General features: G+C 36.8%; 1 protein-coding gene and 1 pseudogene across 1 annotated transcript; both read left to right on the top strand.

The window, feature by feature from the left end:
* The first annotated feature begins 4149 nt into the window (after positions 1 to 4149).
* On the top strand, positions 4150 to 111150 carry NDUFS4 (NADH:ubiquinone oxidoreductase subunit S4). The gene is made up of 5 exons (XM_040262270.1): positions 4150 to 4284; positions 57750 to 57828; positions 89065 to 89237; positions 91702 to 91775; positions 110928 to 111150. Exons 1-5 carry the CDS (start codon positions 4187 to 4189, stop codon positions 111029 to 111031), a joined length of 528 nt encoding a protein of 175 aa, XP_040118204.1. The 5' UTR covers positions 4150 to 4186; the 3' UTR covers positions 111032 to 111150.
* On the top strand, positions 21656 to 22724 carry LOC120879302 (annotated as a pseudogene).
* Positions 111151 to 144179: the final 33029 nt, after the last annotated feature.

Consider the following 144179-nt stretch of genomic DNA (forward strand, 5'->3'; position numbering starts at 1 on the left):
GTTGGTAGTAAAATAAGTATTTTAGGTTGCTATTTTATTTAGCCATCATGAGTGGCTCAGGAGGAGTATTCTGGGAAACTTGAAAGAAATGCAAGCAAAAGTTAAAGTCAACTAATATTTTAATACTCCTACTGAGATAATAGAATGGTATTTGGACCTAGACATTCTATTAAGCTTAGTGGTAGAATCTATAGTTTAGGTGAAATTGCTGGGAAAAAAAGAAAAAAGCACACAGGAAGTTATTTCTGTTTCATTCTCAGGCTTATATTGTGTATGTGAAGTCAGAAAGGAACTCACGTATGGGTGGATGAGGAAATCCATTAAAAGGTCAGGAGAACCAGAGATTCCACAGGAGTGTATTATTGGCAATGCGGGTTTGGGGTCATGAGCTGTGGGTATGGAGAAAAGGAAACCTTTGTGCACTGTTTGTGGGAGTGTAAATTAGAAAGCCATGATTGAAAACAGTATGGAGGTTCCTCAAGAAACTGAAAATGGAGCTACCTTATGATCTAGGCTTCCCAGGTGGCTCAGTGATAAAGCGTCCACCTGCCAACACAGAAGACACAGGTCAAGGCCAAAAAAAACCAGAGAGTGAAGGTTCTGCTGGGGATTGCAGATTCACAGAAGGAAGGTACTACAGTAGGTGGTAGGTGGAAAGGTTGGGTTTAGGCCAATAGGACTAGAAACATGGCTATAGTAAGTTGCTCTTATGAATATTTGGACAGATCATATGTTACTCCTTAAAAAAGAAAACAAACATAAAAATTTAATCTAAAATCAAAGTCACCCTTGGCCTTAAAATTCTCCTGAAATAGAGAACCCAGAAATAGCCACGCACAAGTATGGCTGTTTTTTTGACAAAGGTACAAAACCGATTCAATGAGAGAAGGGCAATCTTTTCAATCCATAGTGCTAAAACAATTGGATATCCACAGGTAAAAAACTGAACTTCGACCTATACCTCACACCTTATTAACTTAAAACTTAACTCAAAAACTAACTCAGAGTGGATCATAGAATTAAATGTAAAAGGTGAGGCAAAAAAACCTTTAGAAAAAAACAGAAAATCTTTAGGACCTAGGGTTGGTAAACAGTACTTGGACAAGATACCAAAAGCAACAGGATGGGGGTTCAAGAAACTAAAAATAGAACTACCACATGATCCAGCAAATCAACTTTTGGGTATGTATCCAAAGAAAATGAAAACACTGATTTGAAAAGATATATGCTCCACTATGTTTACTACAGCAAGATTTAAAATAGACAAGACATGAAAGCAACCTAAGTATCCATCAATAGATGAATGAATAAAGAAGGTGTGGTCTGTATATAAAATGGAATATTACTCAGCCACGAGTAATAATGAAATCAGGCCACTTACAACAACATAGATGGATCTGGAGGGTATTATGCTAAGTGAAATAAGTCAAATGGAGAAAAACAGACACTGTACGATTTCACTTACATGTGGAATGTAAAATATAAAACAAATGGGCAAACAAAACAAAACAGAAACAGACTCATAGATACAGAGAACAAATTGGTGGTTGCCAGATGGGAGTGGGGTAGAGAGACAGACAAAATAGGTTAAAGGGATTAAGAGGCAGAAACTTTCAGCTATAAAATAAGTCACGAGGATATAATGTACACATAGGGAATACAGTCAATAATGTCATAACAACTTTGTATGGTGACAGATGGCAAATGGTCTTACTGCCATAATCATTTAATAAAGTACAAAAATATTGAATTACTGTTAGACACTTGAAACTACTACAATATTGCATGTTAATTATAATGCAACAAAAATAAGTAAAACATGGAAGCAAAAGAAAGCATAATCCATAAATTTTAAAATGACTAAACTGGACTTCATCAAAATTAAAAATATTTACTGAGCAACACATCCTGTTAAGAGGATGAAAAGACAAGCTACAGATAGGAGAAAATGTGAACCACGTACCCGATAAAAGACTCATATCTGGACTACATAAAACCTCTCAAAATGTAACAGCAAAAAACTAATAATGCAATTAGAAAATGGACAAAATGAGACATTGAACTGAATGGAATACTCATAATGGCAAATAAGCACATGAAAAGATATTCCACATCATTAGTCATCATGGGAATATAAATTAGGATCTTGATGAACTATCATTACACACCTATTATTTATGTTAGCTGAACTGAAATTAAAAATAACAAATATTGGTGGGGACACGGAGAATCTGGATCTCATACAGTGCTGGTGGGAATGAAAAATGGTACAGGTTTTCTGGAAAATAGTTTAGCAGTTTTATTAAAGAAACTAAATAAATATACATTGCACATTTGAGCATTTATTCCAGAGAAATGAAAATTTATGTCCACACAAAAACCTGTACATGATTGTTCATTGCAGTTTTATCTGTAATAGTCCTAACCAAACCAAAATATTCTGCAACAGGTGAATGGTTACTCAAACTGTGGTAATCCAGATATATATATCCTATTCATTTTGTTTTTATGGAGAATCTAGACTAATGCACCACAGAGCACTAATACCACCCAGCAACAAAAAGTGAAGAACTATTGTTAAATGCAATAACTTGAATGGATCTCAAAGGCACTATGAAGAGTGAAAGAAGCCGATGTCAAAAAGTCATACATACTACAAGTCTATTTACATAACATTCTTGAAATACGAAATTATACAAATGGAAACAGTAGTAGTGGCCAGGGGTTGGGAGGTGGGTATATAAAAGAATAGCACCAGGGGAAATATTTGTGGTGATGAACAGTTCTGTATCTTGATTCTGTTGGGGGTTTCATGAATTGACACATGATAGAATGACAAAGGAATGCATAAACACTTTATATCAAAGTCAGTTTCCTGGCTTGCATACTGTATATAAGACATAATCAATGGGGGAAACTGGGTTAAGTTTGTACAAGAGCTCTCTGTACTGTTTTTGCAACTTCCTGTGAAATCTATTTCAAAATTAAAAGTTTAAAAGAAAATTCTCTGTGAGATAGCTCTTCCTTCATCTTTCTGTGCATTTCCTCTTTCCCTGGACAAGGCTTTCTCTCTGGTACTAGGTGCTGCGGTGCTCAATCTTTTTAATTAATAATTAATTTTTAATTGAAGGATAATTGCTTTACAGCATTGTGTTGGTTTCTGCCTAACGGCAACATGAATCAGCCGTAGGTATTCCTATGTCTCCTTCCATTTTAAACACCCATCCCATTTCACTCCCTACGCAATCTCTTTCTTAACCCCTTTCCCTTATGTATTTCGTTTTCTTTTAATTGGCTTTAATGCAAAACCAAGGCATTCCCCATCCACCTGTTAATACTATTCTTTTAATAAAAATTGTTTTCACCTGCTTAATTTTAAAAGCAGGGGCATTCTAACTTAAAAAAAAGTACAACGAACCTGCTTTTTATTTTATAATCCACAGTTAATCATTGTTCTTAAGGTTAGTAGCCCACAACACCAACATATTTCTTACAATTGCCTCAGAAGATAATTTTTGTTTTGTATGTCTAGTATCCATGAATTATGATTAAACGTTCAGGATTTATTGGGAAAAGACTAATATAGTATGTTTCATAAATTTTTCATATGAATACACACGTCAAAAAAAAAAAAAACTTTCGTCAGGCCATGTGTCTAGATTTTTCATTTGGAAAATATGATCATTATAACTATCAACCACAGAACATCAAACTGAACACAGCCCTTTCCCGAGGGCTTGCAAACTGAATCTGGCAACATTTTGGAAAAGTACTACTTTAGGTTCTCAAGAACCAACAAGCCCTCTGGCTCTTCTAGTGGCCTCAGCCCCTTATATTGAGTCCTTTGAAAAAATTATGAGTTGCAGGTGTTGAAATTTTCAAGCATTTTCTTTCGGTCTCTTCATTAACCGGTATGTAAACCAGTCCTAACAGACAAGGATTTTACTTTATGAGGTTGATATTTACACTTAATGCACTTCTTGCATTTTTCTTCCGTCCATTTTCCTTCTTATCTCTTGCAACCAAACGTTGCACCTCTTTTGAAAACTCCATTATTTAACAAAACAGCTAACAATAATGAAGTTAACCAAAACCCCCTACTCTTTTGCGTTGCGGTTCCATGGGCTTGAAAACGAAGGAAGCTTGTCCCTTGCGGTGATCCGTCCTAGTGTCTGCCTGTAGCAAGATGGCGGCGGTCTCAATGTCAGTGGCGCTGAGGCAAGCGTTGTCGGGGAGAAGGGTAGCGACTGTAGCTGCCGTTTCCGTTTCCAAGGTTTCGACCAGGTAACAGGATTATGAGGCTTCTTCTTCAGCCTTCTCGGGTCTCTCCACCTTTGCGGAGGTCTCTGCTAGCTGGGTCTCGGAGAAGGCCTCGGGAAAACGTCCTTTGCTGACCCTTTCCTCGGGAAGAGGGCGGGCGGATTTGGGGCGATCTAGGGGAGCTTGGCCAGGCGAGTGGGGGCGTGCATGCGGGGAGAGGGGAGGAGGACCCCTGGTTTCTTGGAACTTGCATTGCGGCTATGGGAGAGGGTTTAGGATATGGGGTTGTCTCCGAAGCTATGAACCGAGCTTGAGCCCCCAGAGAGGAGGCGGAGTCTCATTTTTCTTCCCCACTTTCTGAAACCGTCCGTTTTTCACCTGTTTGCCCATCACTCCAGTTTTTACTGGAGGGTTGAATCTCTCCCTTCCACGACTTGAAGTGGTATTGTTTAGGTTTCTGAACTGAAACATTTTGTCAGGCTGCTTGGGAGGAAAACTTGGTTGGTATTCAATTTTAGTAAAATTACCGCTGCTAGTAATACTGGAAAGTAATTTTTAAAAGGCTGGTGGTAATGCCGAGAGTTTTCCCATCTAGAATTTTATTAAAGCCTCACTGTAATTCAGAGATTGTTGTTGTTCACTGTTTTGCATTGAAGCATTTTTGTGATGGTGTTTTCTTTTTTGACTGCATTACTTAATCCTTCATTTCCCTATTTTTCTGAATTTTCCTGATTTTAGTATAACACAACAGCTCACGCGCCCACACACATACTATCTAGCATTTTTATCTGCGAAAAATTTATTATTTTGTTAAATTGCTGCTTTCACAGCTTGTTAGTATAAATATAAACCAGGGCTTTTGTTGATTGTCTTCTGCAGGAGTGCTTAGAACAGCGATGCAAAGACTGGATGGACAGAACTGAAGCGGGTGTGAGGGATGGGAGTGTTAAAAATTGAAAAGACTATTGAAATTAGTTTAGTGTTATATTAAACATGAAGGGAATACAGAGATTTGGAAAGAGTTAATTAAAAAGGATTTTTGGAGATAAGTTTTATTTAGGTTTTAAATAGTGGATGATGGGTGGGAAAAATGCCCTAGGTAGGGTCAGTGGCTTATTAAAAGTCTTGAACGCAATATATAGATAATACTGTTACTGTTTAGTTGCCAAGTCGTGTCCGACTCTTGCGATCCCATGGACTGTAGCCCCCTCCTCTGTCCATGAAATTCTTCAGACAAGAATACTGGATTGGGTTGCCATTTCCTTCTCTGGGGATCTTCCTGACCCAGAGATGGAACCCGCATCTTTTGTGTTATCTGCATTGGCAGGCGAATTCTTTACCTCTGAGCCATCAGAGAAGCTCATATACATAATATAGTGTCATTGAAAAATATGTTTGTAATTAACTGTCCTACTTATGGGGAACTTAAAGAATGGCAAGTATTTCTCTAAGATACTCCACTGGTTAACCTAGGTCCAGAATAGAGGTGACCCAGGTTAGCTATTCTCCTAGATACTATGGAGATTAATTTTGTATTTCCAAGTAATTCACAGTAGCCCTAGAACTGAGAGCAAATTTGAAGGGTCCATGGCCAATCAAACCGTGACTGTAGGGAATTCCCTGGTGCTCTAAGGGTTAGAAGGACTTCCCCGTAGCTCAAATGGTAAAGAATCTGCCTGCAATGCAGGAGACCAGGGTTCGATCCCTGGGTGGGGAAGATAATCCACTCCGGTATTCTTGTCTGGAAAATCCCATGGACAGAGAAGCCTAGTGGGCTACAGTCTGTGGGATCGCGAAGAGTCGGACATGACTGAGCAGCTAACACACACTAGTGCTTAGATAAGCCAGAATGAAGCCCTTTCACTGGGGGAGGGCCAAGCTTCAATCCTGGGTGGGGAACTAGGATCCCACAAGCTTCTGGGGCGTGGCCAAAAATAAACAAAACATGGCTGTGCTGTCTAAGTCACAGCCATTTTGTTAGCAATTTACAGTAGTTGAAGTTAAGATACTAGATTTTGGAAACTCTGGTAATTAGTCTTATCCACATTTAAAGAGTTTCTGCTTGCAAATGTGTTAGAAGAGATTTGAAAATAAAACTTTAAACCATGTAAAGATGAACTGTTCAGATATTGAGTGAAGTTGCTCAGTTGTGTCCGACTCTTTGTGACCCCATGGACTGTTGCCTGACCAGGTTCCTCCATCCATGGGATTCTCCAGGCAAGAATACTGGAGTGGGTTGCCATTTCCTTCTCCAGTTTCAGATATTAAAATTCTTAAAAGTCAAAGCGAATTTTAAACACAAGTCAAATGATACATTTGTTTGCTTTCTTTACTATTTTTTTTTTCTTTTTTTCCCCTAAAGAGCTTATGTTGTTAATTTCATCTTGAGGGAAATGTATGGCACTTCTCTCTTACCTACTATTTGCTTTTTATCCTTAAAATCTCTACATTATGACTTGTGATTAATGAGGATCTGGGTTCGATCCCTGGGTTCGGAAGATCCCCTGGAGAAGACTAATATCTAAATAGTTAAACTTACTCTGGACAATCCCTTGAAAGGTGGAGTGTGGAAAGAGAGCCAATTAATGGGGAAATATACATCTCAAATTCATTGTATTTTGTTACTTTATTTGCAAATGATGTGACATTTCAGATCACTTGAGTAAAATGAGAGGGGAGAATCAGTAAGGCCCTTGGTAAGGAAGGGAGTAGTGATCAAATACTAAAAAAAAAAACCAAAAACCTGTTAGCAGAAGGAAAGAAGCAGTTAACTGTTACATTAACTTATTAATGTATGAATTTAACTGCAGTATATCTGTAAAAAACCAAAGAGACCAAAAAGCCAGACAACATGTACACACAAGACAGAGAAAAAACTAAATGGTGTAGTTGATCTCAGCTGATCTAGTTACTGAGCACCTGCTCTAGAGTGAGTGTGTTTCCAGGTGCTTCTTATTTTCCTGGACTGAAGGAGAAGGGAGAAAACCCTGGATATATGGCCTGTACTTTTCCTTACTTTCCCTGACTTTCCTAAGGGATTGTCCAGAGTAAGTTTAACTATTTAGATATTAGTCTTCTCCAGGGGATCTTCGGAACCCAGGGATCGAACCCAGGTCTCTTCGCATTGTGGGTAGATTCTTCACCAGCTGAGCCACCAGGGAACCCCAAGAACACTGGAGTGGGAAGCCTATCCCTTCTCCAGCAGATCATCCCGACCCAGGAATCAAACCGGGGTCTCCTGCATTGCAGGTGGATTCTTTACCAGCAGAGCTATTAGGGAAGCCCAGAGAAAAATGGCATTTTATTTCAAAATAGCAGTATTTAGTACTCAGGACATTTGATACAGTGTTTCTGTTTTCTTAACCTGTTCATGTATACTTATCTCATCTAGCCCTGTTCTATCACTTCTCTCGATTGGACTGTCTTGTGTTTATCTCAAATAGCTCCTTAGGTTCTTCAGAGGGTGTGCTATTAATACTGGTGGGAGCTAAATGTATGGGGCCTTTTTGTGAGGCCTGTTTTGTATTGTATTCTCTTGCTCTGTTTTCTTTTTCAGCGTTAGATAAGCCAGTATGAAATTGTGAGTTTGCAGGAACCTTCAATGAGTAAGAGGTACTAAGTTTGATAAGAGTTCTCTGTATATTACACCTTGCTGAGAAACTGTCTCAGCCTAAATTTGAGAAACACTTGTTTTTCAGTTGCTGTCATATCTGACTCTTTGGAACCCGGGACTGCAGAAGGCCAGGCTTCCCTGTCCTTCACTATCTCCTGGAGTTTGCTCAAACTCATGTGCATTGAGTTGGTGATGCCATCCAACTGTCGTATCCTTTGTTGCCCCTTCTCCTCCTGCTTTCAGTCTTTTCCAGCATCTGGGTCTTTTCCAGTGAGCCAGCTCTTTGAATCAGTTAGCCAAAGTATTGGAGCTTCAGCTATTAGGACATTTAAAGTCAGTAGATTGGCTTCTGCTGGATAAACAAATTTCTCTCTGAAGGGCAGCTATTTTTTGCTGTCTGGAACGTATCAAGACCAAGTTTTGTGAGCTTGCAGTGTTTTATAATGTGTTAATGTGTTTTCTAATAGGTTTCATTGTTTTGCTTATTTTCCTCATTAAAAATATCCATAATTAGTTGGTCTGTTTTCATCAGCAGACATATTTGTTGAATTCCTCTTAGATTTAAAAACTAGTTAAATATTTTAACACTCTGAGCTCCTGCTCTAGAGTGAGTCTAGAGCACTCTCAGTTCAGTTTAGTCACTTAGTCGTGTCCAGCTCTTTGCAATCCCATGGACAACAGCACTCCAGGCTTCCCTGTCCGTCACCAATACTCCCAGAGTTCACTTAAACTCAGGTCCATTGAGTTGGTTACTCAAACTCATGTCCATCGAGTTGGTGATGCCATCCAACCATCTCATCCTCTTTTGTCCCCTTCTACTCCTGCCTTCAATCTTTCCCAGCATCGGGGTCTTTTCCAGTGAATCAGTTCTTCGCATCAGGTGGCCAAAGTATTGGAATTTCAGCGTCAGCATCAGTCCTTCCAATGAAAATTCAGGACTGATTTCATTTAGGATGGATTGGTTGGATCTCCTTGCAGTCCAAGGGACTCTCAAGAGTCTTCTCCAACACCACAGTTCAAAAGCATCAATTCCTCAGTGCTCAAATTTCTTTATAGTCCAACTCTCACATCCGTACATGACTACTGGAAAAACCATAGCTTTGACTACATGCACCATTGTTGGCAAAGTAACGTCTCTGCTTTTTAATATGCTATCTAGGTTGGTCATAACTTTCCTTCCAAGGAGTAAGCATCTTTTAATTTCATGGCTGCAGTCACCATCTGCAGTGATTTTGGAGTCCCAAAAAATAAAGTCTGCCACTGTTTCCACTGTTTCCCCATCTATTTGCCATGAAGTGATGGGACTGGATGCCCTCATCTTAGTTTTCTGAATGTTGAGTTTTAAGCAAGTTTTTCACTCTCCTCTTTCGCTTTCTTCAAGAGGCTCTTTAGTTCTGCCATAAGGGTGGTGTCATCTGTGTATCTGAGGTTATTGATATTTTCCCCTGCAACCTTGATTCCAGTTTGTGCTTCATCCAGCCTGGCATTTCGCATGATGTAGTCTGCATATAAATTGAATAAGCAGGGTGATGATATACAGCCTTGATGTTCTCCTTTCCTAATTTGGAACCAGTTCATTGTTCCATGTCCAGTTCTAACTGTTGCTTCTTGACCTGCATACAGATTTCTCAGGAGGCAGGTAAGGTGGTCTGATATTCACATCTCTTTAGAATTTTCCACAGTTTGTTGTGATCTACACAGCCAAAGACTTTGGTGTAGTCAGTAAAGCAGAAGTATTTGTTTTTCTGGAACTCTTTTGCTTTTTCGATGATGCAGCAGAGGTTGGTAATTTGATCTCTGGTTCCTCTGCCTTTTCTAAATCCAGCTGGAACATCTGGAAGTTCTTGGTTCATGTACTGTTGAAGCCCAGCTTGGAGAATTTTGAGCATTACTTTGCTAGCCTGTGAGATGAGTGCAATTGTGCAGAGACTAATTCTAATTAGTCTAATATTAGAATAATGTCTCGGCACTAGTAAATTTTACCTAAATATATGCTGATTTTATTATTGGTTTGAATAGGCCGAATATTTTTCTTTTTTTAATCTTGTTGATGGATATCGTGGTAGATGATATTATTATTTATAACATTTACATTCCCTGTGACAGGGTTATGCATCACTGCCCCATTTGCCAAATGACTTGTTTTGACCAATGAAATCCTAACCAGAAATAGCTAGGTCACGTCAGACACTAGCTCCAGGAACTTTCCCATGTTTTGCCATGTTGTTTTTTCCTCTGCTGTCCCAGGTGGGCTTTTTCCTTTCAGCCTAGATCCTGGAATAAAGATAACATGGGGAAAAGCAGAGCTGATTATTATAGGTTATATAAAATATAGAGAGACTAAGAAATAAAATTTGTTATAAGCCACAAAGATGTTTGGATTGTCGACTACCTCAGCGTAACAGCCTATACTGACTCTTACACATACACATGAAAATAAGCAGGTTTTGGTATGTGCACTGATATATCAGTAATTAGGTCACAGGCTTTTGGAGGGATAAAAAATTTTTAATTTATTTTTCTATACTTCATAGCATCTAGTGTAATGGGTCTTACAGTAATAACACTTAACACATAGATGAGTAAATACATATTCAGAGATGGTAAGGAAAAGCAGGAAGCCCTAGGTAGTATTTCTATTAATAGCCTCATCAGTGAAAACCAGATAGGCAATAACCTACTAAATGTGGATATAAAATATCTACAACACACATTCTTTTCTAATCATTTGCAGTGGTCTGAGTTTAGGATATTCACCTGAAACTCTGTTAACTTCTGGATTGAAGTTGTCTCATGAATAGATCTTTTCTGTATTCATACATTTCTTTGAGAAGTGTCCTGATGCCTTTTTTGTTTTCAAATTTAAAAAAGACATGGAAATGAATTTATTTGAGAAAGTGTACTCACAGAACCTCTGAACTCTTTAGGAATAAAAGTAATTAACTAAAGGTGATTATTAGACTTGCTATCTGCAATCTGCTTGAAGTTTTTAAAAGTTAATAATAGTAATGGGACTTAGTGAAGACAAATAACTTGTCTTCTCTTTTTTTTCCTTTTAGCAAGGTATATTTTTTATTTGAAAAACTCTGATGCTCTCTACTTTCCACTATTCCTTATATATAATGAGAGTCTCCAATTGAGGAAGGGGGGGTGGGGGGGGGGGGGGGGTGGGGTGTGTGGGTGGGTGTGGGTGGGTGTGGGTGGGTGTATGTGTGTGTGTGTGTTAAGGATCTTTCCCCTAAAGTTTGTCATTATTTCTGATAAGACACTGTAGGTAACTTCATGATTATACTGTCTTTCCCTCTTAAACAAAATCCATGTAATATATATTGAACAAGGAATACTGAACATATTTTTCTTCCTTACCCTTGTGATCATTGGGAAAAAGTTATTGAATTTTCTGCCTTTAAAAACTATCAAGTGCCTGCTATGCTTTCTGAGTTCTTGTGTCTTTTTTAATAGTGTTTTTGTGTTCTTCCTTGACTGGTCTGCTCCCCTTTAGCATTTCCATTACTGCTTTTCATTTATAATGGATTTGAATACCGAGCAAATAAACCTATTAGAATTTTGTATAAAATAGAATTAAAGCTTTGTTGGTGGCTGAAATTTACTTTATTGTGATTAAGCCTTGAACTTTTAAAATGTTGATGGATAATACGTATAATTGTTGTTTAGTCACTACGTTGTATCTGACTCTTTTTTGACCCTATGGACTGCAGCCCATCAGGCTTCTCTGTCCTACATGAGCTCTTTATTATAACTTTTTTTTCAATTTACAATATCCAGACACCCTGATGGAATCTTTGCAGTGATCATATTCTTCGTAACAACTTTCATCCGAATCTTTGGATATTTTAGCAAACTATTTGAAGTCTTTTGTCCTTTAAGTAATGGCATGAGAACAATTCAGAATTTGTTTCAAATTCTGTTACTGAGTATTTTAATAGATTAAATATTAAATTATATTAAATATTAAATTTAAGTTATATTAAATATTTAATATTGTATTAAATATTAAATGGTATTTCATAGATTAAAGTACTAAGGTTCTTTAGAACTAGTTGCTCAAATGTGACCTTTTTTTCTTGACTTTATTCTCTAGACTTAAATTTTTTCCTTTATGGGATTGTGCTCTAGTTCAGTTGTTTTTATACTCTTGCTATGCATCAAAATCACCTGTTGTGTGCATAAATAATTCAGATGTCTTGGTCCCAGTATATATTGGTTCACTAAGTTTAGGTTGAGATCTAGCTCTGTAGTGATTCTGAAGGGAAGGGAAGGCTGAAAACTGCTGTTTTTGTTTAATAGTTTCCATGCTATATCTTGAAGGATGTCAAAAGACATTTTACCTTAGGTGGAGATTTTAAAAAACCAGCAAAAATGGTGTTTTTTTTGTATATTTTCCTAATCTAAGTTTTATGTTTTTTACCCACGTATTTTATAGAGGCTTTTTCTAGGAGATACTTTCCTTTGAGGCAAAGCAGGCATTTTGATAATTTTGGAGAAAGCAGGCCATGTTACTCACTCTCCAGAGACTCTTGTTCTTCCTTTTGGAAGGGCTCAGGTTTAATATAGCGCAGCTGTTGAACTCTGCCCTTCAGAGTTTTAAGAAGAAAGTGTTTTATCCTTTAAAATGGAAATGACTTTTTTAGGGAGGTGGTCTTTGGCTGGATTTAGTTCTCTAAGAAAGCTTTTCTAGAGTTCTTTTGTTTCAGTGATTTCTTAGAATTGTTTCAGATGTGTGAGAGCACTATCTCTGAGAGTAAAGATCTGACTGCTTCTGTAATGTGTTTTGCTGTATCCTTAACAACGCTAGATGAAGGATTTAATTCTTTGTGTTTTCTAGGACTCAAAAATATGTTCTTTTCTTTATTCAGCCACTCCATACATAAGTAAATGGTCCTTGAATAGGTTTACTAGACAAAAGATCCTGTTCTAGATGACTGTTCAGCAAGCCATATGCTTCTCCTAAAAATGTCAGTCTGTCCTGATGAGCTTTAAAGTGAATACAGATGTTTTGGCTCTTTTGAGGACTACCACCCTTTGTGTGGAAAGAGTACTTTTTCAAGAAATTTCTTCAATATACTTATAGATGTTTGTGTGAAATTTATATTTGTAACTTTTGTCTTTTATGTCTAATGAAATTAGATTTAATTAGTCATTAATAATTTGAATTTAATGTCCTTAGTACAAATGAAATTTAGAGAAATAAAATAGGTCTTAATAAGGCTTTTGTTAAGGTTTTGTATTTGGTCTTTTTAAAATTGGAAACTTAGAGTACTATTAAATATTTTTGTGCAATGAAAGGTGATATTTTACACAAAGGGATACCTTTTTGATTGGGATACTCTTTTGATTTTCAGTGTCTTCTACTTTGGTAGGTAGGTTAACTGTAGAAGTTATAGTTCCTAGATTCATAGAATGTTTGAGGTGGAAGAAAACTCTTGGACCATCTTGTCTGATCCTTTGTTTAATGCAGGAATCCCCAGAACTTTCTGCTTCTTGATTATCTAACACTTGAGGAATATACGGTGAATTTCTGGTAGCCTTAGAAAGCCCTCTGTACTTTTATTTAGACTTACTGGTAAATGAAGTTTCTCTTTAATACTATATGGAAAAATTGTAACCCTTATACATATGTCAGTCTGTTAGTTAATTGAAGACATTTGTCATCAGTCATTCTCCCTCTGAGTTCTTGCTCCAGGCTTAGCATGTCTAGTTTGTTTACCCCTAATTAATGACCAAGTTTCCTGATGCTTTACTACTTCTTGGTACTCCTTAGGATGTATTTCATTTTTCCAGTATCTATCTTTGAATTATATACTGTATTTTAAACTAAATGAGATGATCAAATGTGGTAGTTTAGTGAATTGAAATCATAAAAGAGTTGACTCTTGATTGGATTTAACATTTTTAAATTTTTTAAATTATTAAGAAAAATTCACTATCTTCTTTTGGTGAACAGTTTTTAGAATTTTAACACATGTATAGATTTGTGTGATTACCTCAGTCATCAGGGTACAGAATAACAAAATACTTTACCCAAAAAAACTCCTTCTCTTTCCCTGTAATCTCTGGCAACAAATAATCTTTTCTTCATCTCCTTAGTTTTGTGATTTTTGAGACTGTAATATTAATGGAACCATATGGTATACAATCTTGTGAAAACTGGTTTCTTTCATTCACCATGATGCCTTTGAGAGTCTTCTAAGTTGTGTATATCAATAACTCATTCTTCTTATTGCTAAATAATATTCCATTGTTTGAATGTACCACAGTTTATCCATTTACCCCTGGAAGGTCTTTTGAATTATTTCTAGTTTTTGGCAGTTGTAAATAGAGCCACTTTTAAACATTTGTATACAAGATTTTGTGTAAACATTTCATTTCTCTAGCATATATATCTAGGAGGGAGATTCCTGGGCCATAGGTAATACACTTTTTTGGGGGCTGTTCTGGGTCTTCATTGCTGTGCATAGGCTTTTTTCTCGTTGCAGTGAGTGGGGATTTCTCTCTAATTTTGGTGTGTGAGCTTCTTATTGAGGCGGCCTCTCTTATTGCAGAGCATGGGCTCTAGACTGCAAGGGGGCTTCAGTGGCTGCAGTGTGTGGGCTCACTAGTTGCAGTTGCTGGGCCTTAGAGCACAGGCTCCATAGTTGTGGCAGATGGGCTTAGTTGCTCTGCGACGTGTGGGATCTTCCCAGACCAGGGATTGAACCAGTGTCTCCTGCATTGACAGGTGGATTCTCTACCACTGAGCCACTAGGGAAGCCTCAGGTAATATTCTTTAACTTTATAAGATACTGCAAAACTATTTTCCAGAGTAGTTGTACCATTTTGCTTTTCCAGCAGCAATGTATAAAATTTAGTTGCTTTGTATCCTTATTAACATTGGTATTTTAAAATTTAACCATTTTAATTGGTGATAATAATTCGTTGTATTTTTTAAACAACTTTTTTGAGACATAATTCACTCATATAATTCACTCATATAAAATGTATGATTTGATGGTTTCTAGCTGTCTCTGGGGTCGAGAACAGTCGGACACGACTGAGCGACTTCACTTTCACTTTTCACTTTCATGCATTGGAGAAGGAAATGGCAACCCACTCCAGGGTTCTTGCCTGGAGAATCCCAGGGACGACAGAGCCTGGTGGGCTGCCGTCTATGGGGGTCGCACAGAGTCAGACATGACTGAAGTGACTTAGCAGCAGCAGTATATTTACGGGCTTCCTTCATAGCACAGTTGGTAAAGAATCTGCCTGCAGTGCAGGAGACCTGGGTTCGATTCCTGGGTTGGGAAGATCCCCTGGAGAAGGAAATAGCAACCCAGTCCAATATTCTTGCCAGGAGAACCCTATGGACAAAGGAGCCTAGCAGGCTACAGTCCATGGATATACAAGAGTCAGATACGACTTAGCAGAGTTGTAAACTGCTACTGTTCACTGTCAGTTTTAGAACATCATTCCAAGAAGAAATCCTGTGCTCATTAGCCTTCACTGTGTGTTTTTCGTTTTCTCTAGCTCTAGCCAGCCACGATCTGCTTTCTGTCTTTTAAGTTTGCCTACTCTGGGCATTTCATACAAAGAGAATCATATGTTACCTTTTGTGACTAGCTTCTTTTAATGTTTTCCAGGTTTATCTGAATTGTAGCATGTATCAGTACTTTATTCCTTTTTATTGATGGATGATATTCTGTTGAATGGACATATCACACTGTTTATCCACAAGTTGATGGACGTTGGGAGTGTCTACCTTTTGGTTAGTATGAATAATGTTCTATGAACACTGGCTTCCCAGGTGGCCCAGGGGTGAAGAATCTGCCTACCAATGCCAGAGACACCAGAGACATGGGTTCAATCTTTGGACCAGAAAGATTCCCCTAGAGGAGGAAGTGGCAACAACCTCCAGCATTCTTACTGGGAAAATTGCATGGATAGAGAAGCCTGGCCGGCTACAGTTCTTCGGGTTGCAAAGGCACACAGCAATACTGTGAACATTTGTGTATAGGTTTTTGTGTGGCACAGATTTTCATTCTTTTGGGTATATCCAGATTAGTTGAATTGCTGGATAATATAATAACATTGTGTTTAGCCCTTTGAGTAGTTGCCAGATTCTTTCCAAACTGGGTGCACCACTTTACATCCCCACCAGCAGTGAATGAGGGTCTTCACAACCTTGTCAACACTTATTACTGTATTTATTATACCTGTCCTAGTGAGTATGAAGTGGTGTCTGGTGGTTTTGATTTGCATTTCCATTATGGATAACTCGTTGTGGTTTTAATATATATTTCCCGATAGCTGATAATATTGAGGCCAATTGTCTGTTATATCTTTTGCCCATTTTTAAGTTGAAGTGTCTATTTTCTTATTGTTGAATTTTGAGAGTTCTTAAAATACTCTGGCTATAAGTCCTTTGTTGGATTTGTGGTTTGCAAATATTTTCTGCTCATCTGTAGCTTTTCTTTTCATTCTTTTAACAGTATCTTTTCAGGAGTAAAAGTTCTTAATACTGATAAAGTCCAGTTCACCAGCTGCTTTCTCTTATTTATTGTACTTTTGTTGTCGTATTTAAGAACTCTTGGCCTAACCCTAGGGCATGAATATTTTTTACTCTGTTTTCTTATTGAGGCTTTGAAATATTTTTATTCAGATCTATGATCATATTGAGTGAATTTTTATATAAAATGTGAGATTTAAGTTGAGGTTAATCTTTTTGCATACAGATGTACGTTTGTTCCAACACTATTTATTGTAAAGACTATTCTTTTATAATTGAATTATTTTTGGACCTTTGTCAGTGTTCAGTAATATTTGTCAGGGTTTATTCCATTGATCTAAATCCCTTTGCCATTACCACACAGACTTTGATTACTATAGTTTTATGGTTAATGTATTGTAATTGAGGAGTTGTGATTCTTCCAGTTTCATTCTTTTTCAAAAACTTTTTAGCTATTTGAGTTCCTTTACTTGTCCATCTAAAATTTAGAATCATTTTATCCATATCTCTGAAAATTCCAGCTGGGATTTTGATTGGTATTGCTTTAAATCTATAGATTAATTTGAGGAGAGTTGGACCATAAAGAAGGCTGAGCACCAAATAATTGATACTTTTGAATTGTGGTGCTGGAGAAGACTCTTGAGAGTGCCTCAAGATCCCTCCAGCAAGGAGATCAAATCAGTCAATCCTAAGGGAAATCAGTCCTGAATATTCATTGGAAGACTGATGTGGAAGTTGAAGCTCCAATTCTTTGGCCACCTGATGTGAAGAGCTGACTCACTGGAAGAGACCCTGATCCTGAGAGAGACTGAAGGCAAAAGGAGAAGTGGGTGGCAGAGGATGAAATTGTTCGCATCACTGAGTCAATGGACATAAGTTTGAGCAAACTTTGGGAGACAGTGGAGGACAGGGAAGCCTGGTGTGCTACAGTCCATCAGGTTGCAAAGAATCAGACATGACTTAGCAACTGTACAACAACAACAAAATTGGAGCATAGTTGTCATTTCTAAAAATAAAATATTTATTTGGCTGCACTGGGTCTTGGTTGCATGCAAACTCTTAGTTGTGGTATGAGGATCTAGTTCCCTGACCAGAGAACGAACCAGGGCCCCATGCATTATGAAATCGGAGACTTAGACACGGGGCTACCAGGGAAGTCCTGAGTTGTCATTTTTATTATGTTGACCCCTCCAATCCATATACATGGATGTGTCTCCATGTATTTATTGATTTCTTTCATTGGTGTTTCACAGTTTTGAATGTGCAGATCCTATATGTTTTGTTCTATTTATGCCTACATATCTCAGTTTGGGGGAGCTATGGTAAATAACCTTGTTTTTAAGATTTCAGTTTCTAATTGAACATTGCCATGTATAGAAATATGATTGATTTTTGTGTGTTTGACTTTGCAGGCAACCTTGCTAAGTTTATTCATTAGTTCTCTATGTATTTTGTAGATTCTTCAGGATTTTTTAAAGTAGGTAATCATGCATTCTGTGAATAGGGACTGTTTATTTCTTCTGTCCAATCTCTGTACCTCATTGAGGTTGTCATTCTATTAATAAGAAGATAGGACCAACACCTCAATGAATGGAGAAAAAGATTTCCTTGCTTCTAGTTTTTGGCTCTTTTAGGTTTCCATGTATACCACTTGGTACATGAGAAAACAAAGTAAATAGAAAAAAAGTGGATGATTTACACAGTCAAACATTTCTGTTAGTTCTCTTTCTAGCTTCTTGGGATAGAATGCTTCTCCTGAAGTGCTCATTTCTAAGTTTGCAGTTGCATTAAGTTTAGGCAAGGGATCAGTCAGTTCAGTTCAGTCGCTCAGTTATGTTAGACTCTTCGTGACCCCATGGACTGCAGCACACCAGACTTCCCTGTCCATCACTAACTTCCGGAGCTTGCTCAAATTCGTGTCCATCGAACTGGTGATGCCATTGAATCATCTCATCCTCTGTTGTCCCCTTCTCCTGCCTTCAGTCTGCCAGCATCAGGGTCTTTTCCAGTGAGCTCTTTGCATCAGGTGGCCAAATTATTGGAGCTTCAGTTTTCATATCAGTCCTTCCAATGAATATTCAGGACTGATTTCCTTTCGGATTGACTGGTTTGATCTCCTTGCAGTCCACGGGATTCTCAAGAGTCTTCTCCAACACCACAGTTCAAAAGCATCAGTTCTTCAGCGTTCAGCTTTCTTTGTGGTCCAACTCTCACATCCATACATGACTACTGGAAAAACCATAGCTTTGACTGTATGGATCTTTGTTGGCAAAGTAATGCTCTGCTTTTTAATATGCTGTCTAGGTTGGTTATAGCTTTTCTTCCAAGGAGCAAGCGTCTTTTAATTTCATTGCTGCTCTCACCATTTGTAGTGATTTTGGAGCCTATGAAAATCTTTGTTTTTTGAATGTTGAATTTTTAGCCAACTTTTCACCCTCATCAAGCGGCTCTGTAGTTCCTCTTTGCTTTCTGCTATAAAGGTGGTGTCATTTCCCTATCTGGGGTTATTGATATTTTTCCCTACCAATCTTGATTCCAGCCTGTGCTTCATTCAGCCTGGCATTTCACATAATGTAATCTGCATATAAGTTAAATAAGCAGGGTGACAATATACAGCCTTGATGTACTCCTTTCCCAGTTTGGAACCAGTCCATTGTTCTATGTCTGGTTCTAACTGTAGCTTCTTGACCTGCATACAGATTTCTCAGGAGGCAGGTAAGGTGGTCTTATATTCCCATCTGTTTAAGAATTTGCCATAGTTTGTTGTGATCCACACAGTCAAAGGCTTTAGCATAATCAGGGAAGCAGAAGGCAAGGGATACTAGAGGGAAAAATAATATGACAGACTCGTCTCTGGTTGAGTGATACTTTGAATTCTGAAAACCTTTCTCTAATCTGCTTGCTATTTACTTTACAGTGTTAAAATAACTTTTCCGTGTATCATGTCCAGAGATTATGATTGCATTCAGTGGGAGAGACAGAATAGAGTGTTCTTATTACATCTTACCACAGCCAGCCAGCCTAGAATGAATTATCTAGTTCTAAAATTGCTCATATTTTAGCACATCTGAATAAAAGATCAAGTGACTCCCAATAGTTCTTCATACAATCATATTCTAAACCATTGATTCTTAACTGTGGTCAGAGAAAGAATCTTAGAAATGGGCCAGAGAAAGGGTTTCAAAGAAAATACATGTTCCCTTGGTAGAAAATTATTACATCAATGATGGAAGATTGTTGCCCATGTTAATTGGCAGAAAAATACATCGAGTCCTTGGTTTAGACCACCAATCAATAGATCTTAATTTCTTTGAGAGGGTATAGAAGTCAGAGTTTTATTTTGGGTTTTATTTTGACTTCCTTCTAGAGATGTGTATATCTCTAGAAATATATAAAATCGAGAGTTGAGATTTCTAGAGGATTCATGGATCCCAGGCTTTGTAGCCCTCCATAGAGAGCATTAGATCTTATGCAACATTTTCTTTATACTAGCTCTTGTTTTAGACTGTTCTCAGTTACAAGTTACAGAAGCCTAGAAACTCAAACAGGTAGCACAGTCAGGAAAAGGCAATTGACTCATATCATCAAGCAGTGGAAGGGGAAGGGTAGCTAACTGGTCCCAGGGATCAGAGCTAGAAAGCTGCCAGATTCTCTAACTTGTCTCTGTCATTTGTCAACTACTATGTCAGATTGTTTTTTTTAATGTGGCAGATATAGCTGATGGAAGTGTTTTCAGGCTTATATCTCATAGTTTTATCATTAGAAAGGGACTAAAAATCCCTTTCTTTGGTACCAAGTTTAAATATCTTGGGAATATTTAAACTTGGGAATATTCTACTGAGTCAGATTAAACAGACTACGGTCATTGTTTGTAATTTTATTATTCCTGTTGTACCATACAACAGGATACATGTAAGTTATCCTACAGGTATCATGCATGTAGATTATAGGAACTCTGGAAGTCAGTTGTAATGAAAGCTGGGCCTCTTGAAGAAAAATTAAAAACCAGTAATATTTTATAGTATCCTTCAGTTCAGTCGCTCAGTCATGTACAGAGAACAAATAATGTCTGTATATATTGTACAGACTGACCTCTTAACCTTTTTCTTAAAGAACTCTGGCACTTTGCTTGTTAAAGTTTGTTCACTCATTCAGTAAATATTTGTAATTCTTTTCTAGTCTCCAAGATTGCATTTCTGCACTTTGCTAGAATGTGAACCCTTAGAACATATGCTTTGAGGATGAACATAGTAGGATAGAAGTGTTCAAGCAGAGGCTGGATGATCATTTCTTAGGGTCTTATGGGTGGGCTTTGTCTTAGATTGGCATTTCCCAAAGAAGAGTATGAAACAAAAACATGGATATAGGTGGTTTATTTGAAAACTGACCTAGGAATTAGAAGTGAGGAGCTCTGGAGTGAGTCAGGGAAGGAGGAAAAAAGGGTGATAAATGAGATTGCTGGCAGTGAGCAGTAAGAGGTTTAATTTCAATGGAATCACTTAAGAATCATACAGAATGCCTTTCAGTATTATCCATTTGAAAGCTGGAACACTCGGACAGTTACCCACTGGTTCTTGTTTGCTTTTGGTTGAAGGTGTTAGCTTTTTTTGTGCTTTTGAGTTATTATAGTGCTCCTTAAGACCCTGAGGCATAATGGGTTCACTTCAGTTGGAATACTGGAAGATGATGTGAGTCTGAGCTTCTGGGGCTGGGGCTGAAATGAAAAACAGGTCAAGGGAATGTAATGTGAGCAGCAAAGGTATTGGTTATAGGCTTCCTTATAACTCAAAAGAGTCTCTGTGACCTGTTACTTTGAGAGTCCTCTCTCCATGGGATTTTCCAGGCAATAGTACTGGAGTGGATTGCCATTTCCTTCTCCAGGGGATCTTCCCAACCCAGGGATTGAACCCGGGTCTCCCGCATTGTAGACAGATGCATTACCGTCTGAGCCACCAGGGAAGTCCTATAATTTTAATAGCTATAATTTATGAACACTTAGACACTGTGGTAATTGCTTTATGTATGTTATTTCATCAAAGTGAATGATCTCATTTTAGATGATCTATTGATAATTATTTTATAGTTTAATCTATTCTTGGGCTTCCCTGGTGACTCAGAAGATAAAGAATCCGCCTGCAGAGCTGGAGACCTGGGTTTGATCCCTCCGTTGGGAGGATCCCCTTGAGGAGGGCATAGCAACCCACTCCAGTATCCTTGCCTGGAGAACCCCCATGGACAGAGGAGCCTGGTGGGCTACAGTCCAGAGGGTCGCAAAGAGTTGGACATGACTGAGTGACCAAGCACAGCACAATCTATTCCTAGGGTTGTAAATAACTCATATTTTTTAGAATTTGCTTTATTCACCAGTATTTTGAAGGGCATGACAAAGGATCAGGAAACTGAAGTCTTACAACTCACTTAACTGTAAATAATAAGAGAAGTTCTCCAGAGGAGAGGACAATGCCATGTTTAAAGAATTCTTGGACAGTCGCCAGGGATGGCGGAACGTAAGGATGGAGCGGGTGTCCGGACTGCTCTCTTGGACGCTGAGCAGATTCCATTGGCTCTCGGGCCTCTCTGAGTGGGAGCTGCCTGGCAGCCCCGGATCATGGAAGAGAAAGCGCTAGAAGTTTATGTTTGATTCGAACCATCCAGGACCCAGAGAAGCCCAATACTTTAGAAGAACTGGAAGTGGTAACGGAAAGTTGTGTGGAGGTTCAGGAGATTAATGAAGATGACTATTTGGTTATTATAAGGTTCACACCAATGGTACCTCATTGCTCTTTGGCGACTCTTGTTGGGCTGTGCTTAAGAGTAAAACTTCAGTGGTGTTTACCGTTTAAACATAAGTTGGAAATGTACATTTCTGAAGGAACCCACTCAACAGAGGAAAATATCAACAAGCAGATAAATGACAAAGAGTGAGTGGCGGCTGCCATGGAGAACCCCAACTTAGGGGAAATCGTGGAACAGTGTGTCCTGGAACCTGACTGATAGCTGTTTTAGAGCCACTGAAGTATAATCATTTGATATATTTGTTTAAAGTCTTTCTAAAATGTAAAAGATTCATGTTTAATACATAGGTGATTTGTACCTCAGAGCATTTTTTTAAACGATGATTTCCAAGCAACATTTAATTATCAGGTAGTACCTAGTTTGTCCAATGTCTAACATTCTCAGGATTTGTAACCCTTAAATGATCAGACAAAAATATTTTCTAGTTATTGTGTGTAAGATGAGTTGCTATTTTTCTGATGCCCATTCTGATGCTTTTCATGTCAAAATATTTACTGTGCCCAAGTGTTTTCAGTTTAAACCATTACTCTGTAAAATAAATAAAAGAGATGATTCTTGTTAAAAAAAAAAAAAAAGAATTCATGATGGCACAATACTCCTGTATTATGTACCAGTTGACCAGTGACTGTATAACATCCCAGCAGACAAAGATCAACCAGTAGAATTTTCTTTGAATTTGACAGTGTAACAGATCCAGCGAGTGGCCAGGAACCTGGGTGAATGAGCATATATTTTCCCTTCACTGACACTGCGTAAATGATTTAATGATAGTTTTGAGGACTTTTTTCTGCTGCTACCTTTTAGGCTCGTGCTCCTGTTCCACTGTTGTCTGTGACTGATTACTATGGTGACAGCCTTGTTGTCCATCTTATTGACATGTTTTAGCAGACCATGTTAGTGCATAGTTAGCTCTGGGTTGCATACAGTGCATCATGGGTTATTTCACAAATTCCTTTTCCTTTAGTTGAGACTTAAAACATGGGTATTCTGCTGCTACTGAAGTTACTGGTTTAAGTATTCATGCATTTTAATTACTGCTTGTAAATGGCCCCTTTTAGGACTCGCGTTTTTATTTTGGTCCCAAATTTAATCTTTTGGCTTTAAGTTCAAACTGTTGATGTGGCCAACTCTCTTAATAGTCTCTTTGCTAAGTGTCCTTGACTCTAGTTTTGGGAAAAACTGCTCTCTAGAGACCTTCTGTTAACTGCTGATAGGAGCCATGCTGCCAGGCTATATGTTTAGCTTTTTCGTACTTGAACTACTCCATTGGAGCCATCACATCAGTTAATATAGTATTTAGAAGCACACGTTTTCTTAGAGTCAACTCAACCTACATTTGAAGTCCAGCTCTGACAATGCTTAGCTCTGTCTTTGTGCTTGTTTTCTGTTGTGTAAATTGGACATAATAACCTCTGTTTCATAAAGTTTATGAAGTATTTAGGGCAGTGCCTGGCATATGCTAAGGCCTAATAAATTGTAACAATAGAATCATCATTGTCATTATTCTTGTAGCTTCTTTTAGTGTTTATTCCTTTCTTCTCCCTTTCGTCCCCTCCTTTTGTAAATCTTACCCAGATTCTAGTTCCTCTTCTTGGATTATTGGAGCATCTTGGATTTTGTGTTTACTTAGTTTTTTATTTGCGAGTATCTAAAAGATGTGTCTGCACCTGGCTTTTTCCAGATTGTGACCTCCCATGCACCCCTCAGCTCAGTGTAATCTATTTTTGGTATCCATCATTCCACTGAAATAGCTTTCATCAAGGTCGATAGTGAACCTGCTGCTAAGTGAGGAGACCTTTCTCCGTCCTTATCTTACATGGCCTTTGCAATCCAAAAGGATGGCTTTTTCATTCTTGAAAGAGTCTTCCTTTCACTTCTATTTTGGCTTTTCTCACTTTGAATGCCCATCAGCTTTTGCCCTTTCTTTGAACTGGCAGTGTTTCTGAGAGTTTGACTTATAGTTCTTTACTCTTTTAAAAGTGTTTTATATATATACACGTGAAATATACATGTATATATATGTTTAGGAAGCACAATGGCAAAATGAATTGATGTGAACTCACCATTCAATTTAAAAATTACCAATACCTTGTTTCTTTGCATACTCTGTGATAGGCTGAATAATACCCTTTCACTCTAAAGTGTCCATGTGTTAATCCCCAGAACATATGAATATTACCTTGAATGTAAAAGTGACTTTATAGGTATGATTAAATTGAGGCTTTTGAGGTGGGAACTTATCCTTTTGGGCCTGATGTAATAAAAATGGTTCTTATAAGAAGGCCACAGGAAGAGTCAGAGGAGAAGGAAATACCACCAGAAGCGGGGACTAGAGTGATGTGACTGCATGGTAAGGCAGACTATAAAAGCTGGAAAAGATAAGGAAGGGATTTTCCCTTGGTGCCTCCAGAAGGAACCAGCCTTGTGACACACTGATTATTATTAGCCTGTGAGACTCATTTTGGATTTCTGACCTCCAGAACTGTAAGAGAGTAAATTTATGTTGTTTTACTCCACCAACTTTGTGGTAGTTTGTTATGGCAGCAATAGGAAACTAGTATACTCTTCTTCTATCTCATTATCTGCTGTGACTTCAGTTACCACCTGTTTACACGAAAGCTTAAATGTATATAGTTCATTTGTATCATACATACTTTTTACTCAAGGAATTCAGGCTAAGTACATGGCAAATAAGAGTAGAAAATGTTTTAGTAACATTTAAAAATTCAAGTTGGATCTTTGATGTTTTACCTTAGTGATTGTTTACTTTTCAACCAAAGAAACAGTAATTTGTTCTACTGCTAGAGGACTGGCTTATTAAGATATATAACTGCATCTTTTTCTTGAATTTTAGACCCTTAGAACTGTTTGATTTTCCACAGGCATCTGAATCACAGTATGTCTGAAACAAGTTGATAATGATCATCTCTTCCACTGCTCCTCTCATTTTCCCCTTAGTATTGTTACCAATACCCAACCAGTTATCTGAGCCGGAAACCTATGTATCATTCCTGTCTTCTCCCTCTTAGGCCTCCTATCAGTGTCATTCAGTTCTAGTATTCATTTTCCTAACATTCAATTTCCATACTACTGCAACTGTAGTTACTTTCATCCTACCTCCTAACTGGTCTACTTGTCTTTGGTCTTAATTTGTTCTCTGTGTTGTCTGTAGGATAAAGTCCAAACTTCTCAACATGTCAGAAAGCCCTTCATATTCCCTGCCTGCATCTTCTTTTCATTCTTTGACATTCATCCCCTTCTCAGTTCCATTCTGGCCCAGTCTCCAGCCATATGCAAACTATATTTTGGCTGTCGTAAACTACTTGCTATCCCTGACTGCTGGCACTTGTATGCTCTTGCTCCTATGTAATTAAGATTCTGTCTGCCTGGATTATTTCTTCTGGTTTCCCCTCTGACCTTCCTGTCTCTTAACCCCACCTCAGCACTCTTGGATATTTAAGTACTATTTATCCTTCAAGTGGTGCATTACCATCACTTTCTCTAAGGAGCATTATTTGAATTCACAAGCTTAGGTTAAATACCAGTTCTATGTGGTCTTAGAGTGCCTTATTCTTATGTCTTACCTCTTTCTGGTATTAGTTATACTTCATTGTGATTGCCTATTTCTTTGTCTATGTTTCCCATTAGTCGTAAGTTCTTTGAGAGTTGGAACTGTTTTCTTCACCTTTTGCCTTTCACAGCATAACACAGTACTTAACTACAGTAACATCTGTGGGCTCATATGATTATACAATAGTATAGAATATTTAAAATATTTCATAGCAGCATCTCCTTAAGCAAGATAGCATTTTAGATTTTTGTTTTCCTTATGAAATAAATATTTGGGTTTTAAATGTGTCGTGGACAGTGATGTTATAGATTACTGGAAAATGACTTTTTTCCTTGTTAGGTTGTGTCCTGCTTCTTCCTTATATTGAATAATAGTATTGCATGTTGGAGAGTTTATATTTTTAAAAAGTTCTTTTAAAAAATTGTAGTTGATGTATAGTCTTTCAGATGTACAGCAAAGTGAATCGGTTTTATATATATATATATACCTATTTTTTTTCAGATTCTTTTTCATTATAGGCTATTACAAGATAATTAGTATAGTTTCCTGTGCTCTATAGTAGGTCCTTGTTGTTTATTTTATATATAGTAGTGCATATCTGTTGATCCCAGATTCCTAATTTATTCCTCCTTCCTTTTCCCCTTTGGTGACCGTAAGTTTATTTTCTGTGTTTATTTCTATTTTGTAAATAAGTTCATTTGTGTCATTTTTTTTTTTTTTAGATTCTACATATAAGTGATGTCATGTGATATTTGTCTTTCTTTGTCTGACTTACTTAATGTGATAATATCTAGGTCCATCAATGTTGTATTATTTCTTTCTTTTTACGACTGAGTAATATTCCATAATATATATTCTGTAATAAATTCAGTAGTAATATTTCATATTTTTTATCCATTCATCTGTTTGTGGACATTTAGATTGATTCCATTTTTGCTGTTGTAAACAATGCTGCTGTGAACATTGGAGTGCATGTATCCTTTTGAATTAGAGTTTTCTTCAGATACATGCCCAGAAATGGGATTGCTGGATCATATGGTAACTCTGTTTTCAGCTTTTTAAGGAACCTCCATACTGTTCTCCAGTTTAGGAAGGTTCTCTTTTCTCCACACCCTCTCCAGTGTTTATTATTTGTAGACTTTTTTTTCTTTTGCCATTTTATTTTTTTAATTGAAGGATAATTGCTTTACAGAATTTTGTGGTTTTCTGTCATATATCAACAAGAATCAGCCATAGGTACACCCATGTCCCCTCCTTTCCAAAACTCCCTCCCATCTTCCTCCCCATCCTACCCTTCTAGATTGTCACAGGGCCCCTGTTTGAGCTCCCTCAGTCATATAGCAAATTCTCATTGGCTGTCTATTTTCCATATGGTATTGTAAATTTCCATGTTACTCTCACCATACATCTCACCCTCTTCCTCCTTCCTTCCTCTTGTGTTCATACATCTGTTCTGTGTTTCTCATTGATACCCTGAAAATCATCTTTTTAGTCCATATATATGCATCAGTATATGATATTTATATTTCTTTCTGACTTACTTCACTCTGTATAATAAGCTCTAGGTTCGTCCACCTCATTAGAGCTGACTCAAATGCATTCCTCTTTATGGCTGAGTAGTATTCCATTGTATATATGTAACAGCTTCTTGCTGTTATGTATATTCTTGCTATTGTAAATAGTGCTGCAGTGAACATTGGGGTACGTGTGTCTTTCAGTTTTTGTTTGCTCAGGGTATATGCCAAGTAGTGGGATTGCTGGGTCATATGGTGGCTTTATTCCTAGTTTTTAAGGAATCTCCTTACCATCTTCCATAGTGGTTGTATCAGTTTACATTTCCACCAGCAATGCACGAGGGTTCCCTTTTCTCCACACCCTCTCCAGCATTTATTGTTTGTAGATTTTTTAATGATGGCCATTCTGACTGGTGTGAAGTGATACCTCATTGTAGTTTTTATTTGCATTTCTCTAATAATTAGAAGTGTTGAACAGCTTTTCATGTGCCTGTTGGCCATCTGTATGTCTTCTTTGAAGAAATATTTAGGTTTTCTGTCCATTTTTTGGGTTGCTTTGTGTTTATTTTTGATATTAAGCTGTATGAGCTGTTTGTATATTTTGGAATTAGTCCCTTGTTGATGCATTGTTTGCAGATATTTTCTCACATTCTATAGGTTGTCTTTTCATTTTGTTTATGGTTTCCTTTGCTGTGCAAAAGCATTTAATTAGGTTTCATTTGTTTATTTTTGCTTTTGTTTCCATTACTCTAGGAGACCAATCCAAAAAAATATTGCTGTGGTTTATGTCAAAGAGTGTTCTGCCTATGTTTTCCCTTGTGAGTTTTATAATCTCCAGTCTTACATGTAGGTCTTTAACCCATTTTGAATTTTGTTTTTGTATTTGCTGTTAGAGAATGCTCTTATTCTTTTACAAATAGCTGTCTGGTTTTCCCAGCACCACTTACTGAAGAGACTGTCTTTCCTCCATTGTGTATTCTTGCCTCTTCTGTTGTGGATTAATTGATCATAAGTGCATGGGTATATCTCTGGGCTTTCTCTCTTATTCCGTTAATCTATGTTTCTGTTTTTGTGCTGGTACCATACTGTTTTGATTACTGTAGGTTTGCATTGATAATATAGTCTGATGTCAGGGAGTGTGATTCCTTCAGCTCCATTCTTCTTTCTCAAGATAGTTTTGGCTATTTGGGGTCTTTTGTATTTCCATACATATGCCATTGGTAATTTGATAGGGGTTGCACTGACTCTGTAGATTGCCTTGGGTAGAATGGTCATTTTAATGATACTGAGTCTTCCAGTCCAAGAATGCAGGTGTATCTTTCCATCTGTCTGTCATTTTCAATTTCTTTCATCAGCATCTTACAGTTTTTGGAATACAAGTCATTTGTCTCCTTAGGAAGGTTTATTGCTAGGTATTTTATTCTTTTTGATGTGATCGTAAATGAGATTGTTTCCTTAATTTCTCTTTCCAATATTTTGTTGTTAGTGTATAGAAATGCAACAGACTTATGTATTTTAATTTTGTGTTTAGCAACTTTTCACTCATGGGCTCTAGTAGTTTTCTGGTGGCATCTTTAGGATTTTCTCTGTGTAGTATTTTTAGTCATCTGCAAACGTTTTACTTCTTCCTTTCCAATTAAGAGTCCTTTTGTTTTTCTTCTCTGATTGCTGCTAGTATCCAAAACTATGTTGAATAAAAGTGGCAAGATTAGGTATCCTTGTCTTGTTCCTGATTTTAGAGGAAATGCTTTCAGCTTTTCATCATTGGATGTGATGTTAGCTGCAGACTTGTCCTGTGTGCCCTTTATTATACTGAGGTATGTTCCCCTCTGTGCCCATATTTCTGGAGAGTGTTTATCATAATAGATGTTGAATTTTATTAGAAACTTTTCCTGCATCTGTTGAGATGATCATAGGTTTTTTATTCTTCAGTGGTGTTAATGTGGTGTATCACAACTGATTGATTTGCAGATATTGAAAAATCTTTGTATCTAGTATCCCACTTGATTCCCACTTGATCAAGGTATAGGAGCCTTTTAATGTATTGTTGAATTCAGTTTGCCAGTGTTTTGCTGATGATTTTTGCACCTGTATTCATTGGTGATACTGACCTGTAATTTTCTTTTGTGTGTGTATGTGTGTGGTATCCATGTTGTAAGCTTTATGTTATGGCAGTATTTACTGAAATGAATAGGTATAATTCTGTCAGCCAGCTTTTTTTGGTGAATTGATTCTTCACTATGACTCCAAAGTTTTCCATCAAAGACAGAATGGATAAGATGGAAATGTATTGTAAATTTAAATAATTGCCATGTTTTCTATAATAAATAGCTCTGTAGCTATTATATTATAGATTTTGTAATTACAGAGTGCTCAATACACAGAATAAACCCTGATTTGAGATTGAGAATTACTTTCTGCTGTTACAGTCTGCATTAAGCAAACCATATGATTTTACTTAGTTCTATTCATTCAGTTTTGTTTATTTTAGAAGTAAAAGCAAGTAACAATGGAATCTACTAGTTTTTAAAGAATTTTGGAGTATTGTAGATATTGTTAAATGTTACCATTTCATTCAATTTACTGGGAGGAAGTTGGGAAGAGGTAAAATGAGAAGCATTGGAGGAAAACTAAGCATTTTTGGAAAATAAAGAATTCATGATCTTTCAACCACAATTTAAAACTCCTGGCTTTGTGGGATTATACCTAATTTAAAAATAAATTATGAACTTGTCAAGATTGTACGACACACAGTAGGCACTAGATATGTGAATAAATTAAAGTAACATGCTAAACCTTTTGTAGTTCCCTTCTCAATCCTATAGCATTGGGTGCTCAATAAAAGCAAATGTATCTAGACAGCATGGGCAACATTGTTCAGTTTTTCCTGACAGTCCTGCCATATCCCACCCACTACATCTTCTACTCCACAATGTATGGTTTTTCCTTCTATAGCAAGAAAAGCACCTTGATATAGCTTTATTATAGAAATTACCACTAGCATTCAGAACAGTGACATTGAAATTACTGTTTATATGTTTCCTTTCCTTCCAATAAAACCTTTAAAGCCAGTTACTGGATCTAGTATTGTGCATAAGACATAGCAAATGTTTCGGTATATGTTTGAATTGAGAATAAGAGTTAGAATTTTGGTATACTTTAAGTATATATAGTCAATAGAGTTCAACTGAACACAGATACACTATTTTGTAGTTGACAAGTATTAACTCTCAGGTGCTGTTTAAACTTCTCTTCAAAGTATTTTATTGTCTGGATATTGGTCAGCGCAATCAAAAATATTTAAAGTTAAAACCTCTTTGGGAATTCCCTGGCAGTCCAGTGGTTAGGACTCTGCACTTTCATTGCTAGGGGCCCAGGTTCAATCCACGGTCAGGGAACTAAGATCCTGCAAGCCTTGGTCCATAGCAGTATGAGTATAGTCTATGAGTATAGTTGATACTGTATTGCATATTTGAAAGCTAAGAGAGTAAAACTTAAAAAGTTACTATAAGAAAAAGAATTTGTAACTATGCCGATGGCATTGACTTATTTCTGCTGATCATTTTGTAATATATACAAATAGTGAATCATGTACATCTGAGACTAATACACGGTTCAATTCAATTAAAAAAATTTTAGGTGAATGTTTTTAAAAGATGTGATTGTTGTTCAATTGCTAAAATATGTGGAAGTGAAATCTATGTCAACATTAACACCAAAGACTAAAGTGACAGATGGAAGAAGCACTGTTTCAAGAATGTTTTGTAAAATGATATATATATTATTATTTGTTGTTGTTTTTCAGTCGCTGAGTCACGTCTGACTCTTTGCAACCCCGTGGGCTGCGTGCACCACACTAGGCACCCCTGTTCTTCACTATCTCCCACAGTTTGCTCAAATTCATGTTCACTTAGGTGGTGATGTTATCCTATGATCTCATCCTCTGGTGCTCCCTTCTCCTTTTGCCTTCGATCTTTCCTAGCATCAGGGTCTTTTCCATTGAACTGACTCTTTGCATCAGGTGGCCAAAGTATTGGAGCCTCCTCTTCAGTCCTTCCGATGAATATTCAGGATTGGTTTCCTTTAGGATTGACTGGTTTGATCTCCTTGCTGTCCAAGGGGTTCTCAAGAGTCTTCTCCAACACCACAGTTCAAAAAGCATCAATTCTTCAGTGCTCAGCCTTCATTATGGTTCAACCCGCATATCCATACATGACTCCTGGAAAAACCATAGCTTTGACTAGACAGACCTTTGTCGCAGAGTGATGTCTCTGTCTTTTAATATGCTGTCTAGGTTTGTCATAGCTTTCCTTCCAAAGAGCAAATGTCTTTTAATTTCATGGCTGCAGTCACCATCTGCGGTGATATTGGAGCTCAAGAAAATAAAATCTGTCATTGTTTCCACTTTTTACTCATCTGTTTGCCATGAAGTGATGGGACTGGATGGCATGATGTTCGTTTTTGAATGTTGTTTTAAGCCAGCTTTTTCACCATCCTGTTTCACTCTCATCAAGAGGCTCTTTTAGTCCTCTTCACTTTCTGCAGTTAGAGTGATATTATCTACCTATCTGAGGTTGTTGATATTTCTCCCTGCAATCTTGATTCCAGCTTGTGCTTCATCCAGCCCAGCATTTCACATGATGTACTCTCCGTAGACGTTAAATAAGCAGGGTGACAACAAATAGCCTTGTCATACTCCTTTCCCAGTTTTGAACCAACCAGTTGTTCCATTTAAGGTTTTAACTGTTGCTTCTTGACCTGCATACACGTTTCTCAGGAGGCAGGAAAGACGACATGGTATTCCCATCCCTTGGCTTCCCTGGTGGCTCAGATAGTAGAGAATTCGCCTGCAATGTGAGAGACCTGGGTTCGATTCCTGGGTTGGGAAGATCCCCTGGAGGAGGGCATGGCAACCCACTCCAGTGTTGTTGCCTGGAGAATCCCCATGGACAGAGCCTGGCAGGCTATAGTCTATGGGGTCACAAAGAGTCAGACACAGCTGAGTGACTGAGCACAAAATTTTCCATAATTTGTTGTGATCCATACAATCAAAGGCTTTAGCATAGTCAGTGAAGCAGAAATAGATGTTTTTCTGAAATTCCCTTGCTTTCTCTATTTAAAAAATAGGCTGTTATGAAAAGTCAGTGGAAAAGTTCATATCTCATTTATTATAGTTTTTTGATTGAAATCAAATTGAAATCGAAATTTGAAAATACTTATTTAAAAGTCATAGACTTACGTATTTAGTTATGTAATTTACTTAGGGAAGTCATTAAGAGTTCTAGTTATATTCAGGTCTAGTCAACAGTTTTACTGGATATGGATAAATTAAAATTTTTTTCTTTTTTTTAATTGAAGTATAATTGACTTACAATATTATATTTCAGATGTATAGCATAATGACACAATATTTTTATACATTACAAAATGGTTAGTATAGTAAATCTAGTTGTCACCATACAAAGTTATTACAGTATTACTGACTATACTCCCTAAACTGAACATTATGTCCCTATGACTTGTTTATTTTATAACTGATCATTTGTACCTCTTAAATCTCCCTTACCTAATTAACTCATCCTCCCTATCGTTTCCCCTTTGGAAACCACTGTTTTGTTTTCTTTGTCTATTAATCTCTTTCTGTTTTGTCTGTTCATTTGTTTTGTTTTTCAGATTCTATGTACAAGTAAAATCATACAGTATTTGTCTTTCTCTGTCTTAGCATAGTACCCTCCAGATTCACCTGTACTGTCACAATGGCCAGATTTGATTCTTATTTATGGTTGAGTAATATCCCATATACCACATCTTTCATACACACACAAACCCCCGCATCTAGTTTTATTCATTCATTTATGAATGGATACTTAGTTTGGTTCCATATCTCAGCTGTTGTAAATATTGCTGTGGTGAACATAGGAGTTTGTATATCCTTTTGAATTAGTGCTTCTGTTTTCTTCAGAAAATTAACCAGAAGTGGAATTCCTGGATCATATGGTAGTTCTGTTTTTTAACTTTGTGGGGGAACCTCCATACTGTTCTCCATAGTGACTGGCAGTTTACATTCCTCCTAACAGTGCTCAAGCATTCCCTTTTCTCCACATCCTCCTGAACACTTGTTATTTGTTATCTTTTAAATAGCTATTCTGAAATGTGTGAGGTAATTTCTCATTGTGGTTTAGATATGCATTTTCCTAATGATTAGTGATATTGGAGCATGTTTTCATGTGTCATTTGACCATCTGTGTATCTTTAGAAAAACACCTCTACAGGCCCTGAGTCCACTTTTTAATTGGGTCATTTGTTTGATGTTGAGTTGTGTGAGTTCTTTGTATATAGTTGGATATTAAACCCTTATCAAATATGTTGTAGTAAATATCTTCTCCCATTCAGTAGGCTGCCTTCACAGTTTGTTGACAGTGTCCTTTTCTGTGCAGAAGCTTTTTGGTTTGATTTAATTCCATTGGTTTATTTTTGCTTTTGTTTTCCTTGCCTGAGGGGAGATACCCCCCAAAATATTGCTAAGACCAGTGTTAAACAACATACTGCTTATGTTTTCTTTGAGGATTTTTATTGTGTCTGGTTTTACATTTAAGCCTTTAATTTATTTTGAGTTTATTTTTGTATATGGTGTGAGAAAGTAGTCCAGTTTGATTATTTTGCATGTGGCTGTCCAGTTTTCCCAACATCATTTATTGAAGAGGCTGTCTTTCCTCCATTGTATATTCTTGCCTCTTTTTTTGTAGAATCCAATCCAATCGTTGTGCTCAGTGATGTCTGACTCTTTGCAGCCCCTTGGACTGTAGGCTGCCAGGCTCCACTGTCCATGGGATTTTCCAGGCAATAATACTGGAGTGGGTTTCCATTTCCTACTCCAGGAGGTTTTTCTAATCCATGGATCAAACCCGTGTCTCCTTTGTAGGCAGGCAGATGCTTTACTAACGTGCTTCCTGGCCATAAAAATGTCAGTTTCTTTCTGGGCCCTCTATTCTGTTCCATTGATCTGTTTTTATGCCAGTACCATACTGTTTGGTTACTATAGCTTTGTAATATGGTTGGTTAAAATCTAACTTTGTTCTTCTTTTTCAAGATTGTTTTGGACTTTTGAGGTCTTTTATGTTTCCATATGAATTTTAGAATTATTTGTTCTAGTTCTGTGAAAAATGTCATTAGTATTTTGATAGAGGCATTGAATCTGTACTGTTTTTTAAATATCTCTTTCTGATTGCTTTTAGAGTATAGAAACAGCAGATTACTTTATATTAATTTTGTATCCTGCAATTTTATTAATTCATTTATTAGTTCTTTTAGTGTTTGGTATTGTCTTTAGGATTGTCTATTTACAGTGTCATGTCATTTTCAAAAAGGGTCAGTTCTACACTTCCTTTCTGATTTGGATTCCTTTTATTCTTTTTGTTGCCTGATTGGTGTAGCTAGGACTTCCAGAACTCTGTTGAATTATAGTGGCAACAGTTGGCATCTTTTTCATGTTTCTGATTTTAGAGGAAATGCTTTCAGGTTTTCACTGTTGAGTATGTTATGGGCAGAAAGTATGTCATATATGGCTTTTATTATGTTGAGGAATGTTCCCTCTACACCCAATTTGTTGAGAATTCTTATCATAAATGGATGTTGATTTTGTCAAATGCTTTTTTCTCCAATTTTTCTTCTTCACTTTGTTAATATGGTATATTGTACTGATTGACTTTCAGATACTGCACCATTCTTGCATCCCTGGGATAAGTCTCACTTGATTATGGTATATGATACTTCATATGGTATATGATCATTGAATTCTGTTTGCTGATATTTTGCTGAGGATTTTTTCACCTATTTTATCAACGAGTTGGGCCCATTTTCCTTTTTTGTGATGTTTCTGTTGGTTTTGATAGTAGGGTGATTTTGCTTAATGAGTTTGGCTGTATTCCCTTTTCAATTTTTAAAATAGTTTGAGAAGTTCGGGTGTTAACTTTGCTTTGGTTTGTCCATATTTTCTTTCTCATTCAGTCTTGGAAGACTGTATGTTTGCAGGAATTTATTCATTTCTTCCAGGGTATTCATTTTATTGGAGTGCAGTTGTTTGTAGTAACCTTTTATGATCCTTTTTAAATTTTTGTGGTGTGAGTTGTAGCTTCTCTTTCATTTGATTTTCTTTATTTGTGCCTAGTCTTTTTTGTTGATGAGTCTAGCTGTAGGTTTATCAAATTTACCTATCTTTTCAAAGAAGCAGATCTTAGTTTCAGTGATCTTTTCTATTTGTTTTTTAAAGTCTTTATTTCCTTTATTCCTGCCCTGATTTTTATTGTTTCTTGCCTTCTACTAACTTTGGGTTTTGTTTGGTTTGTTTTTTCTAGTTCATTTATGTGTAAAGTTAGATTGTTTATTTGAAGTTTTTTTTTCTTGTGGTAGGTTTGTGTTGCTGTAAATTTCCCTCTTAGTGTTGCTTTTGCTGCATTCCATAGACTTTGGATCACTGTGTTTCATTTTTCATATCTTTCTTGATTTCCTCTTTGATTCTTTCATGAACCTTTTGTTTAGTGACATGATTATTTGTCATCCATGTATTTCTATATTTCTATTTTTTTGCAGGCTTTTTTGGCTGTAGTTGATTTCTAATCTCATAGCATTGTGATCAGAAATGATGCTTAATATGACTTATGTCTTTTAAAATTTATTGAGGTGGCAGGAATACAAGAATACAAATGTCCAACAAAGGTCCGTCTAGTGAGAGCTGGACTATAAAGAAAGCTGAGCACCAAAGAATTGATGCTTTTGAACTGTGGTGTTGGAGAAGACTCTTGAGAGTCCCTTGGACTGCAAGGAGAACTAACCAGTCATTCCTAAAGGAAATCAGTCCTGAATAGTCATTGGAAGGACTGATGCTGAAGCTGAAACTCCAATATGTTGGCCTTCTTATGCAGAGAACTGACTCATTTGAAAAGACCCTGATGCTGGGAAAGATTGAAGGCAGGAGAGGGGAACAACAGAAGATGAGATGGTTGGATGGCATCACCAACTCAATGGACATGAGTTTGAGCAAGCTACAGGAGTTGGTGATGGACAGGGAAGCCTGGTGTGCTGCAGTCCATGGGGTCCCAAAGAGTCGGACACGACTGAACGCCTGAATAAAACTGAACTGAAATTTATTGAGACTTGTTTTGTGGCCTGGTATATAAAAGTTCCATGTGTACTTGAAAAGAATGTGTATTCTGCCTCTTGGATGGAGTGTGTTAAGTCCATCTGTCTCGAGTTAAGACCAGTGTTTCTTTATTGATTTTTCTGTCTGGATTTTTTCTCCATTGATGTAAGTGAGGTGTTAAAGTCACCTACTACTATTGCATTACTGTCAATTTCTTTATATTTGTTAACATTTTCTTTATATATTTGTGTGTACCTGTCTTAGGTGTATATATCTATTTACAATTGTTTTATCTTCTTGCTGCATTGATTCCTTGATCATTATACACAAATGACCTTTTTTGTCTCTTGTAATGGTTTTTCTTTTTAAAGTCTGTTTTGTCTGATGCGGGTATTGCTACCCTAGCTTTCTTTTCATTTTTGTTCACATGGAATGTTTTCCATCCATCTTTCCATCCTTTAACACTTATTATGAAGTCAGTTTGTTGGTGCTGAAACCTTTAGTTTTTCTTCATCTGTAAAACCCTTTGTCTCTCTTGCATAACAGAATGATAGCCTTGCTGTGTAGAGTATTCTTGGTTGTAGATTTTTTTCTTTCATCAGTTTGAATGTATCATGCTGTTCTTTCTAGCCTTTAGTTTCTGCTGAAAAGTTAGCTCATAGTCCTATGGGAATTCTATTGTACCTGCTTACTTTTCTCTTGCTGCTTTTAAGATTCCTTACTTTTAGTTTTTGCTATTCAATTATAAGGTGTTTTGGTGTGCATTTTGGGGGGTTTATCTTGTTTGGGACTTTTTGTGCTTCCTGGACCTGCACGTCTGTTTCCTTTTCCAGCTTAGGGAATGTTTCTTTTATTTCTTCAAATAAATTCTCAGCCTGTTACTCTCTCTTCTGGCTCTGGGACCCCTATAATATGAGGATGCTTGATATTGTCCCTGAGGTCTCAAACTATCTCTTTTTTAAAATTCTTTTTTCCTGGTCAGCTTGGGTTAATTTTACTTCTCTTTCAGTTCCATGCTATGTTCTTCTGTATCATCTGTTGATTCCTTCTAGTGATTTTTAATTTCAGGTACTGTATTCTTCAGCCCTGTTTAGTTGTTCTTTAGATTATCTCTTTGTTAAGCTTCTCACTATTTTCTTTCATTCTTTTCATACATTTGTTGAACAGCTTTATGATCAGTACCTTGAACTTGAGATAGATTGCTGATCTCTGCTTCATTTAGTTCTTCTGGGGTTTTGTTGTTTGAAATGCATTCATCTTCCTCCTCATTTTGTCTACAGATCTCTGTGTTTATTTCTCTGTTAGATAGGTTGAGTACTTCCCTGAGCTTTGAGAACTAAGCCTGTAGGACACATCCCATGGGGCCCAGCAGCGTACCCACTCTAGTCATGAGGTGTGAACTCTAGGGCTGCCTCTGTGTGGGTGGCGTGGGCGCTTCTGCTGTGGTAGGACCAACTACTATGCATGCACTGGTAGGTAGAGCTTGCCCCCAGCCTAGATGGCTGCCAGGTCCTGGGTTTTGTGGTGGATACTGGCCTGCTGATGGGCTGGACTGTGCTGGATTCCAGTATAGTTGGCTATATGACTGACGGGGCTTCCAGAGCTGATGCTAGCAGCTCCCAGGACTAAATGGCTAGAGGGACAACTCCAAAATTTTACCTGAAGACATCATGGTAGAATGAGCTTCTCAAAATGACTGCTGCCAGCCTCTCTACTCTCCAGGGGGCGAATCTCAGTTGGTTCCTGCCTCTCTAGAAGGATCTCTAAAATTAGTAAACATGTCTGACCCACGCTACTTTCAAATTATTGCCTCTATGCTTGGACTTGAAATGTGTGGGATTTTCTTTGTGCCACTTAAAAAAAAATGGAATCTGTTTCCTAGAGCCCTCTGTCTCCTTTATGGAAGCCCTTGTGGTCTTCACAGCCTGCTGTTCTGGGACCTCCTATTCCTGGTATAAAGCCTCTGGGCTGGGGAGTGCCACATGAGACTTCAACCCCTTGCTCCTTGGGGGAACCTCTGCAATTGTGACTGTCCTCCGATTTGTAGGTTGCCTATCTGTGAGTGTAGGTCTTGACTATTCAGCATCTCTACCCTTCTTACCCATCTCATTGTGTTTTTAGCTGTGGAAAATCTTTTCTGCTAGTCTTCAATCACCAATAGATGGTTGCTGTGACCATGGGAGGAAGTGGTTCAACATCACCCTACTTTGCCATCTTGACCACACCAAAATTTATACCAGGTCTCTTGTGTAAACATTTTAGTGAATGCTGAATTTTTCTTAAATGGTATGGAGACCTGTAAAACTATTAATTGAATACTAAACAAAGCCTTTGACTGTGTGGATCACAATAAACTGTGGAAAATTCTGAAAGAGATGGGAATACCAGACCACCTGACCTGCCTCTTGAGAACCCTATATGCAGGTTAGGAAGCAACAGTTAGAACTGGACATGGACCAACAGACTGGTTCCAAATCGGAAAAGGAGTACGTCAAGGCTGTATATTGTCACCCTGCTTATTTAACTTACATGCAGGGTACATCATGAGAAACGCTGGGCTGGAAGAAGCACAAGCTGGCATCAAGATTGCCCGGACAAATATCAATCACCTCAGATATGCAGATGACACCACCCTTATGGCAGAAAGTGAAGAGGAACTAACAAGCCTCTTGATGAAAGTGAAAGAGGAGAGTGCAAAAGTTGGCTTAAAGTTCAACATTCAGAAAACGAAGATCATGGCATCTGGTCCCATCACTCCATGGGAAATAGATGGGGAAACAGTGGAAACAGTGTCAGACTTTATTTTTCTGGGCTCCAAAATCACTGCAGATGGTGATTGCAGCCATGAAATTAAAAGACACTTACTCCTTGGAAGGAAAGTTATGACCAACCTAGACAGTATATTGAAAAGTAGAGATATTACTTTGCCAACCAATGTCCGTCTAGTCAAGGCTATGGTTTCTCCAGTGGTCATATACGGATGTGAGAGTTGGACTGTGAAGAAGGCTGAGCACCGAAGAATTGATGCTTTTGAACTGTGGTGTTGGAGAAGACTCTTGAGAGTCCCTTAGACTGCAAGGAGATCCAACCAGTCCATTCTAAAGGAGATCAGCCCTGGGTGTTCATTGGAAGGACTGATGCTAAAGCTGAAACTCCAATACTTCTAATAGTAATGGTCTGTAGTCCAGTCAGGTTATGTAGTAGGACCATCCATCAAGAGGTGATCCTCAGGCCTTATGATGAGAATCTTGGCTTACTAAAGATAAGCAATAGCGGAAGTCTGATGGCAAGACTGGTCACCGGCAGCAGTGGGAGATCCTAGACCCAAATGGAGTTCTAAACCTTGAGTGGTGTTGTAACATTCTAGACTACTACCAAGCTTGCTGAATTGCTATTCTTATTCAGTGGAATACATGCAGTTTTTCTAGACAGTCATATATTTCAAGTACCACTCATATCATCAAGGAAAAATAAATTCAGTCTTGATTTATGCCCACTAAAAATTCCTTTGTTATGAACTTTGATAATCATTTTTGAAATTCATGTCTATAAGAAGATACTTCTGGAGAGTGTAACTAACCAAGCTTAGGGTGTAGATTATGAGCAAAATGCACACACAGAGATATTTTTATTACCTAAGCTATTTGAAAGTAAATTATAAATATCATAGTATTCCATCTCCAAATACTTCCATTTTTTCACTCCTTTACTTAAAATCTGTCATTCACTGGTAGTTTACTATTACCAGTTTACTACTGGTAAGAGTTTTTTAAAAAACAGATTTTAAGTAAAGGAGTGAAATGATAGGATGTAATTGACTGATGGGGAAGATGCATTTAAGGAAGAAAAGACTAGTTATTTAAAATGTTACTTAATTCTCATGGTCATCCTGTGAGGTGTTATTATCCTTATTTTTGCCTATGAGAAAATTGAAGTGCAGAGTTGTGAAGTAATTTGTTCAAGATTGTATTGCTCTTCAGTGGCAGATATGAAATTTTAATATGGCTCTGGTTAACTCTGGAGTCACTACATGACCATTTTCCAAATTGTTTCATGAAGTTAAAAAATTGAAGCAACTGTGAATGTTAGTGATTCTTTCCTTCTCATTGTATCGGTAATTATTCTTAATCGTGTAATCATCAACCTTTAAGAAATAGTATTTCCAAGAATGCCAGATTTCCTGATGGACATATGCTTCATCTTTGAAAAATTGAAGAGTAAGCAATACCTACGAACTAGCTTTCTCTCTCTCTCTCTCTCTCTCTTTTTTTTTTTTAAATTTATTTATTTGGCTGTGCCAGGTTAGTTGCAGCATGCCAGATCTTTACTTGAGGCATGTGGGATCTCGCTTCTTCACCAGAGAGTGAACCTGGGCCCCCTGCATTGGGAGCATGGAGTCAGCCACTGGACTACCAGGGAAGTCCCCCAACTAGCTTTTTTCGTTGTCAGATTACTAGATAATGAATGCTGTGTTGTTTAGCTGTTATATCTTATAATTTCAGCATATTTTCTCTGATTGAATCTATTTTATTTTAAATATGTTCTCTATCAAATATAGTCCTGATGGTTTTATGGCAGTTAAAAGTTTTAAACGATTCTTAAGTTGAAGCAAATAAGCAACAGGCTGCAGTAGTTAAAAGTGAAGATAAATGAAGATTAAATACATTGTTCTTCAGTTGCTCAGTTGTGTCCAGCTCTTTGTGATCCCATGGACTGCAGCACCCCAGGCTTCCCTGTCCTTCACCATCTCCCAAAGTTTGCTTAAACTCATGTCCATTGAGTCGATGATGCCATCCAACCATCTCATCCTCTGTCATCCCCTTCTCCTGTCTTCAATCTTTCCCAGTATCAGGGTCTTTTCTAATGAGTTAGTTCTTCACATCAGGTGTCCAAAGTGTTGGAGGTTCAGCATCAGTCCTTCCAATGAGTATTCAGGGTTGATTCCCTTTAGGATTGACTGGTTTGATCCCCTTGCAGTCCAAGGGACTCTCAAGAGTCTTCTCCAACACCACAGTTCAAAACCATCACTACTTTGGTGCTCAGCCTTCTTTATGGTCCAATTCTCACATCCCTACATGATTACTGGAAAAATTATAGATTTGACTAGATGGACCTTTGTCAGCAAAGTAATCTATCTGCTTTTTAATACGTGGTCGAGGTTTGTCATAGTTTTTCTTCCAAGGAAGCCAGTGTCTTAATTTCATGGCTGCAGTCACCATCTGCAGTGATTTTGGAGCCCAAGAAAATAGTCTGTCAGTTTCCATTGTTTCCCCATCTATTTGTCATGAAGTGATGGAACCGGATGCCATGATCTTTGTTTTTTGCATGTTGAGCTTTAAGCCATCTTTTTCACTCTCTTCTTTCACCCTCATCAAGAGGCATTTTAGTTTCCTCTTCACTTTCTGCCATAAGGGTGGTATTTGCATATCTGAGGTTATTGACCTATCTCCCAGCAATCTTGATTGCAGCTAGAGCTTCATCCAGCCTGGCATTTCTCATGATGTACTCTGCACATAAGTTAAATAAGTAAGGTGACAGTATACAGCCTTGACACCCTCCTTTTCCAATTTTGAACCAGTCTGTTCTATGTCTTGTTCGAACTGTTGCTTCTTGACCTGCATTCAGATTTCTCAGGAGGCAGGTAAGGTGGTCTGGTATTCTCATCTCTAAGAATTCTTGATAGTTTCTTGTGATCCACACAGTTAAGGGCTGGATGCCATGATCTTCGTTTTTTAAATGTTGAGTTTTAAGCCAGCTATTTAATTCTCCTCGTTTACCTTCATCAAGAGACTCTTTAGTTCCTCTTTGCTTTCTGCCATTAGGGTGGTGTCATCTGCGTACCTGAGGTTATTGATAAAATACATAGCCTTTTTAAAATACGATGAACTGTTCATGATTAAACAGCATTAAAGCTGGTGTGAAGCAAATCATATAATGATTTTTTTTTTACCCCTTCTGAGCTTTGGAGGCACAAGAAGATAAATCATGCTTCCCTGAAAGACCAAAAGTGTAGTTTTTAAAGTGACATTTTGATTCAGTTGAACATAGTAAACTCTCCTTCTATAACACTTCTAACCTCAAACAGGCTATGTAAAAAGACACCCTATAACTTAGTTCTCATATGACATTCCTTAGGAAATTCCTTGACTAGAGAATTTATTATCAAGCTGTCAGTATCCTAAACCCCAACATTTCTGTAGCTTATAATGATAAAGACTGGTTTCTTATTCATGGTGCATGTCCCTAGTGGGACAGCTGGGAATTCTATACCTCCATTTGTCCTTACTTGGAGACCCAGACTTACCATCATTCTGACAGAAAAGAGATAGGTAATAACACACCAATTTTTAAAGCTTCTGCTTCATACTGTCCCTTTCAGTCTGATGGCTAAAGTAAGTCACATGCCCACACCAAGTTCAGAGACGGCTGTGAAGTGTACTCTCACCATGTGTTTGGATGGAGGACTGGAATATTGGTGCACTGCCGTGATAGCTAATAGTCTTTAGAGGAACAGAAAATTATGCACGGTTGATTCTTACAAGCCATTTTTTTTCCCCCCTCAAAGGATACTAAGTACCTTTGAAGTAATATTACTGTGATTAAGGATCTCGATTCTAAAAGGTGAGCGAGGTAAATGAAAATGTTCAGTAGTTTACTTACTTTGGTGGAAGAGTCAGGGAGTTCATGTGGGCTTGTTTTTCCTTGTCTTTTGTCCATTAAATTTTCATAAATATATTTTAAAACATTTACTATTTGCTTATTTGTAACATAAATCTATTAATGAAATAATTCTAAAGTACCAACTATTTTAATGGAAAACATGTTGAATGTGCCAGAGCAATGGTCTGAAAAATCACAAAGATGGTTATTGTAATTAAGTATGGCACCAGAATATTAAGTAATTTTTATTCTATAGACACAAGCTAGAAGTTTTTAAAAACTTTAATTTTGGAAAATACATTATGTGAGGCAGTATCAATATTGACACTGAAGTTCAGCAGCTTCGATTTGCTATTCTAAGCATTTGTGAAGACATGAGTAATTGTTATAGACAGAGTACTTTGGCATACATACACGGAGAGGCTTTCTTTCTCTAGGCTAGTTGCTTCATTTGCAAATACTTTTCTTTCACATTCCCAGGGTTGTCTTTTCACCTGGTTTATGGTTTCCTTTAGTGTGCAAAAGCTTTTGAGTGTAAATAAGTTTTATTGGTTAAATTTTGGTTTTATTTTCATTACCCTAGGAGGTGAGTCAGAAAAGATCTTGCTGAGATTTATGTCAAAGAGTGTTCTGCCTGTTTTCATCTGAGAGTTTTATAAAGTCTAGCCTTACATTTAGGTCTTTAATGCATTTTGAGGTTTTGGGGTTTTTTTGTATATAGCATTAGGAGGTGTTGTAGTTTCACCCTTAAAGAGATTTTCTAGCACCACATATTGGGGAAAAAATGTCTGCACTCTATATTCTTGCCTCCTTTGTCATAGATTAGGAGTTCATAGGTGCATGGGTGTATCATTGGGCTTTCTATTCTGATTCATTGATCTATATTTCTTTTTTTGTTCCAGTACCATAGTGTTTTGATGATTGTAGGTTTTCAGTATAGTCTGAAGACAGGGAGCCTGATTCTTCCAGCTCCATTTTTCTTTTTTAAGATTGCTTTTGTTGTTTGAGCCTCCAAGGAATCCCCTTTTAACGTACTGTTGGATTCAGTTTGCTGGTATTTTGTTGATAACTTTCTGTGTCTATGTTCATTGGTGATATTGTCCTGTAATTTTCTTTTTTTGTGATACTTTTGTTTGGTTTTGGTATCAGAGTAATGGTGGCTTCATAGAATGAGCTTAGGAGTATTCCTCCCTCTAATTTTTTAGATGAGTTTGAAAAGTTTAGCTCTTACTTAAATGTTGGATAGAATTCACCTGTGAAGCCATCTGGTCCTGGACTTTTGTTTTTTGGAATACTTATTAAAACCAGAGTTTCAGTTTCATTACTGGTCATTGCTCTGTTCATATTTTGTATTTCTCCATGGTTCAGTCTTAGAAGGTTATACTTTTTTAAGAATTTGTCTATTTTTGCCAGACTGTCCAATTCATTGGCATATAGTTGCTTGTGATAGTCTGTTATGATCCTTTGTGTTTCTGCATTGTCCATTGTAACTTCTCCTTTTCCATTTCTAATTTTATTGATTTGAATCCTTTACCGTTTTTCCTTGATGGAAGCTAAACGTTTATCTGGTGGCTCAGATGGTAAAGAATCCTCCTGCAACATAGGAGACCTGGGTTTGATTCCTGGGTTCCAAAGATTCCCCTGAAGATGGGAGCAGCTACCTACTCCAGTGTTCTGGCCTGGAGAATTCCATGGACAGAGAAACCCGGTGTGCTACAGTCCATGGGTCACAAAGAGTCAGACATGACTGAGCAACTTTAACTTCACTTTGTTTATCTGGTTTATCTTCTCAACGAGTTTTTAGTTTCACTGATCTCTGCTATTGTTTTCTTCATTTCTGTTTCATTTATTTCTCCTCTAATCTATATGATTTCTTTCCTTTAACTAACTTTGGTTTTATTTGTTCTTCTTTCTCTACTTGCTTTAGGTGAAAAGTTAGGCTGTTTATTTGAGATTTTTCTTGTTTCTTGAGGAGGAATTTTATTGCTATAAATTTCCCTCTGAGATTTGCTTTTGCTGTGTCTCATAGGTTTTGGGTTTTTGTGTTTTTATTGTCTTTTGTTTCTAAGTATTTTTTAAATTTCTTCTTTGATTTCTTCACTGTGATGTCTTTGTTATATAGTAACGTGTTGTTTAGCCTCTATGTTTGTGTTTTTTTTTTTTACAGTTTTTTTTTCCTGTAATTGATTTCTAACCTTATAGCATTGTGGTCGCAAAAGATGCTTGATAAGATTTCAGTTTTCACAAATTTACCAAGGCTTGGTTTATGACCCAAAATGTGATCTATCATAGAGAATGTTCCATGTACATTTGAGCAAAAGTGTATTTTGCTTTTTTTTGGATGGAATGTCCTATAAATGTTAAGTCTATCTAGTTTAATGTGTCATTTAAGGGCTGCGTTTCCTTATCAAGTTTCTGTCTGGATAATCTATCTATTGGTACAAGAGTAGTGTTGAGTACCCTACTATTATTGTGTTATTGCTGATTCTTCCTTTCATGGCTTTTTGCCTTATACACTGAAGTGCTCCTGTGTTGGGCACATAAATATTTACGATTAATATCTTCTTGAAATGATCCTTAGATCATTATGTAGTATCCTTCATTGTCTCTTGAAATAGTCTTCATTTTAAAGTCTATTTTGTCTGATATGAGTATTTCTACTCCAGCTTTCTTTTGATTTCTGTTTGCATAGAACATATTTTTCATCTCCTCACTTTCAGTCTATATGTCTTCTTAGATCTGAAGTGGGTCTCCTGTAGAGAGCAGCTATACAAGCCTCATGTTTGTATCCATTCAGCCAGTCAGTGTCGTTTGGTTGGAACACTTAATGCATTTCCATTTAAGGTAATTATTGATAATGTGTGTTACCATTACCATTTTCTTAATTTTGTTTTGAGTTTCTTTTTGTATGTCTTTCTTCTTGTGTTTCTCACCTAGAGAAGTTCTTGTAGCGTTTGTTGTAAAGCTGGTTTGCTAGTGCTGAATTCTCTTAGCTTTTGCTTGTCTGTAAAACTTTTGATTTCTCAGTTGAATTTGATTGAGATCCTTGCTGGGTAGAGTTATCTTGGTTGTTGGTTTTTCCCTATCATCTCTTTAAATATATCCTACCACTGCCTCTGGCCTGCAGAGTTTCTGCTGAAAAATCAGCTAATATATTTATGGGAATTCCCTTGTATATTATTTGTTGCTTTTCTCTTTCTGCTTTTAATATTTTTTCTTTGAATTTAATTTTTATTACTTGGACAAATATGTGCTGTGGTGTGTTCTCCTTGGGTTTATCCTGTATGGAACTTTCTATGCTTCTTGGACTTGGGTGAGCTATTTCCTTTCCTATTCTCTTGTTATTCAGTAACTAAGTCATGTCTGACTCTTTCCAGCTTCATGAACTACAGCATGCCAGGCCTCCTTGTCCTTCACCATCTCCCTAAGTTTGCTCAGATTCATGTCCATTGAGTCAGTGATGCCATCCAACCATCTCATCCTCTGCATCCCCTTCTCCTCCTGCCCTCAATCTTGCCCAGCATCAGGGTCTTTTCCAGTGAGTCAGCTCTTCACATCTGGTGGCCTAAGTATTGGAGCTTCAGCTTCAGCATCAGTTGTTCCAGTGAATGTTCAGGGTTGATTTTCCTTAAGATTGATGGGTTTGATCTCCTTGCATTCCAAGGGACTCTGAAGAGTCTTCTCCAGCACCACAGTTTGAAAACATCAGTTCTTCTGCACTCACCCTTCTTTATTGTCCAACTGTCACATTCGTACATGACTGCTGGTAACATGTTAGGGAAGTTTTCAACTATAATGTCTTCAAATATTTTCTCAAACCCTTTCTTTTCTTCTCGTGGGACCCGTACAGTTTGACTGTTGGTACATTTCAGTCAGTTCAGTTCAGTTGCTCAGTCATGTCCAACTCTTTGTCCAACCCCATGAATTGCAGCATGCCATTCTTCCCTGTCCATCACCAAATCCTGAAGCTTGCTCAGACTCATGTCCATTGAGTCAGTGATGCCATCCAACCATCTTATCCTCTGTCATCCCCTTCTCCTCCTACCTTCAGTCTTTGCCATCATCAGGGTCTTTTCAAAGGAGTCAGTTCTTCGCATCAGGTGGCCAAACTATTGGAGTTTCAGCTTCGGCATCAGTCCTTCCACTGAATATTGAGGACTGATTTCCTTTAGGATGGACTGGTTGGATCTCCTTACAGTCCAAGGGACTCTCAAGAGTCTTCTCTAAAACCCGTTCAAAAGCATCAATTCTTTGGCACTCAGCTTTCTTTATAGTCCAACTTTCACATCCATACATGACTACTGGAAAAACCATAGCTTTGACTAGATGGACCTTTGTTGCAAAGTAATGTCTCTGCTTTTTAATACGCTGTCTAGGTTTGTCAGAGCTTTTCTTCCAAGGAGCAAGCATCTTTTAATTTCATGGCTACCGCCACTATCTGTAGTGATTTAGGAGCCCAAGAAAATAAAGTCCGTCACTGTTTCCATTGGTACATTTAATGTTGTTCTAAAAGTTTCTGAGACTGTCCTCATTTCTTTTTGTTCTTTATTCTGCTCCACAGCAGTTATTTTCATCATTTTATCTTCTAACTCACTTAGCTGTTCTTCTTCCTGTTATTCTGTTACTGGTTCCATCTAGTGTGTTTTCCACTTTAGTTGTGTTTATCACTGATTGTTTTTTAGTTCTGCTAGGTCTTTGTTAAACATTTCTTATATCTTCTGGGTCTGTGCCTCCATTCTGAGTCTTTGAGTCATCTTTACTGTCATTACTGTGAACTATTTTCAAGTAGATTGCCTATTTTCTCTTCATTTATTTGATCTTGTGGGTTTTTACCTTGCTTCTTCATCTGCAGCATATTTCTCTTTTGTATCATTTTGTTTTACTTTGTTTATGATCTCCTTTCTATCCACTGCAGGCTCCTTTCCACTTGCTTCTGTTGTTTGCCCCTTGGTTGATGAGGTTGGTCCAGGGGATTGTGTAGGCTTCCTGGTGGGAGGGACAGTAATCTACACTCTGGTGGGTGACACTGAGTGTTTACCTTCTTAGGGGAAGGACTGTGTCAGGTGGTATGGTTTGAGGTGTCTGTGAGCTTAGTATGGCTATAGGCATCCTCTCTTTTGATGAGAGTGGCTGTGTTACTGTCTTGCTGGTTGTTTGGTATGAGGTGTCCAGCACTCGGGCCTGCAGGCAGTTGGGTGTACCCAGGTCTTAGTGTTAAGATGGTTACCTGCCCTGGGGATATAAGAGGAGAAGCCTTCTGCAGGGACTGTTTCAAGGTGTTTCACATCCACAAGTTCAGAGCTACGATTGGGAGGAACAGCCAATCATTCAGGTAAGAAGGTTCTTCAGACATGATCTGGGGGCTTTGGTCCAGTCCACGCCATAGCAGGTCTTTGAGGGCCCGGAGAATCTGACAGAAATGTGTGCTTTGTGATAGAGGCTGTTGTTTAAGTTCATGTTGCTGTGGGAACAGCCTGTGGCCCAAACCCAGAGTACAGAACAAAGCCCCAGTGGAAATGCCTGAGGTTTATATTCATTGCTCTCTTCTATAGTTTCATATAGTGGAACTTAGGTGGTTGAATTTTTCTTTTTTTCTGATACATACCTTCAGTGTTATAAATTTCTAAACACTGCATTTGGTGTATCCCACAAAATTCTGAAATGTATTTTCATTTTGTTCAAAATACTTAAAAATTTCTCTTGAGAATTCCTCTTTTGACCCATAAGTTGTTTAGAAGTATGTTGTTTAGTCTTCAAATACAATTACCTCTTGAGTATCATGGGGGTTAGGGTTGCTTCTCTGTGAATTTGAAAATTCATGTATAATTTTGACTCCCTCCAAACTTGATATCTTACAAATAGCATACTGTTGGCCAAAAGCCTTACTGATAACATGAATAGTTGATTAAGTTATTTTGTATGTTGTATATATTATATACTATATTCTTACAGTGAAGTAAGCTAGAGAAAAGAAAATGTTGAAGTCATAAGGAAGGGAAAATGCATTTATAGTACATGTATGTACTTTAAAAAAATCTATGTGTAAGTGGACCTGTGCAGCTCAAATGTGTGTTGTTAGAGGGTCAACTATAATTAGGGATTTTCTATTTTTCTGTTACTGATTTCTAGTTTAATTTCATTTTTAACTGAGCATATACATGGAGTGTTTTTTTTTTTTAGTTTGTTAATGTGTATTATGGCCAAGAAGGTGGTCTGTCTTTGTGACTGTTCCATGTATATTCCATGTATATATATTAATGTGTATTCTTCTGTTGTTGGATGAAGCATTCCATAAATGTCCATTAAATTCCATTGATTGAATGGGCTTTTCAGTTCAACTATATCCTTACTGATATTCTGCCTAGTGGCTCTGTCAAATTACTATTAAAAGAGTATTGAAGTCTCCAGCTATACTAATGGATTTCTTTGTTTCTCCTCACAGTTCTTTTAGTTTTTTCCTCACATATTTTGACATGCTCTAAAGATGGCATATACACCTTTAGAACTGTTAATGTTTTCTTGGAGAATTGGCTCCTTTATCATGATGTAATACCCTTCTTTATTTGTGATAATGTTCTTTTTGCTGAAATTTGCTTAGAGATTAATAAAGCTACAGAAGTAAGCTTTGATTTCTGTAAGCATGGTGTGTCTTTCTCCATCTCTTTTCTTTCTTGTTGTTGTTCATTTCTTTACTTTTAATGTCTGTGTCTATATTTAAAGTGGGGTTCTTTCAGGAAACATCACTGGGTCTTGGGTTTTTGTTCTCATTACTTGACACACTTTCTCTTCCCGTTGGTGTAGTCTGTTCTCATTTAACACATTGACTGGGGCATTATTGCAGAAACTAATGCCTGTGGCTGGTGATTTTTATGTAAGTGAATACTGAAACATCTTTGGTTAGTAATGTTGAGGTAACAAAAGAGGTATTAATATGTTTCTGGTCAATAAGTTGTTAAGGTGATAGCAACATAGTTGGCATTAATGTCTACTGTGTTCATACCCTATGCTTGATTCCTCCAATTTTGGGGGTGATTTTTTTCTTAATTCCTCTACTCTCTCTATGTACCGTACTTATCTCTCATTTTACCTTTAATTTAGTCTGTAGTACCTTCTGTTGTTCAGAAGTTACTTTGCTTTGTAGATATTCTACAGCTCAGGGATAGCCTTTTTTAAAATTAGTTAGTTATGTTCGTCTGTGCTGGTCTTTGCTGCACACGGGCTTTCTCTAGTTGGGGCAAGCGAGGTCTGCTCTTCACTGTAGTGCATGGTCTCATTGCAGCAGCGTCTCTTATTGTGGGACACAGGCTCTAGGCGTGGGCTCAGCAGCTGCAGTGCACAGGCTCGAGAGCACAAGCTCAGGAACTGTGCACAGGCCTAGTTGCTCTGTGGCCTGTGGGGGCTTCCTGGACCAGGGATTGAATCCATGTCTTTTGCATTGGCAGGTGGATTCTTAACCACTGGACCACCAAGAAAGTCCAGTGGATATTGTATTTTGATTTTTAAAATTCTTATGTTTTATCCCAGTAATTTTGGAATTCCTTGGTATTTTTCTTCCATGGAAGGATAGCTGGTTGTCTCAGTATCATTTACAGAATATTCTAGCTTTTCACCACAGATTTGAAATTGCACTTTTATTATATAATAAATTTACAGATCTAAGTAATTTGTTTCTGTACTTTGAACTGTTTATTTGATCTGTATGTGTGTGCCTGTGCTAACACCAAGATATTTTAATTGCTATAGCGTATTAATTGGTAAGGCGAATCCTGCCTTATACAGGCATACCTTATTTTATTGTGCTTCACAGATACAGTAATTGAAGGTTTGTGGAAACCCTGCATTGATCAAGTCTGTCAGCACCATTTCCCAACAGCATTCGGTCACTTGTGTCTGTCACATTTTGGGAATTCTCACTTTATTTCAAACTCTTTCATTATTGTTACCACCTTTTTTTAAAACAGTGATCACTGATCCTTGATTTAATATTTCAGAAAGATTGTGACTTGTTGAAGTCTCAGTTGATGCTTTGCATTTTTTAGCAATAAAGTATTTTAAAATTAAAGAACATTTTTTAAAAAAAGATACAATGCTATTGCACACTTACTAGATTATAGTATAGTATAAATATAACTATTATATGCTTCAGCAAACCAAAACATTCGTGACTTTCTTTATTGCTATATTTCCTTTATTGCAGTAGTTTGAAAGTGAACCTGCAACATCTCTGAAATATGCCTCTGATTGTTTTTCAAAGTTTTCTTGGCTGTTTTTGTGAATTATTTTTCCCTCATGAGAATCATCTAACTTAATAAAAATTCTGTTAGACGTTTCATAATTATTATATTTAATTTGTAGATTAATAACTAACATCTTTATGGTAAACTAGCTTCCATTATTTACAAGATGTGCCAAAAGTACAGCAACTCAATTCCTTTCTTTAAGGCATTCCAAACCAGTAACTGCTAAGTCGCTTCAGTCGTGTCCAACTCTGTGCGACCCCACGGACAGCAGCCCACCAGGCTCCCCCATCCCTGGGATTCTCTAGGCAAGAATACTGGAGTGGGTTGCCATTTCCTTCTCCAGTAAAGTTATTGCTTAATAACCAGTATAGCTCAATGATTTGGCCTTCATAAATATGAACTTTTCATCTATTTCTTGTGTTTTGTAATATTATTACTGTCATCACCACAACATTTATATTTCTTATCCCCTTTGTTAAACTCATATATATTTATTTTGATATCCTGTTGGTATAGACTTAAGCATATTTCTTTCTCCTTTATGATTTCTATTATGCCCTTCAGGTTCTTTGTTACTGCCCTCCAAAATTACCCTTGCACACATTCTCCTCCTTATACTCTTCAGTCCCATTCCAAAGTTTGGTATGTGAGCATAATTACTCTTATCTCTCTTACACAGATCTTTTCTTAGTCCGTTGGATGAGTCTCAAAGAATTAGTTTAAGATTTTAGCTTGGGTTGTACCCCCTGGCACAACAGCTGTTAGTTCCTGCTACAAGTTCTACCTGGCTCAGAAAAGCATAAGATACCTACTAGCAGGGTATTATAATTTTTACTTGATCAGTTGAACATTTTAAGATGATATTAATTGCTTAGGTGAAGATTAGACATTACTGGAATAAATTTAAACTAGAATTAAATAATTTATTTGTGCATATATTATAAATTATATTCTCTGTTGTTTCCACTGAATTTAACCAAGTCTTTTGTAGATTGTTGCCTTTCCTTTTACTCTGCATATTTTCTCAGAATATTAAATGATCTCTTGACCTCTGGTGTTTATTTTTCCTGTTAATAATTAGGTCTTTCTTGCTTCTGCCAGGTGAGTGCAGTATGATGAAGACAGTTTTAATTTTCTCTGTAAGCTTGCTTAGGTGCTCAGTCATGTCTGACTCTGTGACCCTTTGTTGCCCACCAGGCTCCTCTGTCCTTGGGAATTTTCAGGCAAAAAGATTGCCTTTTAAAACAAACTAGAACTATGATCTGTTCCACTTAATAGAATAACAGACTCATCATTAGAAAAAAAAAATAGAGCAACCAGTCTTCATGTTATAAATACACAAAAATGAAATTGAGATGCAGAGAGGTTCAATGATTTGTTCATAGACACAACAATAAGTAGGAAAATCAGAGTTAGAAATAATATCTTATAATATCCATTTCCAGGATACCTCATTTTCTTTCAGGAAATTTATACAAAAAACTAAATAGAATTGATTGTACACTCTAATAATAATTGATAACATCACAGCTCTCATGGTTTATCCTTTGAGCTCAGAATTTAGATTGACACTTAAGGAACTTAGAAATGTAAACAGGTCAGTTAACAAAAGGTTTCCCTGGTGGCTCAGAGGATAAAGCGTCTGCCTGCAGCAGGAGACCGGGGTTCGATCCCTGGGTCGGGAAGATCCCCTGGAGAAGGAAATGGCAACCCACTCCAGTATTCTTGCATGGAGAATCCCATGGACAGAGGAGCCCAGTGGGCTACAGTCCACAGGGTTGCAAAGAGTTGGACACGACTGAGTGACTTCACACATACACAGTTAACAAAAGAAATGGATAGATAGCAAGGCAAGTTCATGGAGCAAATTAAATTTCTAAGTTTCTCAAAAATAAGTACAATAGCAAAATAAAATTCCCATTTATTTACTAATCATTGCATATTAGTTATTTCTACATGTATATTTAACTTCCTAGTGTTATGATACATGGTCAACTAAAATATGATTATTAATATTTGAAAGTTTTGCTTTTTGATTTTGCTAATAATGCTGCTATGAATATTTGTGTACAAGTATCTATTTGAGTCTTTGTTTTCAATTATTTTGTGGATGTACCCATAAGTGGAATTGCTGGACCATATGTTAATTCTGAGTTTAATTTTTTTAGAAACTGCCATGCTGTTTTCCACAGCAACTGCATTTTACATTCTTACTAGCAGTGCACAAGGGTTCTTATTTCTCCATATTCTACCAATACTTATTATTTTTTTGGTAACTATCTTCATGAATATGAGGGTTTCCCTGGTGATGACTCTAGGTTCGATCCTTTGTTTGGGAAGATCCTCTGGAGAAGGGAATGGCAACCCACTCTGGTATTCTTGCCTTGTGAATTCAGTGGACATTGAAACCTGGCAGGCTACAGTCCATGGGGTTGCAAAGAATCACTTGCCACTGAGCGACTAATATTTTCACTAATGGTTATGACCTGTTAGAGTGCGTGAAGAAACTATGGACTGAGGTTCATAATATTGTACAGGAAGTGGTGATCAAAACCATCTCCAAGAAAAAGAAATGCAAAAAGGCAAAATGGTTGTTTGAGGAGGCCTTACAAATAGCTGAGAAAAAAAGAGAAGCAAAATGCAAAGGAGAAAAGGAAAGATATACCCATTTGAAGGCAGAGTTCCAAAGAGTATCAAGTAGAGATACGAAAGCCTTCTTAAGTGAACAGTGCAAAGAAATAGAGAAAGTAATAGAATGGGAAAGACTAGAGATCTCTTCAAGAAAATTAGAGATCCCAAGGAAACATTTCATGCAAAGATGGGCACAATAAAGGACAGAAATGGTATAGACCTAACAGAAGCAGAGGATATTAAGAAGAGGTGGCAAGAACACACAGAAGAACTATACAAAAAAGATTTTAATGACTTTGGATAACTACAATGGTGTGATCACTCACCTAGAGCCAGACATCCTGGAGTGTGAAGTCAAGTGGGCCTTAGGAAGCATCATTACAAAGAAAGCTAGTGGAGGTGATGGAATTCCAGCTGAGCTATTTCAAATCCTGAAAGTTGATGCTGTTAAAGTGATGCATTCAGTATGCCAGCAAATTTGGAAAACTCAGAAGTGGCCACAGAACTGGAAAAGGTCAGTTTTCATTCCAATCCCAAAGAAAGGCAATGCCAAAGAATGCTCAAACTACTGCACAATTGGACTCATTTCACATGCCAGCAAGGTAATGCTCAAAGTCCTTCAAGCTAGGCTTCTACAGTACATAAACTGAGAACTTCCATGTGTATAAGCTGGAATTAAAAAAGGCAGAGGAACCAGAAATCAAATTTCCAACATCTGTTGGATCATAGAAAAAGCGAGAAAGTTCCAGAAAAATGTCTACTTCTGCTTCATTGACTATGCTAAAGCCATTGATTGTGTGGATCACAACAGACTGTGGAAAATTCTTAAAGACAGAGGAATACCAAACCACCTTACCTGCCTCCTGAGAAACCTGTTATGCAGATCAAGAAGCAATAGAACTGGACATGGAACAGCAAACTGATTCAAAATTGGGAAAGTGAAGTGGCTCAGTTGTGTCCAACTCTTTGCAACCCCGTGGACTCTATCCTGCCAGGCTCCTCCATCCATGGGATTTTCCAGGCAAGAATACTGGAGTGGGTTGCCATTTACTTCCCCAGAGAATCTTCCTGACCCAAGGATTGAACCTGGGTCTCCCACGCTGCAGGCAGATTCTTTGCTGTCTGAGCCACCAGGGAAGCCCTATACATCAAAGCTGTATATTGTCACCCTGCTTATTTAACTTATATGCAGAGTACATCATGAGAAATGCTGGGCTGGATGAAGCACAATCTGGAATCAAGATTGCCAGGAGAAATATCAGTAACCTCAGATATGCAGATAACACCACCCTAATGGCAGAAAGTGAAGAGGAACTAAGGATCTTCTTGATGAAGGTGAAAGTGGAGAGTGGAAAAAGCTAGCTTAAAACTCAACATTCAAAAAACAAAGATTTTGGCATCCAGTCCTATCAATTCATGGCAAATAGATGGGAAACAATGGAAATAGTGACAGACTTTGTTTTCTTGGGCTTCAAAATCACTGCACACGATAACTATAGCCATGAAATTAAAAGACACTTGCTCCTTGAAAGAAAAACTCTGACAAAACCTAGATAGTGTATTAAAAAGCAGAGACATCACTTTGCCAAGAAAAGACTGTCTAGTCAAAGCTATGGTTTTTCCAGTAGTCGTGTAAAGATGTGAGAGTTGGATCATAAGGAAGGCTGAGCGTTAAAAAATTGATGCTTTCAAACTGTGGTGTTGGAGAAGACTCTTGAGAGTCACTTGGACTGCAAGGAGATCCAACCAGTCAATCTAAAGAAAATCCACTCTGAATATTCATTGGAAGAACTGATGCTGAAGCTGAAGCCCCAGTATTTTGGCCACCTGGCACAAAGTTTCAACTCACTGGAAAAGGCGCTGATGCTGGGAACGATTGAAAGCAGGAGGAGATGGGGTCAACAGAAGATGAGTTGGTTGGATGGGATCACCAATTCCAATGGACATGAGTTTGAGCAAATCTAGGAGATAGTGAAGGACAGGGCCTTGCATGCTGCAGTCCATAGAGTCGCAGAGTCAGACATGACTTAGCGACTAAACAACAAATTCTTAAAGTATATATGCTTTAGAAGTTTTTAAAAATTTATTTTGTGTTTTGACTAATTTACAATAAGATTTTATCATACAATTTAAAATTCTTGAAATCAGTCAAATCTACTGCAGTTTAAAATTGCACAGTTCATGGATTATAGTTTTAATCTATCTAATTTGCACTATTTTGGTCTAATACTTCTGTTCATTTGAGGAATTATATAGTTTCATTTCCTTGTAATATAGCTACATTTTCTAATATTTCAGGTTTTCCTGAGTACCCTTTTCATTGCCTTTTTTTTTTTTCTTGCACTATATGGATTTGGTTAAAAGTATTCAAAATGTGGTTATTGATCTTATTGGTTTCCAGAGTAAATAGATTTCAAAGGTGCTTAATTATACTCTGTTAGTATATTCTTTTTGTGGATATATTTCTGAGCAGGGTATTTACAGTGGTAATGAAAGGTATTAATTTGGGAAAATAATGAACCCTTTTTAGAAAATACGTTCATGAAATAAAACCCTTTGTATTATGAGTCATCTTTATGTTGTTAGTAAGTAGATTTTTCTTTATAAAACCGTGTAGCTATTGAAAATTAAACATATGGCGTGAAGTTTTGCATCAATTATTGGTGGTTATGTTGTATCTTAAAACAGTTGGACATGACTTAGTGGCTGAACAGCAACATCAAAATTATGATGGTGATTATATTGCATTAAGTGAAAGAATTGAATTTGAATACTGTATATTCAGCTGGTTTGAGTCAATTGTATATATTAATTTACGTTCAAAAAAGAAATCTACATAGGATGGCTTAATATTTTGCAAAATTTTAAAAAGCTAAATTGTCACAGTCATTGATGGCTATTACATTCATTGGTATAAACTACAATGTGTACATGAAATTTAGAAATCTGTTAGTAGTAGCAGTGTTAGTCGCTCAGTCGTGTCCAGCTCTTTGTGATCACATGAACTGTAGCCCGCCAGGCTCCTCTGTCCATAGTATTTTCCAGGCAAGAATACTAGAGTGGGCTGCTATTTCCTCCTCCAGAGGATCTTCCCAATCCAGGGATGGAATATACATCTCTTTCCTCTCCTGCATTGGTAGACAGGTTCATTACCACTAGCACCAGGCTTCTTTGGGTTGAGGGTGAGACCATACTAATGTTAAAGAGTTAGATTCTGTCCTGATTTTATTGCTGACTTAATGTTTCTGTTTTAACTATTCAGACTTTCTTCAATTCTGTGAATGGGATCCATGATTAAAACAATAATATTAAATGATCATACAAATCATTCCTATTTAAACTACTTTTGATTTGAAATTAGAGCAAAGAAACTTTTTGTTAATCTTGTGTTAGTTGCACAGCCTTTTCTTTATTCTACTAAGAATTTGATTGAGATATTTGTTTCTTTCAGATGGCATCCTTTACGAATTGGCCTTCCAGAAGGGTTGATATAGCTCTGCATTTTTCCTCCTCATAATGACAAACTAGCCAGTGTACATTTATAGAGAGCAGAACAGTTCTTGTTACTGGGGGCCTTCTATGACTGAGAGCCTATAGACTGCCATAAAGTGCAGCCTTTTGTGAACTGTCTAGTGAGACTCTGCCAAAATCCCAGCAGACAGAACTAATTGTGGAGAAAAAGGATTTTTTGTGCCCTCTTTCTTTCTGTTCTTTTTGTTTTATAAGACTGATACTGTTAAAGTAGCTGGTTTATGTAAGATTTGTCTGCCCCTCTTTTCTCGTTGCATGGATCATTTTTTAACTTAAAGTCTCACACTGCAGGTCGTTGAGCACTTCCACATGGAGGCTGGCACAGGACCAAACTCGAGACATGCAGCTCATAACAGTTGATGAAAAATTGGTAAGAATTTTCTGCTATACACTGCTAGGATTCTGCCTTCAGGGTTATTTTTGTACAACAGATTTTTCAGTATGGTGGTCAGGGTTCTTCTAGGATAGTGATTTCTTGACTGTATATAAATTTTAAGATAAAAAGATAATTTGTGTTAAGCATTTTACACAAATATTGTCATATACAAACATCACATTAAAATTACAAAAGGCTTCCATTTTTGTGACGTTTATAAGTAGACACCAGAATTTTTTTTTTTGGTTTTGTAATGAATATACTGTTGGTGATTTTCTCAGTTAAATTGTAAGACACACTAGTACCATCTAAAATTAATTATATTGGGTTTTTTCTGGAACCAATGATTGTTACTGTTACTGTGCATATATATACTCATACACATCCTATTTCTGCATTATGTATGAGTGATTACAACTACCAACAAATGAATAATGTTCTTCTGTTGATCAGTAGCAGATTGAATTTTGGTACTCACATAAAATTTTTCTGTGTTACTTCAGATGCAACTTGTTATTATGTTTATATCGTACAAGAGTATACATTTTGTAAAAAGTTTCTAAGACTTCTAGTAAAAACATGCAATTGTATAGATATACTTTTCATTTTGTATTTGGTTTACAATGATCAGATATATGGGTATGTTTCTTAGCTACTCTCCTTCTGATTTTACATTCTTTTGCAACTTCATTTTGAACCTGTAAACATAATTTAAATAATAGGTCATATTTAAGTTTCTGTTTGCACCTTAAAGATATAAACAGATAAAAAATAAATAGAGAAGTAAATGGACAATTTGAAAGTCTGCTTATGCTTAAGACTGGTTGGTTCTGTCTTTAAATTCTCTCTTAGATCTCTGTACTGACCTTGCCATCATCCTAGTTAAGGCTGGATTGCTGTGGTGTTTCTTAATTGATCTCCATAGATACTTTAATCTTCTTCTAATTCATTTTCCACAGGATGACCAGAATAGTCTTTTTAAAATGCTGGTTGTATCATCCTCTTGTCTAAAATCCTTTGGTGTTTCTTACTGACCTGAGAGTAAACATTAAAATCCTATCATGGCCTTTGAAGTCTTTTGTGATTTAACTCCTACATTTCTAAGTTTATCTTGTATCTCTGTCTTTTATATAACTGTGCTTCAGTCTCACCAAGCCTGGCCCTTGCTGTTCTTTACTGCTTTAGGGCATTGAGATTTCAGTTAATTATGCCTAGCTCCTTTTTACCAATTCACTAGCTCTTCATTCAAGTACCATCTACCTATTCATCAAATGTTAATCAAATATCACTTGCTGGGAATTCTCTGATGGTCCAGTAGTAAAGACTTCAAGCTTCCACTGCAGGGGAGCCCCGGGTTCCATCCATAGTTTGGAGAACTAAGATCTTGCACACTGTGAGACGTAGCAAAAAAACAAACAAAAACTCCCTAAATATCATTTGCTTAGTCAAGTATGAAAGCAATGAGGCAGATATGTGTGTGAGAGGAAGAGGATTTACACATGCCACGTGTTCATAAATTAATGAGGATACTATTATTTTACTTTTTCCATTGACTATCTCTTTTAAGCCTCAAGAGATTACTCTCTCATTGCGGTATTATGAGGTTTACTGTCTACAGTAAAGTTTCAAATTTTAGAGTTTGTCAGTAGCGTTTCTTACTAGTTCACAAAATGAGTAAGTCCAACAACAATCCATTGCTCTTAAAAGGTGCTGTGAATCATACCAGAGATACACAAACTGCTTTGAGTTTTGTCATTTTAATGATATTTCCTAAAGTCAGTTGCATACTTTTTTTAATGAGTTTTGTTCTTCTTTTTAGATTTTCCCCAGCTTTGTTATGTTTTTCTTGAAGTATAGTAGTCAGTATATTAGTATGATATTCCAGTTGAAATGAGTTGAAGTCTTATGTATAATTATTCATAGTTCTTGAATTGATACTTAATATGGAAAACTAAAACGCACAGGTAAGTTTCAAACCAAAGTTTTACTCATTCATTTAGCTTTATATTAAAATGGAAGTATTAAGTAATCGAATAGGTAATATAATGCCAATAGGGGTTTTATGTCTTCTTGTTCCTACACACTGTTGAGTGGCAAACATGATAAGTGGCAAAATGTTAAGACTAGGGTCTGCAGAGTACATCCAGAAATACTGAGCAATTGAAGTTGATTATGTTTGCATTTTGAACAAAAATGATTCTAAAAATATATATCATTAATGATAAAAAATATTTCAAAATGTGAAGTAAATCCTCATGAGTGTCTTAAAAGATGTAGAAACAGCATTTTAATGTCACTGATACATAAGGTAAACCCATTTATTAACTTAATATACCATTTTTATTACTCAACACTAGACAACTATTGTATTTGTATCTGAAATTAGATAGAAGCTAGAATCTTAATTCAGAGAAGGCAATGGCAACCCACTCCAGTACTCTTGCCTGGAAAATCCCATGGACGGAGGAGCCTGGTGGGCTGTAGTCCATGGGGTTGCTCAGAGTCGGATACAACTGAGCATCTTCACTTTCACTTTTCACTTTCGTGCATTGGAGAAGGAAATGGCAACCCACTCCAGTGTTCTTGCCTGGAGAATCCCAGGGATGGGGGAGCCTCATGGGCTGCCGTCTATGAGGTCGCACAGAGTCAGACACGACTGAAGCGACTTAGCAGCAGCAGCAGCAGAATCTTAATTGGAAGGTAAGGGAAATACCCATTATTATGATTTCTATTGAATATTGTTACATAATATATTTTTAAAATTAATATAGGTGATGCTGTCTAAAGCCCAGGGATTAAGCATACAAACTAAACTTAGTTGGGGATCAATTTCAGTGGTTATTCTGCTTTTAGAAAATGGATCTTAGGAATGTAAAACCAAAGGATAACTTCAAATGTTACCTAGTTTTGTTACTGCATCAGGTTTTTTTCCATCTAAAAAATTATTTAACCTCTTATTCAAGAGAAATTTTATGTGAGAATTCAATTAATAATAAACGATGAAAGCTGAACTGTTAGAGGGTGAGGATTAAGTGCATGAGGGAAGATGACCTGTCTTTCCTCAAGACATCCCCCTCTGGGGACTTTATAGAAGGAGAGTTGGAAAGGTAATTTGGACAGAACAGCTGATTCTCATTTCTTTTGATGCTGCTCTTTATGTTACTGATCAGTCATAATTATTAGAAGGCTTTTTCTTATTGAGAAAAATAGTCTTTAAATCAAGATAGAATAATTGTATATTGAAATGCAGGGGGGAAGAAAAAAACATTCATGCCTGTGCCATACTTAAAAATTAACTCAAAGCCCTAGATGTAAACTCATAGTCCGAAATGTAAAACTGAAAATTCTTAAACTTTTAGAACAAAATGTAGGAGAAAATCTTGGTAACTTTGGATTGGATAAATATTTTTTAGCTATAACACTGGAGCATAATTCATTTTTTAAAAAAATTATAGTTAGACTTCCTCACAAATAAAATTTTCAAAGAAATTTGAAAGACATTGTTAAAAGAATGGAAATACAAGCCATAGTTTGGGAGAAAATATTTACAAAACACGTTTCTGATAAAGGAATTGTATCCAGAAAATAAAAACCACTTTAAATAATAAGATATTAACTCAAAAACAAGCAGGCAGTACCCAGAAGATATTCAGATGGGATATAAACACATGAAAAGATGCTTAACATCATAGTGATTATAGAATTGCATATTAAAACTACAGTGAGATACCACTAGACACTTATTTGAATGACTTAAAAAAATTGACCATACCAGGGCTTCCCTGGTGGTACAGTGTATGAGAATCCGCCTGCCAGTGCCAGGGACATGGGTTTGGTCCCTGGTTTGGGAAGATTGTACATGTCCCGGAGCAACTAAGCTGGTGCACCACTCCTGAGCCCGCTGTTCTAGAGCCCGTACGCTGCAGCTACCAAAGCCCATGTGCCTAGAAGCTGTGCTTTGTAACTAGAGAAAGCCCACGCACTGCAAGGAAGACCTGGCACAACCAAAAATAAAATAAATAAGTTGTGCAAAGAAAAAAACTAACCATACCAAATGCTAGTGAGGATACAGAGCTGCTAGAACTCTTACAGGAGGAATCCAGAATGGTACAACTATTAGCTGTTTTGGAAAATAGTGTGGCAGTTTCTTATAAAGTTAAACATGTTTTTACCATATAATCCTGTAGTCTCACTTCTAAATGTTTATCCAAGTGAAATGAAATCTATGTTTATACAAAATCCTGCATGTAAATGTTTTTAATAGCTTTATTAATAATTCCAAAAACAGGAAACAACTTGTCAGTTGATTTATACACACTGATTAGGAACCACCATGGATGAACCTCAAGTGCTTTATGCTGATAAGCCAGACCCAAAGACTTTGTGCATCCTGTGTGATTTCATTTATTTGGCATTTGACATTTTAGAATAGGCAAAACTCTCAGGACAGAAAAACTGATCAGTGGTTTTCAGGGTTGGATGTAGGAGGAGGAGTTAACTATAAAGGGCATTAGAAAATTTTAGGGGGTGATCAGACTGTTCTGTAGTTTGACTCTGGTGTTCATTTTTTTGAGTCAGAACCAAGGTTGGATTTTACTGTTCATAAATTATTAATCATATTTTTTTAACAGAAAAGATTATTTCCAAATTTGGTGCTAAGATACTTTTTTAAAAAAATAATTTTATTTTTTTGACTGTGCTGTGTCTTTGCTGCTGCACAGGCTTCTCTCTAGTTGCGGCGAGCGGGGTCTACTCTAGTTCCCTAGGGCACAGGAGCTTCAGTACTGTTGACGTTCCTGGTTCCTGTGCTGTAGGGCGCAGCTTCAATCGTTGTGGTCCACAGGCTTAGTTGCTCTGAGGCATGTGGGGTCCTCTGGGACCAGGCATCAAACTAGGGTCTCCTGCGTTGGTAGGCAGTTTTGACCACTGAGCCACTAAGGAAGCCCCAAGCTACTTCTTTATAAATAACATCCAGTGGTTCAAGAGCTGGCCTAATAGTATACGGGGCTTGCCATTTTCTACATGATCACCTTCTGTATATTTGAAAACAGTCTTTGGTCCTAAATCAGTGGTTCTCAAACAATACTGGTTGGGGCTGAGGGAGCATGACTTTTGTAGAAGACCTACAAAGTCAAACTATTTTCATAATTATACAAAGACTTAATTTGCCCTTTCACTGTGTTGACATGGACACTTGTTATAAAAACAACTGTGGCAAAACTGTTAGCACCTTAGCCTAAATCAAGGCAGTGGCCCTGTGTATCCTTTCTTTGTACCCTTCACTTCCTTGCATTTTGAGCCTTTAAAAAAAGGAAAAAAGCTAGTTTCACTTAATATCTTTGATAAAGCAGTGAAAATTATTAATGTTTTAAAAAATCTCAATTGTGTATATACTTTTTTAAATGTTCTACGTAGCGGAACAGAAGTATGCATAAAACTCTTCTGCATACAGAAGGACAGCTGTCTCAAGGAAAAGCACTTGTATGACTGAGTTGGTGTTGCAAACTGAATCTAGTCCTTTTTTTCATGGAAGAACTTTTACGTGAAAAAACAGACAACAGGCAAATTATGATTGTTATTCAGTTTTTGGTACATGGTAGCCAAGCCATTTAAAAAAAAATAAACTTGTCATTTCCAGAAAGTGTTTTCTGTGATAAACTTTATTTCAAGTGAAAATGAGAATTTTTGTAGAACTTAACTTTGTCACTGATCTGAATGAGCTTGACAGCTTCCCCATACTTGAAGACTATTTTAATGGGATTGGTAGTGAAATTAATGAATGTGACTTTTAAAATATTGTGTAATGAAATATTTTAACATTTGGAAGATCTTTATACTTGTGTGAACCACTGTTTTCCGTATGACTTAACATATGTTATAAAATCATGAATGGATATCAATTAAAGTGCAAGAGCAAACAATAGATTTGATGTGAGAATGAGAATATTAAGTTATTGCTCCCTTTTCTAATTACATATCTGTGTAATCAATTCTCTTCACATATTGCAAGCAAAACAGCTTGGCCAGTTTACATGTAAGAACAGAAGTTAGAATGTCTTCTATAAAACTAGACATTAGAGATTTTCAAAAGTGCTGTTCTTCTCAATTTTTTAGTTTTTGAAAATGTATTTTTATAATATTTATGTTAGTATATAATCATTTTATTATTATTTAAAGCTAAGTCTATATCTAAGTTTTTCTCCAATTTAATTTCTTACATGATAAAATACCTATAGGTATATGAGATTTTGTAAAATCTCATAGGAGTCCCAGTCGTATTTGAGAGTGTAAAGGAATCCTAAAGACCAAAATCTTTTAGAGAATTATTCTCCTAAGTCTTCTCTTTCCTGGTTTATATATCCCAAGGGCTTTGATTCCTTTTATGAGTTTCAGTTAATTCATCATCTTGATTACCTTCTAGTTTGACTGAATTTGTTTTAAAACATTATTGCCAGGATTTCTCATGATGCTCCAGATGTATGGTGCAGGATAAGGTGGGGATTATTACCTCTGTTCCTTCTAATCTTAGCTGTCTAGTAAGGCAGCTTAAAATTAGGTCCTCATACTTCTTCCTTATGTGGATTTCATGGAGAGGTAGAACCTCAGACCCTTTTTTATTTGTACTGTCCTGTTTCATTTCTTTCATCTTAGGTATATGCTGCTTATTATTTAAAACTGTTACTAGATTAGCTCAAAGGGCATGTCACCAAGTAAATTTCTTTGTTTTACTGTTACTTCTGACAGGCTGAATTTAATGTGTGTAACAAGTAAAAAAAAACTGAAGGAATTTTTATAGTGTTTTGTGGACATCAATACCATACAAAGAAAAATTGTTTTATTCTGGGCATCAGTTGTATATTGATAACTTGTATCCTGTCCTTTTCTTTTTTAAGGTATAGAATGTAGAGGGGTAAAGTCCACTTGGCATTTTCTAGTGTAATGAATTCTTTTCTGTCATTTTAGAACTATACACAATGTTGACATTGTTAGAAAACAGATCTCCAGAGAATAAAGTTGTAGTCATTCCTGGATTACTGCTAATAATGAATTTTATATTCTGCACATGGCAAATTTTTAATCATTCTTAAAATCTTCTCTGTTGTGTATAAACTGCTAACTATCCTTTTCATTTACTCTTGCAACTAATAAAATGTTAAATATTAAAAGAGTAGATGACAGTGTCTTAAAATAATCTTGTTGATATATGTAGAAGCACAGTGTTTAAAAAGAAAAAACTTTTTGGGGTTGTACCATTATTATTTCCAAATATGTCCTACAGATAATAAGGAAAGCTTACAAATGGTTGTTTGCTAGGCCCTTGTGCTTCTGTTGCAGGAATTGCTGTACCATGGAGGTCGGGTGAAGAATGTCTTTGTCTTTGTGCTTTATTAAGAGAGTAACTTTTTTTCTTCATGCCACCCCACCTCAATCTCCTTTCAGTACATTTGATGAATACCCAAGTCCAGTGAACACATTGTCTTTTTATATTCACTTGTATTATACAAAAGAGAGAAGTTAAATTTTCTGTACTCTTTGAAGATTTTGAGTAAAGGCTCCCCACAAAACAAAGCATAAAAATTAGACCTGCATAGGTGTATTTTTTATTTGCTTTTTAAGCATTTGTATTAAGTATTTTTAAAATACTGATTCCTTGTTTTTCACAATTACCTATTTAAGTGTCACCTGCTATAGTTAATATTTTACACAAAAGATAAAAAAACTACCATGATAAAATACAAGAATTATTTCAGTTTATTTATAAAAATAATGTGAAGCAATTCTCAATGGTTTGACATTAGCATATTACTTCCATAAAATTATTATATGCCATCTTTCATTCCTTCATTTATTTATTTAATATATACTTACTGAGCCCTTAAGTGTGACAGGCACTAGCCTTCAGTGTTTATATTGATACTTTCAGTGGTTTGTTTTCATTTAGGTACTTATTTTGTCTAAAAACTATTAAGCACCACCTGTTTTATAAAGGTGTTATACTTAGTAATATATGCATTCTCAACATACATGCATGTGAGAAAGGAAACTTTCTCTTTTGCAATCTGTGGCTCTCAAATCTGTGGCTTGGGTTGTGAATGATAGCTTTAATTTCTAAGTTTGTTTTTTTGTTTGAAAAATTACTTGATAGTATATAGTATTAATCTAAAATCCTAATATTTTGGACATTTTAAGTAGTCTGTGTTAATATCTTGATTTAAAAGTTAGGTGTGTGTGTAAAATAGAGTCAGTAATTTGAATGTTGCCTATTTGTTGTGTTTTACTGTTTGACAATTACTTCCAAATAGCAATAACACAGTAATTAAAGCTTTGTGACTTGTTGATACTTAGAATAAGTAATTGCTGTTTGATTAAGCACGTGTTATTAACACATTCAGCCAATAGGGTGATAATATTGCTATTTTAGAATGTCTGCAAGCAACAAGTTATTTAATAGAAATTTATTGTCACTTATTATTAATAGGTTTTAAATTTCTTCCTTGCTTGAATTTGCTCTAACAACTTTATAAAAATGAATGATTTTGCAAGTCTTCAAAATAAAATCATATTTGCAACACCTGTATTTTATGCTATTTTTGCCTCCCACAATACTAAAAGTTTATAGATGAAAACTTTTTGTAAGTCTGCAAACTTGAATTAAAAATTGGTCATTATGAGGTGACCTGCACAAAAAGATAAACCTAAGTTAAAGGCTTACATTTGCTTTGACTGCTTGCTTTTTTTTTTAAAGGGGTCAGTTTTCTTTTGGTGAGATTACTTTCTTTTGGTGTATGGCAGCGCTATCTCTGCTAGATTATTAGAAGGAGTAGTGTCTGCAATTGGGGTTATACAGCCTTCTAGCATCTCAAGTGTCTGTTTTGTCTGGACTTGGCTCATGCAGCATTCTTGTGCAAAAATTTCAAGGCTTTAGTCTGGAGCACTGGGTCAAAGGATATGTCTCTTTGAAGGGTAGACAGGAGTTTTTTATGTTTTATTCACTAAGTAGTATTTCATTTTACATCAAAGAATAGCAGCCTTTGAGAACCTTTCATGGTGGCAGTTTAGCATGAAAGTTTTTTTCTTAAAGACTCAGTAAATATGGAATAATGTTTTTTACTTTTCAGTTGCTTATTTATATTCTTGTATTTGGATGAGACTATTAAAAAGAGAGAAGTGTTGACTAAATGTACATGTTAGGTTGCAGTATAGTTTTAGGTGGTTTTAGAAACAGCATAGTTTTTTTTTTTTTCTTTAACTATGTATTATTGCTCCCTGTTGATTTTACCTTACCCATAAACTACTGAAAAAAATTGGTGAGTAGCTGTTAAAATTGTATAAAATTGTAGCAATACGATTGCTTAAAATTGTAAAGAAGTAATGACTGATAATTTTGGTAGTGTAAATTTTATACTGAAATGGCCGTTCTTTAATTGGCCTTTTTTCAAGTACTTGGTGGGGGCAGGGTACAGGAGGCAGTGTGTTGATTTTGGAAAACAAAAAATCCAAGTAATGAAAAATGTTAAGACTTAGTATAGCTAGAAATAAATGTTCTTCTTTCTATACTTTTGGTATAGGTTAATCAGTAAATGTATTATGTACCAGTAGCATTAATCACATAGTTAGTGATTGCTTATGTGAAGATCATTCAATTGCATATAATATTCCTATTATATATGTAATATACCTCAGCATATGAACTAATATTAACATAGCTTATTTTATATTTATGGCAAAAACATGCTCTTAAGTTACTGAATTCTATTAAATTAATAGCATTAATTGATCATTTAAATAGAAATATTTCTCCTCTTATTAATGACATGTCATTTGTTTTAATACAACTTCAGTTAACTCTTACATATAACACTGATTAAAACAAGTCAAATCTATTTTCATATAGTTATTTTAAATAAAAGTGATAAACAGAGCAGCATGTTCTAAAATATACTCCCAATTAAAATAAATTATTTTCACATACAGTTGAACTATATAAAAACTTATACTAAATACAGAGAAAATGAATGTTATAATAGTTTTAATACACAGACAAGAACTATTTAAACTTAAAATAGAGAATGATCTTTATTAAAATTGTTTAAGGAACAAAAGGTCTTTCCTCTACAGTATTCAGCCATCTCTATTTGTGATTCTTCAGCAATTAAAGCAGATTTATTTTCCTCTTTGTTCCTACTTGCAATACTTGAACAATGCTAGAGAATTGAACTGACTGGAATGTTTTATCTTTCAAAAGCTTTAAAGTTCTATGTACCAATTAGCAAAATACAGTAAAGGTTTAAACTGTTAATAGCCACAACATCTTTAATGCATAGATCTGTAGTATGTTAGCGCTGTATAACAGTTCTCCATTGTATGTCTCTTTTAAGGAGAGTAACTGTGTCAGTTCTTTTCTTGCTTTACTACCTGCTGTGTATGGAAATTGTGTCTAGTACTTGACACTTGCTTTCAAGAATTTAAAATTCTTGCATGTTATTATGTAGGCACTTTGGCTCTCAATAAAGTAGAATCGATAATATTTTATTTGTTTGGATTTTATATCAGGTTTTTTGGCCATATTTTAGAGATTATTTTAGGTCATATTTTAGAGATTTATCTGTAAAAATACATTATCTTTTTAATGAAATCAAAGTACATAAGCTGTATATTATCTCCTTGGAAATTGGTTGTCTAACTTTAACTGAATATAATTATAAACTAATCATAAAGGTTTATATCAGTATGTAGATATATAATGCTTCATTTTATACTGTATTTGAATGTAGGTGGGATTTTGTTGTTGTTTCTTTGGTAGTAGAAAGAGGATAATTTTGTTTTTAGAGTTGTATGGCTTTTTTGATTGGCCAGCTTGTCAGATAATTTCAAAAATTAATTCTAGATACCCACATTAAACTTGTTAAAAGCCTCATGTCCATCATCTGATAGTAAGTTCTTAATGAAGGTAGGGGTGAGAGGAAGTGAAGAAAACAGTAACATCTTTTGGTGACAATATATAGAGAGAAAATTGACAATTTTTCATCATGTATTTCTGGGACTAGAGCTGGAATAAAGGAAAGAACAATGCAGACCTCAGAATTTGAGACTAGCAATCATCCAATCTGTTTCTAGGTTCAGGCTTTCTGATCTTATTTGACTTAGTCTGTGCTCTGATTTTATTCTTCAGGATGCCACTTGCAAGCTTACAAGTATCACTTACATTATACAAGATAAGGAGGCTTAAAACAGGGTAGTGATATGGAAGCTTTGCTGCTTGCAGTGTACTATGTGTTCATAAAACTCTTTCTCTTTATAAGGCATACTTTTCAAGATATGTGTGAATAGGCATTTTGTTCAGTTCCTGTTTCATGTTAAATGTTTTATTTGTTTCAACTTTGAATTTATTGCATATTATTTGGTGAAGGTCTTTTTTAAAAAAATTGTAATGCTTCTAATAAAATAGGTATTAAAAATGATCTTGGCTTTCTCTAAGCAATATATAGGACACAAATAAACTGAAATGTTGGGCTGAGAATGCTAATTTAAATTCAAGAGCTGAGGATTCAATTAGTGTACTGATTTGCATCTGTTATTTACAGTGACTACTGAATATGTATTGTTACTTAAAATTTATCAATTAAAAGACATTTAAGCATAGTTCACTAGTTAGAAATTTACATCCAAAAAATTAAAATAAAGTTCCTGTTTTAGTAAGCTTTATAATATATTAAACATTCACATGGTGACTGGAGCCGCACGTGCCTAGACTGAGGACTAAATCTCCTCTCTGGCTAGGAGTTTTTGACTACAACAATCTGTAACTACAACAGTCTGTAACTGTTTGTAAAGATTCTGCAAGGAATTTTTATTAAGCTCATATTTTATTTATAATATAAAAACTGTATTGTACTTTTCCATTTGTTTATTCAGTTATTTGAGCACCCATTATGTACCATATTCTTGGCCCTGGGGATATACCAGTAAATAAAGAACAGCATTGTTGCCCTTAGAGCTTATATTTTCATGTGTAAGCATATGGCAACTTTATTTCTAAATGATTAAGATACTTTCATAGAATAATGAATATTAGAGAAAAAAAATCAAGCAAGGTGATAGGCTGGAGAATAGCTGGGGGTTTGGGTAAAATAGGTGTTATTAATAGGGCAATCAAAGAAAGACACTTTGAGAAGATATGAAATATGAACTAAGGTTTGAATGATGAAGGAGCCAGCTGTGTGAGAAGCCAAGGTAACAGCATGCCAGGTAGATGAACAAGGTAATGCCATAAAGTGTAGCTGGTGACAGTAGTCAAAGAAGAGAAGAAAAGCTGTGACATGGTGAGTAAGAGGGAGAGCGGTATAAAGCAAGGTCAGACAGGTAGGAAGGGGTTAGGTAAGATATTAGGTCCATGGTAACAAGTTTAAATTTTATCCTAATTTTAATGGGAAACCATTATAGGGTTTTAAGTAGGAAAGTGATTTGATCTGATTTACTTCTCAAAAAAGCTTGAGAATTACTTAGCTAATTATGGTTAAAGGTCATTCAAAGAAGTTCAAAGGAAGTGATCTGTTTGTTGGCATTTTTGTTAACTCATATGCCTTTTTTTGACGTTCCATGAAATTTTAATAGTTTTCATCAAGTTTTCTACAAGTGATTGAATTTTTAACAACTATTTTTTTAAAGGACCCCATTTTAAAAAAATCTTTGTTTTTAGATTTTACATATGGTATAACAATTCACTGATTCTTCTATTAAAGAATCTTCTAAATTTGAAAGATCTTATTGGGACCTGGAATAATAAATTCATCTTCCCTGAATTTTCTACTCTCTCTACTCTCTATACTGGCCCTCCTATACTGATCCTGTTCCACCCCCAAATCAACCCCCCCCCCCCCCGCCAAAAAAAATGGGAAAATAGTGGAGATTTGTCCTCAGGGTAAAAGAAGGTAAGGCTGTCTGAGGTGCTGTCCACCAGGTAGGTGCTGACAAAGCCCCAGATCCCAGATATGTTTGTATTGCCCAATGTTTGTATATCTTTTTTCCCTCTGTCTTTGTGACTCTTCCTCTTTTGCTGACTGTGTAGCTGATAGTCATCTCTCTTTATCTTTTTGGCTACTTGTGTTTTCTCTTACCTCCTTTCAGTTTCCCTTTTCAAATGGCTGGCTATTTCTTTCCCCTCTGCTCTTTCTGCCCTGTCTCTGTCTGGTTTTGACTCTCTGGCCAATTCTTTGGCTAACATTGTTCATTTCTTTTTTTCATTCTTCTGTGTCTCTTCTGTTCTCTTTGTTGTTCTGCCTGTCTTCACGCTTTTGTTCCTTTTGCCCTTTTTCTTCAGTCTTTGCCTCTTTTTTCCTCTTTTTTCAAAATGATAGGAGAGCTACATCAGATCCATAGAGGAAAGACAAAGATGGCACCACTCTAATTACTTTTCCCTCTCATTGTCTCATTTCCCCCTTTGGGAATATATGGGACTTGAAGACATTTACAAACTGTAAGAAGAACTATCGTAACTTGTACATTGTATTACTTGAAATTTTCAACCTAATGAGACGCTTGTGATACTAGAAAAACCATGAGCGTATTTATAGATACAGCATTAGGTCTTTAAATCCCTTCTTTTAGTTGTGTGACCTTGAGCATGTTATTTAACCTCTGTGAGTATCCTCTTAAAATGAAAACACTTTTTAGAGTTGTTTTGAAAGTTAATTTAGAATACCCACATTAAACAACAGGAGAATACAATATCTTGTTTATTTCATCATTCAAGAAAAATCCTCTTCCCCTGCCCCATTGCACTTTTTTCCTATGTAGAGTTGTTAATCTGAAAAGAAAATCAGATGGATATTATAACCCTAGAATCTGAGTTAATTGAGACTGCCGTTCTTAGTCAATTTGCTACTCAGATATTGAGTTCCTTGGGGATCTTGGAGCAAAATATTGATTCTCAGTTACAGTGGTTTTATATCTGTGGAGTGTATTAATTTGTGTATGTCAGTGTATGTCAAATGAGTATTCAGTGACTTTGTCATGTAACGCCTTTTCTTACAGCCTATGGCACTTTACTAAATAATCTGTGATATTACTGCCTTTCTTTACATAGTTTCTGCCAGTCAGTTGTGTAGATATATTGCTATATAATTGTCATTCTCATGATAAATTTCTTTAGTCATTTATAACCTGTTTTTCATGGTGTGAATTTTAAACTGTATTACTCTGAAGAAGTTTTTGAAGGGCTTATTCATGTTATTAAACTTAATATTTGGTCATTAAACTGTACGTAACTTAAAAAAATTTTGTTTTACTTAATAGTAAAACATATACATTGTAGAAACATTAACTTGGAAATATTAAATCACCTTTAATGTCATAGTCTTGGTGAATTTACTTCTCTTTTGTATGAATATTTAAAAACAGCAATATCCAACATATGTATATGCAACACAAATTATGCTTTGTAGTTTGATGTCCTTTTTTTTTTTTTACTTTATTTGCATTATGTTGTGACTATCTTTAAAATTATTCAAAAGAATGATTGTAAATTGATATATAACCTCCCATTATATGGCTACCCCATAATAATATCCTTTGTTATTTTTGTGTTGTGTTTATTTCGTGTTATTTTTGTGACATGTTTTGTATATAATGCAGGTTGTTTACAATTTTTTGCAGTTATATACAATGCTAGAATGAACATCTGTATTCCTAAGCCTAGTCTTTGATAAAAGTAAAAGTGTTGGTTGCTCAGTCGTGTCCAGCTGTTTGTGACCCTATGGTCTGTAGCACTTGAAGCACCCCATTCATGGAATTCTCCAGGCAAGAATACCGAAGTGGGTAGCCGTTCCTTTCCCCAGAGAATCTTCCTGGCCCAGGAATTGAACCTGGGTCTCCTGCATTGCAGGCAGATTCTTTACCATCTCAGCCACCAGGGAAGCCCAATCTTTTTTATAACGTTTCAATTTTAGGATTGATTCTTAGAAGTGGGATTACTAACTTAAAGGGCTTATTTATTGTAAATATTTTAATTTTTTGATACCTAAACATGATTAATAACCTTCTTGAGAGGTTTTTCTTTCTTTCTTTTACTTTTTTTACTTTAACTATATAATTTTAGAGATATGGCTCTTCATGCCCTGTATTTTTTTCTAGTATACATTATCCAGTTCTAAAGATGCCTTTCAGACTGACACATAGGGTGTTACATGTTCTGTCTAATGGGTAAATACTGTACATCTAAAAATTAGAAAACAATAAAAACACAGAGTAGTTAAATAATGTAGCATTGAATTAGAAAGTACTTCAAAACTTAGTATATCCTGAGGACCAGCATTATGAACTTAGCTATCATTGTACTATCAAGTTGTGTGTGTGTATGTTGATATAGTTACATCATAAATAAATGTAAAATATTAGGCCACTGCATAGCAATTAGTACTACTATTGCTATTACTATTCTTTTATAATGCATTGTAACAGAGTTTGTTATATAAAGAATGTATCTGAGTGACATTCTCCATATCTTATGTGTCAGTTTGTGTTCTTTACTCCAAAACCTTTCCAGAACAATGCAAGGTGATCATCCACTAATATATCTATAGTACTTATCTTCACCGTTTATTGGTGAACTACATTATTTTTAATTTCTAATTTAATTTATTGTAATCAACAACACAGTATTATGATTTCAGTTTTGAAATTTTCCTAGACTTTTTTATGGCTCAGAATATGGTATATTTTGATTAGTGTTTCATGTACATTTGGAAAGAATGTGCATTTTTTTCTTTTGGTGTTTGGTGATCTATAAATTTCAATTAAGTTTTTGGTTCGTTAATAGCCTTGTTCAGGTTTTCTTTATCCTTATTGCTGTTTTTGTCTGTCTTCTGTCAGTTACTGAGAGAGAAGTGTTAACATCTCAAAAAATAATTTGTTTCTTCTGTTGGATCACTTTTTTGCTTCAGTTATTTTGAAGCTCTACTTTTAGATGCATAGACATTGATTGAAGGGTCTTACATGTTCATGATGAATTGATGTTTTTATCCTTATGAAACATCTCTCTTTATCCTGGTGCTAATCCTTGTTCTGAAGTCTACTTTGATGGTATTAATATAGCTTCCGTTTTCTTATTCTTAGTTTTACATGGTGCATCTTATTCTACCTTTTACTTTTAACCTGTTTGTGAGCTTACATTTAAAGTTTGTACCTTGCGCATATATTTTGCTCTTGCTTTATTTTATGTAGTTTGACAGTCTCTGCCTTTTAATTTCCATTTGATTTGTTTTCTCCTCCTTACCTTTCTCATTTTCATTTTGGACTGATACATTTTTGGAAGCCCATTTTTTCTTCTCTATGTCTTAGTTCTACCTCCTTTTTCTAGTGGTTGCTTTATGGATTACAACATGCATTCTTAACTTTGTACAGTCTACTGTGAACTGTTAGGTTGATGCAAATGTAATTATGGTTCATACAATAAATTTTAAATCATTATAACAAAGGTCAAACACATCTTTATTAATCAAAGTAGGAACTATTACAATCAACACATTTTTGCCAATGAGAAATAAGTTTGTTTATTCCTGTAGCATAAAAATCCAAGCTTTAGGATTCAGTGAACTCTTGGAAAGCTTTTTCTACCTCCTGCTGGTTGGAGAAGCATTTACCTTGCAAAAAGTTGTCGAGATGCTTGAAGAAGTGGTAGTTGGTTGGTGAGAGGTCAGGTGAATATCGTAGATGAGGCAAAACTTTATAGCCCAATTTGTTCAACTTTTGAAGCTTTGGTTGTGCAACATTGACAGGTGTTGTCAGGGAGAAGAATTGGGTCCTTTCTGTTGACCAGTCTTGGCTGCAGGCATTGCAGTTTTTGGTGCATCTCATCAGTTTGCCAAGAATACTTCTCAGATGTATTGGTTTCACTGGGGTTCAGAAAGCTGTAGAGGACCAGACAGGCAACAGACCACCAAACAGTGACCATGACCTTTTTTCACGCAAGGTTGGCTTTGGGAACGCTTTGGAACTTCTTGATCTGCCCACTGAGCTGGCTTCACAAGTTGTTTTATAAAATCCACTTTTTTGTTGCACATCACAATCCATTGTTGTTGCTTAGAATAAGAGATGACACTTCATAATGTTATTTTTTTCTTTGTTTGCGGTCAGCTCACAAAATTGGAGAAAGCAGTGGCAACCCACTCCAATTGCCTGGAAAATCCCATGGATGGAGGAACCTTGTAGGCTGGAGTCCATGGGGTTGCTAGGAGTCGGACACGACTGAGCAACTTCACTTTCACTTTTCACTTTCATGCATTGGAGAAGGAAATGGCAACCCACTGCAGTATTCTTGCCTGGAGAATCCCAGGGAAGGGGGAGCCTGGTGGGCTGCAGTGTATGGGGTTGCATGCACAGAGTTGGACACGACTGAAGTGACTTAACAGCAGCAGCACAAGGTACCCACTTATTGAGCTTTTTCACCTTTTCACTTTGCTTCAAATGCCAAACGACCATAGAATGGTCAACATTGAGTTCTTCAGCAACTTCTTGTATAGTTGTAAGAGGATCAGCTTTAGTGATCCTCTCAGTTGGTCTTTTTCAACTTCTGAGGGCTGGCCATTATCATCTTCAAGGCTCTTGTCTCCTTTGCAAAACTTTTTGAACTACCACTGCACACTGTACTTTCATTAGAAGTTCCTGGGCCAAATGCAGTGTTGATGCTGTGGGCTCTCTCTGCTGCTTTGCAACCCATTTTGAACTCAAATAAGGAAATCATTCAAATTTGCTTTTTGTCTAACATCATTGCCCTGCTGCTGCTGCTAAGTCACGTCAGTCGTGTCTGACTCTGTGCGACCCCATAGATGGCAGCCCACCAGGCTCCGAGTCCCTGGGATTCTCCAGGCAAGAACACTGGAGTGGGTTGCCATTTCCTTCTCCATCTCTCAGTCGTGTCAGACTCTTATCGACCCCATGGACCACAGCCTACCAGGCTCCTCCATCCATGGGATTCTCCAGGCAAGAGTACTGGAGTGGGTTGCCATTGCCTTCTTGCCCTAGTCTAAAATAAATATAAAATAAGTAGCGAGTGACGAGTCCTTAATAAAAAACATAAAGTGAGAAATGTGCATTAAAATGTTGTATAACATGACCGCATTTATTTAAGAATATATTCCAGTATCAAATGGCAAAGTTCAACAGTGCAAAACTGCAATTACTTTGCACCAACCAAATGGTTGTCTGAGGAGGAGAAAAGGAAAAGATATATACCCAGATGAATGCAGCCTTCCAGAGAATAGCAGGGAGAGATAAGGCCTTCAAATGAACAATGCGAAGAAGTAGAGGAAAACAATAAAATTGGAAAGACTAGAGATCGTTTCAAGAAAATTGGAGATTTCAAGGCAACATTTTCATGTAGGGATGTGCATGATAAAGAACAGAAACGGTAAGGACCTAACAGAGGCAGAAGAGATTAAGAAGTAGCTAAAATACATAAAAGAACTATACAAAAAAGGTCTTAATGACCCAGATAACGATGAAGGTGTGGTCACTCATCTAGAGTCAGACATCCTAGAGTGTGAAGTCCAGTGGGTCTTGGGAAAAATTACTACAAAGATAGCAGAGGTGATGGAATTCCAACTGAGCTATTTCAAATCCTAAAAGATGATGCTGTGAAAGTGCTGCACTCAATATGCCAGTAAATTTGGAAAACTCAGCAGTGGCCACAGGGCTGGAAAAGGTTGATTTTCATTCTAATCTCAAAGAAGGGCAGTGCCAAAAAATGTTCAAACTACCATACAATTGCACTCATTTCACATAGTAGTAAGGTAATGCTCAAAATCCTTCGAGCTAGGCTTCTACAGTACATGAACTGAGAACTTCCAGATGTACAAGCTGAATTTAGAAAAGGCAGAGGAACCAGAGATCAAATTTCCAACATCTGTTGGATCATAGAAAAAACAAGAGAATTCCAGAAAAACATGTACTTCTGCTTCATTGACTATGCTAAAGCCTTTGACCTTGTGGATCACAACAAACTGTGGAAAATTCTTAAAGGGATGAGAATACCAGAAAGGAGTACATCAAGGCTATATATTGTCACCTTGCTTATTTAAGCAGAAAAAACTTTATATTTACTCAGAAATTTACCATTTCTGATGTTCTTTCCATCTGGTATCTTTCCTTCAGCCTGCAGAACTTCATTTACCATTGCTTATTGTGCAGATCTTTGGGGACAAAATCTCAGCTTTTGTTTATTTGGAAATGCCTTTATTTTGCCTCTGCTTTTGAAAGAGTTTTTTTTTTTTTTGGTCAGGCTACCATAACAAAATACCATAGACTGAATGGCTTAAACAACAGAAATTTATTTTCCCATAGTTCTAGAGGCTAGAAGTCCAAGATTCTGGTGCCTCTATGGTTAGTTTCTGATTAGGACTGTCTCTGGCTTGTAGGTGGCTGCATCTTACATGGCATAGAAAAGCAAGCAAGCACCCTGCCATCTCTTTTTACAAAAGCACTCATCCCATCATAAGGACCCCACATCATGATCCATCTAACCCTAATTACCTCCCAAAGGCCCTGTCTCCAAATATCTCATATTTGGGTTTAAGTGTTCAATCTATGAATTTGAGAGGGCAGGGGGACTCTGAATGTTATGGGTATTCAGTCCATAACCACCTATTCATTGGATATAGAACTCTAGATTGAAAGTTTTTAAAAAGTAAATATGCATAACAAAATTTACAATTTTAACCAGTTTTAAGTGTATAATTCAGTGGCACTAAGCATATTCACAGTATTATGCAGCCATTACCACTATCCATTTCTGGAACATTTTTGTGATCCCAGAGAGAAACTCTGAACCCTTTAAACAGTAACTCCCCATTATCTCTTTTTAGTCTCTAGTAACCTTTTTTATGCCTTCTGGCTATATTAATTTGCCAAACAATATATGATATAAGCAAAAACCATATAATATTTGGCCTTTTGTGACTGGTGTATTTCATTTAGCATGATGTTTTCAGGGTTCATCCATGTTATATAGCATGTGTCAGAATTTCGTTCCTTTTTGAGCTCATGTTGTATATATGTGCTGTATTGTTTATCCATTCATCTGTTGATGGACATTTGGATAGTTTCCACCTTTGCCTGTTGTAAATAATGCTGCTATATGCATGGATGTGCAAATATCTGTTGTACAATCCCTACCTTAGGTGGGATTGTTTGGATTATACAGTAATTCTATGTTCAACAGTTTGAAGAACGACCAGACTGCGGCTGTACCATTTTCACATTCCCACCAGCAACACACAAGGGTTCCAGTTTCTCTACATCCTTCTTCATCAGCATTTACTTTCCCTGGTTGTAGATAATAGCCATCCTAATGGGTATCAAAAGGTAGCTCACTGTGGTTTTGATCTGCATTTTCTTAATGACTAGCGATATTGAGCATTTTTTCATGTGTTGGTTGGTCATTTGCATATCTTTGGAGAAATGTCTATTCAAGCACTTCGGTTTGTTTTTTGTTGAGTGGTAGGAGTTCTTTATATATTCTGGGCCTCCCTGGTGGCTCAGCTGGTAAGGAATCTACCTGCAGTGTGGGAGACCTGGGTTCAGACCAGGTTGGGAAGATCCCCTGGAGAAGGGAAAGGCTACCCAGTCCAGTATTCTTGCCTGGAGGATTCCATGAATGGGGTTGCCTTGAGCGCTACAGACCATAGCGTCTCAAAGAGTCAGACACGACTGAGCGACTTTCACTTCACTTTATATATTCTGGATATTTATCTATTATCCTGTATATGTCCTTTGGTGCACAAAGCTTAGGAGTTTTATTTTTAAGTATTTACATTTAGGTTTTTGATCCATTTTGAGCTAACTTTTGTGTATGATATTAGGTAAAGAATTCAGTTTTATTCTTTGGCATGTGGGTATGCAGTTTTCCCAGCACCATTTGTTGGTGCTTTCCCTATTGAAATGGTCTTGGCATTTTTTATCAGGCCTTTTTTATCATGATAAATCTAGTTACTGTTTGTTGAAAAAAGTGATAAGTGAAAAAAATGGTAGTTGCTTAGTTGTGTCTGACTCTGCAATCCCATGGACTATAGCCCGCCAGGGTCCCATGTCCATGGAATTCTCTAGGAAAGAATACTGGAGTGAGTAATCATTCCCTTCTCTCAGGGATCATCCCAACCCAGGGATTGAACCCAGGTCTCCTGCACTGCAGACAGATTCTTTACCATCTGAAGCCTTAAAGTTGTAACAGTATTATTGCTTATATTTCATATGGTGTATTAATACATTACATCCCCATGACCTATTTATTTTATATGTGGAAGTTTGTACCTCTTAATCCTCTTCACCTATTTTGTCCACCTTCCAACCACTCCTCCCTCTGATAACCACCAGTTTATTTCCTGTATCTATAAGTCTGTTTTGTTTTTTAGATTCTACATGTAAGTGAAATCATAGGTTTGTCTTTTCTGACTTACTTCACTTTGCATAATACCCCCTAGGTCCATCCATATTGTTGCAAATGGCAAGATTTCTTTTTAGGGCCAAGTAATATTCCATTGTATTTATATATACATCTTGTTTATCCATTCATCCATCAGTAGGTGCTTAGGTTGTTTTTATATCCTGGCTATTATAAATAATGCTGCAGTGAACATAAAGGTGCATATATCTTTTAAATTGGAATTTAAATCTTTTCATATTGTTCATTGTTAGTGTATAGAAACACAACTGGTATTTGTTGTGTGTTGAGGTGGTCCAGTGGTAAAGAATCTGTCTGCCAATGCAGGAGGCCCGGGGGATGTAGGTTCTATCTGTGGGTTGGGAAGATACCTGGAGAAGGAAATGGCAACCCACTCCAGTATTCTTGCCAAGAATACTCAATGGACAGAGGAGCATCCAATGGGGTCACAGAGTCAGATATGACTTAATGATAGAGCATGCATGATTTTTTTTTTTAATCCTGCCACTTTGTTGAACTTGTTCATTAGCTGTAATAGGTTTTGTGATTGTGTGTAGTATCCTATAAATCTGTGAGCAGAGATAATTTTACCACTTCCTTTTCAATTTGGATGCCTTTAATTTCTTTTTCTTGAGAACTCTGCCTCACAAATGTTAGTAGCCCTGTGCTCTAATCACTATACTGTCTCTGCTCCTCAAGGCTGTGGTGTTCTGCTTGGGCTCTGTCATGGTCTGCAGTGTGCCTCCAGATCAAACTGGGACAACTGTAAGACTTCATCATGAATTTTCCTTCTTTCAGGGATAACAGTATGATGCTGCCTGTTATCCAGTTGTCTAATATCTGAAAAAAATTGCTTTCCCAATTTTATAGTTTTACAAGGCCACAGTGGTAGTCTGATATGTGTTACTCTATCATGGATCCAAATAAAAATCCATATATTGCATTGTGACAACCTTTTACAATAATGGGTTTAATGAATCTTTAATTTTTTAAACCAGCCTTTTAACAATTTACTCCATTATTGGTGCTCTCAGTTATTTCTGTAAAACATCCTTACCAATGTACTGCATATTATGTCTTAATTTAAACTTACTACCAGACTTCAGCTCTCAGTAATGAGTCATGTTTACCAAGACTCAGCTGTGCTTGTTTCCATACCTTTCTAAGCCCGTTTTACTTGCCATTGTAATTACATAATTTAATTGGATACTACAGTCTGAATGCTGCTATATGGGGGACAAAGAGTTCTTTATGTGATTGTTCTTTTGAATATTTTGAAAAGATAATAAAGGTGAATTTCTGACATGATTTTTGTCAAACTAGGTGGCAGTGAAACAGTTATAAAAGGTTGTGCTACAAAAGGAGATCTAGATTGATTTTGGACTTAATGTTTCACAAATCTCTTTGTATTCTTCTCATTTTTTAAAAACAAAACTGTAGATTGTAGATATGCATTTTATTGGTAATTTATGACAGAAACGACACTTGGAATTCTAACCACTGGACCTATACTCGATGGAAAGGTACTGACCCTATATCTGAAGATTATTGAAAGAATGTACATGTGTACCTTTTAAGTTATAATACAGTATTTAAAGTGTTGCTGTGTATGCGTGAATGTGTGTATTCATCTTCAGTTAACAACTATCTGTTCCTAAGTCAGAAAAGAGACTTTGATCCGTAGCTTAATTTTTATTTTTATGCTAAATTAATGAGGGATTGTCTTATACTTTTTGTCTCCTTGAAGTTTGACTTTCACACATTGCCTATTGAATGTTGTTTTACTAAACTAGAAACATTCAGCTTTAGATTATTTTCGGTTCCTTTCCAGATATAACTAATTTCATTTATTGTTTAAACCACCACTTGTTTTCCAGTTGTTTATTCACCTTCTCTCCCTTTGCCCTAATGTTTGTTTATTCAGCAGTTATTTCATAGTTAGTTCTCTGCTGCTGTGGCTTTTGTTCTCGTAATTCTTAATTTACATTGTGTGTACGTCAGCTTTTTAATTTATTACCAGGGTATGAGGATAACTGTTTGATTATGAAATAACAGAGTGGATCTTTTAAAAATGTAATATGTTATAGAAGTTCCAAGTGTTTTCTGGCCATTTATTTCCCTTTATTTCAGCTTCTGAAAAAACTATTATGTGACCTACTGTAGCTACATGAATTAGTAATTTAAAAATCAAAAAAATTCTGGATCATTGGATTAAAAAGTAAACAAGGCAGGGTTTAGGTATTAAGTTGGTCATTATTAATATGCTATATCTTACAAGTTTAAAACAATTACTTAATAACTTTCACATGCTTCATTGAAGCATACTGGTTTTCACTGAGGCAGTATTAACCAGTTTATTTTGTAAGCATTTTTTTTTTCTAGGTAACTTTCACTTCTTTCAAAGTTAATAGAAAATGATTGTTTCCAGTGTTTCCTTGTAAAAGTGAAGTCTTCCAATGGATTTTCCTGATTGGGAGAGAAAGTTTATTTCTGTATTATTTAAAACAATTACAGCTTTCCAGGGGAGTTCCCTTGCTCCCTAGTGATAAGGATTCCAGCTGGGCTTTCACTGCTGTGGTCTGGGTTCAATCCCTGGTGAGGGAACTGAGAATTCCTCAAGCTGCGAAGTGTGGCCAAAAAAAAAAAAGTTACAGCATTCTGTCTTGTCTGTTTAGTAAACTTGATTTGGCTATGCCATACGTCAGATCATGTACTATGATATAACTGTACAGTAAGAATCTGAACATATATCCTTACACCATTTCAAAAAAATTATGCATTTGTAGTATGTTGTGGAGTTACATTTTGAGCAGTCAGTTAGATTTTAGGTAAGTGGTAGCTTTTACCACCTGTTTCTACCAGTAGCAGCTCCTATAAAATAATATCATTTGAGTCAATCTTGAGGAAATTTTGTTAATTTTTAAAAATATTCTTACAAGTCAAAAGTCAAATGCATCTTCTCCTTTATAGGTTTGTAAGGAAGAATATACAATAAATAACTTCAGTCCAATTAATATATACTATTTCTCTGTGCCTTTAAAGCATAAATAGAAACTGACCCATATTGTGAGTAGCAACATAAAATTTTACCACTCTTTAAAAAGGAATTTGATAACATGTCAGAAACCATGGAAATTTATCATAACCTTTGACCTAGTTAATATTACCCTCAGTGACTAACCTTAAAGAATTAGGGTATGAGATTTTCATTGTAGTAACCTATACTGTAAAAGAAATAATAACAATTTGATTTTTCAGTAATGGATTGGCTGAGAAATTGTGGCATATCAACTTTATAGATTATTACTGAGGCCATTAAAACAAGAAATATCAAAACAGGGTAACTACATGGAAAAAAAAGTAAGTGATGTGATACTTAAATAGTGCAAAATAACTATTATCACTGTATAAAGTGGATATGTATATAGATCATTATTGTGTAATATACATAAGAAAAGCAGTTGCTAAGATTTTAAACATATGGATATATTTTTATTTTTCTAGTTTTTGGTTGAACCAGGTCTTCATTGCTGCCCACAGGCTTTCGTTAGTTGCAGAGGGCAGGGGCTACTCTAGTTGTAGCTTGCAGGCTTATTGCAGTGGCTTCTCTTGTTGCTGAGCATAGGCTCTAGGGTGCACAGACTTCAGTAGCTGCAGAACATGGGCTCAGTAGTTGTGTCTTGCAGGTCTTAGAGCACATGCTCAGTAATTGTGGCCCACAGGCTCAGTTGCTCCTCAACATGTGGAGTCTTCCCAGACCAGGGATCAAACCCATGTCCCTTGCATCAGCAGGCTGATTCTTATATCACTATACCACCAGGGAAGTCCAAATATATGAATATATTTTTAATTTTTTTCTTTAATTTTTTTATAATGTTTTAACAGTAACTTCTTAAAATCATAACTATCCTGAAAGAATCATCTTCTGTCTCCTTCTTCAGTTAGAAAAAGTAACTGAAGAAGGAGATAGATACTTCTGTCTTTAAAACCAAATGCAAACTCTCTTTTACATTTTACTTTGTATCCTGACTTAATCCTTCCAAACATTACTATGAGGTATGTTTTGTAGTACCAGGATGGGGGGCTCTTACCACACAGCTTGCAGGATCTTAGTTCCCTGACTAGGAATTGAACCTGTGCTCTCAGCAGTGAAAGCATGGAGTCCTAATCACTGAAATGCCAGGGAATTCAATGTAGTACATTTTTTGAAGGAGGAAGCTGATGGAATTTAAGCAACTTGTCAATATTGCACAGGTAGCAAATGGTGGGGCTTGGGTTCCTTGAGATTTATCTGAGTCTTAATTAATACTGTATTTTACAGTAATGATTATTTAGTTATCCTCCCTCCTTCTTATGGGTGCATAGATTATAGACTTTTTAAGTTCAGGAATAAAGTCTTATTTTTATTTTGACACATACAAAAATGGAATATCCAGCCTTTAGGAAGAAAACGAGGCTTTTCTCTAGACTTGAAGCAACTTAATTGACTCTAATTACAAAATCTTTTGTTGTATTTTATTTACTAACTCATATTATCCCATCCCAAGAAGATGGGAATTTTTTTGCATCTCACCAACAACCTCCCATTACTTGTTCAGTCTGTCTTTTTAAAAAAGTCAGTAATTTTCCTGAGAATAGAGATCATTTCTTTACCTTTGAGCATTGTGTCTAGGTTCTAATATATAGGAGGCACTAAAAATACATGAGACATTGTTTTATTGCCCAGGCACTTTACATACATTATTTAGTTCTCATTTTACCTTGTTTAATTGATCCTTATATATAATATTTTAGGAGAAATCTATTAATTTGCCCAAAAGCTGGGATTCTAACCCAGTTTTGACTCAGCCCTTTGCTTTCAGCCATTGCTGTACCCCAACGTGCTCAGAAGGATCTAGGAGTAATGAAAATAGTTTGAGAATGAGACATAAATGTCCCGAATTCTTAAGATTTTTTAAAATTCATTATATGATTAGGTGTATCATTTGCTTGATCTCTTGTTAGTATTGTAACAACATTCCATTTAAAACTGAACTTTTGGTTTCCTGATGTGTGCCAAGTCTCTTCAATCATGTTTGACTCTGTGACCCCATGAACTGTAGCCTGGCAGGCTCCTCTGTCCATAGGATTCTCCAGGCAAGAATACTGGAGTGGGTTGCCACTTCCTTCTCCAGGGCACCTTCCCGACGCAGGGATTGAACCTGTGTTTCTTGTGACTCCTGCATTGGCAGGCAAGTTGTTTATCACTAGCGCCACCACCCAGGTTTGGTTTCATGATAGCTTTGCTTGATATGCAAGATAAAATGGATGATATGTTTCAATTACCTTGTTAGACTCCTACATCAATGTCTTGCTTTAACAAACAAAAATTGGTTCTACTGGCACACTTCTCGTTTATAGTTTTGGTTGTATCTTGAATCGCTATGGCCACTAACTTTTTAGAAGCGTTTCAAGTTCTTCCATGATAAATAAAATACATATGGTTATGCTATCTGCCAAATCTATTATTTTTCAAACTAGTATTTATTTAGTATAGTGTCCTTCATTATTTATTAGACCACTTAATGAGTTTCTTGTATTAAGTATCTGTAGAGTACTTGAAGTTTTTATTATAGATCCAGGATTGTTCTCCTTTTAACGTCTTTCATTGTTGAAGTAGAATATAAACAGAATCATCAAATTTAGATGGATTTTAGTCCTAAAACAAATTTAAACACTTAATTGATAACTAATAGCCTGCAGTAGAACAAGTTTCTGTAAGCAATATTTGTACTTAATGTTCCAATATGTACTCTATTAAAACTTTTCAACATTGATCCACAAATAACATACAGTGTAGTGAACTTATTACCAAAAAGCCTGTTAAGAATTTTGACTCTTCTGGGTATACTGGGAGATCTATCAGAAATTCATCCAAAGTGGTGAAAGCCTTTTTCGTTAATTTCTCTTTATGACAGGTGTAAAGTATTAAGGTTAAGTGGGTGGGGCAACCGGAAGTAATTACTAAGGCCAGTGGCATTTTTGTGGTTTAATAAAGGCAGAAGCTAATTATTCAGTTTTTATTTAAGTGAAATGGTGCCAAAAAGGAGGTTCCTGCAGAGCAGCTGCACTCCTTCAGTGTTACCCTAATTTACCAAAGACACAACTGTCACAAACAAAACTTTTAAACTTGATATATAGCCACAAAAGTAAGGAGGCTTTTGTTTGGAGTGCATGCAGAAGAACTCCTTTATACAAATCAACCGGCAGATGACAGACAATGATGAAAATTTGATTCTTTGAAGTCATAATAGTCATTGAAATGTGTGAAATTCTGGTATTGAAAAGAGAGCGGCCAGCAAGACTCTAAATCCTGGGTGGTTGCAAGAAGCTTGCTGGGAGGTTTTTCTGCATTTTGACACCAACTTCCCATTGCTTGTTCCCTGCTTCCTTTGTTTAAAAAAAAAGTTGAATTCACACAAGATAAATGGGGACAGTTGATAACCGAATCATACAGTTTTTATATGGGAAACTAATATTTTATAATGGAAATTGGTATTTGAAAGAGTAAAGTTCATTTACATATACTGGCATATACTTAATGATTTTTTAAATTACTCTTCAATTTAAACTAGACTTGTGAAATGGAAAGTCAGTGTATCAGCTCTTATAAATTTAAAATTGTGAAAAAGATCATACTAAAAGAGTAGAACTTTGAAGTTATGATATGCTTGTAGCAAAGTAGCAAATTTTTAAATATGAATGCCCTTTAATCTATGAATCATGATTAGGTAACTAGTTACTATTTCTTAAATAGCATATTGTACACAAGTTCATATTTATGAAACTTTATGAAGATACTTAGTTTAATAATGTAAACATAGGTGTCATGCTTGATCCAATTGTTAAAAATTAAAAAGTTTTAAAATTCGGTAAGTTTATATATTATGTATAGGGTTACTTGTTTCATTAGAATTTATAAATACTAACTGGTGAGTCTTCAGATTCTTCAGGTGCCAACTTGCAGCCTTCTCCTATCTTATGTGTTTTAACTTTTTTGTAGACATAGAAAATCTATAAATTATTATTTATAAATAACCTATTCTACCAATCAAATGAGAAATCTGTGAAAGGCAACATTGACATCTTTTATATTTTTAAAAAATAATCACATATGATCCATACTGCAGTAGAAAAGTAGAAATCTAAAAAGAGTATCATTAAAGTAGAAATCTAAAGAGTATCATTAGTTCAGTATAGTTTCAGTAGTCTGCAGATGATTTATTTATTTTCAAAAGTTGAGTCACAGATAGATCAGTGAGAACTTTGAGGAAAAGCAAAGCATTGAAGACACGTAAAAAGTTCATAGTGCCTCATAGTTCTTTTCAAGTATTACATTGTTTTAATGGAATCTTGGAATGGGAGCTTTAGCCCATTGAAATGTCGCTTAAAGGACATGTTCTTCTGTCACTTGCTGAAGCTGTGTGGATGAAATGATAACAATAGAGTGTTGTGATGCGTTTTAAAAGTGTGAGAAATCAGTTTGTCTAGACTGAGTGTGTGCCTACAAGGACTAGGAATTTTAGAGCTTCTGTGCCCTTTAGGTGTCAAGTATGTGAGAGATGCCAAGCCTTTCTATTCCGTCTTTGGCAGCAGTTCAGTTCTCCAGTACCTTACATGTCTTCTGCCGGCAAAGGGTTTCTGTGTCAGAACAACTTGGACTTCAAACTTCAGAAACTCATTTGTTTGAATGCCAGTTTTATTTGGAGAAGATACCAAATAATTGCCATAATTCGAGAAGGCATGGAAGCACTTGCAGCTAGAAGCTTAGCAACTTTGGTAGCCACTGATTTTAAAGTGGTTTTCCATTCTTAAAAAAATCATGCTGTGCCTTTCTGCTTTGATAGTACAAATCAAGAAATACTCTTTCCATTTTACTAAAGCTTTATTGGTTTTTAAATTAGTTTGGTATATGCATACAATATAGACATTTATTAAAAAAAAAATAAGTCTGTTTCCTGAACTAGTATTGAAAAAGTGAGTCTGTTTCCTGAACTGGTATTAAGAGGTTAATATGCTATCTTTTCTGTAAGTCTTAATTAAAAGAATAGCCAACTTATAGCTTCAGCTTTTATGAGCTCAGCTCAGAATGGAGGTGTTGCTATGGAATTTGACAAGGATGCCTCATCCCATAATTTTATAATATACTTACTGTTTGTTTATACTTTGCTTCAGCTATAACTAAATAGATTTTTTAATGTGAAAATATATAATATTAAATACTAAGTTAATGTGAAAGATTACCAACACTGTAGTGAATTCAAAGGGGGAAATAAACATTAAGGACTTTCCAGGAGCTGAGTTTCTTTCAAGCTCTTGAGTAGAGGAATATTCTTTAGAAAGTTATTGAATGTAATAATAACCTGAAGTTACTTTTCTTTGAGGATGAACTTGACAATTTGTAATAACTTGACATATTGATGCCTTTAAAAATTATGTATCAGTTGTACTCATTTAGCTTTTATTTTATCCTATAAATTTTAAAAATGTAGGCATATACTAGAAGTACATTTTTGTGTAAATATTTATATGGATCATTTTAATAGTTTCTCCAAATAGACAAACTGTGACAAAGTAACCACACCTAATTATTGGTATAGGTGAAAAGGTATAGTTGTCAGCTAAAATAACTTTAAGAAATTGTTTCTTTAATCTGTGGGTAGAAAGATTAGTTGAGTCAGAAATACATTTAGTTTTTTCCCAGTATATATTACAACTAAGAACTCAGTATTTCTTTGGTATAAAGCATTGTTTAGATTGGAACTACAAATAAACATGAAATTAAAATTAACAAAATGTGCTAAGTTTTCTAGTTTTCACAAGTGTGACATAATCATTTACATGTTAAACCTGTTGTTTTTAACCAGTTTTTTAAAGTTTACCTTAGTAAGGAACCATAATTTTAAAATGCTTTATGAGCATAATACAGTTGACCATAATATGATTTTACATTGCTAGAATGAAGTCTTTTACCATTACTAAATGGAGACTTAAACTCTAAATTACTTTGTTATTTTCTGTCCTGATTGCTACTATAGTTTGAAATATATTTAATCAGGGAGTCAAAATTGTATGTATTCATCAGTTGACCTTTTGTTATTGGGTACAAATATAGAAAAAGAGAGTCAAGTTATCATTGTTTTCCTCTAACATTTCTGCAAAAATCGTGCAGATTTTTTTATCTTTGCAGAATAAATTTGACATCTATTTGATATCCTTTTCTCTTCAGTAGGTTTCATTAAAGAGAGATAAATCAAAATGGTAATTAAAGTTGTTAATTGATTTTAATTGTTTACGAAAAGGGTCAGGCCTTTCTCTGAAAAGAATGCCTTATAAGCAGCATAACACAGAAACCACTGGTAATAGATATATTTTTCTATTTAAAATTTAGTGACTTTTTATATTTGTTTACTTTTAATATCCCTTTACATTCTTTCTCTGCTAATTATACCAGCTCATGAAATCAGAGTCTACTCAGTACAGGCTTTTCTGCCAGCAGACTCTTCAAAAATTACCAGTACCTTGTTGTACAAAATGAGCCTAAATTTTTTTATGAGCCTTTCCCACTGTACCCTAACATTCCCCCAATATATCTTTTCCACATATCAAAATAGTAGTTTACATGGTAAAATAACAAAAAAGTGAAATAAAGCTTAAAAAAATTATAAATAAGTATGTATTGTAAGATACAGAAAGCAACAAAAATACATTAGGGTGTAAGTGGGCTGTTAGCAACACATTTGTTTGTTTTTCTGTAGGATATTACTACTTTAACTGGTGTTCCAGAAGAGCATATCAAAACTAGAAAAGCCAGGATCTTTGTTCCTGCTCGCAATAACATGCAGTCTGGAGTAAACAACACGAAGAAATGGAAGATGGAGTTTGATACCAGAGAGAGATGGGAAAATCCTTTGATGGGTTGGGCGTCAACGTGAGTATTTTGGTTTAATTTGAATACTATTTTCGGCTCTTTTTCTGCATAGATTTTCCTTTTAAACGCACTGATTTTCAGGCTCTTTTGTATACAGGATGCCTTATAACAATACTTTTTGAGACAGTTTTGCATAGATATCACCATGTTTAATGGTATAGACATATACATTTCACATAGGTAACATATATATATAAGAATATTTATATAAGTGTGGCCCAGCAAAATACATTGTAAGAACAATTTTTTTCAGAGTACTATACATTGGATAAAAATGGCTGACATTGTGAGCACTCTTAACATGGTCCCCAAGCTGTAGATATTAGTTTAAAATATATTGTGAATAGTGTTAATAATTTAATGACATTTATTTTTTAAATAAAATTTCTTTATATTTTTTATTAGAGGAGATTAGATGAGTTTATAAATTTTGATAATTCATTGATAGTGTATAGAAATGCAATAAATTTTTGTATATTAATCTTGTATCCTGCAACTTTATCAGATTCAACTCTTACAGTTTTCTGGTGGTATCTTGAGGATTTTCTATAGATGGTATCATGTCATCTGCAAACAGTGACAACTTTTCCTTTTCAATTTGAATTCCTTTTATTCCTCCTTCCAGTCTGATTGCTGTAACTAGGAGTTTCAGTACTGTGTTGAATACAAGTGATGAGTGCTGGTGTCAGCCTCCTGATGTGTTAGCTGGATCCTGATAAGGCAGGCTGTGGGGCTGCAGTGGTCCTGGGATTGGTGACCACCTGCTGGTGGACAGGGTCTGGTCCTGGAGCATCTTGAGGCTAATTCCTCCCACCCCTCCCAACTGTTGCATGAAGCCAAGTCGAATGGTCTCTTGCTTCAGGGCCCAGGGGTTCTAGAGCTGATGTCTAACCACTGGTGGGTAGGGCCAAGGGGTTCTGGGCCTAGTGATGGTTCACTGCTCAGCAGAGGTAAATTGTGGGACCTCTGCCTCCAGAACCCCGGTAGTCCTTGAGCTGGTGTGTTGGCCCACTGACTGATGTCTGCAGTGTCTCAGAGCTGGTTTTGTCCCGCTGGTTGGCAGGGCCAGGGCCTGGGCCCATGGGGTCTTGGCTAGTGCTAGCGTGTTGGCAGGTGAGTTGGGTTCTCTGTGGCAGGCTAAGGGTCTGCTGGGGTGGCTGCAGGGCCCTCTGGTGGACAAGGCTGTTGTTTCCTGGGGCAGCCCATGGGCTCAGGAGTTCTTAAGGCAGCCTGCCTTCTGGTGGTCGTAGAGCTATGTTCCCATCCGGCTAATAGCCTGAGATGTCTCAGAAATGGTGCTTACAACCTGGTCCGGTGGTTAGAAGCTATTGAGAAGATTCCAGAATGGTGGAATGGGCTCCCCCAAATGGCTCTTGCCAGTTTTCCACGTCCCTGGGCTTCAGTTGTCTCCTGACTTTCCAGGAGACTCTCAAAGATCAGGAGGTGAGTCTGACCCACGCTTCCTTCAGATTACTGCTTCTGCCCTGGGTCTCGAAGTATATGAGATTTTTTGTGAGCCTTTTACGAGATAGTCTCTGTTTCCCACAGCCCACTGGGTCTCCTGAAACTAAGCCCCATTGGCCTTTAAAGCCAAATGTTCTGGGGGCTTGTCTTCCCAGTTCAGGATCCCCAGGCTTGGGAGCTCATTGTGGGGCTTGGACATATTGCTCCTTGGGGAGAACCTCAGCAGTTGTTGGAGAAGGAAATGGCAGCCCACTCCAGTATTCTTGCCTGCAGAATCCCATGGACAGGGGAGCCTGGCAGGCTACAGTCCCTGGGGTCTCAAAGAGTCAGAAACGACTGGGCGACTGACTTTCTGCAGTTGTACTTAACCTCCTGTTTGTGGGTTGCCCAACTTGGTTTGGGTCTCTGCCTCCTGTCTGATTGTGGTTCCTTCTTTATACCTTTGATTATAGAAGATCTTTTCTGCTAGATTCTAGGTTTTCTCAGTTGTTGCTGTGTAAACCGTTGTAGTTTTGATGTGTCTGTGAGAAGAGGTAAGCTCAGGGTCTTCACAATTTTGGCCAAGCTCGTTCTAATTACAATGAATTTATAAGATATGTTTCAAGAATAAAAACAAACCTAAGAGGATTCTCATTCATTTTCTTTTTTTAAAGCTTAATAAATGATTTTTATTAGCGACTAAAGATTGCTGAATGTCTTTGTCATTTTAAAGTTTTTAATTTGACTTGTTAGAAAATTGCCCTAATTTAACACTGCTGCTGCTGCTGTTGCTTCAGTCATGTCCGACTCTGTGCAACCCCATAGACGGCAGCCCACCAGGCTCCGCCGTCCCTGGGATTCTCCAGGCAAGAGTACTGGAGTGGGTTGCCATTGCCTTCTCTGTAATTTAACATAGAAAAACATATTCAGATAGTTAACAGTTTTAAAGAAATTATTCAAAGTAAGTAATTTTCAGTCACAGGTTAATGTTAAATCCTGGGAAAAAAATTGTTTCTTACAGGGCTGATCCCTTATCCAACCTGGTTCTGACTTTTAGTACTAAAGAAGATGCAATTGCCTTTGCAGAAAAAAACGGTAAGTGTGATTTGCTTTTGTTTTGACAAGTAAGATATGATTTTATGTTCTTAAACTACATTCTGTAATTAAGTTGAAGGAAATCAATGTATCTAGTCTAGTGGTTTTAGATTTTTTTTCTTTTTACACCATGAGAACATACCCCTCCAAAAAATAAAAAATCTGAAAAATAAATGCACATGTAACATGTGAAAGTCAAACTGCTCTAAATTTGAAGTTGAGGCTTGGAATAAAACTACTTCTCTAACTCCTATCTTATTTATGAATGCCTCTGCAAAATCACTAACACTAAGTTTAAAACATTAAACATCTCATAAGGCAACCTATTCCAGTTTTGACATCTGTTTATTATTTTCTTACTTTGAAACAAAATCTCATGTCTGTTACTCTACCTAATAGCTTTTCAATTATTACAAATTGGTTATCATGTTTCCTCTAAAATGTCATGTGAACATAAATGTCTGTGTTTACCACTTCTATTGATATGTTGGGTCTGTAATTATATTAATACAACCTAAGAGTATATTAGTAGCTACCTAAAACTCTTGACCTATGTTAGTTTTTCTTTCAACAGAAACACAGAATAGAATGTCTCTTATTTCTCATTTTTCTGCTGTTAAACCATGCAACACAGTAGGGTTGGTATGGGTAGTGAAAGGAAGCTTTGGAGGCAGATCATGATGAATTCTAATCCTTATTATGCCACTCGAAGCTACATGATTTTGGATTCATTTCATCATGTACTTAATGTTTCTTCATTGTTCAAATAATGGTACTTATCTAAAGGTGTACTTAGGCAAGTACTTGAAACATAATGGGCTTCCCAGGTGGCGCAGTGGTAAAGAATCCGCCTGTCAGTGCAAGAGGTGTAAGAGAGTTAGGTTCAATCCCTGGGTCAGGAAATGGCAACCCACTGCAGTATTCTTGCTTGGGAAAGTTCCATGGACAGAGGAGCCTGGTGGACTACAGTCCATGGGGTTGTAAGGAGTAACACACACATGCACACACAACTGGCCATTTGGAAACTATTAGTCCTTTCCCTTACCTCCCTCCATCTGTTATTTCTTCTGTTTCTCTCAGGTTTAAATGCAATACTGTGCATTTGTACCTGATGCATTCTATTGTTCTAGTTGATCAAATTGAATTTGAATCTAATTCAGCTGTCTATTTGAATGAGATCATGTCCATTTAAGTATGTTATTACTATAAGGCAGTATAAGTGTAAATGATTATTAGTGTTTTTCAACCTATTTGACATAAATGTAAAAGCGCTATAAAGATTATTCTTATGTGAAATATTTGCTTTACATCCTATGTTCACTTTATATTATACCTAAGAATCTGAAGCCAGACTGTCAGATTTGAGTCCATGTCGGATCTCTATTTGTCTGGGTTTGTACAAGGAGAAAATGCAAATACAATGGGAATTGTTGTGAGGATTGAGTAAGTTTATAAAAGTAAAGTACTTTGGACATAGCTAAGTATATAATAGTACTTGTTTATCTTATTAGTAGACTTTAAAAATAATTTTCTTAAGTATCCTATATTTCCAAATTACATATTAGTTCTCAAAGTGATCATAGTCTTTAAAATATTATTTTGATGTAACATTTACATTGCTCTCTTAAAAATTAAACTGTAATGTAGTTCATCAACAACAGTTCTGTTAATATTTTTCATCTTTGTAGCCTACCATATTTCATGTCTGACACCTCAAATAGTCTATCATGTGCGTTTAATGACAGGAAGTCTTAATTAAACTCTTAAACCTGACTACTTCCTGAGTTGGGCACAAGGAGTGTTCGACTGTAGTTGCCATGTGAATTGCAGATATACGAACTAACCACTGCTACTGTTATTAATAAAATCAAGTGCCTTTCCAATCTGATTTCTACTCCCCACACCAGAATGAAAATTGAGGAGCATTACCAAAGTCAATAGACAGTATAAGTTGAAAAAGCTTACAGAATATTACCGTATAAAACTGTAAGCTAACTATGGATCTGGGGAGTTACCTGGTGATCGAATAGTTAGGATTTGGCGCTTCCACTGCCATGGCCCGGATTCCTTCTCTGGTTGGGAACTGAGATCTCAGAACCATCTGGCACAGCCAAGATAAAACAAAAAACAAAGAGAAAAACAGTGAATCAGGAATTCTTACCTCTAAGTGCTTGCATGCTAAGTTGCTTTAGTCGTGACCCTGTGGACTATAGCCTGTCAGGCTCCTCTGTCTGTGGGCTTCTCCAGGCAAGAAAACTGGAGTGGGTTACCATGCCGCCCTCCAGGGGATCTTCCCAACCCAAGAATTGAACTCTGTTCTTTCATCTCCTGAGCAGGTGGGTTCTTTACCACTAGCATCAACTGGTAAGCCCAAAGGACTTACAGAAGTATGGACAGGGTATAAGAAAACCACAGGACATAGTGGGACAGTGAGATGGTGTTACCAAACTTGTGGAGTAAGACCTAGAGAGAGCTGCATGGGAGGGATCGTGAGTTAGGATGGAGTACGATTTACAGGGAGAGAACAAACTGACCAGAAAACCTAGGTTATCTGTTGTGCCCAGGCTTCTCGGTTCATGGGATTCCCCAGGCAAGTATACTGGAGTGAGTTGCCATTTCCTACTCCAGGGGATCCTCCCAACCCAGGGACCGAACTTGTCTCCTGCATTGGCGGGTGAAGTTTTTACTGTTGCACCACCTGAGAAGCCCTGACAACCTTTAAGGTAGTAGGTATTCTGTTGATATTATTCACTTCTTTGTTTCCAGTTGTTGTACAGCCGCTAAGTTGTGTCCAACTCTTTTTGTTTCCAGTGCCTGACACAAAACCTATATAGTGGACACTGGCTATCTGGTGAAATTATCGCCTTTCTAAAATATTTTCCCTACTCAGGAATTTGAAGGCACTTTCATCTCCGAGGGGAGAGGTTGTTTCTCATTCTTCACTTATTTAACCTTTAGTACTATAAGTCTTGGCTCCTTGGTGGCCCAGTGGTTAAGAATTCACCTTCCAATGCAGGAGACACAAGTTCAGTCCCCATATAGTCGGTGACAACTCTGCAGCTCTCACAGTAAAAGTAAATAGTTGTAACAGAGACAATATGGCCCCCATAGTCTAAAAATATTTTGTATTTGGCCATTTACAGTAAATATTTACTGACCTCTGGTCTAAACAATTATGTACTCCGTCAATACTGAGACCCTTTCTCCTCTGACATTTTTGTTAATCTGAAATACTTTTTATTCAGACACTTCAAAAGGCCTATGCTTAATATACTCCTCAGCTGATAATTCAAGTTCTTCACGATATAAGCATTAACTTATCACTCCAATAGTAGCTTGTCACTCAAACAGTAACCTAACTTTATCTTACTGTGCCTCAGCATTTCTTCCTGCCCTTATCTCTGCTTTAATTTCTTCCTTCTGCAATCTCTTCCTCATTCTGTTCCCTTTCTCCTCTTTTTCCTTGCCTACGAACTCCAACCTACTCTTCAGAATACATTTTAAATGTTACCTCCTTCCTGATCGCTTTTCTTATTTCCCTTTCCAACCTCCAAATAGATGTGCTCTCTCTTCCTTTTAGCTTCCACATTGATTTATTCCATTTTTTATAACTCTTTTACTATGGTATTGTATTTTACTTTTTTGTATTGCATTCAGTCATACATATGTTGAGCACCCTGTCATATGCCAACACTCCTGGCTTAGGTTCTGGGGATCATTCTTTAAATAAGACATAGTCCTCTTACTTAAACTATAATACTTTATTTGCTGAATTATGAGCACCTCCCTGGTGGCTCAGACAATAAAGAATCTGCCTGCAGTGCAGGAGACCCAGCTTTGATCCCTGGGTAGGTAAGATAATCTGGAGAAGGGAATGGCTGCCCACTCCAGTATTCCTGCCTAGAGAACTCCATCGATAGAGAAGCTTGGCAGGCTACATCCCATGGGGTCGCAAGGAGTGCCAAATGATTGAGGGACTAACACTTTGACTTTTTCCACTTTCACCAGGGAAACCACCCCAGTCATCTTAATCTTTTTATATGCTCAATAAAAATTGGTAAATTTGAACAGTACATTTAGTAATGCTGTAAATTACTCTCCAGATCATGTTTTAAACTTTTCCTTAAATCATTTTAAATTTATTTGGCTACTTGTTCTTTCTTTTAGAAGAACTGTTAACTCCTGTAAGACCAGTGTCTGTCACATAGCTCCCAGCTGATAGGGCCCAAGTTTCTAGGTTCCAAGTCCAGTGTTTTTTTTCCATGATACTACTATGCTGCTGTAGATGTTACATCCATCATCTCGATCTGCATGGTCCAGTATGGTAGGCACATGTGGCTGTGTAGCACTTGAAATATATTTAGTTAGAATTGGGTTGTGCTGTTAAGTATTTTAAAAAAAGCATTAAGTATCTCTAATAAATTTTACATGGATTACATATTAAAATGATAATATTTAAGATGTGTATTAGGCTAGGAACCTGAATAAAGGCTTACTTTTTTGTTCTAGACATTTTTAAAAATGTTGCTCCTAAGTAATTTAAAATTATCTGTCTGGTTCATATGTTTCTGTTGGGTAGCACTAATCTAGAATACTTCAAGCTATATAAGACATATATTACATACATATTCTAGATATGTCATTTCTGTATATTCTGTAGTGAATATAAGAAATAGAAAAACCTTACCCAACTTTGAAAAGTTACATTACTTAAGAAATGCAGAGCGTTTCTTGATAGTCCAGTGGTTAGGACTCTGCACATTCACTGCCAGGGGCCCTGAGTCAGTTCCTGGTTGGGGAACTGAGATCCCACAAGCTGTGTTGTGTGGCCAAAAAAATAAAAATAATTTTTTAAAAAAAGAAATGCACTTCTGTTCTTCAGACCCTTACCTAGGATCAAGGATAAGTGTAAATTTTTATATTACATACAATAGTGAAATAAAATAGCTAAAAAATCTATGTGAGTGCTTAGTCGCTCAGTTGTGTACAACTCTTTGTGACCCCATGAACTGTAGCCCACCAGGCTTGTCTGCCCATGGGGAGTCTCCAGGCGAGAATGTTGGAGTGGATTGCCATGCCCTTCTCCAGGGGATCTTCCCAGCTCAGGGACCATTGCAGGCAGATTCTTTACCATGTGAACCACCAAGGAAGGGCAAAAGATCTACATCACATCACCTAACCACTGTTAACACTTATTTTCAATTTCTTAAATAAGGCATTATGTAAAGCCATATACTTACATAAGAGTGCCCTCCTGTCTGAAATTAAACGTTTTCTTCTTCCTGCTGTTGATAATTTTGCCTCTGGTCTCCCTTCTCACCATACCTCACTTCCTGTGGAAGCCTGGTTCTATCACCTGCTGAGTGGGGTAGAAGAACGACTGAATGCTCTTCCTTGGCTTCTTTTTCCCCTACTCACCTCTCACTTCTCCCTCCATTAGCATACACTAAGTAAGTTATAAATACCCTTGTGTCTTTTTATCACCGGAGCCTCATCTTAAAGATCTCCCTTTGAACTCAGCATATATTCCAGAAGAACTCTTCAAAGATGCTTTGTCTTTTTATAAAGAAAGTTAATCTGTGGTTTTCTCAAATGTTGATGAACCTTTCTTTTTTCTTGTAGTGGGCTAGGATCCCTACATTTACATGCTAATGAAACCAGAAATGGTTTTATTCCCTTTCCCTTTTGATCTGATTTGAAACTTTGTGACTTCCCTTTGGTCTGTCATTTTACTCCTTGTGTTTTTCTCATTTCTGTTAGCTGTAACAACTTACTAAAATTCTCTAATAGAGGAGGGTTTTCTTCAGGAGTAAACAGGATGACAGAGAATAAGCAGTGAAACTTCCATCGTGATGTATTGGGAAGGAAAAACCCACCTCTAAAGTTACAGAAGGTGGAAGCACTGATTCAGGAAAATATAGAGTTAATTTGGGAGTTGCAAACCAGAACTTAGAATTATCTCAGAAGTGGACACCATCAGCAAGGTCTGGATTTCCACCTATCTTTAACCTTCTCATGAGGGTCTCAACCTTACATCCATCTATTCATTAAAAAACAACTTTCAGAAACTAAAATGAACAAAGACAAAGACAAATTTCAAAACAAAAGTATGTCATGACTCAATATATATAAAATTCTTCATAAAGTATTTATTTTACTCTATGGGGAGAATTTTCCACTACAAAGTGTTTCTTTGGCATATTAATTAAGCTGATTTTTTTTTTCCCTAAGAAATTGCAGACTTGGGGAAAACTCTCAAAACAAAGTAGGAGTTCCCCTTTTGTAAGAAGTATTTGTATACATAAGGGAAATTTCCATTTGTAAGGGTATCTCTGGAAGCACCTGAAAAGAGGAGGATGACCTTATCTCTAGAAACTCTTATCAATTGAGAAGGAAGTGACTTAAATCTGCCTAATAATCTCACCCTTATTTACTGTTCTTTTTCCCGAACACCAAAGAACTGATGCTTTTGAACTGTGGTATTGGAGAAAACTCTTGAGAGTCCCTTGGACTGCAGGGATATCCAACCAGTCCATCCTAAAGGAAATCAGTCCTGAATATTCATTGGAAGGACTGATGCTGAAGCTGAAACTCCAATACTTTGGCCACCTGATGTGAAGAACTGACTCATTTGAAAAGACCCTGATGCTGGGAAAGATTGAAGGCAGGAGGAGAAGCAGACGACAGAGGAGGAGATGTTTGGATGGCATCACCGACTCAATGGACATGAATTTGAGCAAGCTGTGGGAATTGGTGATGGACAGGGAAGCCTGGCGTGCTGCAGTCCATGGGGCTGCAGAGTCAGAGATGACTGAGCAACTGAACTGAACTTCCATGTATAACATTAGATAAATTTCAAAAGTGAAATATGATTGGGAGTTCATAACAAGAATAATGCAACTTAAAGGCATTCCAACAAGTGTTACAAAATATCTGTATTCAATTTGTTAACAAGCCTGTTTTCAAAGAAGATAGCAAATGTTCACCTAATTTATAAAAATAAACATACTCTTTACAGAGGAAAAAAAATGTTACAGTAATCCTGAGACATAATATACCGTGAATTACCAAACATATAGTTAAGAATATACCCCCAAAAAATCAAGTTAAAAGATCCAGTTATTCTAGGGTAGGTCCTGTATGTCTATATATTAATAAACCTCCATAGATATGTAGTATGAATTTCTAGTTGGCATATACTGGCCTAGAAGATACAAGAAGTAAACTAAAGAATATAAAAGATACAAAGTAAAGAACTAAAGATGCAACCAAGTTAATATTTTTTAAAATAACTGAAATTCTGAAAGATAACCTATACTATTTTCTGATATCAGGCACCAGAGCTCAGATAAATAAAACCTATCATAAACAGTGAAGGTATTGACAAATCTCTAAACTTAGCATATAGCTTGTAATTTGAGAAATATCATTAACATTTATCCAAACAGAATTAACCTCATGATGGTTAAGCATCTATTCCAAATTGACAGCTCTTCCCATGTAGCTCATCAGTTGTAACACATCAAATAAATCTATTTCTAGCACTTATTTTTACAAAGTTGAAAGAATACATCTTTGAGATTTCCCAGAGGGCCTGTGGAATATCACAAAGATAGTTTTAGGTGCACAGATACTCTGTTTTATTTTACATTTAAGATTTGATTTGGAGGAGGCAAAAATCAAAAATTTTCAAAAGATTTGAACATTTAGGAAAGAATAGGATCAGAAGTGGCTGATAAACAGTATTTGACTGCTCAGCTTGGTGATAAAAATTTACAAACAAAGAACTTAGCCTAATTGTAAAGAACTTTAGCTCTTAGATAAGTTATCAGTACTTAAAGTCGTTATTCTGGTAAGCCACAGAATCTTTGTTGTCTAGGCAGATTAGACGGAAAGTAGAACCCTTCTTATTGTAGGTGAAGGCAATAAACAGTAACCTAATGAAAAAAGCCCATCAAAATGGAACAAACTTTGGTAAGATTTTAATACATTTCATAGCTTCTCAGATGATGCTGTTAAAGTGCTGCACTCAGTATGCCAGCAAATTTGGAAAACTCAGCAGTGGCAATAGGACTGGAAAAGGTCAGTTTTCATTCCAGTCCCAACAAAGGGCAGTGCCAAAGAATGTTCAAACTGCTGCACAATTGCACTCATTTCACATCCTAGCAAAGTGATGCTCAAAATCATTCAAGCTAGGCTTCTATAGTACATAACTGAGAACTTCTAGATGTACAAGCTGGATTTAGAAAAGGCAGAGGAACCAAAAATCAAATTGCCAGCATCCATTCCATCATAGAAAAAGCAAAAGAATTCCAGAAAAACATCTTCTGCTTAATTGCCTATGCTAAAGTCTTTGACTTTGTGGATCACAACAAACTGTGGCAAATTCTGAAACAGATGGGAATACCAGACCACCTTAACCTACCTCCTGTGAAACTTGTGTTGAGGAACAACAGTTAGAACTGGACATGGAACAATGGACTGTTTCCAAATTGGGAAAGGAATACATCAAGGCTGTATATTGTCATCTTGCTTATTTAACTTCTATGCAGAGTACATCATGCAAAATGCCAGGCTGGATGAAGCACAGTTGTCAAGATTGAAAGGAGAATTATCAGTAATCTCAGATATGCAGATGATACCACCCTTATGGCAGAAAGTGAAGAGGAGCTAAAAAGCCTCTTGATGAAAGTGAAAGAGGAGAGTGAAAAAGCTGGCTTAAAACTCAACATTCAAAACTCTAAGATGATGGCATCTGGTCCCATCACTTCATGGCAAATAGATGGGGGAACAATGGAAACAGTGACAGACTTTATTTTCTTGGGCTCCAGAATCACATGGACAATGACTGCAGCCATGAAATTAAAAGATGTTTGCTCCTTCAAAGAAAAGCAGTGACAGACCTTGACAGCATATTAAAAAGCAGAGACATTACTTTGCTGACAAAGGTCTGTATAGTCAAGCTATGGTTTTTCCAGGAGCCATGTATCGGATGTGAGAGCTAGACAATAAAAAAGGCTAAGGACTGAAGAATTGATGGCTTTTGAATTGTGGTGCTAGAGAAGACCCTTGAGAGTCCCTTGAATGGCAAGTAGGTCGAACCAGTCAGTCCTAAAGGAAATCAACCCTAAATTGGAAGGACTGATGCTAAAGCTCCAATACTTTGGCTGCCTGATGTGAAGAGCTGACTCATTGGAAAAGACTCTGATGCTGGGAGGGATTGGGGGCAAGAAGAGAAGGGGACGACAGAGGATGAAATGGTTGGATGGTTTCACCGACTCTATACACATGAGTTTGAACAAACTCCGGGAGATGGTGAAGTATTGGGAAGCCTGGCATATGTTGCAGTCAATGAGTCGCAAAGAGTCGGACACGACTGAGTCAGTTTGAACAACAGCAACATAGATTTTCAGACTTATTTTCCAGATACACTGTAATCTAAGGTACATAAAACTTACTTTTTATAAATCTTATATAACTTTCTGTACCCATTCAAGTTTTGTCCTTCACTGTTCCTTTCTCAGTCTGGAACAGACTTTTTACTTTAGAACTATTATCTTTTCCCTTCTTCTGAGTATGCTAAGTCGCTTCAGTCATGTTCAACTCTTTGTGACCCTATCAACTGTAGCCCACCAGGCTCCTCCGTCCATGGGCTTTCTCAGGCAAGAATACTGGAGTGGGTTGCCATGCCCTCCTCCAGAGGATCTTCTGGATTTAGGGATCTAACTCACAACTGTCTCCTGCATTGGCAGGCAGGTTCTTCACCACTGTCACCACCCTTAGTAAACCAGAAACACAACACATTACTTTGTATACAAGATTACACCCCCTTTCCACCATCACTCCCAGTAGTGTTTCATTTATGTACATTTAATTATCTTTTAGCCAAAGTTACTTTGATTTCATAGAAAAAGTAGAGATGAAAACTGTTACACATCAGCATTTTAGTAGACTGGCAAAGTTGATAAATACACATAACAAAACTTGCCACAACTGTGTGCATTCTTTATAGTCCAACTTATCCAAATGGCAAAAATGAACATGTCCATTAACAGACTTAAAGATGCAGCCTCCCTGTAGCATTAAAAAAAAAAAAGCAAAAGTAAATAAGTTTAAATTTTTGCTTAGTAATCAATGGTTCAGTATTTTATTGTAAAAATTTTTTAGGTATTAATAAGTATCCATTAATACCATTTAGGTTTTTAAGTTACCTAAAGATCATAGAAATTAATTTTCAAGGTGCATATTACAAAATGTAATTAATGTTGAAATTGTCAGAACAGGGAATCATTGTGGATAAACAAAAATTTGCATCTTGCAGGATTGTAAAACATTAAACAGAAATAATGTTAGCTTATTTGATCAGAAAACACGTGCTAATTTAGAAAGAACATGGCCATGTAGAATAAAAATTATGCTTGTGTTATATTAATACTGATAAATTAGAGAAAACATAATTGTTTTTATTAAAGAAAATTAAATTTTCCATTTGCCAAACATTTACCAATACTACCTGAATTTAAATTCTTAAATGTTTGTTAGATCCTATAAGAATACTTTTTAAATTTAGCACATTCAAAGTATTAGAAATTCCATTTTCCTGTTTTAGGAATATTCCACTTACACAAGCATGTATTTTCTCTGTAGGAGAATCAAAACAGAACCCATTCAAAGTATTTTATAATCTTAATTCATTAATTATACTTGGAGGTAGAAAAAAACATTACCTATACACAGAATAAGCAGTAAATGCATTTCTGAATTAATAGGTATGTAGACAGAAACCCAGGGATGGGGGAGCCTGGTGGGCTGCTATCTATGGGGTCGCACAGAGTGGGACACAACTGAAGCGACTTAGCAGCAGCAGCAGCAGACAGACACAATTGTCACAGTAATAAAGAATCTGCGTGCTTGTGCAGGAGACACAAGCTATGCGAGTTCTGTCTTTGAGTTGGGAAGATCCCCTGGAGTAGGGCATGGCAACCCACTCCACTATTTCTTGCCTGCAAAATCTGATGGACAGAGGATCCTGGCAAGCCACAGTTAAGTCGGATTTGACTGAGCGTACATGCAGACAGATGGGAATTTATTTCACTTCTACAATTTAAGCCATGGGTTAATGGCCACAGAATTGTAACATTCACTGGCCCATACCATATTAAAGAGCTGTTTTCTACTCAGGAAGTACTTCATTAGACCTTAAATACAGAAAAAGACAAACCAGATTTTCTTTTTTCCTCTAAGAATGGATTTTTAAAACCATTAATCCATTTTGATCAGACCTTAAAAAATCAATTCCCCAGATTAGTGGGGAACAAAATTGAAATTTGATAAACAAGAGATTCAGCAAAGTTCTGACATTCAGAAGCCAAGAAAAAATAATCTTGGGCTTAAAATAACATAAACCATTTCTGGTAAGGAAGTTTTCCTGACTTTGGTTGCTATTAGCCATCTCAGTAGCACCTCCAAAATTATTAAAAGAACATCCTGAAAAAGATAAGATCATGACTTAATAGAGATATAAATGAACACATGTTGAAGATTTATTTTACTAAAGAAACAAGAGACCCATGCTGGTGGTATAACCAGTTAAAAGGAAAAGTTAGTACAGCCCAAAATTATATAAAGTGAAAGAATGCTGAGATGTATTGCATATGGAGACAAACTGGTTTTTCTGAGGCTTGGGGAGTCACGAGGCAGGACAGAATTTCTATACCCCTCAAGTACAGTTGAGTCTCATTACTCATGGTAGTTATGTTCTGTAAAGGCACCACAAACACTACTGAAATCTGAAAAAATTGCTCCTAGGGAAAAAGATTCCTGTGGGCCTCTGATCACAAAGTTTTGTCAGCTGATCAGTACATCATCTTGTTTTTTATGTGTGTTTCTGTTTAAAGTGCCTTATTTAATGTATATTGTTGATTCATGAACATCGAACTCACGGCCAGCAGTGTTATACTTTATCCTGGATTATGCTTATCTAACCCAAGTTGGCATATCACAGCCTTCTTGAACTTAGGAACACTAAATAGCACTAAACCACTATTCTTGGGGGTCATTTCAAACAGTGAAATTACCAACAAAAGGCAAAAAAATGAAAAAAAAAAAAAGTGCTGTTAATAGACTACAAAAAGGACACTTGTTTGCAGTGTGAGAGCTGAAACAAGAAGGCATAGCATTACCTTGTCTGACCTCAGCTGGAGCATGTGTGCTGGCTGACTCAGAACTCACGGCTCTGTGCGTGTCGTGAATGACCATGCAAGCATCACCCACAAGCACCGTTGTGGCCTGCAGGGAGTCTGAAAGAGATGCCAGCATCAGAGTTCCCAGGTCAGAGGAGCCCTTGGAGGCTTTTGGATTTACAAATGCATTTTAGTTAGTAGGCAAATCACAAATACAGAATCAGCAAATAAGATTATATGTACATACAACTTTTGGAATTGCAAAATAACTCAAAGAAAACAAACAGGGCTATGATCTGGTGTTCTGTAAATACTGCATAGTCTCTATTGAAGCAGAAATTTTTTTTTCTACATAACTGTCTTCCCAATCCCCAGTCCTGGTACCGTCTATTTTCTGGCTGGGGAAGTGTTCAACTTGACTACTAAGGAGACAGACATGAATTCCTTAAATTCTCAGTCAGAAGTCTGAAATAATTTTTCCCGTAATGTTACATATACATGGCAGCTTAGTAAGGTTCTAATATATTATGGGTTACATAGGATTGTGGAAATCCCTATGCAGAGACCACACCCAGATCAATTATGTCAAAATCTCAGTGATTTTTGGATCTCTACCATTGCTGTACAGTTTCATTTTCTAGAAAAATGGTTTCTAAATTTCTAATGACTAATTTTTCAGTTGTACGTTTGGAACACAAACCAGTTTGTTCTGTGGCAAATTCTGAATAATGTGGCTAGAAAATAGTAATGCCATATAGCAACTATATTATTTGAACAGATAAAATTTGTGGAGGCATTTGCTATCATAGCAAAGGTTCTTTTTTGTGGGGAGGGGGTGTTGCAGGTGTGGCAGGTATAAGGTGTTACTAATCCATCTTATATAATTTTCGTGGAAAGAATTGCTTTGTCAATGTTTTCAAAATACATCTACCCTCCATAATATTTTCTATAAGATGATCCAAGATATTTTAAAATTATTCTGATCTGAACCTCTCCTCTCTCCCAAAATGAAATACATGAGAATTTCAAATAGAAGTACTTTTTAAAAATGAATGCTTATAAAGCTGCTTTTCTTCGTTACCTTCCCTCCTTAAAATATAATTTACGTTTATGCTATGTTTTCACCTAGGCATATTATGGGCACATAGCCTGGTGAGGAATCTTGAAACTTTACAACTGCTAACAAACATCAGTGTGGCCTCCCAAAGCCTTTGCTATCCTTAGCAGCGCCTGCCAGTTATGTCAGTCTGTGCCAGATTATGTGGTTGTTCTTGCTTTGTACATAAGTGCACAGTAGGAAAAATCATTAAACCATTCACTTCTGAGTATTATCAGAGCTTGCCATTAGGTTACTGGAGGGGACAGACCTTTAACAGGACTTGAACCAAGGTTACTAAAGGTAACGTATTTCACAAGCAGTAAAAATACCGATGAATGTTTCTCTGTATTTCAGCTTTATTGAATGTAAGTGAAATGGTTCTGAAATTAAAATGAATGGGATTTTCTTTTATCTCATACAATACTTGGAATTCATAAATTACTGGGATCTAGTTTTGTTCAGGGGCTTTTGTTTTTGTATTTTAGTAGTATTTGAAGAGATTACACCAGACATTCATGTTATAGGAAGTAGAATATCCCAGCCACAGTCTGGAGAACAGCAAAATAAATGGGTGAATTTCTGAAAAAGAAATTGAACATGGGATATTACAGGTCACATTTTAACTTTATTGGCACATTTGCCAGAGGTATTTCTCTGATACTAGGGCTTAAAATTCAAAATATCTTTGTGAAAGCATTCCAGTGTGTGAAACAGCCAAGGGAGTCAGCTTCTCATCATGTAGGTGCCGGTGGTTGGATTTGTAGCTAATCCATGCCATATGGCTGGTCTCCTCAGTGGGAAGTGACGGCAGCCCTAGGAGCTTTACCCCGTCCCTGGGGCAGCTGCCTTGGACTCAGTTGCTTTGATCATCTTCTGTTGCACAGCTGGGAGGAGGACAGGCTGGTTTTCAGTGTCGCAGAAGAACAACACATGAAACCATTGTCATCGACTACACACACCTTGATTTTATACCAGCATTCTTCAGAGGATGTGTTTTCACTTTCCTAATCTCATTCAAAAACTCTCAAGTTTGAGTTATTTCTTTTTAAAAAAGAAAACTTTCAGGCTGAAAAAGAAATTCCTATGGAAATTTAAACATTTCACAAATAAGATTGCATTCTTAAATGCCTGTTGTTTTATTCCCTGCAAGTTATATTATCTATCTTTCTAAGAAGTTTCAAATAGGATATAGAAAAGATGAGTACAATTCATGTAACATGCTCATTAAGTACAAATGTTTGATGTCCTTTCAAGTGCTGTTACTCTAACAGTCATTTTATCTTTTTAGCTAAAGCTCACCGCTTCTTCCAGTGTCCTTTATATTGCCACAATATCACAAAAAATGTGGGGGAGACTATGGTAGGAAGTTTTTAGTGGGACCAGTAAATTTGTTCATCCAGGCACTATAAGGTAAACTCTTTGGAAAAGGATGATTGGAAATGTGGTCAGATTCTTAACAGGGTTCCAGAAAAGAGCAAATTTTCATTGTAACATCAGTCCTATATAGTAGAAAACTTTGCTAAAAAATCCAAAGGGAGATTTACGTAGACCTTGACTTGAGTTTCAGTCTCTATTATGAATTGTTATTAGACTTCCCCATATCCTTCTTTGCTTTTACTTAATCAGAGAAACATAGGTGCATGTCTAGTTTGGGGAACACAGTTGTTTTCCCCAGAAAAATGTGAGGGAAAGAAACTTTTCCCCCATACGTCCCTAAAATCATGGATGGCTGTGGTAAAGTAATACGGAGGTGGATACTATTAGCAAATGCTAATAGGTTTCTTCTATGTGTGGTTTTATTTGCTTTCACGGGGTGTTTTGCCCATCCACATTCCAACCCCTATAATGATACTTCTATTTATTGTTGTTATCACTATCAACAGCAACTATAATCTGGCTCACAATTCCCAAGTCAGCTCACTCCTTAGTTACCAGGAGAAAACTCAAACCAGTTGTTCTTTTATGTGTACAAAACCCCAGTCTTCTCACATTGCAGTGACCCTGACAACATTTTTAGACTTTCACAGACAGAAGAGATAATAGAGCTAATGTCTGCATTCTGATGCAGTTTTAAAAATTGCTTTTTCTCCCTTGTGATTGAAAGATTAACTGTGTAAATGAGTGATTACCAGGTATGTGTGTGTTATAATAGCAATTCCTAAATATTTCTCATTTCTTCTTCAGCTCCTCTTAAGATGTCTCTCTTGTCTGGAGAGTTTGGGGTGGGAGGCTGAGGGGGAGGGAAGATAAGTTCTCTCACCCATCATTTGGCAATAAAAGTTTACTGTGGTCTCAGGTAACTTACCAGTAATCATTGTAGCCAGACATAGAATTGACATTAGAAACCATTTACCTGCTTCATAACTAGGGAGGAACATATGGAAGGATTCTTAAAACAGTCTTTTCAACTCATTTACAAAAATAAACAGGAAAAATGGTTAGGAAATCACATAGATTGAAAGAACATGAGTGAAACAGATTTTAAAAAATCACAGTTACAGGACTTTTAAAAATAAATACAGTTTTATTATGATGTGGCTCTGTGCATAGACTTAACCTGAGTTAAAATCCAAGCTTTGCCACTTATTAACAATGTGGCTTTAGGCTGCTTATCTCCTCTATTTTTCCTCATAATTAGATATAAAATAAGGATAATTACAATGCCTAACCCATAAACCAAGAAACCTATGAGCTCAATTTTAAAACTCAATGCAATTACATTTAAAGCACAGGACCTAGAATGTGGAATACCAGGCACATTCTTGACTGGAGGTCTTTGTACTTGGGTTCTCTGCCTGCAAGCTCTCTTTCCAGACATCCGCATGACTAACTCTGACCTTTACATCTTCATTCAAATGTGATCTTCTCAGATGCAAGGTGCCCTGTCTGCCCTCTCTTAAAATGTTTTCTCTTGGGGTGGGGTGGGGTGGGGTGTGTGTGTGTGTCTGTGTGTCTGTGTGTGTGTGTTTTTAATTGGATGTTTTACTATGTGTGGGTGCCAGGTTGTGTCTGACTCTGCGACCCTATGGACTGTAGGTTGCTAGGCTCCTCTGTCCATGGCATTTTCCAGGCAAGAATCCTAGATCGCCCTGACCTCCTCCACGTGATCTTCCCAAGCCAGGGATGGAACTCACATCTCTTATGTCTCCTGCATTGGAAGGCAGGTTCTTTACCACTAGTACCACCTGGGAAGCCCTGTTTTACTATAATAACACCTAATATACTATTCATTTACTAGTTAACTTCTCCTTCGCATAAATACTTGAAGCGGCTTGGGGATTTTTTGTTTACCGTTTCACCTCTGTTTTCCATAGAGTTCCTGACACAGAGAAAGCAATTGATAGTACTTATTAAATGTATAACAGATGTATAGTAAATAGTTATATCTGCTTTATTGAACTGAATATTTTTTATAATTATCAGCACCATTTGCTGATTAATGTAGAAAATGCTTGAGAAGTTTATAGTGTTAAAATTATGCTCAGTTCATAGTATTAGTTTGCTTACCAAAACCTCTTTCTATAGTAAATAACTAGACCAAACTATATTCAAAGCATCATAAATTCAAAACGAATGGGTTACAATGTGACAAAGTTTATTTACATTAATACTTCAATAGAAAGTAAGCTGCTAGTAAGTTGAAAATCAAACTTGAGGGAGAAATAATAGCTTTCACATTTATCAAGTGCTTACTGTTAAACCACAAGAAACAATATAGTAGTATATTTAAGGCACAGGCTCCAGAATTAGGCTGTGTGTATTCAGATTCTGCTTGAACCCTTTCCTAGCTGAGAAAGGAAAGTGACCTTGTGCTAGGTAGTTCCCTAATCATTCTGGGCCTCAGTTTCCTCAGTTATATAAAGGAACTAATATGAATTCATATAAAGGTTTTAGAAGAATACCTGTCTCACAGAACTGAAATACCAGGTGCTAAGTGCTTTAATGAATTTGTTTGTTTAATCTTCATGACAACCTATAAAGTAGGTACTATTCTTATGCTCTTTAGTAAATTTTTTGAAATTCAAATAAGCTCAGGGTCTGTGGAAGATATTTTAAGACATTTGTTTCATTTTCTTCCCTCCTCCCTTTCCTTATAGCAAATGGGCTTTCTTCAAAGAGTTATAGCAGTGGAGTTATTAAATTGCTTTCCCTTTTAGAACACTGAAATAGGCACACTAGCAGTATACTTTGAGTTTCTTAAGTTTCACTTTTATGGCAAAATGAATTCTAACTAAGAGGCTTGTGGAAACATAAGCTTTGTGGTAGCAAATACTGTACTCACCTGGGGGCACTAGAATTCATGACAACTACTAAGATCAAGAAAGTTACTTAATTAGACTATGATACTCAGTTTGGACATATTATATATGACTACATGATTCAGCCATGAATCAAATGTTTCAAGATGAGTTATTTGAAGAAAGTTCTGGGAGAGAAGAATGATAAATTACAGGGATGGAAAATGGATCTAATGAAGAAAAGTGAATTGTATAGATAGGTTGCTTAGCCTGGGGAATAGGAGGAGGACGTAATTATATTTTCAAGGAGGAGTGTTTGTTTGGTTTAATAGAATAAGATATACTTCTGCTTTAAGTATAGTTCTTCAAAGATATGGAGAAAAACCCAAGTCAGAGGTATAGACATAAATGGGGCTTCCCACGTGGCACTAGCAATAAAGAACCCATCTGCCAATACAGGAGATGTAAGGGATGTTTGATCCGTGGGTCAGGAAGATTTTCTGGAGGAGGGCACAGCAACCCCCTGCAGTATTCTTGCCTAGAGAATCCCACGGACAGAGGAGCCTGGCGGGCTACAGTCCATAGGGTCACAGAGTTGTACATGACTGAAGCCATTTAGCATAGCATAGACATATATAAACCCAGTTTTCAAAATTGTAAAACACTGAGAAGGACTTTGGAGAGAAGGTGACTCTCAGAAGAGAATGAACGGATTAGATGAGCGGTAGGGCTTCCCAGGTGGCTCAGTGGTAAAGAATCCACCTGCCAGTGTAGGAGATGCATGTTTGATCCCTGGGTCAGGTAGATCCCCTAGAGAAGGAAATGGCAACCCACTCCAGTATTCTTACCTGGGAAATCCTAGGACAAAGGAGCCTGGCAGACTGCGGTACACGAGGGTCGCTGAAGAGTCGGACACAAGTTAGGGACTAAGCAGAAACAACTCAAATTTCTCTGCATAAAAATTTCCTGGAATAAATTAAGTGCAGATTCCCAGGCCCCCTCAAGAGCTGATCCAGTGGACCTCTGGTCAGGCCTAAGAATTTGCATTGTTACCAGATACTTGAATGGGATTCTAATGTTGACAGCCCTTGAAACAAATGTTGAAAACTTCTTGAGTTTAATCAGTAGCCTGTCATAGTCAAGGGAGCTGAACCAAGTAATCTCTTATGGTCTTTTCCAACTCTGATTTATATAGTTGTGTACATGTTTTTCTATAATTACTTCAAGTGAGCTCTAAATTGTTGTAAAGGCACCAGCTCTTAGAAAGCAGTGAGATGGGTTGTGGTGTTCACTGCTCCTTATTTCAGATACTGAAGTCACATATTAAACCACAAGGAGGAATGTAAATTTTTACATAATACATAACTACCAATATTGAACAATATTCATCAGAGAGAAATTAAATCATGGCTTGAACCTTTAAGATAAATCATCTTCAGGCAATAGTTAAGACCTTCTTGTCACATAGGATTAGAAAGGAACACATTACTAAGTATTTATACTTAAGATGTGTTGACACATACTCCTGATAAATGAACATTAAATTTATGAAAGTTAGCCTCTGCTTGCTGTGTTCTTCAGGGATCCTTTTTAATTGTGTTCTTTTGGGTTTATTATTGTCTTTGTTTTCTAGGATGGAGCTATGATGTTGAGGAGAGAAAGGTTCCAAAACCTAAGTCCAAGTCTTATGGCGCAAACTTTTCTTGGAATAAAAGAACAAGAGTATCCACAAAATAGGTTGGCACGGACTGTATCTCTGTACTTGACTGTGAATAAAGTCAGCTGTGCAGTATTTATAGTCTCTGTATAATACACCTCTTAATCTCCTAATAAATTTGACCTTTAAACTACAGAAACATTTTTGTGGTGTCTATTTTAAATGTTTTTTGATGTCCCAAATTAAACATGTTATAATTTCCTTTACAGGTGATCATACCTCTAGGAAATTTCAGCACTTAAAAAATCTGTTAAAAAAAAATGTTTGAAATCAGCTGCAACATTGAAGTTTTATACTTGTTTTTATGGCCATTCTCAAGTTAATAGTGTTTATAAACTACCAGCCATCATTATCAAAATACTGTCTTACAAATTTTCCTGTTATCATAGGTAAAGAAATTCATGATTACTTTGCAGTCTGATAAACCTAAGCCCAAATCTCCTTATTATTGAAATTTGCTTCTTTATTTAGAACTGTTGCTCTAAGGTTTTTGAACCTGAATGAATTGTGTTCCATACTAAACTTTGCCCACTAATCAGTACTTCATGATTGTGATGGTTCAGGTAAAGATTTTATACTCCTGTGAATTAAAAGACTCAGAAAATAAAAACCAATTCTTTGTTAGATATGTCTAGTGTTCATTGTTTTTAGAAAATGTAAGTAAATACATGTCTTCGTTATGTGCTGATCATTTAGATCATACAGTATGGGTTACCAAGCACATACTTTTGTCAGGTATCTCAATAAACACTATATACTAATCTTCATAATAATTCACTGTGTGGATCACAATAAACTGTGGAAAATTCTGAAAGAGATGGAAATACTAGACCACCTGACTTGCTTCTTGAGACACCTGTATACAGGTCAGGAAGCAACAGTTAGAATTGGACATGAAACAACAGACTGGTTCCAAATAGGAAAAGGAGTACATCAAGGCTGTATATTGTCACCCTGCTTATTTAACTTCTATGCAGAGTACATCATGAGAAATGCTGGGCTGGAAGAAGCACAAGCTGGAATCAAGATTGCCAAGAGAAATATCAATAACCTCAGATATGCAGATGACACCACCCTTATGGCAGAAAGTGAAGAGGAACTAAAGAGCCTCTTAATGAAAGTGAAAGAGGAGAGTAAAAAAGTTGGCTTAAAGCTCAACATCCGGAAAACTAAGATCATGGCATCTGGTCCCATCACTTCATGGCAAATAGATGGGGAAACAGTGGAAACAGTGGCTGACTTTATTTTCTGGGCTCCAAAATCACTGCAGATGGTGATTGCAGCCATGAAATTAAAAGACCCTTACTCCTTGGAAGGAAAGTTACGACCAACCTAGACAGCATATTAAAAAACAGAGACATTACTTTGTCAACAAAGGTCCGTCCAGTCAAGGCTATGGTTTTTCCAGTAGTCATGAATGGTTGTGAGAGTTGGACTATATATAAGGAAAGCTGAGTGCTGAAGAATTGATGCTTTTGAACTGTGGTGTTGGAGAAGACTCTTGAGAGTCCCTTGGACTGCAAGGAGATCCAACCAGTCCATCCTAAAAGAGATCAGTCCTGGGTGTTCATTGGAGGGCCTGATGTTGAAGCTGAAACTCCAAAATATTGGCACCTGATGCGAAGAGCTGACTCATTTGAAAAGACCCTGATGCTGGGAATGATTGAGGGCAGGAGGAGAAGGGGACGACAGAGAATGAGATGCTTGGATGGCATCACTCACACAATGGACATGGGTCTGGGTGGACTCCGGGAGCTGGTGATGGACAGAGAAGCTTGGCGTGCTGCAGTTCATGGGGTCGCAAAGAGTCAGACACGACTGAACGACTGAACTGAATAATTCACTGTTTTCCCCATTTTGCAAACACTTAAGGGTTAAAATGACTAGATAACATGCTCAAAATCACACAATAGCATTTGAACCCATTTCTGTCTGTCTTCAAAGCACATACTGTTAATTACTTTAGTTACAGAGAAATAGGTTTTATTAATAGCAAATAATTTCTTTGGATTGTTAATACATTCTTTGATGTTTCAAAAATTATATACTAAATATACAGTCTCTCACAATCGCATTTCATAAAAACACTAATAGCACATTGACCTAGCCCAACAAAGAAAACATGTCAGAGTATAAATTTTTATGATATTGTTTTGGAGAGCCTATTGGAAGTCTCTCTTCAAAACGTTAACTGCGTATTCCATTTTAATTCTAAAAATTATCTTCCAGACAAATAGCCTGTGGATGTACACAGAAGTGAATGTACCAAGGATATTACAGAATTGTTTCTAATAGCTAGTAAGTGGAAATAATCTAAATGTCTATTAAAATGGAATAAAGTTAAATGGAGTGTTAATACAGCTATTGTAAAGAACAAGAAATAATCTGTATGAGCTGTTTGGAATGATATTCAAGATATAGTGCTAAGTGAAAGAAAAGAGTAGTAAATAATATCTGGGGTTTGGTGGGCAGCACGTGCTATTATATATGCACCTAGAATATTTGGGGAAAAATATATAAGAAACTAGTAACTTGATTTTACTGGTTACTACTGGTTGTGGGAGAAGAGAGTCGTGGGTCTTTCACATTTAACTTTCAATAATGCTTTTTAAATATACTACTGTAAGGATGTATTATTTGTATAAGTATACATAATTATAAATGCATCTTTTATACTACAGTTCATATCATGCCATCTTACCTTTGCTTGAAAAATTATACATTTTAATTACTACCAATTTAAGATTTTAAGTAAGTGGTAAACTCTAAAAAATGATAAAATATAGCTGTTAAGTTCCACAGATATTTCAGTGAGTATAAGGTTAAATTTCAGTTTTTTAAAAAAACTACTTATACCCCTTACAATAAGGCAATATAAGACTAGCATAAAGGAGTCCCCTTTTGTTTTGGGGGGTGTTAAGTATGACAGGTCCTAAAAGAAAGAAAATAAACCAGACAGCTCTCATTTTTATAGAATCTGTCTTATGCAACACTAAGGGATCCTGTGATATAAATTTTCTAAGTCAAAAAGCAGGTACTTTGCCAATAATCCTGAAATAGATGTTTTAGTGACTTCTAACATCATTTATTAATATCTTATTCTTTTACACTATTTTAATTTAAAAATTTTAGTATTATCATTTTGATCACAGATACAAAGTTATTATCTTTATTGACTGATTCTGAACGCCACTTTTAAGTTTCCCGTTACCTATAAACCATAATGACAAGACTGACAAGCTCCCCCTGCCCGTGTGTTACAGACTTACAGAGGGAGCTTATATTCTGCTAGTAATTGCCAATTTAGTATGAGTAAAGACTGAGTTAGACAACTTGGACTTGAATTCTGCTTCAGCCATTTACTAGCTCGGTGATCTTTACAAAGTCAAGTAAATTTCTCTCTGTTTCCTCATCTCCAGAATGGGGTTATCGACCTAATGGGGTTGGTGAAAATTAATATAATCTGAGTGACTTTATTAAGCACTCACTCTGTCACGCACAGGGCTCTGTTACAGCTGTGTGGGCATTCTGTCTCTTCTAGGAAGACATCCTGGGGCACCCCAGCCCTATGAAGTTGATGTTGCAGAACTAACTTTTCAGGACAATTAGGTGCTTATAGGTGTATATTACTTTGCATTTTTAATGATATCTTTAAATTATTTCTTTAAAATATTTGTGCTTTGGTTATAAAAGTGTTACAAAAATATTTGATATAGAAATCAAATATTTGATTTAGAAATCAAAGAATCATAAATTCCACCACTCTTAAGATAACCATAGTTGTATACCTGGTGTGTGTGTTTCTGGTATTATTTTTCTTCATAATACATGTTGCTTTTATAAAACAAAAGTACATTTAAAAAAAAAAACAAAACTGCACTGTTATCACACTTTCCACTGACAGTAGTGTTTTCCCATGACATTTTTTATAATATGGTATGTAATGCACAATTTAAACATCTGAAAAACAGAAGTTTAAATTGTGTATTGATTTGATTTTCTGGATTTTTGTTTTTATATTTAAAAACATAACTCCTACCTCCCCAGCCAGACTGCAAATGACTAGAAGTGTAAGCTCTGAGATTTCTTTCTCAATGTCTTCTTCAAAGCCTCACTCATGGGAAAACTGGATAAAAAATGGTTACTTTGATTGTTTAAATGATTCTGAATACAAACCAAACCTAATCTGTCCCAATCTCTTCTGGCTTTCACTTGATATCTCTTTGAAACTGTTAGTGGATATTTACTGGAACTCTATTCAGTAGCTGCTCAAGTGTTGACCTTATTTATACTCATCTAAGAATTATACTGACCACTCAAGAGTTAATTTTATTTTAAATCGATTTTTAAAATTTTAGGTCTCAAAAGATTTAATTTTATAAATCTTGTTTTATCTTAATGTTAAAACGATAGAAAAGTTAATGTACAGTTATTACATTGAGTTTCATTACAGTGGGTTTCTTTGGAAAATAAATATTAATCCTACATGGGTAATGAAGATTAAGTCACAAAATTGGGAAAAAATAGATTTTTGATTGTGATTTAATTGATTACCTATAGATATAGACATGATTACACCTGTGGTTTGGACTCTGGGAACCTCATGAGGAGCTTCAGTGTCTCTCCGGTTTAACAAGAATAAGTCCAGGAGATTTCATTACTTACTGCAGGAAACTCATGATGTTGCTTTTTGCGACCAAAGCCTGCCAGCAATGGTATGTGATGATAATTATCATAATGTAATAGATTTTCTCCTAAAGATCAGTGATTATATTTCTAAGCTTTTTTTTTCTTTTTGCTGGGGTTTTCTGTAAATTTTTATTATAAGAAATAAAAATACTCATATGCCCTTCACTTAAGTTTACTAGTTAATATTTTGTCACATGCATTTTCCTTCCTCCCTGCAGCCTTCATTTAAAAGGTTCAGGCACCGTATCTCTACATAATTTAGAAGAAGACATTCTATATTCTACAACAGTATTGTCACAATTTTTAAAAATTCAGCTGTTAATAGTTTAACAATTGTCCATATTCAGACTTCACCAGATTGCCCCAATATTGTTCTTTACACTGATTTATTTCAATCCCATATCCAGTCAGTAATTGTATATTAAATTTAGTCTCCTTTTATTTTGCACAGTTTACCTGCTCTTTTGTTTCTTCCGTCGCATTTGTTTTTGAAGAATTCGGGCTGTCCTCAAAAAACTGTTCCACAATTCGGGTTTCTCCCAGTGTTTTGATTTGAGTTAAATATTGTTGAGATTTGAGTTAAATATTTCCTGTAATAATCCAAAGAATGCTAACACAATGGTGAAATTTTGTTGGGAAACAGATTTATGCAATCTCAAAAGTGCCAACCCATACATTATGTACTAACAGAGATAAAAGTACTTTGATGGAGAAATTGGGCATGTGTTCAACCAAGTGTTCAAACTTAAAATCACCATTTAATAGTAATTTTATGTTTTTCTCAAAGAATCAATTCTGGCAGCACATAAAGTCACTGTCCAGTTACTGGTGATGTCAGTGTGATCACTTGGTTAAGGTGGTACATGCCAGGGTTTCCATCATAAAGTACGTTTTTATCTCTTACTTAGTAATCTATGGGTTGATACTTCAAGATTGCATAAATCCTGTTTCCTAAGAAAATTTTACCAAATTGTGTAAGGATTTTTGGACCATCCTTACCCAAATCAGGTACTATACCAGAGACTGCAAATGATAATTTTTTAGTTCTTTCAGTTCCTCCATTTACTAGATTACCCCCACCAACTTTATTGACTTTTGGATTCTTTTTAATTTAGTGTTCATTACTGTCCTATGGGACTTCCCTGTAGCTCAGATGGTAAAGAATAAAGAATCTGCAGTAACGAATAAAGAATCTGGAACAATATATATGTTAGGTTTACCTTGTACATTCCCCCCTTAGACCTGGAATCAGTCATTTCTTTAAGAAGTTCTGTTTCCTTTTAGTAGAAGGTAATTTTTTTTTATTTTATTTTTTTATTTTTTATTTTATTTTATTTTATTTTATTTGAAAGTAATATTTTGAAATCAGTGTTAGGGTGTTACTCCTGTGTCCATAGCACTATTTATGATAGACAAGACATGGAAACAACCTAAATGTCCATCAGTGGATGAATGGATAAAGAAGATATAGGTATACAATGGAATATTCAGTTCAGTTCAGTCGCTCAGTCGTGTCTGACTCTTTGCAACCCCATGAATCACAGCACGCCAGGCCTCCCTGTCCATCACCAACTCCCGGAGTTCACCCAGACTCAGGTCCATCGAGTCCGTGATGCCATCCAGCCATCTCATCCTCTGTCGTCCCCTTTTCCTCCTGCCCCCAATCCCTCCCAGCATTAAAGTCTTTTCCAATGAGTCAACTCTTCACATGAGGTGGCCAAAGTACTGGAGTTTCAGCTTTAGCATCATTCCTTCCAAAGAAATCCCAAGGCTGATCTCCTTCAGAATGGACTGGTTGGATCTCCTTGCAGTCCAAGGGACTCTCAAGAGTCTTCTCCAACACTGCAGTTCAAAAGCATCAATTCTTCGGTGCTCAGCCTTCTTCACAGTCCAACTCTCACATCCATACATGACCAGAGGAAAAACCATAGCCTTGACTAGACGGACCTTAGTCGGCAAAGTAATGTCTCTGCTTTTGAATATGCTATCTAGGTTGGTCATAACTTTTCTTCCAAGGAGTAAGTGTCTTTTAATTTCATGGCTGCAGTCACCATCTGCAATGATTCTGGAGCCAAGAAAAATAAAGCCTGACACTGTTTGCACTGTTTCCCCATCTATTTGCCATGAAGTGATGGGACCAGATGCCATGATGGAATATTACAATGGAATATTAGCCATAAAAAGAATGAGATAATGCCATTTGCAGCAATATGGATGAAACTTAGAGATTATCATGCTAAGCAAAGTAAGTCAGAAGGAGACAAATACTGTATGATATCACTTACATGTGGAAGCTAAAATATGACACAAATGAACATATTTATGAAACAGAAACCGACTCACAGAGAACAAACTTCTAGTTGCCGAAGGGGAGGGAAGGACTGAGAGTTTGGGATTAACAGATACAAATTAGTATATATAGGGTAGAATAGATAAGCAAGGACCTACTGAATAGCACAGGGAACTATTATGTTCAATATCCTGTGATAAATCATAATGGGAAAGAATTTGAAAAATATATATATATGTATAACTGAATCATTTTGCTATATAGTAAAAACGATTATAAATCAACTATACTTAAAAAAAATTTTTTTTAATTGGGGTGCTATATAGGCCCATGTAAGTGGGCAAAGTTTACACATATACACACATTTTATAATATTTTGATAACCCAATTCCAGTCCAGTGGGTCAGAGTTCTTTCTCTGCACCTTCTCCTTCCACTCCTCCCACCCCCATTTAATATTTTAACACTCTTCTCTCAATGAGAATCCTGGTTCCTAACATCAGTGTATTACTCTTTTACTCTTAAAATACACACAAAATGGTTTTAAAATCTCTAAACGAGGTAACGAGGTAAAGTACAAGATTTTTCAACAATTTCTTCAGAAAAACTGTTTCCTGGGTTATTGAATTAACTCATCTATTTTCATATACAACTAGGTTCATTTGTTCTTTGTATTCATCTATAGGACTTTTCCTTTCTTGTTGATTTATTGCTTAAACATTTAAAATTTTAGCATGGTCAAAAGTCAAAATTGTAAAGTTGAAGGAGCCCCATTCTTACCCACCCTCTGTGGTGGAACCAATTTTACTGCTGATTTATATTTCATTTTGCAAATTAAGGAAATTACATATTCATATCCCTTTGTATGCAAAGCAGACTGTGAACTCTTGTACTTTGCTGTGTTTTTTTCTTAGTGTATATCATATCAGCTCTATACTTAAATTTTGTACATCCTAATGAATGGGGTCGCAAAGAGTCGGACACGACTGAATGACTGAACTGAACTGAATGAATGTAAAACCCCAATAAATTGACAAACATAAAAACAAACCTCAGTGTGGATATCAGAGCAACACGTTAAATGTTCATGATCTATGAGCATTTGTTATGGCTTACAATGTTTAAACACGAAACAACTATATGTAATGTTTTTGATACTTAATTGACAAGATCAGGGTTAAAATCCACATACAGAATAATCTAAAAGTCAGATTTTCCATTCCTGCAGCATTTGCACCATGACTAGGATGGTCCATGTGGAACAAAGCAACATGAAGAAATATTGGAAGAAATATTACTCAAAACTGACATCTGCAAAAACCAAAAAATTAGATGCTTCTCTAGTTTTCCATCATTGTGTAAAACAAAACAAAATTCTTAACATTCCTTATTTGGTGAAACATTCATTTTTGGTGTGATTTGGTTTTCTGTTTATAAATCTACATGTGGGAAGATGAATTCAATTTTAGTTATAGTAACTACAGGATGCCTATGAGCTATCAGTTAAAGATACGTAGCCGTCCATTGGAAATGTGAGTCTGGAGCTTAGCATATAGACCAAGAGCATTGGCTGTACTGTAATAATGAAAGCTCTGGCGATAAAGAGAGTAGTGGCTAGAAGATTATAAAAACAGGAAGGTCCATGACAATTCCTTAGGGAATTACTTTCAGTAAACAAAGAGGAGGTGGTAAGTAAGGAATGCATGCATGCACACTAAGTCATTTTAGTCATGTCAGGCTCTGTGCGACCCTATGGAATATAGCACACCAGGCTCCTCTGCCCAGGATTTCCCAGGCAAGAATACTGGAGTGGATTGCCACGTCATCCTCCAGGGAATCTTAGCCCAGAAACACTACATTCTTTAAACTGTAAAGTTTGTTTGGCAGTACATAGTTATGGGTATTTACAAGAAAGATTAGAAGAGCCTTCAAAGATAATAGAAGATATAATTGAAGTTGTGGAACAAGGACTAACTTATACAAGTTGTCAAAACCAGTCTTAATCACAATGAGGCTTCATAACTGTCTCTCATTTTGAATAGTTCCTTAGAACAGTCACATGCCAACTATGACCTATGAATAAAATCAGGCCTGCCTGAGCCAAGAAGAGTTTAAGTAAATAAAACTTGTAATAAGTAAATAAATAAACTTATTGGATTCAATACCTCCTTAAAAGAGAAACTAAAGCACAGTATTCTTTAGTAAGACAGCTATTAGGTCAAATGTCAGCTATGCTACTTGCACTTGACCTCTCTAATGCCTTAGTGCCCTTATCAAGTGTCACTGAATCAATCAGCACTTAGTAGATACTTGATAAACATTAAATACTTTTCCTTCATGAAAATTCACATCATTTATTAAATATTATTTGTGGCCAGGCATTTGGCTAAATTGATGTGTATTTGCTAGGATCTCTACTTAAGTAATTTTTTAAAACCTTAATCATAATGTAAGATAGATAAAGCAGGATGCCTACAGATAAAAGTAGAACTTATAATGTACAGTTTCATTTTTAAATTTGTATTTATAATCGAGAATAAATAGGACCTAGCAGTCCTGTTGTGAATACTTGAACTAATTTATGGTTTTATGAGTAAGCAATGGAAATAATGTATTTGAATACAGAGTGATTAAGCATATGTTACCATCTAACTTGAATATACTCGGTGGCTCAGAGGTTAAAGCATCTGCCTGGAATGCAGGAGACCTGGGTTTGATCCCTGGGTTGGGAAGATCCACTGGAGAAGGAAATGGCAACCCACTCCAGTACTCTTGCCTGGAGAATCCCATGGAGGGAAGAGCCTGGTAGGCTACAGTCCATGGGGTCACAAAGAGTCGGACATGACTGAGCGACTTGACTTAGGGACTCCTTCCGATCCCTGGGTTGGAAAGATTCCCTGGAGAAGGAAATGGCAACCCACTCCATTACTCTTGCCTTGAAAATCCCATGGACGGAGGAGCTTGGTGCAGGCTACTATCCATGAGGTCACAAAGAGTCGGGCACGATTGAGCGACTTCACTTTCATACTGTAATATCTGCTGATATTTTCTTTATGAATACACACACCATGATCATTATCAGTAACCCTGCCCTTGAACCACTGCTGTAAAACTCCTCACCAAACCCTCTTAGGTTGTGATACACAGTTTTTGAGACATGAGCCTGCTGTGTCCTGCTTTGTCTGGTAAAGCAACAAAACTATTCTTTTCTACTTCACCCAAAACTCTTTCTCTAAGATTCAATTCAGCATCGGTGCACAGAGGCTGGGTTTTCAGCATTAATACAAATTTACAATTCTTAAAATGAAGGAAATATTTTGGACATCATATGATTTTTACAAAGGGATTTCCATGTGAGTGTAAAATAATATACACCACAATTAAAGCATGCTTTACTCTTTTAAAAATGGCAGTTCACCTAAGGAGACATAGTAGTACACTTGAAATATAGATTATACATTTGCAAGACATAATAATTGATCTTTAAAAAATTACTAACAGAAGGAGATGAACGATTATAGAGAACCATAAGATGAAGAGGAATCAAGTAAGTATGACAGTGAAAGACAGGGAAGCCTGGCATGCTGCAGTCCATGGGGTCACTAAGAGTTGGACACAACCGAGTGACTGAACAACAAAGTATGTAAAAATGTGGAAGGACCCGGGGTGGACATACTGCAATTTTGCTGTGTATTAAAGGATCACTCACCTAGAGCCAGACATCCTGGGATGTGAAGTCAAGTGGGCCTTAGGAAGCATCACTATGAACAAAGCTAGTGGAGGTAATGGAATTCCAGTTGAGCTATTTCAAATCCTAAAAGATGATGCTGTGAAAGGGCTGCACTTATGCCAAGCAAATTTGGAAAACTCAGCAGTGGTCATAGGACTGGAGAAGGTCAATTTTCATTCCAATCCCAAAGAAAGGCAATGCCAAAGAATAGTCAAACTGCCACACAATTGCACTCATCTCACATGCTAGCAAAGGAATGCTCAAACTTCTACAAGCCAGGCTTCAACAGTACATAAACCATGAACTTCCAGATGTTCAAGCTGGATTTAGAAGAGGCAGAGGAACCAGAGATCAAATTGCCAACATCCATCAGAACATCAAAAAAGCAAGAGAGTTCCAGAAAAACATCTACTTATGCTTTATTGACTATGCCAAAGACTTTGATTGTGTGGATCACACAAACTGGAAAATTCCTAAAGAGATGGGAATAACAGACCACCTTACCTGCCTCATGAGAAATCTATGTGCATGTCAAGAAGCAACAGTTAGAACTGAATGTTCAACAACATACTGATTCCCAATCTGGAAAGGAGTATGTCAAGGCTGTATATCGTCACCCTGCTTGTTTAACTTAAATGCAGAGTACATCATGTGAAATGCCAGACTGGATGAAGCACAAGCTGGAATCAAGATTGCAGGGAGAAATATCAATAACTGCAGATATGCAGATGACACCAACCATATGGCAGAAAGCAAAAAAGGAACTGAAGAGCCTCTTGATGAAAGTGAAAGAGGAGAGTGAAAAACCTGGCATAAAACTCAACATTCAGAAAACTAAGATCATTCAGAAAACTAACATCATCTAGTCCCATCACTTCATGGCAAATAGATGGGGAAACTATGGAAACAGTGACAGACTTTATTTTCTTGGGCTCCAAAATCACTGCAGATGGTGACTGCAGCCATGAAATTAAAAGATGCTTGCTCCTTGAAAGAAAAGCTATGAAAAACCTAGACAGCATATTAAAAAGCAGAGACATTACTTTGTCAGTAAAGGTCTGTCTAGTCAAAGCTATGATTTTTCCAGTAGTCATGTATGGATGTGAGAGTTGAACTATAGAGAAAGTTGAGCACCAAAGAATTGATGCTTTTCAACTGTGGTGTTGGAAAAGACTCTTGAGGTCCCTTGGACAGCAAGGAGATCCAACCAGTCCATCCTAAAGGAAATCAGTCCTGAATATTCATTGGAAGGACTGATACTGAAGCTGAAACTCCAATATTTTGGCCACCTGATGTGAAGAACTGACTCATTTGAAAAGACCCTGATGCTGGGAAAGATGGAAGGCAGGAGGAGAAAGGGATGACAGAGGGTGAGATGGTTGGAGGGCATCACCGACTCAATGAACAAGAGTTTGAGTAAGCTCCAGGAGTTGGTGATGGACAGGGAAGCCTGGCATGTTGTAGTCCATGGGGCCGCAGACTCCGACAGGACTGAGTGACTGAACTGAACTGAGGCAAAGGATAAACTGAGATAAGTGAAGATAAATTTCCCAAGGATCAAATACACAATCCATTTTGCTTTAGGTTATACCATTTAAAGAAATATATGGAGAGAATTCCAGAGAAGGAAACAACATCCAAATGTCAAAAGGTGGATCATATTAAAAAACAAAAAGTGGCATCCTAAGATGGGAGAGGAATAGGTCAGGGAGACCACTTTCTCCCCCACAAATCCATCAAAAGAACTTTAAACACAGTAAATTCCACAAAACAACTTCTGAATGCCAGCAGAGGACATCAGGCACCCAGAAAAGCAGCCCATTGTCTTTGAAAGGAGATGTTTTATCAACAGTGCTGTATAGAAGAAAAAGTCCTGAGACTACGGTAAAAATAAGACTGAAAACAAGAAGCAGGAGGCTTAAGTCCAAATCCTGAGAACACCAGAGAACTCCTGACTCCAGGGAACATTAATCAACAGGAGCTCATCAAATGCCTCCATCAGTTCAGTTCAATTGCTCAGTCGTGTCTGACTCTGCGACCGCATGAATTGCAGCATGCCAGGCCTCCCTGTCCATCACCAACTCCCAGAGTTCCCTCAGACTCACATCCATCGAGTCCGTGATGCCATCCAGCCATCTCATCCTCTGTCATCCCCTTCTCCTCCTGCCCCCTATCCCTCCCAGCATCAAAGTCTTTTCCAATGAGTCAACTCTTCACATGAGGTGGCCAAAGTACTGGAGTTTCAGCTTTAGCATCATTCCTTCCAAAGAAATCCCAAGGCTGATCTCCTTCAGAATGGACTGGTTGGATCTCCTTGCAGTCCAAGAAGACTCTCAAGAGTCTTCTCCAGCACCACAGTTCAAAAACATCAATTCTTCGGTGCTCAGCCTTCTTCACAGTCCAACTCTCACATCCATACATGACTACTGGAAAAACCATAGCCTTGACTAGATGGACCTTGGTCGGCAAAGTAATGTCTCTGCTTTTGAATATGCTATCTAGGTTGGTCATAACTTTTCTTCCAAGGAGTAAGCGACTTTTAATTTCATGGCTGCAATCACCATCTGCAGTGATTTTGGAGCCCCCAAAAGTAAAGTCTGACACTGTTTCCACTGAAACCAAGCACCACCCAAGGGCCAACAAGTTCCAGATCAAAACATATCACGCAAATTCTCCAGTAACACAGGAACACAGTCCTGAGCTTCAATATACAGGCTGCCCAAAGTTACTCCAAAACCACTGACATCTCATAACTCATTACTGGACATTTCATTGCACTCCAGAGAGAAGAAATCCAGCTCCACCCACCAGAACACCGACACAAGCTTCCCCAACCAAGAAACCTTGACAAGCCACCTGTACAACCCCACCCACGGCAAGGAAACTCCACAATAAAGAGAACTTCACAAACTGCCAGAATACAGAAAGACCACCCCAAACTCAGCCATGTAAACAAGATGAAGAGACAGAGGAATACCCAGCTGGTAAACGAATAGGATAAATGCTCACCAACCAAACAAAAAAGGGAGAGATAGGGAATCTACCTGATAAAGAATTCTGAATAATGATAGTGAAAATGATCCAAAATCTTGAAATCAAAATGGAATCACAGATAAATAGCCTGAGGACAAGGATTGAGAAGATGCAAGAAAGGTTTAACAAGGACCTAGAAGAAATTAAAAAAAAGTCAGTATATAATGAATAATGCAATAAATGAGATCAAAAACACTCTGGAGGCAACAAATAGTAGAATAACAGAGGCAGAAGATAGGATTAGAAGATAGGATTATTTCTAGGATTAGAAATAAATGAATCAGAGAGGAAAAAAGAAAAACGAATTAAAAGAAATGAGGACAATCTCAGAGACCTCCAGGACAATATTAAGTGCCCCAACATTCGAATCATGGGAGTCCCAGAAGAAGAAGACCAAAAGAAAGACCATGAGAAAGTACTTGAGGAGATGATAGTTGAAAACTTTCCTTAAAATGGGGAAGGAAATAATCACCCAAGTCCAAGCAACCCAGATAGTCCCAAACAGGATAAACCCAAGGTGAAACACCCCAAGACACATATTAATCAAATTAACAAAGGTCAAACACAAAGAACAAATATTAAAAGCAGCAAGGGAAAAACAACAAATAACACACAAGGGGATTCCCATAAGGATAACAGCTGATCTTTCAATAGAAACTCTTCAGGCCAGGAGGTAATGGCAAGACATACTTAAAGTGATGAAAGAAAATAACCTACAGCCCAGATTACTGTACCCAACAAGGATCTCATTCAAATACGAAGAAGAAATCAAAAGCTTTACAGACAAGCAAAAGCTGAGAGAATTTAGCATCACCAAACCAGCTCTCCAACAAATGCTAAAGGATATTCTCTAGACGGAAAACACAAAAAGGGTGTATAAACTCAAACCCCAATCAATAAAGTAAATGGCAACGGGATCATACTTATCAATAATTACCTTAAACGTAAATGGGTTGAATGCCCCAACCAAAAGACAAAGACTGCATGAATGGATACAAAAACAAGACCCCTATATATGTTGTCTACAAGAGACCCAGCTCAAAACAGGGGACACATACAGACTGAAAGTGAAGGGATGGAAAAATATTTTCCATGCAAATAGAGACCAAAAGAAAGCAGGAGTAGCAATACTCATATCAGATAAAATAGACTTTAAAACAAAGGCTGTGAAAAGAGACAAAGAAGGACACTATATAGTGATCAAAGGGTCAATCCAAGAAGAAGATATAACAATTATAAATATATATGCACCCAACATAGCAGCACCACAATATGTAAGACAAATGCTAACAAGTATGAAAGGGGAAATTAACAATAACACAATGATAGTGGGAGACTTTAATACCCTACTCACACCTATGGACAGATCAACTAAACAGAAAATTAACAAGGAAACACAAACTCTAAATGATACAATAGACCAGTTAGACCTAATTGAATATCTGTAGGACATTTCATCCCCAAACAATGAATTTCATCTTTTTCTCAAGTGCACACGGAACCTTCTCCAGGATAGATCACATCCTGGGCCATAAATCTAGCCTTGGTAAATTCAAAAAAATTGAAATCATTCCAAGCATCTTTTCTGACCACAATGCAGTAAGATTAGATCTCAACTACAGGAAAAAAACTATTAAAAATTCCAACGTATGGAGGCTGAACAACACGCTGCTGAATAACCAACAAATCACAGAAGAAATCTAAATATGCATAGAAATGAATGAAAATGAAAACACAACAACCCAAAACCTGTGGGACACTGTAAAAAGAAGTGCTAAGGGGAAAGTTCATAGCAATACAGGCATACCTCAAGAAACAAGAAAAAAGTCAAATAAATAACCTAACTCTATACCTAAAGCAACTAGAAAAGGAAGAAATGAAGAACCCCAGGGTTAGTAGAAGGAAAGAAATCTTAAAAATTAGGGCAGAAATAAATGCAAAAGAAACAAAAGAGACCATAGCAAAAATCAACAAAGCCAAAAGTTGGTTCTTTGAAAGGATAAATAAAATTGACAAACCATTAGCCAGACTCATCAAGAAACAATGGGAGAAAAATCAATAAAATTAGAAATGAAAATGGAGAGATCACAACAGACAACACAGAAATACAAAGGATCATAAGAGACTACTATCAGCAATTATATGCCAATAAAATGGACAACGTGGAAGAAATGGACAAATTCTTAGAAAAATACAACTTTCCAAAACTGAACCACTAAGAAATAGAAAATCTTAACAGACACATCACAAGCACGGAAATTGAAACTGTAATCAGAAATCCTCCAGCAAACAAAAGCCCAGGTCCAGATGGCTTCACAGCTGAATTCTACCAAAAATTTAGAGAAGAGCTAACATCTGTCCTACTCAAACTCTTCCAGAAAATTGCAGAGGAAGGTAAACTTCCAAACTCATTCTATGAGGCCACCATCACCCTAATTCCAAAACCTGACAAAGATGCCACAAAAAAAAAAAAAAAGAAAATTACAGGCCAATATCACTGATGAACATAGATGCAAAAATCCTTAACAAAATTCTACCAATCAGAATCCAACAACACATTAAAAAGATCATACACCATGACCAAGTGGGCTTTATCCCAGGGATGCAAGGATTCTTCAATATCCACAAATCAATCAATGTAATTCACCACATTAACAAATTAAAAATTAAAAGCCATATGATTATCTCAATAGATGCAGAGAAAGCCTTTGACAAAATTCAACATCCATTTATGATAAAAACTCTCCAGAAAGCAGGAATAGAAGGAACATACCTCAACATAATAAAAGCTATATATGACAAACCCACAGCAAATATCCTCAATGGTGAAAAATTGAAAGCATTTCCCCTAAAATCAGGAACAAGACAAGGGTGCCCACTTTCACCACTACTATTCAACATAGTTCTGGAAGTTTTGGCCACAGCAATCAGAGCAGAAAAAGAAATAAAAGGAATCCAAATAGGAAAAGAAGAAGTAAAACTCTCACTGTTTGCAGATGACATGATCCTCTACATAGAAAACCCTAAAGACTCCACCAGAATAGTACTAGAGCTAATCAATGAATACAGTAAAGTTGCAGGATATAAAATGAACACACAGAAATCCCTTGCATTCCTATACACTAATAATGAGAAAATAGAGAAATTAAGGAAACAATTCCATTCACCATTGCAACAAAAATAATAAAATACTTAGGAATATATCTACCTAAAGAAACTAAAGACCTATATAGAGAAAATTATAAAACACTGGTATAAGAAATCAAAGAGGACACTAATAGATGGAGAAATATACCATGTTCATGGATTGGAAGAATCAATATAGTGAAAATGAGTATACTACCCAAAGCAATCTATTGATTCAGTGCAATTCCTATCAAGCTACCAATGGTATTTTTCACAGAGCTAGAACAAATAATTTCACAATTTGTATGGAAATACAAAAAACCTCGAATAGCCAAAGCAATCTTGAGAAAGAAGAATAGAACTGGAGGAATCAACCTGCCTGACCTCAGCCTCTACTACAAAGCCACAGTCATCAAGACAGTATGGTACTGGTACAAAGACAGAATTATAGATCAATGGAACAAAATAGAAAGCCCAGAGATAAATCCATGCACCTGTGGACACCTTATCTTTGACAAAGGAGGCAAGAATATACAATGGAGTAAAGACAATCTCTTTAACAAGTGGTGCTGGGAAAACTGGTCAACTACTTGTAAAAGAATGAAACTAGAACACTTTCTAACACCATACACAAAAATAAACTCAAAATGGATTAAAGATCTAAACATAAGACCACAAACTATAAAACTCCTAGAGGAGAACATAGGCAAAACACTCTCTGACATAAATCACAGCAGGATCCTCTATGATCCACCTCCCAGAATACTGGAAATAAAAGCAAAAATAAACAAATGGGACCTAATTAAAATTAAAAGTTTCTGCACAACAAAGGAAACTCTAAGCAAGGTGAAAAGACAGCCCTTCAGAATGGGAGAAAATAATAGCAAATGAACCAAATGACAAACAACTAATATCAAAAAGATATAAGCAACTCCTGCAGCTCAATTCCAAAAAAAATTAACGACCCAATCAAAAAATGGGCCAAAGAACTAATTAGACATTTCTCCAAAGACATACAGATGGCTAACAAACACATGAAAAGATGCTCAACATGACTTATTATCAGAGAAATGCAAATCAAAACCACAATGAGGTACCATTTCACGCCAGTCAGAATGGCTACGATCCAAAAGTCTACAAGCAATAAATGCTGGAGAGGGTATGGAGAAAAGGGAACCCTCTTACACTGTTGGTGGGAATGCAAACTAGTACAGCCACTATGGATAACAGTATGGAGATTCCTTAAAAAACGAAATAGAACTGCCATATGACCCAGCAATCCTACTGCTGGGCATACACACTGAGGAAACCAGAATTGAAAGAGACATGTGTACCCCAATGTTCATCGCAGCACTGTTTATAATAGCCAGGACATGGAAACAACCTAGATGTCCATCAGCAGATGAATGGATAAGAAAGCTGTGGTACATATACACAATGGAGTATTACTCAGCCATTAAAAAGAATATATTTCAATCAGTTCTTATGAAGTGGATGAAACTGGAGCCGATTATACAGAGTGAAGTAAGCCAGAAAGAAAAACACCAATACAGTATACTAATGCATATATATGGAATTTAGAAAGACAGTAACGATAACCCTGTATGTGAGAGAACAAAAGAGACATATAGAACAGTCTTTTGGACTCTGTGGGAGAGGGAGAGGGTGGGGATGATTTTGGAGAATGGCATTGAAACATGTATAATATCATATAAGAAATGAATTGCCAGTCCAGATTCGATGCAGGATACAGGATGCTTAGGGCTGGTGCACTGGGATAACCCAGAGGGATGGTACAGGGAGAGAGGTGGGAGGGGGGATCAGGATGGAGAACACGTGTACACCCGTGGTGGATGCATGTTGATGTGTGGCAAAACCAATACAATATTGCAAAGTAATTAGCCTCCAGTTTAAATAAATAAATTTAAATTTTAAAAAAGTCTTAGCACATGTCAATTACTGGGAACCATTCAAAATAAAATAGTCAGCTTGGACAATCACAAAAGTTTCAGAGACAACCAAGAGCTGAGGCAAAGTTAAACAATGGAATTAATTTACTACACTGTACAAGGTCACTTCCTTCAAAACTAGGAGAGGTGGCTGCATTATTTAATGCATAAAAAGCAACACAGAGAAAATGAAGAAACAGAGGGTATATTACAAACAAAAGAACAAGATTAAACCTTAGAAAAAGTCCTTAATAAAACAGAGATAAGTGATTTACCAGATAAGAGTTCAGAATAATGGCTATAAAGATAATGAACAAAGTTTGGAAAAGAACAGATAAACACAGTGAGAACTTCTACAAAGAAATGGAAAATATTTTAAAAGTTCCAATAAAGTAACAGACATGAAACTATAATAAATGAAAATTACAGTAGAGGGGGGTTCAACAGCAGACTACATAAAACAGAAAAAAGGATCCATAACCTCCAGGCCATGGTAAAAGAAATTTACACATTCAATGCAGCAAAAAGAAAGAAAAAAATGAAAAAAATAGAAGACAGCTTAAGGGACTTACAGGGCAACATTAAGCAAAATAATATTCACATTAAGTCCTAGATGGGGAAGATAGAAAGAAAAGGGCGAAAAGCTTACATGAAAAAAATAACGGCTGAAAATTTCCCCAACCTGAGGAAGAAACAGACATCCAGATCCAGGAAACCTAGAGAGTTACAAATAAGATGAACCCAAAGAGACTTACATCAAGACACATAATTAAAATGTCAAAAGTTTAAAAGACAGGCTAGAGAACAAGATGGTGGAGGAATAGGTGGACGTGGAGTACATCTCTCTCCACGGATACATCAGGAGTACACCTTCAGACACAGAAGTGTGTGCAGAACACCAGTTGAGAGCAGACGGGAGGACCTGACCAGAGGAAAAGAATATGTAGAACCACGTAAAACTCAGTAGGAGGAAGGGACTAGGGGAAAAACAGGAGTGTTGTAGGACTGGACCTGCCCTCAGCGGGTGGGGGGACTGAGGCAAAAGTCCAATCCCCACATCAAGGCAGCTGTCTCAGTCAGAGGAGAAACACTTAAGGCTGAGAGTGAAACAGCTGATCTGTGGCAGCCTAAATGGAATGAGAATCAGACAGTCCTTGCCACAGTCATACATACCAGGGACAGGGACAAGGGTCCCCTGGAAGGTGCAGGGGCTGGGAGGTAGTTTGGGGAGTATGGAGGTGAGGGCTGCTATTGACTGCAGAGAGATGGATCAAGGGAGGTGAGGAAGGAGATTGTGATGGGAAATGCCTGTGGAAAAAGCTGGGCAGCCATGGAAGCAAGGCAGTACTGCTGAGTCACCCATAGTGGATGGAGCCATCACCATAGCCTCTCTTTCCCCCACGCACCAGCTTCGGCAGCTGAACAATAGAGAGGCTGGCCCATCAAACGCCTGATGCACTGAACTACACAGTAGGACCCCACCCAGAATGCCCCTTTAAGTGCCTGACATGTCAATCTACAGAGTAGGACCCCAGCCAGGAGGGCCCTCTCTATCTGCCTGACGCACCAAACGACAGAGAAGGACCCCAGGCAAGAGAGCCCTCTAAGCATCTGAACCGGCATAGCTACAGAGAAAGACCAGCCAAAGAAGTCTTCTGATCACCAGCTACAAGAGGCTCAAAAAAAGACTAATAGGTCCATAACTCCTGTGACGGAGACAGTCTGTCACTGCACAGACTTGTCACTTGCACACTTGGTGCCACCAGGGTCCCTGCAAATCAAGCAGCTGTGTCACCTTCACGCTCAACTCCCACTGGGGCAGAGCTGCCACAGGCAAAAAAAGTCTGGCCTCTACGCGTGCAGGGTCACTTCAGTAGCATCTGACTCTGCGACCCTGTAGACTGTGGCCTGCCGGGTTTCTCTGTCATGGAGGGGGGTTCTCCAGACAAAAATACTGGAGCGTATTGCCCAATACTGGTTGCCATACCCTTCTAGAGTGCTATATTTCCTACTGCCTTAGCCACCAACTCCCCTGAATAGCCGGTGCTGTAAGAACCCCTGTGACCCAAGCAACTGCATCTCCTCCACACCTGGCCCTCACAGGGGCAAACCCAAGTGCTCCAAGGCAACCCCAGTGGATGACCCACATGCAGAGGTGGAAATAAAACCACAATTGAAACCCAGGAGCAGTGTGGCTAAGGAAGAAGACCCAAAACCAGCAGCATACAAGCTGAAGATTAAATCCACACAATCAACTAGGCAGACGCTGTGTATATGGAATATATAAAAGGTCATTGAGAGCTCCCACAAAAGAAAACACACTAGTTCTGATAGCTTTTGACATTGGAGGCAAGAACACATAGGAGTAGGACCAGGTTAGAATCTAGGCTGCCCCCACAGCCGGTCCAGAGATCAGCACAGTGTTGGAAGGCATCCTAGGGAGGTGAGGTAAACTGTGACTCCCAGTGAGGGAAAGGACTCTGATAGCAGTGACTTAAGAAAAACATTTATTATTCTTATGCTTTGACTTGCTCTATAGATTCTTTTGGATTTTGTTTCTTTTCTCCCCCCTCTGTTGTCAGTTCAGTCAGTTCAGTCACTCAGTCACGTCCGACTCTTTGTGACCCATGAACCGTGGCACGCCAGGCCTCCCTGTACATCACCAACTCCCAGAGTCCACCCAAACCCAGGTCCATTGAGTCGGTGATGCCATCCAACCATCTCATCCTCTCTTGTCCCCTTCTCCTCCTGCCCTCAATGTTTCCCAGTATCAGGGTCTTTTCAAATGAGTCAGCTCTTCGCATGAAGTGGCCAAAGTATTGGAGTTTCAGCTTCAGCATCAGTCCTTCCAATGAACACTCAGGACTGATCTCCTTTAGGATGGACTGGTTGGATCTCCTTACAGTCCGAGGGACTCTCAAGAGTCTTCTCCAACACCAGAGTTCAAAAGCATCCATTCTCCAGTGCTCAGCTTTCTTTATAGTCCAACTCTCACATCTATACATGACCACTGGAAAAACCATAGCCTTGACTAGACAGACCTTTGTTAACAAAGTAATGTCTCTGCTTTTTAATATGCTGTCTAGGTTGGTCATAACTTTCCTTCCAAGGAACAAGCGTCTTTTAATTTCATGGCTGCAATCACCACCTACAGTGATTTTGGAGCCCAGAAAAATAAAGTCAGCTACTGTTTCCACTGTTTCCCCATCTATTTGCCATGAAGTGTTGCCAAAGCCTTTGACTGTGTGGATCATAATAAACTGTGGAAAATTCTGAAAGAGATGGAATACCAGACCACCTGACCTGCCTCTTGAGAAACCTATATGCAGGTCAGGAAGCAACAGTTAGAACTGGACATGGAACAACAGACTGGTTCCAAATAGGAAAAGGAGTACATCCAGGCTGTATATTGTCACTCTGCTTATTTAACTTATATGCAGAGTACATCATGAGAAACACTGGGCTGGATGAAGCACAAGCTGGAATCAAGATTGCTGGGAGAAATATTAATAACCTCAGATATGCATTTGACACCACCCTTATGGCAGAAAGTGAAGAGGAACTAAAAAGCCTCTTGATGAAAGTGAAAGAGCAGAGTGAAAGAGTTGGCTTAAAGCTCAACATTCAGAAAACAAAGACCATGGCATCTGGTCCCATCACTTCATGGCAAATAGATGGGGAAACAGCGTCAGACTTTATTTTGGGGGGCTCCAAAATCACTGCAGATGGTGATTGTAGCCATGAAATTAAAAGATGCTTATTTCTTGGAAGAAATTTTATGACCAACATAGATAGCATATTGAAAAACAGACGTTACTTTGCCAACAAAGGTCTGTCTAGTCAAGGCTATGGTTTTTCCTCTGGTCATGTAGGGATGTGAGAGTTGGACTGTGAAGAAAGCTGAGCACTGAAGAATTGATGCTTTTGAACTGTGGTGTTGGAGAAAACTCTTGAGAGTCCCTTGGACTGCAAGGAGATCCAACCAGTCCATTCTAAAGGAGATCAGTCCTGGGTGTTCTTTGGAAGGAATGATGCTAAAGCTGAAACTCCAGTACTTTGGCCACCTCATGCGAAGAGTTGACTCATTGGAAAAGACTCTGATGCTGGGAGGGTTTAGGGGCAGGAGAAGGGGACGACAGAGGATGAGATGTCTTGATGGCATCACCAACTCGATGGAAGTGAGTTTGAGTGAACTCCGGGAGTTGTGATGGACAGGGAGGCCTGGAGTGCTGCAATTCATGGCATCGCAAAGAGTCGGACACAACTGAGTGACTGAACTGAACCGAATCAATGAACTTAGCAAAGTTGCAGGATACAAAATGAATACACAGAAATCACTTGTATGTCTATATACTTGCTATGAAAAATCAGAAAGAGCAATTAAGGAACCAATCCCATTCACCATTGCAACAAAAATAAATATCTAGGAATAAACCTACTTAAGGAGACAAAAGAACTGTACAGAGAAAATTAAAAAAACACTAATGAAAGAAATCAAAGACTACATAAACATATGGAGAGATATTCCATGTTCCTGGGTAGGAAGAGTCAATATTGTAAAAATGATCATACTACCAAATGCAATGTACAGATTCAATACAATCGCTATAAAATTACCAATGACATTTTTCACAGAACTAGAACAATAAATTTCACAAATCATATGGAAACAGAAAAGACCCCAAATAGCCAAAGCAGTCCTGAGAAAGAAGAATGGAGCTGAAGGAATCAAGCTTCCTGACTTCAGATTATACTACAAAGCTACAGTCATCAAGACAGCATGATACTGGCACAAAAACAGAAATATAGACCAATGGAACAAGATAGAAAGCCTAGAAATAAAACCATGCACCTATCAGTACCCCAATTTTTACAATGGAGGCAAGAATATACAATGGGGCAAAGATAGCCTCTTCAATAAATGGCGCTGGGAAAACTGGACAGCTATATGTAAAAGAATGAAATTAGAACACTTGCTAACACCATACACAAAGATAAACTCAAAATGGATTAAAGACCTTAATGTAAGACCAGAAGCTATAAAACTCTTAGAGGAAAACATAGGCAGAACACTCAATGACATAAATCAAAGCAAGATCCTCTATGACCCACTTTCTAGAGTAACGGAAATAAAAACAAAAGTAAACAAGTGGGACCTGATTAAACTTAAAAGCTTTTGCACAACAGGGGAAACTATAAGCAAGGTGGAAATACAACCCTCAGAATGGGAGAAAATAATAGCAAATGAAACAACTGACAAAGGATTAATTTACAAGCAGCTCATACAACTCAATGTAAGAAAAACAAACAACCCAATCAAAAAGTGGGAAAAAGACTTAAACAGACATTTCTCCAAAGAAGACATACAGATGGCTAACAAATACATGAAAAGATGCTCAACATCGCTCATTATTAGAGAAATGCAAATCAAAACTACAATGCAATATCACCTCACACCAGTCAGAATGGCCATCATCAAAAAGTCTACAAACAATAAAGGCTGGAGAGGATGTGGAGAAAAGGGAACAATCTTGCACTGTTAGTGGGAATGTAAATTGATACAGCCACTATGGAAGACGGTATGGAGATTCCTTAAAAAACTAGGAATAAAACCACCATATTACCCAGCAATCCCACTCCTAGGCATATACCCTAAGGAAACCAAAATTGAAAAAGACACACGTATCCCATTGTTAACTGCAGCACTATTTACAATAGCTAGAACATGGAAGCAACCTAGATGTCCATCGACAGATGAATGGATAAAGAAGTAGTGGTACATATACCCAATGGAGTATTACTGAGCCATAAAAAGGGATGCATTTGAGGCAGTTCTGACGAGGTGGATGAACCTAGAACCTATTATACAGAGTAAAGTGAGTCAGAAAGAGAAAGATAAATATCATATTCTAACACATATATAGAGAGTCTAGAAAAATAGTACTGAAGAATTTCTTTACAGGGCAGCAATGGAGACGTAAACATAGAGAACAGACTCATGGACATGGGGAGAGGAGAGGAGAAGGTGAGATGTATGAAAAGAGTAATATGGAAACTCATATTACCATATGTAAAATAGATAGCCAAAGGGAATTTGCTGTATGGCCCAGGAAACTCAAACAGGAACTCTGTATCATCTAGAGGGGTGGGGTGGGGAGGGAGATGGGAGGGAGGTTCAGAAGGGAGGGAATATATGTATACCTATGGCTGATTCATGTTGAGGTTTGACAGAAAACAACAAAATTCTGTAAAGCAATTATACTTCAATAAAAAATAAATTTAAAAAAGTTTAAGACAAAGAGAGAAAGCAACAAGAGAAAAACAATGATGTGTTACATTCAAGGGAACCCCCATAAAATCAGCAGCAGGTTTTCAGCAGAAATTTTGCAATTCAGAAGGAAGTGCATGATATATTCATAGTGCTGAGAGAAAAACAAAAACTTCCAACCAGGTCATCCAGAACTGAAACAGAGATAAAGCATTTTTCACACAAGCAAAAGTCAATTGAGTTTATCACTACTAAATAATTCTTAAAAGAAATGATAAGAAAGACTTCTTTAAACTGAAATAAAAGGTGCTAATTAGTAACAGGAAAAGATATGAAAGTTTAAATCCCACTGGTAAAAGTAAATGTATAGTAAAGGTGGTAGATTAATCACTTATGAGCTAGTATGAAGGTCAAAAGGCAAAGCAGTAAAAATAAGTGTAATTACAATAATTAAGGAATAAAAAAGATAAAAAGATGTAAATGTGATATCAAACATATATAGTATGAAGGAGGAAGAGTAAAAATGTACCATTTAGAATGTGATCAAACTTAAGTTGTTATCAACTTAAAATAGACTTTATAAGTTATTATATATAAGTCTGATGGTAACCATAAAACAAAAACTCTTAATAGATACACAGTGCTACTGCTGCTGCTAAGTCGCTTCAGTCGTGTCCGACTCTGTGCAACCCCATAGACGGCAGCCCACCAGGTTCCGCCGTCCCTGGGATTCTCCAGGCAAGAACACTGGAGTGGGTTGCCATTTCCTTCTCCAATGCGTGAAAGTGAAAGGTGAAAGTGAAATCGCTCAGTCGCGACCCCATGGACTGCAGCCCACCAGGCTCCTCCTTCCATGGGATTTTCCAGGCAAGAGTACTGGAGTGGGTTGCCATTGCCTTCTCCAAGATACACAATAAGAGAAAGGAATCTAAGCATTCCACTAAAGAAAGTGATTAAATGCCACAAAGGAAGAAAGCAACAGGAAAGAGCAAAGGAAATACAAAACACAGTAGGAAGATAATGAACAAAATTCAACAGTTCATACCTGTCAATAATTATTTTAAATGTGAATGGACTAAACTCTCCAACCAAAAGACAGATGAAAATCATATATCTTTTCTGAACACAATGGTATGAGAATAGAAATTAATAACAAGAAAACTAGAAAATTCACAAATGTGTGGAGATTGAACATTCTATTGAAAATAAATGTGTCAAACAAATCAAATGAGAATTAAAAAATACTTTGAGACAAGTGAAAATGGGAATACCATCTGTCAAAATTTATGAGATGGAACAAAAGCAACTCTAAGAGGGAAGTTGATGGTGATAAACGCCAACATTAAGAAACACACACACACAAAAAGAAATAAAAAAGACAGTGGAAACTGACACACCCTTGTAAAGCAATTATACCCTAATGAGAAAAGAGGAACAAAAAGGAATCTCAAAAACCAACCTAACTTTATACCTCAAGCAATAAGAAAAAAAAAATGAATCCAATAGTTATTAGAGTGAAAAGAAATAAAGATCAGAATAGAAATGAATGAAATAGAGATTAAGAAGACATAGAAAAGAATAATGAAACTAAGAACTAGTCTTTGAAAAGATAAACTTGACAAACCTTTAGCTAGATTCACCAACAAAAAAAGAGAGAAGACTCAAATAATAAAATTAAAAATAAAAGAGGAGATGGTATAATTGATGTCACAGAAATGCAAAGGGTCATAAGAGACTACTATCAACAATTATATGTCAAGAAATTGGACAACCTTGAAGAAATGGATACATTCCTAGAATCATACCACCAACCAAGACGGAATCATGAAGAAACAGAAAATCTGAATGGACTGATTCCCAGTAAGGAGATTGAATCAGCAATCAAGAACCTCCAAACAAACTCCAGGACTAGACGGTTTCTGGTGAGCTTTACTAGACACTCAGAGAAGCATGAATACCAATCCTGCTCAAACTTCTCCAAAAATATAAGAAATGTGCAAACACTTCCCAATTCATTTTACAATCTAGAATTACCCTGATACCAAAACCAGACAGTGATGACACAAGAAAATTATAGGCCAATATCTCTGATGAACATAGATGCAAAAATCCTCAACAGAACATTAGCAAACTGAACTCAACAATACATTAAAATACATTTCAAATTCATAATAAAAAGCAATATATTTTAGGGATATAGGGACAGTTCAACATCCATGAATCATTAACATAATGAATAAAAATCATGTGATCATTTCAATAAATGCAGTAAAAGCATTTGTTAAAATTCAACAGCCATTCATGATTAAAAGCTCTGAAAAAAGTGGGTATAGAGAGAATGCACCTCAATATTAAAAAGTAGCCATGTCAAAAGTAGACAAGTATACAGCTAGCATTACACTCAATGTTGAAAGCTGAAATCTTTTCCTCTAAGATCAGGAAAAACAAGCATTATAGTTTATTCAACATTGTTTTGTAAGTTCTAGCCAGAGTAATTAGGCAAGAAAGAGAAATAAAGGCATCCATATCCAGAATGAAAGAAGCAAACTATCACTATTTGCAGATAACATGGTGTTATACATAGAAAACCCTAAGCATGTTAGTCACTCAGTCATGTCTGACTCTTTGTGACCCCATGGTCTGTAGCCCGCCAGGCTCCTCTGTCCATGGAATTCTCCAGGCAAGAATACTGGAGTGGGTAGCCATTTTCTTCTCCAGGGGATCTTCCCGACCCAGGGATAGATCCTGGGTCTCCTGCATTGCAGGCAGATTATTTATCATCTGAGCCATGAGGGAAAACCCTAAAGACTACCCCCCCAAAAAAAAAAAAAAAAAAAACCTGTTAGAACTAATAAATTCAGTTAAGAAAAACCAAGAAAAGCAAAAAATAAGTGGGATTATATCAAGCTAAAATACTTTTCCATAGCAAAGGAAACCATCAACAAAATGAAAAGACAAGCTACCAAATGGGAGAAAATATGTGCAAATCATGTATCTGATAAGGGATTGCATGTGTTCGTGCATGCTAAGTCGCTTCAGTCATGTCCAGTTCTTTGAGACCCTCTGGACTGTAGCTCTCCAGGCTCCTCTGTCCATGGGATTCTTCAGGCAAGAATACTAAAGTGGACTGCTATGCCCCCTCCAGGGAATCTCTACACCCAGGAATTTAACCCAAGTCTCTTATTTCTCCTGCATTGGCAGGTGAATTCCTTACCCCTGCTGCTGCTGCTGCTAAGTCGCTTCAGTCGTGTCCGACTCTGTGCGACCCCATAGACGGCAGCCCACCAGGCTCCCCCGTCCCTGGGATTCTCCAGGCAAGAACACTGGAGTGGGTTGCCATTTCCTTCTCCACCCCTAGCACCACCTAAATATTTAAACAACTGATACAACACAATATGAAGAAAAAAAGTCATAAAAATGGGCACAAGATCTGAATAACCATTTTCCCAAAGGAACATACAGATGGCCAAAAGGCACATGAAAGGATGATCAACTTCACTAATCGTTAAAATGTAAATCAGAAAAACAGTGCGATATCACCTCAAACCTGTTAGAATGGCTATTATCAAACTGTCAAGAAATAATAAGTGTTAATGACAATATGGAGAAAAGGGAACTATTGCATACTCCTAGCTGGAATGCTAATTTGTGCATCCACTGTTGAAAACAGTGGCGTTTCCTCAAAAAAGTTAAAAAAAAGAAAAAAAGTAAGACTTCCATATGATCATTGTTGGTATTTATCCAAAGGGTACAAAAACACAAACTGGAAATGATATATGCTCACTGAAGCATAATTAACAATAGCCAAGATATAGAAACAACATTTGTCCATCTACAGAAAAATGGGTTTTAAAACGTGGTTATATATATATATATAATAGAATATCATTTAGCCATTAAAAGAAGGGAATTTTACCATTTGTGACAACATGAATTGACCTTATAACCAACAGTACTTATATACATAAATAATAACCAGTTATAAGTAATGACAGTTGAGAGGATTCTATTTATAATAGCAATAAAGGAGATAAGAGATAAAGTACTTAGGAATAATGTTAGTAAGAATTGACCAAAATTTCTGTGCTTAGTCCCTCAGTCATGTCTGACTCTTTGTGGCCCCATGGACTGTAGCCTGCCAGGCCCCTCTGTCCATGGGATTCTCCAGGCAAGAATACTGGAGTGGGTAGCCACTGCCTTCTCCAAGGGAGAGCTTCCTGACCCAGAGATCAAATCCGGGTGTCCTCCACTGTAGGCGGATTCTTTACCATCTGGGCCACCTGGGAAGCCCAAAGAATGATTTTGTTCTTTTTCTTTTTATAAATTTCTATTTAAAAATTTCTATAGAGAAATTTATAAAACACTCCTGAAAGACACAAAAACACACTTGAACAAATGAGAAAATATACTTTGTTCTAAGAGGATATCTCAGCATAATGAAAATGCCACTTTTACTTAATTTATACATTTAATGCAATTCCCATATAAATTCCTATAAATTCTTATACAGATCTAGGTAACTTCACCCTGGTGGCTCAGATGGTAAAGAATATGCCTGCAACGCAGGAGACCTGAGTTTGATGCCTGGGTCGGGAAGATCCCCTAGAAAAGGGAATGGCAATCCACACCAGCAATCTTGCCTGAAGAATTCCACGAACAGAGGAGCTTTTCCAAGGAGTCAGACCTTCACATCAGGTGGCCAAAATATTGGAGCTTCAGCTTCAGCATCTGTCCTTTCAATGAATATTCAGGACTGATTTTCTTTAGGATTGACTGGTTGGATCTCCTTGCTGTCCAAAGGACTCTCAAGAGTCTTCTTCAACATGACAGTTCAAAAGCATCAATTCTTCAGTGCTCAATTTTCTTTATGGTCCAACTCTCACATCCGTACATGACCACTGGAAAAATCATAGCTTTGACTAGACAGACCTTCATCGGCAAAGTAATGTCTCTGCTTTTTAACATGCTGTCTAGGATGGTCATAGCTTTTCTTCCAAGGAGCAAACATCTTTTAATATTATGGCTACAGTCACCATCTGCAGTGATTTTGGAGCCCCCAAAATAAAGTCTCTCACTGTTTCCATTGTTTCCCCATCTATTTGGATGAAGTTATGGGACCAGATGCCATGATGTTAATTTTCTGAATGTTGAGTTTTAAGCCTGTTTTTTCACTCTCCTCTTTCACTTTCATCAAGAGGCTCTTTAAGTTCCTCTTCACTTTCTGCATAAGGGTGGTGTCATCTGCATATCTGAGGTTATTGATATTTACTATCTAGCAAAGTAATTCTCAAAATTCTCCAAGCTAGGCTTCAACAGTATGTGAACTGAGAACTTCCAGATGTTCAAGCTGGATTAAGAAAAGTCAGAGGAACCAGAGATCAAATTGCAGGCATCACTGGGTCATAGAGAAAGAGAATTCCAGAAAAGCATCTACTTCTGCTTCATTGACTATGCTAAAGCCTTTGACTGTGTGGATCACAAGAAACTGTGGAAAATTCTTAAAGAGATGGGAATAGCAGACCACCTTACCTGTCTCCTAAGAAACTTGTATGCAGGTCAAGAGCAACAGTTAGAACCGGACATGGAACAATAGACTGGATCAGAATTGGGAAAGGAGTACGTCAAGGCTGTATATTGTCACCCTGCTTATTTAACTTATACACAGAGTACATCATGTAAAATACCAGGCTGGATGAAGCGCAAGCTGAAATAAATATTGCAGGGAGAAATATCAAAAACCTCAGATATGCAGAGGACACCACCTTATGGCAGAAAGTAAAGAGGAACTAAAGAACCTCTTGATGAAGGTCAAAGAGGAGGGTGAAAAAGCTGGCTTAAAACTCAACACTCAGAAAACTAAGATCATGGCATCCAGTCTTATCACTTCATGGCAAATAGATGGGGAAACAATGGAAACAGTGAGAGACTTTATTTTCTTGGGCTCCAAAATCACTGCAAATGGTGACTACAGCCATGAAATTGAAAGATGCTTGCTCCTTGGAAGAAAAGTGAAAGTGAAATTGAAGTCACTCAGTCGTGTCTGACTCTTGGCGACCCCATGGACTGTGGCCTACCAGGATCCTCCGTCCATGGGATTTTCCAGGCAAGAATACTGGAGTGGGTTGCCATTTCCTTCTCTGGGGGATCCCCCCGACCCAGGGATTGAACCCGGGTCTCCTGCATTGCAGGCAGACCTTTTATTGTCTGAGCCATCAGGGAAGGCTTGGAAGAAAAGATATGACCAACCTAGATAGTATATTAAAAAGCAGAGACATTACTTTGCCAACAAAGATCTGTATAGTCAAAGCTATGGTTTTTCCAGTAGTCATGTATGGATGTGAGAGTTGGACCATAAAGAATGCTGAGCACCAAAGGATTGATGCTGTGGTGTTGGATACTGTGGTGTTAGGGAAGATTCTCGAGAGTCCATTGGACAGCAAGGAGATCCAACCAGTCCATCCTAAAGGAAATCAGTCCTGAATCTTCATTGGAAGAAATGATGCTGAAGCTGAAACTCCAATACTTTGGCCACCTCATGCAAAGAACTGACTCATTTGAAAAGACCCTGAAGCTGGGAAGATTGAAGGCAGGAGGAGAAGGGGATGACAGAGGATGAGGTGGTTGGATGGCATCACCGACACAATGGACATGAGTTTGAGCAAGCTCCAGGAGATGATGAAGGACAGGGAAGACTGGCATGCTGTAGTCCATGGAGTTACAAAGAGTCAGACATGACTGAGCGACTGAACAATGAACAATAAATTCCAATAAATTTGTACATGGATCTAGGTAAATTCATCCTAAAGTTTAAGCATGAAATCAAACACAAGAGAATAGCTAGGAAAACACTGAAAACAAAACAAGACTCTGAGTGGAGTCTACGCCTTCCAGATACCTAAACATATGAGAAAGTCTCTACTAAAACAATTTGGTACTGAGCATGACATGCCAGTGGGCATGATAAAGGTGATACCTCATGTCAATTGGGACAAAAATGATGTTTTTAATAAATGGTATTGGGAGAACTGAAGAAACGAAAACTTGATCCATTCTTTATTTCATACTCAAGAATAAACTCCAAATAGATCAGAGATCTGGAAAGAAGGAAAGGAGGGAGAAAGGGAATTGTATAAGTTCTAGAAGAAAACATGAGTGAATTTCGCTATAGCTCCAGCAGAAAAGTTTTTATACTATGATTCAATTCTTATTATAACTCAAAATCCAAGTGCAAGAAATGGTTGATGAATTTGACTACATAAAAATACAAATCTTTGGAATGATAAGAAACCATAAGGAAAATTCAAGGCAAATAAATTGGGAGAAGAGAAGATACTCACAAACCTATCACAGTTAAAGGGCTCCTCCCAATTATTCTAAGGACTTTTAAGAATTGAGGGGGGAAAAGGACCAAAAATCCTATAGAAAATGGGCAAAAATCATGAATAGACAATTCACAGAGACAAAAATGGCCTTGAAACATATGTAAAAATGTAATTTCAAGTGTAGTATGGCGAAATATTGGTACTAAATAAAAGCACACTGATCTGATAAGCAAAAGTCAAAGTTTGCTAATTGACTTTACTGTTAAGGCTGTGGAGAAACAGGCACTGCTTACAGTGCTGAGGGGATATTACATGGTATAACCCCCATGAGGAGGAACCCAGCAATATCTAATAAACTACTTAAGGATTCAAGGACCCAGGAATCATATTTCTGAAAATTTACCTTGAAGATCCACTGAAACAAATATAAAAATTCATATGCCCAAAGTTATTAACCTCAGCCCTAATTGTAATTTTAAAATGTTAGAAACTACATAAATATCTAGATACAAGAAACTGAGTAAAGTATAGAATATTCTCACAATTAGGTATATAGTACAGTTGTTGAGTGAGGAAAATTTGTATGAACTGATATGGAATGATATCTAGGAGATATTGTTTACTGAAACAATAAGTACAAAATATTTTTATAGTTAAGGCTGTAATTAATAATCTATATATGTATACACACACATATCCATTTTTGTAAAAAGAAGACAAAACTGGAAAACAATGAAGTGCTTTACCTACAAGGGGTAAATG

The sequence above is a fragment of the Oryx dammah genome, unplaced genomic scaffold (genome assembly GCF_014754425.2).
Source record: "Oryx dammah isolate SB20612 unplaced genomic scaffold, SCBI_Odam_1.1 HiC_scaffold_20, whole genome shotgun sequence".
NCBI lineage: Eukaryota > Metazoa > Chordata > Mammalia > Artiodactyla > Bovidae > Oryx > Oryx dammah.

What these genes read in the sequence shown, in the direction of transcription:
- NDUFS4 (XM_040262270.1), top strand. Translation starts at nt 4,187, where the DNA reads ATGGCGGCGGTCTCAATGTCAGTGGCGCTGAGGCAAGCGTTGTCGGGG. An exon ending in GTTTCCAAGGTTTCGACCAG is followed by an intron (nt 4,285 to 57,749) that starts GTAACAGGATTA and finishes CTCACACTGCAG; the next exon opens with GTCGTTGAGCACTTCCACAT. An exon ending in TGCCTTTGCAGAAAAAAACG is followed by an intron (nt 91,776 to 110,927) that starts GTAAGTGTGATT and finishes TTTGTTTTCTAG; the next exon opens with GATGGAGCTATGATGTTGAG.